Raw genomic sequence first — 144,179 nt, 5'->3', positions numbered from 1 at the left:
AGTTTACTAAGATGTCATAATAGCAGTAGCTCACCCTCATAAGCCTGGGGCACACTTTCCCATAAATACACACAGTATCTATAAAAAAGAGTGAGGCCAAATTTAGAGTACAATGATAATGAGGCAGAGATGTAGGGAACAACACATGGTCAAAGCAACAAATGTCTTCATACTAGTAGGTCAAAAGTTCTTTTTCTCCTTATGCTCATAGAATCTCCTCATGAATATAACATCTCTACCAGGGAGTTCATTTGTCTAGAAATCCATAATTCACTCCTCTATCTACCTTAGATCTGTATTCTCCAAGTTTATTCTCTGAAGTTTTTATTATCTCTCCTCTTTACCAGCAGAGGTAGCATTCCTTGAAGCTACTTCCTACCTCAAGTTGTCCCACTCAATTTCCTCTGTGTGTTGACAGTATGAGTCTCTTCTCTCTGTTGGATTTGGTGTCTCCTATTGGACTAGGACTTTAATGTCATGTGCATAGGGGTGAAGAGTGGTGGAGGTGAACAGAAAGAAAATTTCCCCACTCTACCACATTGCTTTCCAAGTATAGGTGGAAGGATCACAATCCGCAATGAATCCCACAGCTTTGAGTGACTACAGTGTTTTAAAGGCTACCAGAATTATGGCCAATCTAGCAGTTAATCTTTAATTACCCTTCTAGTTATGTCAAGGAAGACTTCATATTTCCTAAAGAAGTAGCAAAGTATTAAAACATTAACACCTGTCATCTAACATCTCTCTGTACTTTCTATCATTATATCTCTCTGCACACTTATTTGCACACATCATTACCAGTGATTATGTTTATAACAACTGACAGGGGTCACTCCTTACATTAGGAATAGACTATCTGATAGACTATGAAAGATTAAGTGGAGATCAAGGGAGAAAAAAGGAATGGCAGAGGAATGAAGAAATTATGGAAATTTTGGCTTAAGTTTTAGCAAACAATAGAGTGGGTACTAGAAGCCAGGAGAAGTTTGTAGGTAGGAAGGAAAGAAACAGGGGATATATGACCACAGAAAGCAAAACACCAGTTTTTGCAAAGTTGATCTAAGTTTAGTCTGAGACAGGACCTGCTCCAATACTATTGTTATTATTAGGATCAAAATTACCATTTTACAAAGAAAAGAACATAAGGAAGACCATAAAGAAGCAGGGACAAACACAATAACTTTGAAAGTTATAAGTTTAAGTGAGATACTTAAAAAGAAAAGCAAGCTATATAGAATACAGAGTTTTATATACAACCATTTTTTTTTCTGCTGTATAGATGGATATGCAAAGGTTCATTTTATTTGGTGTTTGTTGAATTCAGAAAAAAAAATAATCACAACAAAACATTTTAAAGGTACATAGACTCAATAGAAAAAAGAAAGACCTGTGATTTCAATGAGATAGGGAAAATCCAGATGTGGACATTTCTTTAACAATGCAGATCAGTAGAGATGGAGCCAAGATGGCAGGGACTCACCTGAGCTCTCCCCACAAACCCTCCAAAAAATTTTACAAAATGACTCTAAAAATATGCTAGAACCCACAAAATGATGTAGTGAAACAAATTTCCAGTCTAAGTCCACTTAGAAGGTTGACAGGAAAGGTCTGTCCCAACATGGTGAGAATGGAGCACAGTACAGCACATATCAGGTCAGTGCAGACTGGGCCCCAGCAAACCCAGAGCAGGCCTCAGGGCAACTGAATCATTAGCAATAGTGGTGGTTTCCAGACCTCTCAACCCACAAACACCAAAGACAACTTAGAAGATTGGCAAGAAAGGTCTGGCAGGAAAAGACTATTGCACCTGGGTGAGAGTGCAGCCCAGTCAGCATGGCCCTGAACACAGCAAACCAGGAGTAGACCTTGGGAATGACTGAATCAGCAGCAACAGCAACCGTGGCTGCTTTTGGAGCTCTCAGCCCACAGACTGTAATGGGGTCAAACAACTGGTCAAAGGAGATTACATGGAGTCTTTTTGCTAGCACTGACGCCAGACTCTGTGACTTTGCCCATACTTGGATCTAGGTCACAGCCCTGGGTGGCAGTCCCAGGGCAAGGAGGAGTACTAATGTAGCAGAACTTGCAACCACAGTGGAGGGGAGACCTTCTGCACAGTTCCAATGCAGAAAAGAGTGCTTGTGGTCTCTCACAGACAAGAGCACAGGCAAGGAAAGTAGTAAACACCTCTCCTTACATAATACCACCTTGGAAGAGCTGAAAATTTACAGGTCCCTGGAAGCAGCTCTGAAACTGCACAAATCCCCTGAAACCTGGGATGTGTACCCTCCACTTGAGAAGCAGAGCCCTACTTTAATAAAGAATTGAAAGTCAAGTAGTAGACTGGGAAAATGAGCAAACAGAGGAAAAAATCTCTGACTATAGAAAGTTACTATGGTAACAAGGAAGATCAAAACACATACTCAGAAGACAACAAAGTCAAAGCTCCCACATCCAAAGCCTCCCCCCCAAAAAATATGAATTGGTCTCAGGCCATGGAAGAGCTCAAAAAGGATTTTGAAAATCAAATCAAAGAGGTAGAGGAAAAATTGGGAAGAGAAATGAGAGTGATGCAAGAAAATCATGAAAAACAAGTCGATAGCTGGGTAAAGGAGACACAAAAATATACTGAAGAAAATAATACTGTAAAAAACAGACTAGGCTGCATGGTAAAAGAGGTCCAAAAAATCAACGAGGAGAATGCCTAAAAAATCCAAATTGGCCAAATGGAAAAGGAAGTCCAAAAGCTCACTGAAGAAAATGATTCCTAGAATGGAACAAATTGAAAGTAATTATTTTATGAGAAATCTGGAAACAATAAAACAAAACCAAAAGAATGGGAAAAATAGAAGATAATGTGAAATATCTGATTAGAAAAATGACTGACCTGGAAAAAAGATCCATAAGAGATAATTTAAAGACATGATCAAAAAAAAAGAACCTAGACATCATCTTTTTTTGTTTGTTTTTGGTTTTTGGGTTTTATTTATTTATTTATTTTTAATTTTTATTTTTCATTTTTTAACACAGTTTATAATAGATAAAAAAATTCAAACTTTGGGTCAGGTGATACGTCTTTTTAAAGCATTTACAATATGGACCACAAAAGAATTTTTTTTTTAAACATTAACTAACTGAGACACAAATAATATTTAAGTTGCTAACTTCACAAGTTCTTGACCTAATTGTCTCCACAGTATTGCTAAGAATGAAAGGACCCTAACTTATTGTTGTTTTTCTAAAATCCTATGCCTAATAGCTTAATTTTAGACTTAACCTCGGATGTTCCCCTACCAATAATCTATAATTGTATAGATTTGCTATTAAGCTTGCAAACCTTTTGACTATAGAAAATTGCCACCAAGAAGAGGGACATTGCAGGGATACAATATCTCCTCCACTTCGTGTCATTTCCAGGCAGGATTAGATTATCCACTTGCATTCAGTCAGGCTTAAGGTCTGCCAGGTGTCAGTGGGGAAACTGAGTCAGGAAAATCCTACCTAAGCCCAGGCTGAACAGCTGCTCTCCCACCCTTCCCATGAGATCACCTTTTGCATTTCATACCAGCATCTCACCAGCTTACTGACATCATGGGTTGGAAGCTCAGATCACCTTTCTTGCTACCCATACCTGGAGTTAGACTAGGAAGAACAGTCACTTAATAGTCCCATAGCCTCTAAAAAATGGCAAATTCTAATATCCAGGTTGCAAATATGATTATAATTTCACTTTGGCTAAGGAACATCTTTTTGAGGCAAGTCTTAAGTGGCTTACATGCCGTTCTATACATGTTCTACTTCCTGATTAAATAGCTATCATAAAATCAAATTTACCATTAAAACCTTAACTTTTCCATCAATGCCAAATTTTACCCGTCTACCTTCCTCTAGGAAATTTAGACTGAAATTCTTTTCCCCAAACTAAATATGTCATTGATTTATTCTCAGTAATTAATTCAGTCAACTATTTTAATACTAATAGCTTTTACCTCACTTTGTAACATGTCCAAGTTTTCTCCCCATCACTCCATTCTCCCTGCTTCCTAGTACCTTGCATTCTGATTACTCCTTCCCTCAATGTACCCTCCCCTCCATCACACCCCACCCCTCTCCTATCCCCATCTTCTCTCTTTTCTTGCAGGGCAAGATAAATTTTCATACCCCTATCCCTGTAATTCTTATTTCCCAATTACATGCTATAAAAATTCTCAACATTCGTTTCTAATACTTTGAATTCCATCTTCTCTCCCTCCCCCCCTCCCTCCCCAGACCCACTGAGAAGGGAAGCAATTCAATACATACTAAACATGTGTTCTTTTGCAAAAGGCTTCCATAATAATCATGTTTTGTAGTACTAATTATATTGCCCTCTGTCCTACTCTATTCACCCTTATTCTTCCCCCTACAATTGACCTTGTCCTTTCTAAAAAGGGTTTATTTCTAGTGACTCCCTTCTCCCATTTGTCCTCCCTTCTAAAAATCCCCTCACCCCACTTGTCACCTCTTCTCCTACTTTCCTGTAGTGTGATATAAATTTTCATATCAAATTTAGTGAGCATGTTATTCCCTCCCTCAGCCACATGTGGAGAGAGTAGTTTTATTTTTCCCCCCTCTCCCCTTCTCCCTTATCTCCTCTGTTGAATAAGATTTGTCTTATCTCTTTTATGAGTTATAGCCTGCCCCATTCCATTTCTCCCTTTCTCTTCCCAGAATTTTCCTCCTTCACCCCTTAATTTTTTATTTTATTTTATTTTATTTTTTTGTGTGGATATCATCTCTTCTGATATAACACACCCTGTCCTCTCTATCTATCTGTGTGTATGTGTGTGTGTGTGTGTATGTATGTACAATCTCTCCATCTACCCAAATACTAGGAAAAGATTCAAGAGTTAAAAATATTTTCTTTTCATGTAGTAATGTAAACAGTCCAGCTTTAGGGAGTCTTTTATGATTTTTCTTTCCTGTTTTCCTTTACATGCTTCTTTTGATTCTTGTCTTGAGAAGTCAAATTTTTCTATCCAGATCTAGTCTTTTCCTCAACATGAATGATTGAAAGTCATATATATATCATTGAATGACCATTTTTTCCCTTGAAGTATTATACTCACATTTGCTGGGTAGGTGATTCTTGATTTCAATTCCAGTTCCTTTGACTTCTGAAATATCTCATTCCAAGCCCTTCGATCCCTTACTCTTGAAACTGCCAGATCCTGTGTTATCCTGATTATATTTCCACAGTACTCAAACTGTTTATTTCTAGCTGCTTGCAGTATTTTCTCCTTGATCTGGGAACTCTGAAATTTGGCCACAATATTCCTAGGAGTTTCTCTGTTCAGGTCTTTTTCAGGAGGTGATTGGTGAATTCTTTCAATATTTATTTTGTCCTCTGATTCTAGAACATCAGTGCAGTTTTCCTTGATAATTTCATGGAAGATCATGTCTAGGCTCTTTTTTTGATCACGGCTTTCACATAGTCCTATAATTTTTAAATTATTTCTCCTGGATCTATTTTCCAGATCAGTTGGTTTTCCAATGAGATATTTCACATTATCTTCTATTTTTTCAAATTTTTGGTTTTGTTTACTAACTGCTTGGTTTAACTCAAAGTCATTCATTTTCCTGAACTCAATTCTCTTTCAACTAATTATTTTGTTCAGTGAGCTTTTGAATCTTCTCCTCCATTTGGCTAATTCTGCTTTTTAGAACCTCCTTTTCCTTGTTGGCTTTTTGGACCTCTTTTTCTAATTGAGTTAGCCTCTTTTTAAAGCTGTTATTTTCCTAAGCATTTCTTTGGTTCTCCTTTAGTAAGCTGCTAACTTGTTTTTTAAGGTCTTCTATTACCTGAGCCCAGTTTAAGTTCCCTTTGGAGGCAGGGGCCTTGACTTCCTCTGACAGTATGCCTTGTTCTTCCTCATCTGGAAGGATGGGGGGAGACACCTGTTCCCCGAGAAAGTAACCTTCTATGGTCTTATTTTTTTTCCCTTTTTTGGGCATTTTCCCAGCCAGTTACTTGACTTCTGAGTTTCCTCTCCACAACCACCTCCTCTCCAGTTCCCCCAAGTCAGCACTTGGGGGCTGAGATTCAAGTGAGCTGCTCCCAAGCCACAGGGGCTTTTGGCAGGGGAGGGGCTGCTATTCAGTGTGAGATTAAGTTCAGCAGCTCAGGTGGGGGTAGGGCCACCACACAGGGTTCAGTTCCCTCAGGGGCTTTCTGATGAGACCTTCAACAATGGATGTGGGCTACTGCCTGCTTTGGGAGCCTCGTCTGCTGCTGCCTCTACTGTTGCCACCTGGGGAGACCTGAGTTACAGGGATACCCTGCTCCCCTCTCGGCCAGCCGAAAAGACCCTCTCACTGACCTTTGGCACCTGTGGGTTGAGGGATCTGCGCTGCCACTGCAGATTCTGTCCTTGAAGCCTGCTCAGATCTGCTCTTCTTGGTGCCATGTGGCCAAGGCAGGGCTGGGCTCTGCTCCACATCCAGTGCATGACAGACCTTTCCCATTGGTCTTTTAGGTTTCTCTGGGACAGAAATCTCCTCCACTCTGTTGTTCTGTGGCTTCTGCTGCCCTAGAATTTGTTGTGAGTTCTTCTTTACAGGTATTTTATGGGCTGTGGGGTCCCTAGACATCGTCTTTCAAGAAATTATCAAGGACACATTTTGGTTTGGTTTTTCTCATGGTTTCTACCATTAATTTTAATTCTTCTATTGAAACATGACTAATGTGAAAATGTGTTTAACAAGAATGTATGTGTAGAACCCATAAAAGAATGAAAGCCATCTTGGGGAAGGAGAGGGGAGGGAAAGAGAGACAATTTAAGACTTATGCAAGTGATTGTTGAAAACTGAAATAAATTAATTTTAAAAAAAAGTTATCAAGGAAAACCACCCTGCTATTCTAGAACCAGAGAGTAAAACAGCAATTGAAAGGATCTACGTATCACCTCCTGAAAGAGATCCCAAAAGGAAAACTCTTATGAATATTGTAGCCAAATTCCAGAGTTGCCAGTTCAAGGAGAAAATATTACAAACAGCCAGAAAGAAACAATTTAAGTATCATAGAGTCATAGTCAGGATAACACAAGATTCAGCAACTTCTACATTAAAGGATCAGAGAACTTGGAATATGATAGTCCAGAGAGCAAAGAGTTAGAATTACAACCAAGAATCACCTACCAAGCAAAACTCAATATAATCCTTCAGGGGAAAAAATGGATATTCAATGAGATAGGGTACTTTCAAGCATCCTTGATGAAAAGACCAGAACTGAATAGAAAATTTGATTTTCAAATACAAGACTCAAGAAAAACGTAAGAAGATAAATAGGCAATGCAAGGACTTAAATAACTCCCAGTGGTCTCTTAAGGCAAAATGTCTTCCACATCCAGGGAAAGAACTGCGAAATTCAATCATAAAATGAAGCAGATCATTTTCTTTTGTATTATGTTTTGGTTTGTTTTATGATTTCTCCCATTCATTTTAATTCTTCTGTGCAACATGACTAAGGTGAAAATGTATTTAATAGGAATGTGTGTGTAGAACCTATATAAAACTGTATGCTATCTGAGGGAGGGAGTGGGAAGATGGGGGGAAAGGGGGGGGAAAGGGGGGGAGGGAAAAAAATCTAAGATATATGGAAGTGATTGTAGAACACTGAAAACAAATAAAATTACTTTTTAAAAAAAGTTAAACAGGAAAGTGAAATCATAAGGGTCTTAATACAAACTGTTTACATTCCTACATGGGAACATGATATTTGTAACTCATAAGACCTTTCTCATTATTAGGGTAGTTAAAAGGAGTATATATTGATAGAGAGCCCAGGTATAAGTTGAATATGAAGGAATGATATCTAAAAAATAAAATTAAGGGGTGAGAGAGAGGAAAGTACTGGGAGAAAGAGAAAGGGAGAGGTAGAATGGGGTAAAATATCTCACATAAAAGAGGTAAGAAAAAGCTTTTACTGTGGAGGGGAAAAATGAGGAGCTAAGAGGGAGGGAATGAACCTTACTTTCATCAGAATTGGCTCAAAGAGGAAATAACATACACATGCAATTAGATATAAAAATCTATCTCACCCTACAGGAAAGTAGGAGGGGAAAGGGATAAGAGAAAAAGGGAGTGGGGTTGATAAAAGGGTGGGAAGATTGGGGGAGGGGATAGTCAGAAGTAAAACACTTTGAGGAGGGGCAGGGTAAAAGGAGAGAATAGAATAAATAGGGGGGACAGGATGGAGGGAAATACAATTAGCAATAATAACTGTCAAAAAATTTTGAAGCAAGTTTCCTTGAAAAGGCCTTCATTTCTCAAACGTATAGGGAACTGAGTCAAATTTATAAAAGTAAGAGCCATTTCCAATTGATAAATGATCAAAAGATATGATCAGTTTTCAGATGAAGTAACCAAAGCTATCTATAGTCATTTGAAAAAACACTCTCATTATTGCTTGGAGAAATGCAAACTAAAACAATTCTGTGATACTATCTCAAACCTATTAAATTGACTAATAGGACAGAAGAGGTAAATGACAAATGTTGGAAGGGATATAGGAAAAATGAGACATTGATATACTGTTGGCGCAGTTGTGAACTGATACAAACATTCTGTAGAGCAATTTGGAACTAAGGTCAAAAGGCTATAAAACTTTGCACAGCCCTGCCTCACTTAAATCCAATTCACTGGCAAGTCATGGCATCACCTTCCTAATGTCATAGTTCTCTTCAAGAGCAAAGGACAAGCAACAACAACAACAAGGCAAGTTGGTCAGAGAAAAGAATTTTGGGGAAAAGATGATGAATTCTGTTTCAGACATGTCAAACTTGAGAGCTTTACAGATCCTCCGATTTGAAATGTCCAAAGGGCAGTGATATGTGACTAGAGCTTGAAAGAGATTGTAGCTGGATGTCCAAGTTTGAGAATCATTTGTATAGAGATGATAATTGAACATATGGCAGCTAATTAAATCACCACGTGAAATAAATGATATTGCTGTTCAGTTGTACCCAACTCTTTATGAGCATATGTGGGGGTTTCTTGGCAGACATACTAAAGTGATTTGCCATTTCCTTCTTCAACTCATTTTTCAGATGAAGATACTGAAGCAAACAGGCTTAAGTGACTTTCCCAGGGTCACACGGTTAACATGTGTCAGGCTGAATTTGAACCCAGGAAGATGAGTCTTCCTAACCTCAGGCCCAGTGCTCTATCCATTGCACCACTTAGCTGCATCAAGTAAGATAGTACAGAAGGAAAAAGAGAAGAAAGCCTAGGATGGAAACTTCCACAGAATACTTGGATGAAGATTATGCAAAGACAACAGAGAAGGACTGGTTAGACAGGTAGGAAGAGAACCAAGAGAAAGCAGTATCATAAAAACCTAGAAAGGACATAATATCAAAGAGGAGAAGGTATTCAACAGTGACAAAGGTTACAAAGAGGTCAAAAAGGCTGAAGTCTGAGAAAAGGCCATTGGATTTGGCAAAAAAAAAAATTTCTTTTATTCATCCCCTTCTCTTTTTTGATACTTCTACCACCCTCTTGCAGGCCCTCATCACCTCACACCTGTACTGCTGCAATAAATTTCTAGTTGGTCTCCCTGTCTCATCTCCATTCTAGCTCATCCTCTGTTGAGAAGATCAAAATGATCTTCCAAATGCTTAGTTCTGACCATGTCACCCCATATTCTTTTTTTTAATAATATTTTATTTTTTCCTAATTACATGTAGAAACAATTTTTAACATTTGTTTTTAAATTTGAGTTCCAAGTTCCCTCTCCCCTTCTCTCCCCACTCTCTGAACTAGCAAACAATTTCATATAGGTTATGTATGTGCAGTCATGCAAAACATATTTCCATATGAGTCATGTTGTAAAAGAAAACATTGACAAAAAAAAACACAAAAAAATAAAGTGAAAAATAGTGTGCTTCAATCTTCATTCAAACTCCATCTGCTCTTTCTCTGGGAGTGAATAGCATCTTTCATCATGAATCCTTTCGAATTTTCTTGGATCACTGTATTGATCAGAGTAGCCAAGTCTTTCATAGCTCATCATTGTTATAGCATTGCTGTCACTATGCCCAATGATCTCCCAGCTCTTCTCACTTCACTTTGCATCAGTTTGTATAGGTCTTATCATGTTGGGGGTTTTTTCCGGAAACCACCTTCCTTATAGCTCAATAGCATTTCATCACAATTGCACACCACAACTTATTCAGCCATTCTCCAATTGATGAGCCTCCCCTCAATTTCCATTTCTTTGCCACCACAAAAAGAACTAATATAAATATTTTTGTATAAATAGTTCCTCCCCTTTTAAAAACCTATTTGGGATATGGACCAAGTAGTGGTATTGCTGGATCAAAGGGTATGTACGATTTTGTTGCCCTTTGGGCATAATTCCAAATTGCTCTCCAGAATTGTTGGTTTGGTTCACAACTCCACCAACAATGCATTAAATGTGCCAGTTTTCCCACAATCCCTCCAATATTTATAATTTTTCTGTTTTGTCATATTAGCCAATCTGGCAGTTGTACAGTGGTACCTCAGAGATGTTTTAATGTGCATTTCTCTAATCAATAGTGATTCTGAGCATTTTTACATGACTATAGATAGCTTTGATTTTTTCTTCTGAAAACTGCCTGTTCATATCCTTTGACCATTTATCAGTTGGGGGGGTGCATGTCATCCTCCCTATTATCTCCAAGATTAAATACCAAATCTTATCTTTGCCATTTAAAGTGCTATAAAACTTGTCCTCCTCCTACCTTTCCAGTCTTCTTATGCCTTATTCACCTCCACATGGTCTATAATCCAGTGATACTTATATTCTTGCCATTGATCACACAATATTCATTATCTCTTAACTCTGGAAATCTTCACTGGTCATCCCCTATCTCTGGAATTTTCTCCATTCTCATTTTGCTTCCAGGCTTACTTGACTGGGAATCTTTCTGCAGGAATCCTTCAACAGTCTCCCTTAATGCTAGTGCCTGCCTTCTGAGATTATCTCCAATTTATCCTACATATGTCTTGTTTATACAATGTTTGCAAATTATCTCCCTCATTTGATTCTGAGGGGTTTTTTTTGGAGGGGGGAGGGCAAAGCAATTGGGGTTAAGTGACTTGCCCAAGGTCACATAGCTAGTGTCAAGTGTCTGAGGCTAGATTTGAACTCAGGTCCTCCTGACTCCAGGACTGGTGCTCTATTCACTGTGCCACCTAGCTGCCCCTGATTCTGAGCTTCTTGAGGGCAAGGACTGTTTTTTGTATTTCTTTGTATCCTTAGCACCTATCACAGTGCCTAGCAATAGTAGTCACTTAATAAATGCCTATTGAATGAATTAAGAGATCACTGATGACTTTGGAGAGAGCAGTTTCAGTTGAATAATGAGATCTGATGTCATATTGTAGAAGGATTAGAATTGAGGTGGTAGGAAGTGGAAATACCTAATACAGAAGGCTTTCTCAAATTTTGTTGAGAAAAGGAGGAAAGATGTAGGGTCATAGCAGGTATGATCAAATTAAGTGAGGGTTTTTTAAATGATGCAGGAGACATTGGTGTGTTTGTAGGCAGCAAGGACAGACCCAGTATTTGAGACTGAAGATTACAGAATTTGGATGATACAGGGGGCAATCTGCTGCAGAAAATGAGAGAGGATGGAATCAAGAATGCATGTAAAGAGGTCAGTCTTTGTAAGTGAAGGGCCTCTTTTCATGTAAGACAAGGATAAAGGAAGAGTTAGTGACAAAGGTCTCTGAGTGATGTGATATGAGAAGGAGAGAAGAAGAAAGACCTCTCTCCAAATGACCTAACTTTTTTTCCAGTAAAGTAGGAGGTAGAGTCTTTAGGTGAATGGATATATAAGGTTATATGGCAGGTGTAGCTTTAAGGTGAATGGGACAGTGACTAAATTAGGGAAATATAAAAGGGTTATCATTCTGTGGTGAGGACCTGACTGAGATTTTGTGACATAAATTTGTAGTGAGGCCAGTCAATATAGTTTTGTGATTTCTACCATTCTATTCAGTAGCATACAAACAGGATCAAAGAAGGTGGTTATTGGGAATAAACCAAAATTTGGTTTTGGCAAGGGGTGATCAGTGATAAGATAAGGAGGCAAGGGATTTGAATGTATTAGTACTTCCAGTCTAGAAACTCTTTCCACTGATTCAGATTAGCAATCTATCTATAATTTATAATATTAGACAATTGCCAATCCCTCAGAGGCTAAGTGACTTGCCCGTAGTGCATGAGTCATTTGTGTCAGAGGTGCTGTTTGTTCATAGATCTTCCTGGCTTCAAGATTCCAGTTTACTTTTCACTGTTATACTTGCTTTTCTGACCAGCATTTACTTCTATAACTTACACAGCGGACTTAATCAGTTCTTCCTTCTTTTTGACTTCAAATATTTTCTCTTACCAACTCTACACCTTTGCCTTTATTACTTCTCTTGTATAGAATACCTTTCCTTCTCTTTGCCTTTCTGCACTTTAGTAATCATTCAAAGTCATCTCATCTCTGTGAAAATCATCTGGATTACTTAAAGACACTGCTCATTCTTTTTGGAGATGTGACATAAGTTGGGCTTAATAGGGATGAGAAACTATTCTATGTAGAGAGGATGAATCACTGTTCCTTTATTAATAATGTGTCATTTGAATACGTACTGTGTGTAAAATACCAGGTGTTCCAGGTGTGAGTGTATCTATACAAAAACAATCAAGCAAACTTGGTCCTAGAGCTAGAATAATAGGGAATGTCTTAGTCCTGTATTTTACTGTGGCTGCTGCTTATTCTTATCACCTTCCAAGTAGACTCAAGTTCAAAACTTAGACACATTGAAATCATTTGGAAAATCTTTCTCATTTCCCATATAGTCTCTTTTAACCAGATTTATAACTCTATTAAATAACTGGTAGGAACTTTGAACCAGATGCTAAATGAGCAAGTCCTGTATAAACAAGGATGGTTATGCCTTTGAATGTGCTATGTACCCAGCTCCAGCATTTATCAAGTATTTATCATGCTAAATTTTTAAAGTATGCAAAAAGAATTAAGAAATGGTTAGGGGAGGACAAGTAAAGTCATTTGTTTCTTTAACTGAAAGACTCATTGTCCAGCTTCCAGGCAAGTCAATCTCTGTTTTGTAGAGGTGGATATGTAGACACGTGAAAGAATTGATGAATGAGATATGTGTAGCTAATTGCTAAATAAAATGTTGGTAAAGAAAAAAATACAAAAGGCAATTTGACACAATTACCTTGTTGTACCAAGAAGTTTGGAGTTTCAGTCTTACTGCTTCAAAGATGGTCAGTAGCCATTGTAACTATCAACTGGAACATATTATTATTGTTATTATTGTTGGCAATAATAATAATAATAATAGCTAGCATTTTTATCACCTACTATGTACTGGACACTGTGCTAAGCACTTCAAATATTATCTCATTTGATATAGTACATATATTGGGTACTCAAATACTGTGATAAGAAAGAGAAGAATGACTCACACCATGCAATCTTTCCAAAATCCAATAAAAAAAAATTGGCTGTTGTTGCCTCTCATGATAAAAAAAAAGACAGACCAAGAGTTCATTCATTGTTATTTCCAATTCACTGAGGCATGTCAAGTTTAGAAATGTCACTTATTTTTTTTTAATCTTCCCCCTTCCTACCAACATGTCCTTGGTTTAATCAATGCTAACATAACAGGAAAAAAAAAGGTTTTGCATTTTGGAGGAACTGGAGCCATAAAATTAACCTTGTATCTGGATGCATGAGGCATGCAAACTTAGAAAATAACTGTAAGATTGATATTCTTTCTGATTCACTGACTTTCAGGTCAGCTTGGCTCAGGCTTTACAAAACAGAGGTTGACTTGCCTGGAAGCTGGACAATGAGTCTTTCAATTAAAGAAACAAATGACTTTACTTGTTCTCCCCATGCCCTACCCCCACCCTTATCCTGGCCACACCCCATGTGCTTAGTAAGAAACAGACAGTAAACAAAACTTAAATGACAAATTTGGTAATGATTCAGGGGAGTGTAGAGACAATTTTAAAAACTCTAGGCAAAGGTTAGGATGAAGTTACCTTTGTAAGTTATAATTCCCTTCAAATATCCTTACTATGCCAAGATCAGATGGCTTTATTGAAATCATGACAAATGATTTGGGCAAGTTGAATTCAGGGTTGAGGGGATATAGAATCCAGCTGGTTCTTTTGTATAGTGGTGTATATGCCTTTAACGTTGCCATTGTACATCATAACCCAAGAACAACTCCTCTTCGAGTTAGATGAATTAGTGCTCAAACAGGCTATTGTTGTTCAGGGTTATGCACTCATTGGGGTTATTTCTTACAAAATGAGATGCTAGTAAAAACAAAAACAAAAAAAAATTTTTTAATCAACAAAATAACTGTGAGACTAGAAGATATATGGAAAAACAAGAAAAGGGAATTGGGGTAAGAGGAAGGGATATTTTGGAAAATTGTCTCTTTTTCTGGCCATAATTGTATATTATGACATCTCAGGCCCTCACTCACTGTCTGAAGGCCAGGTGTCTTAGGTTTGTTTCTCTCAACAAGGATTCTTGGGTACCCTTAGGGAACAAAGAGGTGGTCTCATCTCTGCCACTGACTCAATCCCCCGGAGACTGTATTCCCCAAGTATCCCAGTTCCATTTAACCAATTAGTAATCAGATTAGCTTTTACAGAGAATGTTTAAGTCAAAGATATAACAAAAGCCAACATACAAATATTCCCCCCAGAAAATCTAAGGACAAAACCCACCCGTACTTTCTTAGTCTTTGAGGAGGGGAAGGGAATTAGAGCCTAGCTTCACTTAGCTCCTACATAGCATTAATCCCACCAAGTTCCAAGTCCAAAGTCCCCCAGGGCTTATGCACCTAGACCCTGCTTTCTCAGGGATTCTTTATTGGACCATGGAAGCAACTTCTGGCTTGGAATCCTAGCCCAAGATCACCATGGCTTGATCTCCAGGGTCACAGACCCTACACCTAGAACAGAAGACAAATTAAGACCAAATTCCCAAGCCAATTTCTTCAGGCTACAGGGCTTAAAGGAAAAGGGAAGGTTGTTCTTTTCCCTGTCCTACTTAGTGCATGGTGCCTAGGCAGTGAGAGAAGCCCTTTACCTCTGGAAAGAGTTAGATTGTCTCCCTCTGGTAGTTTAAAGATATAGCCAGTTCCAACTAAACAGCCAATGGAAGAGGCTGTTTCAACTCACATGGTAGGAGAATGCAAAATGTCTTCTCTCAGAAGCAGTTTCTTGGGGGTTTCTCACATGGGTGCCTCCATCTTAAGTGATCTGGGTATGCAATGAAACCTGATTACATTATTTACTGGGAGACTTAAAATATATATAGTTAGTATAATGCTAACATGTACCTATGAAGTGTAAAGCTGCTTACAAATGAAATATAAAATGAACTGTTTTCCTTGACTGTATATATTTGTTACAAAAGTTTTGTTTTTCCTTTTTGTCCAGGTAAAGGGCCACACTGGTTCCCTTTCTACCACTGGTTTGGTTGCACTACCTTTCCTGTGGTGCTAACACAAAACTTCAGAGTAGGTATGATGTCTTGTATTTCTGATCTTGAACAAAGTAGGCAAAATTAGTAAATTTTTAATTTACATAAAGGGGAAAAATTTCAAAATGCTTTTGAAAACTTTCAGAAAACTGAATAAAAAAGTTGTTTTAAAAAAACTTTGTATTATTTTTTTTGTCTTCTTAATAGGTATGGGAAGGGAGGGAAGGAGAGAATTTGGAACTTTTTTAAAAGAATGTAAAAAAATAAATAATACATTTAAAATTAAAATAAAATAAAAAACTTAAAAATTGGGGGGAAAGGGGAGAAAAAAATAAATGCTTGATAATTGAAAAAAGTAATGAAAAATAAATTGACTAGGTTTGTAGGCAAAATATCTGTGGACTTGTGTAGTATGTTCACATTTCAGTTTTGTAGTTGCCACAAATGTTTTCCCAGGAATAGTAACTTCACAAGCAGATTTAAATCCCCAATCTAGTCAAATTGTACCTCAGTTCTTCCCAGAAGCCATATCTAAAAGAAATAGTTATTGGCCTTTTTTTTTTTAAAGACTTGGTGCTCCCTATCTCATCCATTCTGGAAGTTCAAAGTTCATGGTCCTAGTACCTCTCTTTTTGGCCTGGGACTCTTGCGCTTCTCAGTTTCCAACCTAGGCCAATTTATCCCTCTCTAGTCAACCTGTTGGCTTTGTAGGGTTCACCATATTGACTCTGGAGTTAGTGCAGACACTGGGTCACCTAAGTCTACAGCAGCTCAGAACTCCCTAGCTCAAGAGATCTATCTAAAAGCCTCGGTCTTCCAGGTAGCAGGGATTACAGGCTAGCAATTGACTGATTTTATAGTTTTCAGAGGGTAGCAATAAGAATATATGTTAAAATGCTGACTGATTTTTTAATTTCTCTTCCTGAAAACACTTTCACAATCCCTCCTCCACCCCCAGTCTTTATAAAAAACTGAAAATTCATTTCCAGGTTGGCCATTCAAATTTATTGTTATAGTTTTTAAATTCTTTCAATCCAGAAAAAAAGGCAAAATTCTCATTCACAATAACACAAGTAATAATGCTGTCCTACATTACTATATTTACACATAATGAAAAGAATAACTTACAGATGAAATTCTGTGAAATGTCTTCTTAACAGGTTGATTTTCTGCTAGTCAATTGGTTGAGCAACTCCTTCAAAGTGTATTTATTTTATAGTTTAAAGAGTTTATAATTCATTTTGTAGAGGTTCTACCTAATATTAGTACATAATCACTACAATAGAAACTGTACCTTAAATGTCTTTGCACGTTTCTTGGAGCCTAAAGTATTGATTTGCACACTCTAGGCTCTCCATATGTATTTGTTGATTTATTTTGATCATATTTTACTACATCTGGGCAAATGTGAAAAATCCATTGGAGTTTCCATTACCTGGAACATCAGGAGAAGAGAGCAGTGATAAGGTACTCTTAGTTTTTCCAAAGAGTAGGAGCTTCATTTAATTATTTAGCTATTTATTACTAGTTTCTAGTGCTGGTGCTAAGCAGGCATAAAATGTGGATACCTTATCAAGAAAACTTTCATTGTGATCTAGTGTCTCCACTTTTAAATGTTGGCTTTTAGTGTACAACAAATACAGTGCTGCTGCTTCCTTCACTTGGAATAGACTGCCTAATGCTAAGCTTTCTTTGTTATTCTAGCAGTTTGAGTAATCAAGTAGAAATTTTTCTCTTCCATTTGAAATAGATAACTCTTGCTACACAAAAAACTTTTTTTTTCAGTCTATAACTTAGGGAAACTGGAAAAAAGGAATGTTTTCATGATGAAGTCACAGAAATAAATACCTTGATGATCTAGTCTAGAGAAGCTACCTGTAGGGAGATTATCAGGGATGGAATGAGCTTTCTGGCCAATAGAAAATTCTATTTTCCTTTCTAATTTCATTATTTTTTTTAACTTAAATGATATCTATTTTGGAATGGAAATGAGGCGTAAAATACTGATGCAATCAAATGAATTTTATTTTGAAAGAGTGGATGATTTCAGAGAAAGAAGAGGCAGATTTCCATTACCTAAAATTTTATGGAGAAAGTTGAGCCAAATGGAATGAGAAATTTTCAAGAACACGTAACTGCTTTGAGAAATGAAATTCTGAAAACAAATAAAAATAGTTTTGATGAGGTGGAAAATTTTGAGCTATCTAAATAGATTTGTGTGGATACATAAGGATTTGACCAGCTAAGATTTTTAAATGACAGGTACAATTGATAGAAGAAAGGAAAACTCAAAATGATTACAAAAGAATCATGTGTTCCAATAAGGAGGGTATAAGGAACTTCAAAGCTCATGATAGACCACAACTGGTGGTAAATGCTACGGATAATAAAAAGGGTCTTTTAGTTCCGTTGGGGAGTAAAATGAAGTTCAAAGAAGGAAAATGTCTGTATCTCTGAGTGGATGAGTCAGTGACAATGCAGAACAAGAACACCCATTAAGTTATTTTGTTTCTGTTTTCTCTAAAAAAAGAGAAATATCTTCAGATTGGGGAGAAAAGAACAAAAAAATGGTTAACAGAGAATTGAAACTCAAGATAACTGAGGAGTCAGTAGGAGAGCACTTAACTGACTACTGTGAGTTAAGGTCACTACATCCTAGGGTTCTGAAAAAGAGCTGGGGGATGTGATTGCTGAATCTTTTTCTATGATCTTTGAAAAATCTTGGATAAGAAGAGTGGTACTGTAACATTGGATATAGGTGAATATCCCAATTTTCAATAAAAGGGAAGAGTTTTTAAACTACATACTAAAGAGAAACCAGTGACCTTGATTTTGATTACTCACAAAAATCATTAATACTATTTTAAAATGTCTTATTGATGTCTTTTGTTTTTATATTGCCTTCATTTTCAAATATATCCAACCTTAATACAAAGAACCATCTCTTATAACAAATAATTTAAAAAAGAGAGGGCAAACAGTTCAGCAAATCTAGCCAACACAATGGAATCTGACAGTATATGCAGTAATACATAATCATACTCCAGCTCTACAAAACAGGGAGGATTGTGCATATTCAAGAATGTATTAGTAAAGACATGGCTTATGATCATTTAGAAGAAGAAATGATAATCATTCCATTTGGGGGGCAGGTTTGCTCGTTTAATCTAGATTTCAAGAAAGCATTTTACTAAGAGTCTCATTATATCTTTATGGATCCAGTGAATTGATGTGGGCTTGATTTTATTTCATTTTTTTTTTTTTGATTCATAAATAAATTGGATTTAAGTGAGGCAGAGCTGCGGGAAGTCTTTGGCCTCACTCTCTCCTCCTTCCCCTGGTGGAATGGATGGGTGAGAACAATTTGTTCCAATGGCCATGAAGGCAGCTGAAGCAGGTATTATGGTGTGCTTAGAACTTGGTTAGATATTGAAGATACCAAGGTCACGCACTGCATCTTGAGCAATCACCAGTTGTCTTGACTTTGTCCTGCCACTAGACTGTGATGGCTCTGGAGAAGAGAGGGCTAGATTGGAATTGTTCGAATGACTGGACTCTTAAGAGTAGTCTGACAGTTCTATTTATATCAACTTGAAGGGAGACCTGTAGTAGAATAATCCAGGGATTTTATCTTTGACTTATATGTATTTAGCATTTTTTCATCAGTGATTTAGATGAAGATATAGATATTTTTCAGATTTTTAGGTGCTGTTGGTAGAGCTATGATTGATCCAGTTATTCTGGAAAGCAATTTGGAACCTTGATTCAGCAATATCACTAGTAGGTCAATATAGTAAGGAGATTAAAGAAAGAAGAAAATGACTAAAAATAATAGCTCTTTTTGTAGTGGTGAAGAACTGGAAAGTGAGTACAGTAATAAACTGGGGAACAGATCAACAAATTAGGAAATTCTGGTGTATGAATGTGTCACAAGAGGCCTGTGGCAATCCTGTACAGGGAAGGGATTGGGAAACCTGCTTCCTGAAAGGTACATAACATATAATGGAAGAACTCTATTTCCCAAAATGGAGTATATACAGATCTTCTAAACATTTTGGTCTACTACCAACATGATGAGGAGATAGATTGTGAATTGGCAGTGTAGCTAAAGTTGGAGCACATTCAAGCGGAGTCACTAGGTTCAGAGTCTTTTTGGCCTACCTAGCACTGTATAGGGTTTTTGGCCCTCCCTCACCCAAAGCTTGCGTGAGGCTGGTACTTCTGTATCCTTTCACGTTTCTAAGACCATCATTCTAGTCCCTCAAGCTCACAACCTAGGAGTTGTCCTGAATTCCTCACTATCTCTCACCCTCTGTATTTAATTTGTTGCCAAGGCCTGTCAATTTCACCTTCGCAACAAATCTCATGTTTCCCTGTGGGCCATTATCACCTCATGCTTGGACTATTACAGTAGCTACCTTATGGGTGGGCCTTCCTCAAGTCTCCCCCTCCAATCCATCCTCCATTCAGTCACTAAAATGATTTTCAAAAAGTGCAGGTTTGATCCTGTCTCTCACACACATACCACACACACCCCTCCTGACTCAGTAAATTTTAGTGGCTTCTCTTTGTCTCCAGGATCAAAATACAAAATCTTCTTTGAATGACCCTTTATATCCTAACCTACCTCCTATCTTCCAGTCTTCTTATATATTATTCCATAATAGGGACTCTTCAATCCAGAAGTGACACTTCTATCCTGGCTGTTCCAAGACCAAGATATTCTAATCTCTCAGTTCCAGGTATTTTCTCTGGTTGTCCCCCATGCCTGGAATGCTCTCCCTTCTCCACTCTTACTACTGACCTTCCTGGCTTCCTTTAAGTCTCAGCTAAAATCCCAACCTTCTAGAAGAAGCCTTTTCTGACCCCTCTTAATTCCAGTGCCTTCTCTTTGTTAAGTATTTCTGATTTATCCTGTGTATGTAGTTTGCTCTGTACATATTTGTTTACATGTTGTCTTCTCCATTAGATTGTAAGCTGCTTGAGGGCAGGGTCTGTCTTTTGCCCTTTTGAATCCCCAGGGCACAGTGGCACAGTGCCTGGCACATAGTACGCACTTAATAAATGTTTATTGATTGGTTGATTGATAGTCATCAGAGGCAGAATTTGAACTCTGGTCTTCTGATTCTATATTCTCTACCTTGAGTTATCTTAATAGAGGCATAGTGTCAAGTAAAAAGGAGATGACTGTTCCAATGTTCCTGGTCAGGGACATCTGTAACATAAACTTCAGTTACTGACACCAGATCATTAATATTTTAACAGTCTCACTAATATTGTTGAGCTAGAGAATTTCCAGAAAAGGATGACCAAGATGGTGAGAGCACTGGAGGCCATGTCATATGAAAATTAGTTGAAGTGACTAGGGATCTTTGGTCTAGAGGACTATAATAAAGTAACTAACACTTATGCAGTGCTTTAAAGTTTACAAAAATATATATTATGTCACTTAAGCCTCACAACAACTCCATTAGGTATTAGGGGTATTATTGTGCCCATTTTACAAGTGAAGAAACTGAGGAGCTAGCCAGGGTGTGAGGCAGGAGAAATGAAATCTGAAGACAGGAAGAGAGGGAAGGCAGGCCCTGAATACTACAGTCTTCATGCATTTGAAGGGCTGACATACTGAGAAGTTTTAGATACATTCTTCTTGGTCCCAAAAGTATGAACTAGAAGTAATGCGTACAAGTTGCAGAGAGGCAGATTTTATTTTATTTATTTATTTATTTATTTTTCTTATTTTTAATAGTTTACAATCGCTACCATAAAATTAAGATTTTATGCCTCCCACACCTACCACCCACTACCTCCCTCCCCCCCCCCCACGACCGCATACAATTCTGTATAGGTTCTACATATACTTTCCTATTGAGTACATTTTCACTATAGTCATGCTATGTAGTCAAACTAAAATAAATGGAAGAAATCATATGACAAATCAAAACATGATACACAAAGACATGCATACACACAAACATGATCTGCTACATTCTGCGAATGACTTCCATATTTCTTTCTCTGAGTGTGGAAGGCATTTTGCCTTAGAAATCCACCATTGGGATTTTTTTTTTTTTAGTAAGTTCTTGCATTATTACGAAATTCCAAGCCTACCAGCAAAAACTCTGGCACACTGTGGTCGTTGCTGTGCACAAAGTTCTCCTGGTTCTGCTCCTTTCACTCAGCATCAGATCATAAAAGTCCTTCCAGGCCAGAGAGGCAGATTTTAATTCAAGATAAAGAAAACTTTCTAACAGCTTAAGCTGTTAGAACTCTTTAGAGAATTCCTTATTATTAAAGATTTTCCAGTAGAGTCTGGATGATTAACTGTCAGGTTGGTTGATTGTTGTCCTTTGTCTTTGATGAGGACCAAAATGACATCTCTATGATAAAGTGAAATTTCAGTGTGTCTGACTGTGGCTGATCAGATCAAATACGAGCTTGGGATGCTCTACCACAGGTTGGGCACAGATAGTTCATGTGAATATTTGGGGTAGATACTCCAAATTTGCACATCCTACGTTTACTTTGTGCTATCTCAATTCTGCTTTGCTCATAGAACACAGCACCTGCTGTGCCATGCTGAGCGGTCCTGTGCCAGTGTCTCCCATGTTGCACAGTCAAATCCAATGTTCTTGAGTGAGACCTTGAGAGTGTCCTTGTATCACTTCTTCTGACCACCATGTGATCACCTGCCCCAAGTGAGTTCTCCATAAAATAGTCTTTTTGACAAGCGTACATTTTGCATTTGAACAACATGGCCAGCCCATCGGAGTTGTGCTCTCTGAAGCATAGTTTGAACGCTTGGCAGTTCAGCTCAAGCAAGGGCTGTCAGGTACCTTGTAGACAAAGTAGGGGTACTCCTGTTTAGGGAGTGGTTGGACCACATGACCTGTGATCCTTCTTTCTACTTTGTAATTTTTTTATTTTATAAAGCTGCAGTGTCTTCAAACAATGAAAGGCATATATCAATTATCATATGCTCTAAGTGTGGTAGAGGTAGTCAGGAAAGGAGGAATGTCTTTCCAAGCTATAAAGAGACAACGAAAATCTTAATTTAATAAAAAACTGAGGAAATGGAATACAGATATCTGTTTTCTAAGTTGGATGGAGAATGGAATTTGAAGTTACTTCTAGACTATCTGTACCTACTGGACACAGGCTGAGCCCTGGAAAGGTGGGAATAAGGGGGAGATATTGCCAATAAGACCTTATAATGGTAAAAGATTCAAAAGTTAACTGGATCTTCCCTGAGGAGGAGCCCAGTCCTACTCTAGTCAGAAAAACATTCATCAAATCTTTTCATTTTGCTTTCAAATCCCCCCCAATGTAAACAATATTGAATCCTTGTTGTTATTATTTGTCATTTTTATTTATTGTGGTAATACTGGCAATAGTAACACTTGGTAGCGTTCTGTAACCTTTGGGAATCGTGCCCAGCGTCGGGGTAAAACGACTCAGAGGTTAGAGCCCAAGCCTTGCCCGAGACAGTGTGCAAAACCACACCCACTAAGAGGCCCAAGGAGAACCAGGCTTTCTCCGTGGTGGTGGCGGCGGCCTCTGGGCCCCTAAGCAGCAAACTCAGCTCAGCTTATGGCATGCGACCCTCCGGCTAGGGCTTCTCTCGTCTGGGCGCTCCCCTCCCGGCCTCGCGACCTCGCACCTGGACAGCCCCCAGCCCAAAGGGGTCCGAGTCCTAGCCCTCCCAGGGCTCATTTGCATAGGGGCGCGCGCGCCTTGGGCCAGGGAGGCGGCGCGCGCGCACCCTGACAGCTCTACTCGCTGGCTCGTTCACTCGCTCGCTCCCGGCTTCCGAGCACAGCATGGCGGTCAAGGTGACTCCAACTATCTGCTGCTGCTTATGGCATAGGAAACGTTACCGGGGCTTTTCTATTTTTTAATTTCTTCTCTTTTCGCATTTCCGTTTTTGCTTCGCTCTCCGATACACGCATTTCGGGTGTCTAGCTCCTGGGTCGGGAGGAAAGCTGTGCATGGGCTGGGAGAAGATGCCTGCCTGGGGGAGGGGTGGAGGAGGGACAGGGAGTTTGAGGGTCTTGGGTGGACCATGAATCTGGTTCCGGCACCCTGCCAATGGGGAGGATTCGGGGGCATACACCGTGAGCTTGGGGAAATTGTGGCGGAAAGAGGGTGGGAGGAAGTTGCATGTCAGGCCAAGGTGGGAGGGAGACTTGCGGTGGGGGAAGGGAATGGATATTTGATTAGGGACCTCATTGCGGTAATTAGGGGCGTTAGTTCAGTAATCCGGGCCAACGTTGGTATTAGCAGTGCAGATTGCAGAATTGAAAGCTTTTGAGAATGTTGCCACAGTCTTAATGCGGAGTAGCAAGAAGACGATTTTTTATTTCATTTCACCGGCATCATGTTTTAAGTAGGATCGTTTTCCTCTGGAAAGGCTGCTAGGCCATGAGTTTAACTTGGGCATTTTCACTTCCCTGTTGCTGACCCCTTCCTGGCCTCTTGGTGTGGAGGTGGGCATTTGCTCCTGTGTTGCTAGCAGAATGGGGGAAAAAATTAACTATTTAATCTTAGTACTTCTCTGTTACTGAAGCACCCTGTGTTCAGTTTGCAGCTTCCTCCAGTTTTTCACACTACTAGTTATCCTTCTGCCCTTCAGGTCACAGCCATCCCCTGTGATAGCTGTAATCAACAGCTGGTGTCTTTTATTTTTGTTTTGAATTTAAGCTAAATACACTTATTAAGGAGATAAGCGCATTGATTGTCTGGAAGTGAACTCTTACCTGGTTAGACTGTAGTTAATTTCTGTGGTGAAGCATTAACCAGTCTTTTTTTTTTTTTTTTGGCCTTATAGGTGCAGACAACCAAGCGAGGTGATCCTCATGAGTTAAGAAACATATTCCTGCAGGTAAACTTGTTTATGCGTCATAGTTTTAACTGGGATTTACATGGAGCCATGGTTAGACCTTAACTTTCAAAAATGGCCTATTATTTTTCAAAACAGAGCTGAACAGTGCATCCCATGGTTCTGCCTCTTAGATATACTAGAGACATTTCATTAAACATTTTTTACATTTTTTTCAGAGATGTATATATAGAGATCTCTGGGAAAATAGTAAAAGAATTTCCAATTTTCCTACCATTTAATTACAGAATTTGCTTGTGTTCATTCTCTTAAAAGAATAATTCATAGGTTATCGTACCTGAAATTCTTTCTTCCTTGGAAATTTGTAATAGCTTTCTTGATCATAAGCAATTCTTGCCGTAATGTATAAATGAGAAATGCAGCTTGTTACTAAGTTGATAACTTGTAACCCATTTTTGTTTACTCTGAGTTCATTGGTATTTGTGCTTTTAAAAACAATTTGTTATTGTTGTCTTTGTATCAAAATGTTCCTTTGTAGAATTCTTTAAAGGACATCTCGAAATATACAGCAGTCTTGAAGTCTGCTCAGACTTCAGGACTATGACCTTGGCTCTGACCTGTTTTTTCACTTGGGGGGTGGTGTGTGTGTGTGTGTGTGTGTGTGTGTGTGTGTGTTACTTTCCTTTCTTATGTTTCAGAAGTTCTGTGTACAGGAAAGTGTTCTTTAGACATAAAACTGAAAGTAAGATAAGCCAAGTTTGTATTTTACTGTAGTCTTTTGTTTTCCTTTTCCTTTTTGTATCCTCAGCACTTAGCATGTGCCTGCTGCTAGCATATAGTAGGCATTTGCTTAAAGTTGGGTGAATGAATGTTGACTATTGTAAAAGCTTTCTCTAAGTTGTTGTGATGTCTGCACATGGTGGTGGGAGTCAAGAAACCACGATTCTTGTCTCAGCTTTTGCCAACTCTGACCTTAGGCAAGACACTTAAGCTTTCTGTTTGTCAGTAAAATGAAGTGGTCCCTTTAGATATGTGATAATTTAGAAACAGTAATAGGTTCATGTGACTTTAAAAAAATGGAAGACATGGCCTGCTGGGTTTAAGTGTACTGTAGACTAATTTAAATACATATATGTATTAATATTGAGATTTGATAAACAGACCAAGATTGAGTAAACAAGGTTATTTTGCCTAGGTTTTAGAAACATCTGATAATAGATGTAACTTCCAACTAAATAATAATATCAATGAATGCAATAGAAATGTTATTTAGACTTTATTTGTGGTTTAAAAATCTTAGTTCGTAATAAATATTCTTAAAACTAATAAACATTTTCCAGCCATTGACGGTTGTTTATACCATTATATTTGTTTGCCAGACAAAGTTACCAGATGTATTTTATAGACCTTTGTATATTTGAGAAATCAACTGAATTCTTTCTGATTAATACAGACTTTTTTCTTTCTCCATGTAATTTTTATCAACACTAAATTGAATATTTTAGATACAATGTTCTGGCACCTTAATATCCTTTCAGGTGGCATTGTGGATATAGATCCTGACCTGGAGTCACAAAGACTTTTCTTCCTAAGTTCAAATCTGGCCACTCACTAGCTGTGTGACCCGGGCAAATCACTTAACCCTATTTGCCTTAGTTTCCTCATCTATAAAATGAGCTGAACAAAGAAATTGCAAGCCCCATTTTATGAGAGTTGGCACCAACTGAACAATATAATTGTAATATAAAATATCTTTTCAGATTAAAACTTTATAGTAGATGAGTTGCTGATTCGCACCCTGATGAAATCTCAAATCTGGACACTCTTTCCTTTCCCCCATCCCACCAAAAAGCAATAAGTAAGGTGGAACTCATTAATGGGCTTCTTTTGAGCACTTATTGTTGGTTGATGAATTCTTAGAGGCCAGGCTCTCTGAGTATAGTGATTACAGCATAGGAAATTTCAGAATATTTACTTGAGCTATGCTGAGGACAGTTGCAAAGTAACATGTCAGTAAGTGAAAAATAAAAATACTTGTTCACTGTGGTATTTTGTATCCTTTTTTGTACCTAAAGGTGAATCAGAGTAGGATAATACAGGATGTGGTTAGAATTAAATAATAGAATCACATATTTTGAGCTGGAAAGAACATTCAAGGTCATTTAGTCTAACTCTCTTTATTTCACAAAAGAGTAAACCCAGGTCCAGAGAAGTTAAATAACTTGATTGGTCACAGAGAGCAAGTTGCAGAAATAGGAACCGAACTCAGTTCCTAAAATTCTAAATCTAGAATTCTTTTTACCATAGGATATGAGTTTTTAACCACATCTTGAGGAACAGTAGTTGTAGGCAGGTCAAGAAGAAGAGGGTTGTCAAGGACAAAGAGTTGAATGGAGAGGGCAACAAACAGATTGGTTTGGCTAGAGAACAACAGCCGTCTTGTGGAATGCTGAGATGAAATTAGAAAGGTGTGGAATGGGGAACTGTTGGCAAAATGTAGAGATGATTCTTGTTACAAAGCTATTAGAACAAACCCTGATATCAAAGGATTTAACATAAACAGTGCTGCACTGTGTAGTAGCCTTGAATATTAGGCAAAGGACTTTGTATATGAAAAAGCAAAGATCAACTGAAGGTTTTTAAATAGGATATAAAGAAAATTGGGCTTATAGAAGGCTGTTAATAACAGCAGCTGTGTATATGATGGATTAAAGAGAGAAGAACTTGGAGGGAGGAAGGATGACCACCTGCCAGACTCTTTATTACAATAATACCAGGAAAGAGGCAACACAAATCTGGAAGAGGTCTGTCTGTGGAAATGGAGAGAGATAAATCCTGAGACACTGTAAAGTTTCCTATTCAAAGAGCCATAGACATTCTTAGGGTGGGAAGAGCACAGGCCTAGCAAGCAGGAGACTTGTGCTCCACTTATGACTTCATGACTGACTGATTTGCTGTGGGGAAGTAGGTTGAAATCTGAAGCTCAGTGTCCTTTTCTGTAAAAAGGAGGAGAATGGACTAGATAATTTGTAAGGTACCTTCCAAAGTTAACATTTGATTCTTAAAATTTATGGAATTCGGTGCCTGAATTGATAGCCAGGAGGCATAAGATGAAAAAAGAGAGAAAGAAGTGAAAAATAACAATGAAATTTTAATTTTGGGCTTTCAGGAAGGTGAGAAGACAAGAGGGAGTCCTGAAGCAGCTGAGTTGTAGTGGAAAGAACATTGGCCCTAAAGTTAGAAGATCTGGGTTGAGTACCCAGTTGTGATTAATGATCACTTTGACCTTGGACAAGTCAACTCACCTATATTATCTTCATTTTCTTAATTTACAAAATGTATGGCCTGCTTCTTGGGAGCGTCATTAGAAGAACACTTTGTAAACCTCATAGTACCACAAAAATGTGAACTGTTATTATCATTGTTAATTTATTTTTAACATTTCAAGTTTCAGTTGACAAATGTATTCTTCAAGTCACTGAAACATGAAACTGAGGGAGTGAGGTTAGATGTAGAGGTTTGTGTAGATGACAGTTGAACCCATAAAATTGAAAGGAGAGAGTACAGAATGAGAATTGAAAATCAAGTATGGGGTCACAGGTGATTGCTAGATGTAAAGGGGTAAGGCAGAAGACAACAAGCAGGCTCAAAGAAGTGAAAGCCAAGAGTAGGATTTTCAGGAGGAAGGGAGAATGGAAAGTGTCACATATGTAGATTATACTATTATTTACTGAGTGGTTTGATTTTTGAGAGGATTCCTGGTAGCAGACTAGGTTTGGAATCACTTGGGTGACTATGCAGAATAAAGGCTTACTTTAAATGTTGAACAATTCTGCTGAAAGCTCTTATTTGGGACTACCTAATTCAGGATAACCTCTGCCTCATTTCTTTCAGAGATAAGATATCACATTTTATTTGGGTACATAAGAATTATTATTTCAAGACTATGAGTGCACATTGTCATTTTCCTAAGAGGCAACTGCAGGAGAGTGTTAAGTATGCTGATGGAAAATCATGAGAGCTGAGTTCCAGTCCTGTTTCTGTCACAAAGTATCAAGGTGTGTGACTTTGGGCCAATCATTTGATATCTCGGAGCTTTGGTTTTCTTGTCTATGGGACTCAGTAATGTCTGAGGTCCCTTTCATTCTGATTATGAATTGTTATATGAAATACTGTATCAATATGAAGTAGTATACATAATGCTTATTCATGTTTATATAGTGCTCATCACAAAAATCCCATGAAGATGTGAAAGTGTTATTTTCCCCATTTTATAGATAAAAAAATGAAGCTCTGAAAGTGATGAATTGCAGGACTTGAGAGCATATTACTGTCAGCCCAGATTTGAACCTGGGTTTCCTAAGGCAAAGACCAGTGTACTTTCTACTCTGTCATTCTGCCTTGCTGTATTTTGTCAGTTTTAGTATCTGAAGAGACCAGATTCTCTGTGTTCACAAATATCATTAATGGTATCTGATAGCATTCTTCGTCCCTATACCCAATCTGTCTCCCAGATGTTTGACCTGAGAGCGCAATGAGTGAATTCATGTCTATCCAGGTCACCTGTGCAATAATTTCTAAGCTAATTGTTAAATTAAAATGTACTGTTGTTATCCTTAAGGACATTCCCTGGTTTTTTGCTTCTTTCTCATCCATAACTCTCACTGACTTGCTTTTGTTCCATTTACAGTATATGGTAGCAAAAGTGGAGGAGGGGGGGAGGATGGACCCAGCAGCAGAGAAGAATGAGGGCAGGTAGGGTGAAAGATAGTAAGAATCTTCAAGACTCTCTTTGATTATTTGAGGATTATTGTTTGTAGAACTGTACTGTGTTTATTTGCTAAAATTATCAGAAACTATTTTTGGTAAAATAAAATTTTTAGAAATTGTATTTTTCATCCTTAACTGAAAGACTTAATGCTACTTAGTATCAAAAGAAATGAGAATTGGGTGGTAAGTGCCCATTATTCCAAACCTACATATTTGTATATGTTACAACATAAAGGGAGGAAAAATGATAATAGGATTAAATAAATGGTCTGAATATATTTTTATTCTGATAGCTTGCAATGGGTAAGGAAAATAATACCAACATGGCACCAAGTGATCATTTCTGGAGAGATGTTCATTAGAAAATGCCTTATTTTTAAAGTTGGAGATATTTCCTTCCTTTTGGTGCCTGAGCTAATTATTGGCATTTATTTTTGTGATTCCCCATGGATGATTGCCTAATTTGAGTCAGCTGGAGTATTTCTGTTTCCTTGGATTTTCCTCACTGTGGTTACCTTTTCCATTCTTGAGCTGGTTCCAAGTTAGCATCCTTAGAAGTCTTCTACTATTGAATTGCCCACTGATTCTAAGACAAGATAACTTTGTTCTCTCAATTCTATTAGACTGTTATTTTGCTTAGTTAGTCAGACCACACTGAGATACTTGAAACTAGTAAATATGTGTGTATGCATATACCAGCATATATGTATGCATGTATTTATGAACATGGGTAAACTACAGGGCTTCATTGCAGAATCAAGATGTTGGGCTCCCAAAGGCTGGGTTCTTAGAGATTATGCTAGCAGAGGGTAAATTTTGATGAGAAGTTTTAGCTAAAAAAGTATGAACCTGGGAATGGATTGAAATTCAGCTCCCTTTCTGTTCTGCCAAACTGCAACCTTCATGTTAACTGTGTCAGAGTCTCTACCAGCATCAACTGCTCTTCAAGGATGTGGCTGCTGCACTGAGCTGGAGACCTGCTCGCTTTTAGATATACTTCAAAGTATACCAGTTTATGGGCCCTGAAGGAGACTCCTTTTGGTTGGAGGAATTTTTTTTAACTAAAAAATCTACTATCTTCCTTCTTCTTGCCAAGAAAAGGCTTCTTTTAATCAGAAATATTGGTGGTTGTTCAGGCTGATCTATTTCTTACCAATGTCTAAGTATCACAAGTCCTTATGAGCTGTACCTCAATTGTCAAGAACCAGGAACTGGCCAGATACACACACACACACACACACACACACACACACACACACACACACACAATATTTTCCTTATATGTTCCCATGGTTACCTAGACTAAGAAATTGAATGTTTATTTTGAGAACAATGCAGATTAATTGTTCAACTTCATCTGCCCTAGAAACCTAACTCTGGTTACTCTACTCACTATGGTCACCATTTTCCTTTTCAAGAATTTTGGCCATTTTGTGGGGAAAAAAATATTTTTAGAGTTTGTGTATCATGTATATTAGCAGCTAATTTCATTGATTAACAAGTGAAATTATCAACCCCTCCCCACTTTTCCTTTTTTGGGAAAACAGTATATAGTTATTTGGCAGTAAGCTTCCGTAAAGTGGACAATACAAAAATAAAGTCCAAAGCAAAATGAGCGAATCAAGCAAGCAGCATGTATTAAGTGCCTGTTATGTTCCAGGTACTTGGCTTGGTGCTGGAGATTGAAATAATAACATAAAATAGTCCCTATCCATAAGGAGCACATATAATCTATCAAGGGGTACAGCAAATACACATGTAAGTAAATACAGAATATGTGCATAATTTAAGATTAGGTAATTTTTTTGAGAGGGAGGAAATGGAAGCTGGAGGAAAGGATCATGAAAGGCCTCATGTAAGAAGTAGCTTTTGAATAGAGCTTTCAACATGGCAAGGAATTCTAACAGGCAAAGGTAAGGAGAGAGTGCATTCCAGGCCTGGAGAAAGAACCTACGTAAAAACAGAGATAGGAGATAGAATGAATTTTCAGAATAGCAAATAGGTCAGCTTGTTCAGAGATGTTGTTTCTTTGTGGATTTTATTTGTACAGAACAAGGGTGTGGTATAATAGTCCGTGTGTGTGTGTGTGTGTGTGTGTGTATGCATATATATGCGTATGTGATATATGTGTGAAATGTACAAGAAAAACCATAGAAATTATGTGTGTGAAACTATATTGATGTTAATGCACTGAGGATCTTTGCATAATTTAAAAAATTTTAGCTATTATGAGTTGTCTTTCTTGATCTGCGTGGCTAAATAGGTTTGGTATTTGCTGCTTCTTGTTAGAATATTTTTTACAGTATAACTTATGTTTTTGTGTTACAAAGAGACCAGAAGGTCGAAACAGGATGACCTATTTGTTACAGCCTTAGAAAAGTTTTGTAGGCCTGCTTTGCTCATAACCGGTTGTGCAAAGAGCATGCCATGCTGCTAAAGGGCGTACATTCCTGCCTAAATTTGGCTTCTGTTGGAAACAGAGCCCAGGAAAGGGGGAACGACCATCAGGAGGGAGTAGCTTTGTGGTGTTCAATTCTTGCCCCAGTACATGCTGTACCTATTTTTGGTGTCTGGTCATGTATACATTGCTTTATATGAAATGCACAGCAATTATGTATTTTATTACCACACCCTGTTGACATTGTTATTATTTCGCTGTTGAAATCAAAATGATGTTAAAAAGCAAATGTTACATAAGTTCTCAGGTGAAACAAAGTCATGCAGCAGTTTGTGTCATATGTTGCACCCTGGAAAAGCAGGGAAGTTTACCTAGGCCAGTCAGGACTGATCTCCCTAGTGAGCTGGCTAATAATAGAGGCCAAACTCAAGAAACCTTTTTTTGAAGACAAAGAAATGTATTAGAATAGCTCTTCCCACTTGTTTGGTAAACCCAATGAGAAGAGACACAGACAGACAGACAGACAGCTAGCTAGCTACAGAGAGAGTTGTTGGATGGCTTGCCCATTACTATGTTTTAGCCCTTACATTGGTTTAGCTCTTTAGAGCTTCCAGATTGCTTTCACTTACATTATTTCATTTGATCCTGACACAGAGAATGTTGTGGTATCCCCAATTTTAGATAAGGAATTTAAGTGCCTTGCACAGCCTCACAACTAATTAGGGGTAGAATCTTAGTTTTCTGGCTTAGTCTTCTTTGTTCATTACAACAATGATGCCTTTCAATGAATGGGAGAAATGTAGTTTTTACAGTATATACTTTGTTTCCAGTGAAGAGACGTTTCCTTTAGAAGTGCTAAGAAATATTAATCTCTGGGAGTATTTTCCAGATTTTTGCCCAGAAGTATTGTTTTTGGATACATGGTTACATTTATTGTATGCATATTTTTAAAGAAAACTCTTTTCCTCAGGCATGTTAGAAAACCTGAAGAAACAAATCAGGCAAAGTAGATGCTCCAGATTTGAATTATTCTCTTAGGCATTTGCAGTTTTTTTTCCATTCAAAATACTTTTCCCATAAATTTGAGAGAAAAAAATGTGCCTGTAGTTTGTTTATAACACTTAAACAAAGGTTCCATGAACTTTGACTTGTAAACATTCATATTATTTGGTTTTAATTTTCATTTTGTTTCTTACACAGATGTGGTTTAAGGTTATATATGGACCCTGTTAGTTTCAGTCCCTAAGCTTAGCTTGTGATAATTGTTTTGTAAATCCCAAGGTCATTTAAAACTAGATTCAATAACTGATAAATTTAGGCAATTTGCCAAATCAGTTTACTTGGGTAATCATGGTCTTGATGTGTTGGACTGTTGCCAGATATCATGACCTCATTGGAACTGGAAGTAACTTGATCTAATCACCATGTATTTGCATGTGATACTTACCTCTTTATTTTTTTTTTAACAAGCAACTACTTAGACTTAATTTACCAGTATTTTCTATCTTAAGGAAATCAGCCTAATTTCCAAGCTTCAGAATATTAGGTTTTTCCTGTCACCTATACAAACGTAACTTTTTTTTTTAAGTTTTGAGTTTATCAGAACAATGTACACTTTTGCCTGAAAAATAGTCGAGTTGCATTTGAAAAGTTTGACCAAGAAATAGCCACTCTACTATTTTTATACCAGTGCTGCCTTCACACTGGGATTGTCTTTCACTTGTCCTTGACTTGGTGCCCATTTAGGATTCCTAGCTGTTAAGAAGACATCTTTGAAATAGCAAGTAACTGACTTCAAAATTAAAGTATATTTAAGTTTATATGAATTGTTTCCATAATCATTTGAGTTCACTCTCACTGCAGACTTTAGAAGTTGGTTGGATTCAAAGTGGGTATTATTATTATACTAATACTAAATCCTTTGCATGCTGTTGAATTATTGAAACTCATTGTTGGTTAGCTTGGGTGAGGCAGACCCCCAGACACTTTCTCTTATTTTTTCTTATCTCATTCCATTTGAATAATTTGAATCACTTTGATTCACTTAAGGCAGGGTCAGTAAAAGAATCCAGATGTTTACCTAAAATTAGACCATGTTCTATTTCCTAGTGAAAAGTTGTGTTGTCATTATAAAATATTCATAGTGGAAATACAGCTACGTTGGAGACATGAAGGCTATTTAAGTATGATAGCTTATTTTCCTAATATTTTATTACCTACATTACAATAAAATCAAAGCTCCTCAATGACAAAGACTGGTTTTTGCCTTTTTTTGGGGGGGAGCGGTAATGCCCAGTGCCAGGTACATGATAGGAGCATAACACATGCTTGTGGAATTGAAATGAATTTAATGATTAAATATCATCAATGATTTCTGGATTGTTTCAACTATTTTTTATCCTAATCTAGTGTTTCTCTCTCCAAAGTCACCGATGATTTCTTCCTTTTTTAAATTAATATTTTATTTTTCCCAGTTACACGTAAAAACAATTTTAACATTCTTTTTTCAAATTTTGAGTTCCAAATTCTCTCCCTTTTTTCTCCCCCTCATTGAGAAGGCAAACACAATGATTTCTTAATGGCCTTTTCTCAACTGTTAGTCTTTCCTGTGGATATTGTTCTCCTGATTTTCTGTTTGTGTGACCATCCTTTAGTCTCTTTTGCTATATCCTCATCCAGATCAGGATTACTAACTGGATGTTTCCCAAGGCCTTGCTTTGAGTCTCCTCCCTACTCTTTCCCCCTCTGTACTATCTGGCTTGATGTTTTCATCAGCTCTCATGGATTCAAATGATCATTTCTATGTAGATGATTGATTGCCAGTTCTGTGTTTCCATCTCTCATCTCTTTCCTGAGCTCTAGTCTTCCATCACCATCATCTTAGACATCTCTTGAACTGAACATGTTCAAAATTGAACTCATTATCTTTCCCCCTATACCTTTGCCTCTTCCCAACTTTCCTATTAGTGTTGTGGGCACCACCTTTCCAATCTTAGCATCATCTTCAGCTCCTTTTGCGCTCAGCCCACACATCCAATCTGTTGCCAGATCTTGTCATTTCTACCTTCACAACATCTTTCATAATTCTCCTTTCTGCTAGTGATACAGCTACACTGGTGTAGGTCCTTATTATCTTTTGCCTAGATTATTGCAAAAACCTTCAAACCAGGTCCTCACATCTTCTGCCCTTGGGTCCCTTCCTTCTCTCTGATTAAAGAACAGATATTGGAGAGCTCCTCTCAGATCTTCCATTTAGAAGGGGTCCCAAGGCAGTCATCTCATAATTTCCTCTCTGGCTGTACTCCTCTGTACTTTATTGTGCTCCAGTGATGGGTACGCTTCTACCCTCTCTCTTTCCCCTATCTTCTTTTGAAGTGTTGTTTTCCACAATTAGATTGTGAGCTCCTTGAGGGTAGGGACTGACTCCTTTCTTTGTATCTGGGTCACTTAGCTCAATGTCTGGCACAAAATAGACTCTTAATAAGGGTTTATTAACTATTGACTTTTGAAATCCATTCTTTTAATGTTCATGCAAATTGATTAACAACTGTGAGCTTCACTTTTCTTATGTGTAAAATAAGGTTGAGGATGAATGTTGCCCTATTTGACTCATAGGTTTATTGTGGTGTTAAAAATCTGTAATGTTTGTAAATGTCATCTGTGATTATTATTTAAAGACCATGTATGTATGTCCAAGTACATGCATGGGTTTTTCAGCTCTTTACTTACTAGTCTTAGACTGCCATTCCTCAGACAAAACACCCACTGAATTTGCCAAGTAATTGCCTTTAATTTAATGAGTTAATTAGTTAACTGCCTCCTGTAGAAGTCAAGCACAATACTTCTTGTGAATGAGAAGACTTTTTCACCCCTCTCAGCTATACCTAAGACTGTTTATACTTTATCTTTCTGTTAAAATCAAATTAAAATAGATTGGGAGGGTTAGGAAAAAACACTTAAGAAAAAAGAAAAAAACCCCAAGGAAAGTGATTCTCTGTAGCATCATTTGTAAATCTTGGCACTAATAGGGCCTGACTTCAATGAGTAATAACAATGAAAGCAATTATTTTCTTGCTTGTTAGCTGTGGCCCTGGTAGCTTGAGCGAATGCATCCTCACTTCTTGGCATTCTACAGGTCACTGCTTCTCAGTCTCCAGAAAACTATGATGTGCTGTTTCTGCAACAAGTACAATATGCTTCTACCCTCCCTGGGTGTATGTTGGTCACAGTGTTAGCAAACTCAGAAATTAGAAGAAAGATATACCTTCTGGTGAATCAGATGGGTTCTTAGCCTCTGAATAGTAAACCATTAGAGTTTTGACAACAGCTAAAAGTAGAAAAAACATAACTAGCAAGAATCAAGATAACCACAGAGGCACATTCTTTCATCATCCTAATTTTAAGTGCCTTCTGTGTTTATGACTTCTTTCTTTGAATTATGGTATTAAATTGAACAAATATTAAGAACCTACTATAAGCAAGACTCCAGGGCAACAAAGATAAAAAGTTCCTTGATTTCTGTTCTTAAGGAATACATGATCTATATAGATATACAAATATAATACAAAACAGAAATGAGGGAGAGTTTCAGAAAAAATTCTCTCAGAAAATTTGAGGATAGTGAGTACTTTTGGCTGGGAAAATCAAGAAGGGTTTCATGGAGATGGTACCCAAGTTGCCTTGAAGGAGGAAGAGTTTAGTCAGAGTTTAGGAGGGCAAATGCTTTCTAGCCTTGCATCTCAATAAAACAAAATAAGGGAAGAATGTGTCCAGTTGATCAGAATATAAGAGTACATGATGATGAGTAATAAGGTTGGAGAGGTAGTTTGCAGACCAAACTGTGGAGGGCCCCAAATGCTCATGTAAAAATGCTTACTTTGGGCCAAAAGTGTTATTTTGTCCTAGCAAGTCAGTGATGGTTTTTGAGCCTGAAAATGACATGACTGGGGCTACTATGTGTTGTTGTTGAGTCATTTCAGTCATGTCCAACTCTTTTTTAAAAAAATTTTAGTTTACAATATTCAGTTCCACGAGCTTTTGAGTTCCAAATTTTCTCTCTCTCCTTCCCTTTCCCTGCTTTCCCTCCCCAAGACTGCATGCAGTCTGATATAGGCTCTACATAGACATTTGCATTAAACATATTTTCACATTAGGCATGTTGCATAGAAGAATTATAATCAATGGAATGAACCACGAGAAAGAACAAACCAAACAAAAAAGAGAGACAGCGTATAGTCTGCTTTGATCTGCATTCAGACTCCATAATTCTTCCTCTGGATGTGAATAGTATTTTCATGTCCAATTCTCTATGACCCCATTTGGGGTTTTCCTGGCAAAGATACTGGAGGGACTTGCCATTTCCCTTTCCAGCTCATTTTACAAATGAGAAACTGAGGCAAACAGGGTTAAGTGACTTGCCCAAGGTAACGGAGCTAGTAAGTATTTGAGGCCAAATTTGAACTCAAGTCTTCCTGACTCCAGGCCCAGAACCCTATCCACTGTACCACCTAGCTGCCTGTTTATTTAGGAAGGTCATTTCAGTAGCTATGTGGGTGCTAGACTGGAGAGGGAGAAAGCTTAGGAGATCAGCGAGGAGGTTATTACAGTAGTTTAGTGAATAAAATTTAAATGTTAAATTTGACATAGTCCTTAAATAAATATCAATCCAACAAATGTCAATTAGTGTTTATGTTGTGGTAAAAACTATTCTGGGGGGTGGGCTGTTTGAGGCTATCCAATTCAAGTCTTGTCTCTATAATTTTTAGATGTGTGGCCAAGAGTGATCCCCTTAGGTTTCTAAGCCTCACTTCTCTTACCTATAAAACAGGGGTAATAATAGTTGTAGCAGTTCTTCACAGGATTATTGTTGTAAGGCAGCCATGAGATTACATATGTAAATTCTTTTGCCAATTTTAAAGTGTGACTAAAATGTCTGCTGATAGAATAATCAAAGGCAGTTGTTGATGGAGACTTTCAGAAGTATGGAACATTTTAAATGGGGATCTTAGGTAATATCTAAGATTATTCAGTCAACAAACATTTGTTAAGCACTTATGTGTGCCACAAAGTAGTATATTATGCCTGAAGGAAATGGGAAATGCAAAGCCAAGAGAGAGTCCTTGCCTCAAGTCTGTAAACAAAAATGACTCTAAGCCTCCTAAGATGAATTTGAACTTTTTTCAGTGGGGAGTTGGGAACCATTGAGAATTTTTTTTGAACACAATGGTGATGTGTTCAAAAATACTTGTTAAAGATTGATGTATAAAGATTGGTTCAGGATTGGTAGTAATAGTGTAGGCGAGACGGAATGGAGGCAATAAATGTAAACTTAATAGGGTAGATGTTTAATAAATAGCTCAATGGAAAAGTTTAATCTGCATCAATAACATTTTTTCTCTATCACTTTTTTAAGTCTAGACAATTAACAAAACAAACAAATAAATAAATAATAAATCAAACCCTCATTTGTAGTGTGTGCTTATTTCTGAAGTCTGAATGCTCACAATGAAAATTTGACATCTTATACTCAGTTTGAACTGATACCAGCATTCCCCTGACTACACTGTGAAGAGAAATAAAGGAGATGGTATGGTTGCTTTATAGGGTAGCTAAGTTGAGAAGGATTTTGTTTGATTTTTAAGATGCAAGTATGTTTAAGTGTATTTATAAGTAGAAGAGAAGGGGGCCGTTGGAGAAGGAGAGTGGAAGTACTAAAGAGAGGAAGAATGATTGATTAAGCAGTATTCTTGAGGCAAGAGAAGCTGTGATCAAGGTCTTAGATGGAGGTATTCATCTTGGTAAAAGGAGGGTCTCTTCTTCCTCTAAGGCAGATGGGAAAGAGAAGAGAGTAGATAAAGATAGAGCTATTTTGAGGTAATGAATAGGGTAGTTGAGAATTAAACAATTTCTGAAAGCTCACAGATGAATTTTAACTTATTATTTCATGGGTTGTTTGGTAGTTACAAAATAACATCTAAGTTATTCTTATCCTTATAATATTTGTTTCTTCCCTCTGTAGTATGCCAGTACCGAGGTTGATGGAGAGCATTACATGACCCCAGAGGATTTTGTCCAGCGTTATCTTGGATTATATGCTGATAAACATTATAATCCATGGACTGTGCAGCTCTTGGCAGGAGTAGCTGATCAAACCAAGGATGGGTGAGAAATTGAAACCATTTTCTGAAAAAAAATAAATGCTATTTGATCAGTCTTTAAAAAGAGAGAGAAACTAATACCCACCTAGAACTTTGAAACAAAATATAACCAAGTGTTTGTTTAAAATGCTTTTGTTTATTTCTGGTAAGAATTATGGTGTGAGAATTATGTATTTTTTTTTAGGATTGTACATAAAATTAAAAATATGTGTATACAATAAGAGGGATTATAGCACAGAGAAAGGACACTGAATTTTGTTTACTTGTATGTACACAAGGATGAGCCCTAAATGAGTAAAACATCTGTGATTGAATCACATATATTTTTTTATGTGATTGCAAGAGAGAATATCCATTGTTAATACTGCAGGTTGTGAGTAGACATTTGGTTTATAGAAATACACAGAAGTTAAAGTGGAAATATATTAGTTTTTATATAAGTATAAGGATGTTATAGTAGAAATATGTAATATATAAGTACTTGTTTTTATATCAAAGTTATAGTATATTCACAATTTTATGAATGGTTATATCATCTGGTAAAGCCACTGTGAAGTATTCAGTAAAGAAATCTACCAGTCCAAAGACAGGTCTATGAGAACTAATTAAATCTACTACAGATCTCTACCTTAATTTTTTTAAAAGGAGCTTATTATCCTGGTAGCTTCAGGATCATTTTCTGTTAGTTGTTTGTTTTTTTTTAAGTGTTCTCCAAGTCCAATTTACACAATGTCCACGTCTTTTCCAGTGCTTCCTTTCCTTCCTTTTCTGTTACAATGCAGTTTCACTTATTTTTTAAAGCTTTCTGGCCTCGTTTCTGGAAGAAAGAACTATTGATACAGTCAAGTAGAGCCAAAAGTTAAGTTGTTAGAGGAGAGCAGGTCAAAAATATTATTAGAGGAGTGGGTATTGACTGAAAAAGAATTGGAAAGAGTCTGCTAAAAATAGGTCCACCTTTTTAAAAGGGAGATTTCATTCATTTCACATTGAAAACCTCTTAACTCTCCTGTTTCTTTTCAATTGTAAAATGGGTTAGGAAGATATACATTACTTTTAAAACCAGAGAGAATAAGTTTTCTAGTATTATTAATATGAGAGGATTTTTTAGTCACCTAAAGAGTATATTTTAAAATGTAGGCTTCTTTTTTTGAGTTGCTTATAACCTGAATGTAATGTAGGATAATTCATACAACAAAGTATGGCAATATATAGCTTTCTTAGAATTTATTTACATATCATATCACATAATCTTCTTTGATTACATAATTTACTGTATTTCAGTGTTTATAATTAACAAAAAATAATTATTTGATTTTTAAAGTTTTTGTAGTTTTTGTTATTAACATTTAGTTCAGTGTGTTTTTTGAACAAAAGACAACTGAAATCAAGGTATAGGTAAAAGCCTTAGTTACTTCTTCTGATTTCTGTCAGATGATTGCAACTATCCCCAAAAGATTCAAGAAATGAAATCTATGTAAGAGAAACACTTGAAAAAGCTAGGAATCAAATTTCATTTGATAATTCACCTTGAATTGGGTTAGAGATGAATGTAGTTCTTTTTGATACTATACATTTTCAAATTGGTATGTCGTTCTTAGAATGTCCAAAAATGATTCAGATTTTCATTGTTTATTAGAATTATTTAATTAGTTTGCCCTGAGATAGCTTACATATAATCTGTTTACAGTTGAATTTTTCTTGTCTTAAATGCTAAATAGTAATGGAAACATGTTTTGACAATGTGTTGCTTGACTAATCTCTATACTCAAAGGAAGAGAAAATGGTAGTACCTCTTTTCACAATGAAATATTTCACACTGATGTTATTATATATAACTTGGATACTCTCTTCTGAATATTTCCCTTTCCTTCCATTTTCTTCCTACACTCTACACGTGAGGGAATACATTTTCTCGTTTCATTTTTCACCCTAACAAGTGATAGAGGAATTGATAGTATAATTCAGTGAGTACATTTACCCAAACGCAAGGTGCTTCATAATTTCATTTTAGTTGCAAATGGAAAAAATGCCACAAATAATTCTACATAGCATTTCATAATTATATTTGTATTCATAAGGGACCAGAAATGAGTAGGGATGGAGTGGCTTAGATAAATTAGCATAAGGAGCTCCCTGCACCATGCCCAGATCTTTGTTCTACTAATTTTCTTATATTCTCAAAGCCAGAAAACCCTCAACTTTACCCCCAAATGGGCAAAAAGTAAAAGCAGAATATTATATGGGCATTTGCTTTTTGTCACATATTATAAAAGAGCAGTTGGGCGTGTTATAAATAGTTCAGTTTATTGTCTAAAAGTAGAAACAATTAGCCAAATGTCTCTTTCTTAGTTTTAACTAAAACTTTGAAGTCTTTCGTGTAAATGAAAAGTAAAATTATTTTATACTTCATATGCAGGTATCTGAGGTACTATTATTGTACGATTTAGATCTGAAATCTAAGATGTTTAGACAATTGCTTGTTTTAAGCTGTAACTTATGGAATTGTAGGTTCTATATTTGTTCCTACTCAGGATTTCATGTGAAGGCTTTGTTCTCTCTCTTAAAGCAGAAGAAGAATCTAAGTTTTCCCCATTTTCAGAAATTTATTTTGTTGGTGTTTATGATGAACAGCAAAATGCTGTTTGTGTGTGCGTGCGTGCATGCGTGCGTGTGTGTGTGTGTATGTGTGCATGTGATATAACAGCTATAAAATTTATGTATCAATTATTTAGGGGGGCCATTAGGTCTTTGTTAAATTGAACCTGGGGGACCTGGGGAAAACAGAGAATGCCATATTGAAGCATGAGCTTAGTTCTGTCAGAGGTGTACATTTGTACATTATAGATCGCTGCCAGTAATATCAGAAGAGAATCTATAACAAGCTAAAGAAGGAAAAGTAATTAAAGTTGTCCTAGGAATATGTTTCTACTTTCACAAGCATACTGCTTCTCTGTTCTCTTTTTAATAAATGAATAATATGGTTACCTTGTAACAATACAAAATGTATATGGGATGAAAGATGGAAACAGGCGAGTCAGAATTGTGAAGTGATTTATTTTAAAGTCACAAATGCTTCTGTGCATCATTTGCTGACTATACTGCTTTAAAAAAATCTTATTGATATCTTTTGTTTATACATCATAGTCATTTTCAGAAATTCTTATTTTCCTAATAATTATAGTAGTAATCATGATAATAACAGCTAACATTTATATAGCACTTAATGTATGCTAAACATGGAGCTAAACACTTTATAATTATTTCATTTGATCCTTACAAACTGGGAAGTTAGTATGATTATTATCCCCAATTTACAGCTGAAAAAACTGAGGCTAACAGAGGTCAAATGACTTACACAGGGTGACACAGCTAGTGTGTGAATGAGGCTTCCCTTGTAATAAAGAAAAACCATTAAGTGTAACCAAAAGAAAGTGCCTAGTGACCGTGTCTGTCAGAGAATGTAGCATTCCACAGTCATAGCCTCTCCCACCCCTTACCTCTCTATCAAAGATTCATATGCTTTCCTTTTCTAGAACCAAGATTGCTCATTATAATCACTCAGCATTCAGCTTCATTTGATCATTTTTGTACGTTTTTATAGTTATTACGTATATTATTCTCTTTGTTCTACTTCACTTTATATCAGTTCATACATTTTTTCCCATGTTACCCTGAATTCCTTAAATTTCTGACTACACAATAAAGTTCTGTGAAATTCGTGAACTGAAATTTGTTTAGCTGTACCTTAGTCAATGCATGTTGCCCATTTTGTTTCTAGATTTCTGCTACCACACCAAAATGCTGCTCTGAATATTTTGCTATATGTGAGTTCTTTCTTTCTGTCTTTGACTTCCTTAGGGTATATGATCACCAGTGGGGTCTCTAGGCTAACAGCATGAACCTTTTAGTCAGTTCTATAACATAATTGGAAATTGTTTTCAAGAATGGCTAGACCTATTTGCACCTTCACCAAAAGTATATTAATCTTTCTTCCCTGAGCCCTTCTAGCATTGAATATTTCCATCTTTAATAATTTTTGCCAGCTTGTTGAGTATGAAATCTGTTTTTTCTCAAGATTTGGAGCAAACTTTCATTTGATTATGAATAGTTTGCATTTTGGGGAGAAAACTTTTCATATATTTGGTTATTTACTTTTTAGGAGAAACTTTTACTTTTTAAATTGAACATCCTAAATAAAACAAAGGAGTATTGAGATTTTCCAACATCTTTGTTATAATCCTTTTACCATATTGAGTGAGTAGAGTTTTTCCTTCAGCACGATTTTCTGAAATATAGAATTCATAGGTAACAGTAATAGTAATAATGATGACACTAATAAAAAGTTATTTATGTAGCACTTTCAGATTAGCAAAATGCTTTACATAAAGGTTATCTTATTTTATTATCATATAAACCCCATTTTATCCCTGTCTTACAAAAGAGAAAGTTAAGGCTAATAGAAGTTAGGTGATTTATTCACAATAACAAAACCAGGTAGTATCTTGAGGCAACAGTTAGAATCAGGGCTTCCTGATTCTGAATCTAGAATTCTCTTCACTATGCAACCTATCTTTTTGGGCATTTTAATTGGAAAAGTATGGATATCTCAAAAGATACCTAGTTTTAATCAGTTTTGATTGGTCACCTAATCTGTAATAAAAATGAGCAGTTTATTTAATCTTTGGTTTCTGTGTTTACTACCACTTTTAGTCTATCAGAATGGTTGTTCTAAGTTGTTCTTTGACTGGCAGAGTTATAAATTGGGTTTATGTTTTATATTGCCATATGAGGAGAGAAAAAGATACTCCCAGTTCCTCACTGATCTTATTCAGAGCATCCCTAGGAAAGAGCAGTGGTTCTGGTTGTAAACCAGTTCGTGACTACCAAGTAGTTCTTGGACAACACAACATTATATGAAATATATAATACATATAATATATAATATATATAATCCAAGGACCCATGTTCAAATCCCAGTTATGCTGCTTTCTTCCTATGTGACTTTGAGCAAATCACATGACCTTTCCAGTCCTCAATTTTATCATCTGTAAAATGTGATGGTTGGATTAGCCAGCCTTTAAGGTCTTTTTCTGTTTCTAAATCATAGAATCTTATGTATACAGTAGATAAATAGAATAATTAACCACTGACAGGCCAAATTGTGAAAAGCATAAAAGAAAAGAAAGAGAAGTACAAGTACAAGAATTAACTAAGAATAAACTGCTTAATATCTTTTCTGTTATTTATTAGGAAACTAGTAGGAAAAAATGTGGAAGCATCTTATATTTTTTCAAATTTTCACGGCACTAAACACCATCATCAAAGTGAGGATGATTGGAAGAGAGGCTTTGAATTTTTATAATGCAGTTGCTATTATAAGAAATGGCTAAATTCTTCTCTACTATCTTAATTTTTAATAGCTCAAATATCATCCTTTCCCGTTGATATTTTCGCAATATTGAACTGTTTTGGATTAGGTCTTGATCCTTGTGATTCTAAGGGGAATATTTTTGAGACAATTCCTTGTTTGACAGATAGATTAAGGTACATATTTTTATAGTAGGTAGGAATAGAGTAGATAGCCTGAAAGCTGGCATTGAATGAGATTAGTTGGTTTCCTACATAATTATTTTAGGAGGTTAAAAAATAAATAAATTCAGTGCATTCAATAAATTACATTCAATGCAGAGCAAAAATATGTGGTTTTTAACTACTTAACAATACAACTATATTTGGGCCTGTCTCAGGTGGTATTTTTTTTTATGGCCTTTCCATTCCTCTCATTAGTAAAGACTGCAGAATATTTCAGGAGTACATGTTTGGACAATGGTAGAACATAAAAGCAAAAACCAAAATCTATAAAGGAAGGATACAACAGAAAAGGAACTATATAAAGGGATGGAAATTGTATTATAGAGAAGATAAAGAATGGAAATTAAGATGGTATAGATGAGGTAAGAACAAGAATAAAAATAGATTTGTAGGAGAAGATTGTGAGAAGGAGTAAAAGATGTTCCATGACCAAGTAGGAGTGGTATGTATGGGAGTCAGATAGGAAATGATGTGTATAAGGATTAAGCTTAATAAAATACATTGTGTTTTTTTCTCCCAGAAAACAAGTCCTCTAATTTCATGCCAAACTTTCAGGTAGTATGTTGTATACTAAGTATGATAAATATTTCCTATGGAAATTTTCTTTCCTTGAAATCTATCTCTGAAAAAATAGTAATACAAAGAAATGATAGTATAAAGAATTGAATTTTGCACAGAATACTGTGCTTTGCCACCATATGACTTTGTTGTTTTCCTATGAAATAAAAAAGTCCCTTAACCTAGTTAGAACTTGAAAAACAATTATTATTGCTTATTTTTATGGGAACCTAGCTTTTGTTTAGTCATTTTAGTCATGTCCAGCTCTTTGTGATTGCATTTGGGGTTTTCTTGGGAAAGATATTGAAGTGGTTTGCCATTTCTTCCCTACTTATTTTTTCTCTCCCCCCCCCCCACTTAATAGTGTTTATTTTTTCCAATTACATGTAAAGATAGTTTTCAACCTTTACTTTTATAAGATTTTGAGTTCCAATTTTTTTCTCCCTCTCTTCCCTCCCCCAAGACAGCAAGCAATCTAATATAGGTTATACATGTATAATCATATTAAATATATTTCCACTATAAAATAAGGATAATAACAGTACCTACCTCACACAGTTGTGAGGATAAATGAGATAATATTTGTATTATGTGAAAATATTTATAAAGTTCTTAGCACAGTGACAGGAATATAGTAGGCACCATATAATGCTTCCCACCCACCCACCACCTCTTCCCTTTCCTATCATTTAATAGCTTTTCTTATGCAAGTGATACTTTTAGAATGCAGTGGGGCTGTTTAGTATGAAATCCAAGTAAAGAGCAGGCTTTTAGTCTGACTTTTAGTGTTTGACAGTTTTGCCCTATGATTTTCACCTGTGTTTACTCCTTCCTTCCATGTGTAGCCCAATTCCTCCTATCTTTTTATTCTGTGATTCTTGTAGATGATTGTCTATAAATCCCTGTAGCATAGATACCCAGTTGATCCCCTTTTTACTTAGAATCTCAAGGGCACTGATATATGACTCAATATTCATTTTTATCTCTCATTCTGAGTTTGTGACCCGACTACCACTTTTCAGGTTGTATGTTCAGGTCCTCAGTAATGTTGTTTATATTATATCACACATGTAAGTCTGATTTGGTCATAACTTGCATTCTGCTAAGATCCTCATGTTTAAAGATTCACATCCATGTAGCATCACAGGAAGAATATGGAGCTTAATTTTTGTTGCAACAGAGTTTGGCATCATTGAAAGCACTGAGTACTAGCAAGGGACCCAGGTCTGGGTCCAGTTTATTCTAGTACCAATTCTAAAAACTTGTATTCATGAAATATAATTCACTTTGTTTTTTCCTCTTTGAACAGTTAGATAGATCTTTCATATCGCTGTTTCTCTAAGGAGGGTTTGTAATATTCTGGGACTTAATGAAATTAATTTTTCTCCAAATAGAGCTTGGAGAACTTCACCATCCACACAATATTTCTTTTGACCTTACGTAGCACATTTTCCATGACACTAGTAATGACCTTGGGCCAGTGGATCTCTCTCTCTTTCTCTCTAACATTTTTTTAATGTCAGTAATGCTTTTTGCTTTAATCTCATTTCTCATAGAGTCTTATGACTCTGATGGATGTGCATATAGTTGGATGTATATCTTTTTGTCTTGTAACCTGTTTTTTGTTCTACTGAGTCACATGTTTTCATATAAATTAACACAGTGGGATCTTATTTGCTTTCAATTCTATTAGTTATCACAGATGTTAAGAATCATCTGTGAAAGCTACCTCTTGCCCTTTTGTCAAGCATGCCCTTGATGCACTCAGTCTATTCCCAGCAATGTTGTAAAGTTGTAGTAGGCACTATGTAAATATGGAGATGTACATTTTTTGACACAGTCTATGTGCTCATTTGTTTTGCTTGGTTAAATACATTTGATATAAGGGTTTTGTTTTTCTTTTCTTCATTTTTTGGGGGTAGAACTAACAATAGCAAAGTAAAAAAAAAGTAAGAAAAAAGATAATTGAAAAACATTTCTAAAATACACAAAAGAAATGGAAGGTCAGTAGGAAATGCAAACAAGTAGGGCAGCTTTGACTATAACATGTTGATTTATTTTTAAAAGAAAAGCAATATGCACTTAATACAGACTTACAGCTTCATGTGCAGTCCACTTTTTCAGTTCTACTTTGTACATGGAAAAAATGTTTTTTGGTGTTAAGTTTAGAATCCAAAAGCCAAACAAACCCAGCATCAAAAAGAGAGTCTTATGGGTAGGTAGATACTAATGCCTCTTCAGTCACCTTTATTTTCCTTCAGTAAAAACACCATCTTTGAGCTTTCATTCTTTTAAAATTATCCCTTCTTTGAAGGATCTTGAGAATCAGTTGAAGAGTTCATAAATTTAAGTTGTTTCCTAAATAGTAGGAAATGTGATTAGTACATATGGCATGCTTTTTAATGCTATTTTATTTCTATCACAGTAAGTAGTTGCACCTATAACTATTACTTTTAAATGGTGGTGTCACTTTTCAGGAAATGTGATCTTGGCATTTCATTTATAATCTGCTCAGCCTCTACTTGTTTTAAAATCGTGTGTGTGTACACACACACACACACACACACATATATACTATAAATTTGCCTTTATGTGCATATTAATTCGTTCATTAAAACTTATTCATTTTTTTTAATTTTCTGAGTGATGGTAATGAAATTAAGGCATGCAGTATGCTATAATAGAACACTCATAGGGTTTGATATCAAAGGATTTAGTTTTGTTTCGTGGCACTGCCATTTACATTTACATTTAGGATCTTGGGCAAATAATTTAAACTCTGTGGCCCTCAGTTTCCTCACCTATAAAATGGATTAGGTCATCTCTGAGACTCCAGTCTCACAAAGTTATGTAGCTTCATTTGTCTCGTTAGACCAACTTGTCACCGTAGACCTAGGGTCCACTTCAGGTGAATTCATGGACTATAGAGATGCTTTAAGCTATCTAGCCTTTGCACTTTGGGGGGGAGGGGTAGGGAGAGGAGAGGTATGTTGGTGTAGGGAACTCATGGTGTAGAAACTTCTTCCACTACTACAAATTAGCCATAGTACTCTGTAAATATGTTGGGAGTGCCTTTAGGATTCCATCTTGTTATATGGCCAAACTCATCCTGTACTTGAAGACTGGGTATTTTTATCCTAGATTCTGATAGGAGTTTTAGTTACTTGTTTTAACAGAAAGGCAGCATGGTGAAGCAGGCTGTGTGTAGAAGAACTGGGTCATTCTCATTAATTTATGGAGCAACGTTTTCATAGAGCTGCTTTCTAAGCAAGCACCACAGAAGTACTGTAATACTTCTATTATTTATATTGCATCTATGTGGTAGATACAATTAAGCTTCTGTATTTTAAGTTATTCCAATAAATATAGAACTTCATGATTTTTTTTTTAACATAAATTGGGTTTGGAATTAATATGAAGTGTAAAATCTTAAAGTACATTTTTTTTTTACTAGTTTCTTACGCAATTTTTTGCTTCTCTGTCCCCTTGACTTTATTTTCACTGCCTTCTCCTCCACAATAATCCTTTGAATTATAGTATTCATTTTTTATTCTAACTGGGAAATTTTGCCAGTTAGGCGTTATAGTTAATTCAATGTTCACATTAAATTGGTGGGTGGGGAGAGAAGTTTGTTTATAAATATTTTTATTATTTCTAAAGGTACTACTTAAAAATTGTCTATATTTTCTCCTTTTCAGGAAATTTTTTTCCTTCATCCAGGCAGAAATTTTTCCTAAGCAGCTTAGCTTATATATTTATTAAAAAAGTATTGCTGACTCATAGTCCATATCAAATTGTGGACATTTTGCATAATACAGCTTCTAAGAGATAATAATTTGAAGAAGAAAAAACATAAGCATACCAAAGGTGCAGACTCAACATGTGGATATATGTACATTATGCATAATGTTACTGTAATGCCACTCATTAGGAATCTCAGGTGTATGTGTGTCCATTAGACTTATGCAGCAAGCTGTTTAGGGAGGACAATTATGCACATAATATGTACGTATGCTTTGTGTACTTTATCAGCTCAATGAATGTAGTTTCAGAGCAGTGTTCCCCAGCCATAAGTACTACTGCCTTTACTAAGTCTCTAGAAAGCTGACAATTTTTTTTATATTTTATTTTAGGTTGATCTCCTATCAAGAGTTTTTGGCATTTGAGTCTGTTTTGTGTGCCCCAGATGCTATGTTCATAGTAGCTTTCCAATTGTTTGACAAGAGTGGAACTGGAGAGGTGACATTTGGTAAGGATATAAAAAAAAAGAAAGAAAGTAAAAAGGAAAGAGAGAGAAAAAGAAAGAAAGAAAAATGTCTTTCAAGAACTAGGTAGTGAGGTTGGTCCAGTCTTTAACTCCAATACCCACGAGTGGATGTAGGTTGCTGTGTATTTAGGACCTCAGTCATTAAGAGCAGTGCTAATTTCCTAAAAGGATTTACACAGATAAAATAGAAAATCTGTTCTCTTTTCTTCAGAGCGTTAGGACTGTTGCAAAAGATTAAGGAATCCAGGAATGTAATTACTTCAGCTCATTGAATCACTGACACTTTCACATTCCTAAAATAGGTTCTACAAAATTTTCTTGTTCTGGGCCAGCCTGGGCAAAATTCTTTATGAAATAGACTATGAACTGCATGGAGTAATCCTCTCCATTCTTTAAGGGATTTCTGGGTAAGAAGTTCAGGAGTTTTCTATAGCAGCACTGGAGAATTGTTACTTTGCTATTTGAAAAGAGAAGAATGGGATATGAAGTGAGGGAGTGAGTTAAGGTCTAATTAGCCCTCTGTACACCCCAGTTTTAGCTTTTTGTCTTAAAAGTAAGAGCAACATAAAATAATTGTTATTCTTTGTTGGATATAGAAATTGACTTTATTCCCTCAGTAGGAGGAGTGTATGGTTTCTCAGCATACAAGCCAGGATAAAGACTTGTTAACAATGTGTCAGCATTTGAAAAATTTTAATATCTGTATAGTTACAAAGATTGGCATGTGTATAACATAAAGAGTAGCTTTTTTTTTAATGGACTGTGAAGTATGGTACCTCAGTGGTTTCATGCAACAGAATAAAATTGTTCAATAAAGATAAATGTATTTATTTTCTTGAATTTGTAGCTCCTTATTTGTTGTGGCTTTGGCACCATTTTTTAAAAGGATAATGAGGCCATTCCTGAGCCACGTATGCAAAATATTTACTGTGGTATTTTGTCAATAAAAAAAAATCAAATCAGTCTCCTCATGATAAGCACAAAGTTAAATTTGCTCCTAGTTTTGGAGGTTTACTATCACCATAAGAAGGGTGAGAAAGCATAGGTAACTTGGGAGAGAGCCACTGAGCCTGGTTGGTAAGCCTATAATTATACATTTTGCCTTGTCCCTAAATTTTCTTTCTCTTAAGCTAGTTGGATTTTGTGTATATCAAAGATCTTTCCTGATAAATACAGATGGAAATTTTAAGTTCAGTAATTTGAGAACATCCCATGTCTTTTAGAGACACATATTTTCTTTTGCTTTGTAGCTTTTGTAGTCTTTCTGTCTCATGAAAAATATTAACTTGCTTTAGGAACTCCTTTCTCCTGCAGCTAGTAAAAAGCACAAACAAAGCCTCTGCCCACTGTCCATTCATCCTTAAACCTGCACGCATTAATAATGTCGCATTTTCTGTCTTCTCCTCTGTAGGCATCACACAAAACCGTGTGTTCCAGCAAGTCTGGAGCAATAATGCCTCAAAAGTAGTTGGAACAATACTTCAGAATTAGTGAGAGAGGCCTCTATTTAACCATTTGCCTCTCATGGAGGTATTAGAATTCCTGAAAACCTATGCTAGGTTGTCTTCTTTCACCTTTTCCATCCTGGCATTGTGGTTCTGTTTCTTTTGCCTCCCATCTTATTGTTTCTCTCAACCTTCCATTTGAAAAACAAAGCCCTTGAGTCAGTTGATCCCAGCAACCTCTTAACACAGGCCCAAGAAATTGCCACAGCTCAAATAATTAGATTTATAACCAGTGGAGGAAACAGCTGAGCAGTTTCTTGATACCAGTTCAGTTTCACAGATATTTATTGCGTGCTTACTAGGTGTGAGGCACTGTTTTAGGGGCTTGTGATTTATGACTGCAATTCTTGCATCTTCCCACAAAGGGCCTCATTTTAAAATTTAATACATTCCCTCAAACTATAATACGGCACAGTATGCCTAACTATTCTTTCCTGTGCTTCTACTTTTAGTAGAGTAAGATTTAAAAGTAAGAATTAAAATTAAATCAAATCCAAATGTAGTATCTCTAGCTGCTTGCAGAGAGAAAAAACACTTAAGCATTTTGGATTGCTCAGTGCATACTGTTACCCCTGTGGCATCCTAATTTTCTTTTCATTTTTAGGTCTCATAATTGTGGAATGGGAGGATTCTTAGGGAATACGGAGTGAAGATAGTTGTGTCTTGCTATAATGTGACCCTGGTTCCAACACAATTATTTGATCTTACTGGTCAATACTTGATATCTTTGAGTGCTACCATTTCCTAGGTTCATTCAGTGTTTGCCTGTTTTATACACACAACACAAAACATTTTGATGATCTTAAGTACATGAAAATTTCAGCTTTAAAGCTTAATAAATGAAATACTGTAAGAAAGAATTTTAAATTTGATTTCTTGAAGCAGTATCATTCTTATCACAAATTCAAAATTTAATATTACAATTTGTGACAAATATTTTCATTGAAGTGGTAACAAGCTTTCTGACAACTGATAATTTCTAATAATATTCAGTATTACAAAGTTTATATACAATAGAAAAATTTAGATCCCTGGTTCTCAAAGTGTGATCTTGGTATTCTCAGGGGTCCCAGAAACTTTTTTTTGGTGGGGGGAGGTCTGTGAGGCCAAAACTATTTTCATAATATTAAGTCATTTTGATTTCTAACATTAATAGATATAACCTATATAAAAACTCTTTGGGAAGGGGAGTGGTCCTCAATGATTTTTTTTTAATTATAAAGGGGTCCTGAGACCAAAAAATTTGAGAACTCCTGATTTAGATATTTGTTTGTACTTGATTGTAATGAGATTTTTCATCTGTGTTTCACCTTTATTTTACTAAAGGGAATAACAGATAGTCAATAGACAGTTATTAAGCATGTATTATGTGCCAGGTACTGTGGTAAGTGCTGAGGATACAAAGAAAGGTGAAAGATAGCATTCTGCTTATCCATTATGTATATATTTTATATATAAGGAAATTTTAAACCCAACTGAATCCTACCACAATTCACCAGTCAGTTTTATAGGTTGGCACTTTGTTTATGCAGCTCATTTCTCTCTCTCTCTTTTTTTTTTTTTGATGGGAGAGATAAGGATATAGGTCCGGGGTAGAGAGGATGAATGAAGAGTGAAATAGAACAGGAGAAACTCTTTGGTCCTTGGTAACTCACCTTGTTAATGATTGCATTACATAAATGTACTTGAGCACTTGGTTTTCATCTGTCTGTATTCTTTAAGAAATAGATCTGCCTTAATACATATATCTAATTATTGTGTATGTAAGACATATGTTCCTTGGCCAGTATACATATAAATAGTTGTGTTTGTCTATACATTACGTAGAGATGGCTAAGCTGTACTAGCTTTTTATAGCCTTTGTTCTCATTTGCTATACCATGATTTTGAGCCAAAATATTGAGTCATTATTAAAAAAAAAACCACACAACACAACCCGTACTTTTATCACTGCCCATTTATTGGTATCTGGCTCTGTATAGCACTTTGGGCAGGAAAGGGGTGGTGTATTTGCATTGCTAGAGATGCTCACCTTTGGGGGAGAGGCCTTACAAAGAAGTCTTTGTATTCAATTTTTGACTATTTCCTAGGGTAGCACAAGACTCCATGAACTTCTTAAGTGTGAATGTGATGTGTGAATGTAGTCATGATTTCTTTGTTTCTCCTTGATATGTATCCCTCAGCAAAACTTCTAACATTGCAAGCTGTGTATAACTGCTTGATGGCTTTTATATAACTCCTGTCTTTCTAGTAGCCTGAGCGCTTGCCCACTGAGCTTGCTAGGCAATGCATGACAGTTTATTGTATAACTCATATCAAAACTATCTACTTCTGCTCAATAGAATGGATTGACATGCCCTGGATTAGCAATTATGCTGTATGGTGCAATGGTTATCAATAATGGATTTAGCCAAAATGAGTTATCACCTCAACAGTGAAGCATTCATAACTGAAGTCCTACCTATTTACTAATAAGATGAATGCAAGACATTTTGAAAGTGCTACATTCTCTCTATAAATTCTCATCCACAGAAAATATTTTCATTGCAAAGAGCTGGGGGGTTTACACAGGAAATTTTTGGAGAATTTTAGTTATTTGAAAATATTCTTTTTGAAAGAACTCTCCAAATGATCTCTTTTGAAGAAAACATCCTCTCCCCTGAAAGTAGTGCTCTCTAGAAACAGGGGTTCTATTTGGTTATCACTTTGTGGTTTAGGGTATGGTAGTTTAAAACACAATTTTGAGTTTTCTTTTTCACTTCTGCCTGGCTAGAAAGCTTTGCCTTTTTCCGCAGTAGGAACACCTGAGTGAAGCAGATTAGGCAGATAACTATTGTGTCTGCAGTTTCCATAAAGAGTCTGGTAGGATGCAGCATGTATCTTATAACTCAGCAGCTATACCTCTAATGAATAGAACTAGAAATTCTGACCTGGAAGAATACATAGTTCTAACAGGAATTGAGTAACTGAGTAAACATGAGAAAAAGCAAAGGGTATGATATGATGGGATGCCTTTCTTTTGGAGCACCAGCTGAGTGTACCTATGACACCATTCAAGGAGAGATGTGGAATTCTTCTTGGTGGCCTTTAGCCATTCCTTAATGGGCCATATATAATTCTCAAAGCTTGGTCCTATAGTAGCTTGAAATTTGAGGCAAAGGGGGATCTGGTATGATTTTCTTCTAATAGTGTTTTATGATAAAACACGTGTACTTGTTGAAGCATCTGGTTTCTACAGTGACAGATGCATTATCTCAGAGGTGAAATGGCACATAGATTGGTTAGAGTTGAGAATGCTTTGCTGTCATTGATAAATCCTCACATCATTTTCTCTTTAAGGTAGGTAATGGGCAATTTTAAATGTCTCTTCTGCTTCCCTCACCCTTGGAGATACAGTAGGTGGTAGTAATCTGTTCTAGCTGAACTAATGATGTCCTTGGGAATAGAACTCAGGTATCTGATCCCTCAGGCTAGTGCTATGTCTTTCTGTCTCTATAAGTTCTAGGTTCCTGTCTCACCAGCCTCTTTTTCCTCAACCATTAAACTCCTGAAAATCTAGGTTCCATAAGTCTCACCATTTCTTTTTTCGACTTGTATCTAAGGATATTCAGTATATTACATATGTGGAAGTTCTCAAAAAAGCCTTTTTAAGATGCTCAAGGTGGAACTCAGCTACTCAGATAATACAAATATACAAATATGTGTATATGTGTGCGTGTATATATACATATACATATTTTTTACTAAAAGTAAAAAAAACAAAAACAAAAACACCAAAACAACTGTTTGGTCTCTAGACTATAATCTCATAGCCATGGCTCCTGGGCTGGAATCCTTGGAATAAATATGACCTCGAACATCTCATTCTTTGGGCTGATGGTAGGTGGGTTGTGTCACAGGGCTGATGGCTTGTATACCTACAGGAGGAGTTCTCTGGCCACAGCGTTGGTACAGCAGCTCCTTCCAGGCTCATTCATGGAGCAGGCATGGTGGCAGTCTTGGAGAAGAGTGCCAGCCCCGGTCAGAGGTAATTTTGTACTGCAGAAAGGTGAACAAGAATAGTAGGAGGCTCCTGTAAGGAAAAAGGGGTGGGATGAGGGTGGATGATATGGGGGATAGCAGTTGGGCTGACGGGGAAATTGGAAACCGCCATTAAAACACATTTACATCATCTGCGCTATAATATACTTTATCATGTAATCAAATATTGCATTAGTCATACATGACTAACACAGCTCAAATCACTAATGCTCTGCCTGTAGAAATTTTCTCCAAAACACAGTTTTTCCTGGTCTCTACCCCTTTTCCCCTCCTGCCAAATCAATGTGCTGCCTCTCATACCATCAGAGAGAGCATCGTTGTATCTCACTTATGTGTTTGGCTCAATTCTCCAAATCAAAGGAAATTATAAATAGTATTTCTTAAGCCAAATTCTGCAGGAAGCGAGAGGTTGGTTTATTGACAGTATTGTGTCAGAAAATTTTAGCATTTCTCTTTCCTGCTTATTTATATTGATTCCTGCTCCTATTAACAGTATCAGCCTATTGTTAAAAAAGCAAAACCTCAAAACAACCCACTACCTCAACCCATGGTCTTCATGACTTAATCATGGGAAGTTGATCATATCATTTACATTTAAATAGTACTCGAGGTAGTGACCACTTAGACTCTTGTTTGCCTCTGGAAAGACGGGATTCTCTCTTGGAAAAACCTTGCTGTGCTCTTTTAGTCAGTTGCATTGGGTGTATTTGAGATTATTGGTGTTCCCTTTCATGTCACACAGGACCTAATAAAACTGGATAAGATAAGAAGAAAGCCAACTGCTTGAGATAATACATCACAGGAGTGTAATCCAGTCAAGAAAAGAAAGGGGGGAGAGACACACACGAGAGCTGCCTCCTGTGAATTATTTCCCAATTCTGGAGCCTTTGTATGATTTTTATAAGAGGATCCTGGTAATGGTTAAGTGATAAATAAGAGTTGGATTTTTAAGCCACCAATCAGATAAATGATTCATAGTCACTAATTAATTCTGTAGCTTTAATCAACCTTATATTAAACATGTATTAGGAAATCTGCAGCAGGGAAAAACTGGTTAGGAAAAAAGGAAAAATATCAAATAGGTAAATTACCGAATAGGTAAAAAATTGTTACCCAGCCCCAGTAACAATAATTGAATACCATAAGCAGGTCAAAGATAACCATTTAAAAGATTTTTGGGATAGTTGACAGACCACATTCTACTCTGATGAGCACAATAGAAGCTTATATTGAGTACTTAAAGCTATAAGTTGACCTGGAGAAGTAGGAAGCAGTCAAACAAAATCCATGAAAAATGGTATTCCTAAATCTGGAAAAGAACTATGAGAACTCTCCAAAGGTGAAAGTGTTGAAATAGGTTGTTTTGTGTTATCAAAGCCATCACTTTAGAATACATTTAGGCTATTCTATTTCACAGACATTTTTAGAATTTGCTAGCAATAGCTGGAGAGTTTGTAAAAATAATACTTCTAATTACCTAGCATTTTCTAACTAGCTTTCTCCTGCCAACAATTAATTTTTAAGTGCCCATTGAAGTTGAAATTCTGCCTTATAAATTATATCTTTGGGAAGGGGAATAAATCACACTTATTTTACTGGACCATTTGAATTTCTTGAATTGATAGCTCTCTGTATCCATGACTGCCAACTTACCTCTTTAATATCCAGTTTCTCCTCTGAGAGGCCGAAATGCTGTAGTTTTATGAGAGTCTGCTTTATCCCACAGTTCAATGAAAATTAAGTGTAGGTAATAAGTATACGCTTTATAAACCAGTAACTGAGGTTTCTGGAAATTGTTTCTTTAAATATTCCCATTCAAATTCTTTGGCTATGTAAAAATTCATCTTAATATTTTGTCATTTAATTGACAGCAGCCATTTTTGTTCCTCATCAATTCCTTCATGTTCTTTACTCTAGAACATTTGTTTTCAGACATCAAAATGATTAATCATGAGAATGGAGCTAACCCACTTGGAAGTTCCACTGGCCCTGACAGCTTATGTTTTGGTCTGCTAAAATATTTTTAACCCTCATGATTTGCAAGAGGTCTTTTACTTTTATTTAACTTAACTAGTTGAGTTATAATGTGCTTTGAAGTAGAAATTTAATACAGTTCTAGATTTAAGGATAATCTTTTTATGGTAGAGGCTAGGGTTCCAAGCTACTCTTGGGTTTAGACTTTGTTTTTGGAGATTGTAACCCTATTCATGATCAAGGGCGATGAAAATCCACGTGATACAATTTTAGAGATCAGAATCTTCCTAGCTGTCAGGGCAAGAAATGAATGTTGTGTTCCATTAGATAAAGAGAGAGAGAAAGAATCCCATCTCCCCAGTGACATCCAATGCCTTCTTCTGACCTTGATAATTGCTATGACTTAGTTCAAGATTGGTTATATTAAGTCAATAACAACAGGATTTCCAGTTCAGGACTCTCCTAGTAACTCTTTTGCTTTAATCAGGAAAGAGGTATTCAAGGTATACATTGAAGGCAGTCTGTAAAGCCATTAACAAACCCAAAGATCATCTTAGTGAAGTCAGTGGAGGTCATTGGGGGGAGCCGGAAACAGTATAAGTTGGCTGAGGAAATAAAATATGTCTGTATTTGATGATTCTTCATTATAATAGGTAGTTATTGGTAGTACCAGCCTTTCACAATAAAATTGACTTAAATTTGGAAATAATTTTGGTTCTTAAGATGTCAGTAAAACAGGCTTCCTGCTTTCTAAGCCTTGTTAATGATCGCTTTTTTGGGCATTAGTTTCTAAATTAGGATACCCAGTCTATTCTCATTAAAGGATCTGTCAATTGTGAATTGACTTTTATTACAAATGTTGAACTGTGTAAGAACGTTAATGATATTTTTTAGTGCATGAAGACAGGCCATCAGAGTAGACTTAAGGGTTTTCGTTGTACAGTACACAGCTTGACTGGTTCCTGTCTAAGAGTAACTGTTCTGTGTTTAGTCCTTCTTTATTTAAAAGTGAATCACTAATTTCACTTATCTTAAAACATTTTAATAATTGAGACTAATAATCATGGCTTTTTATGGGAGTTTTGAAGCTTTGTGTCAAGGCCATATTTTTTTTTTGACAATATCAGAAGCTTTTAATAAGGTGCTTGCTGCTGAGCTAATGATATGCTTTTGGTGGCATTCCTTATACCTATCTTCAATAGACATATTCAGGCTAGTGTGAATGTAATAATCAAGCCTCAATCAAACCATACTTAGTATGACAAATATTGCATTATACTGTAATTTAGGTATTCATGCCTCTGATAAAGGGCTTAATTCGACTCCTTGAGGAACGGGGAAAACACTATTGATTTTATACCTGAATGCAAAGTAGCAGCCATTTACTGTGCAAGATATAAATCTCTTCCTAATTAAAATTAAATCAAGAGAAATTAAGAATCTTGTGGCTTTATATGTAATAGTACACAATCTTAAGTGTAAAATTATATTCTGTAGCAATTGTGTTCCTGTGCATGTTTCTGAGAGGACAAAAAAAGTTTGCAGTTAATCTTAATAGAAGCGGATGATATTGACTTTTAAAACTTCTCTGATTTTCTTCTGTAGGAACATTATGGTGGATTTTATTGTTTATTCTCAAAGTAACTGACTTTTTTTTTCCCTCCCAAGAAAATGTCAAAGAAATTTTTGGACAGACAATTGTTCATCATCATATACCCTTTAACTGGGATTGTGAATTTATTCGCCTGCATTTTGGGCATAACAGGAAGAAACATCTTACCTACTCAGAATTTACTCAGTTCCTCCAGGTGAGCTATTTCTTTTTATAATTAGAGTTAATAAAGTATTTCTTATTCTGAATTAAGATCATTCCGAGTCTCACTTTCACAATGCAATAAGAATAAATGCATATTCGAGCACACTTAGGCTTTAGATTTTGCTTTTGTTCTATTTTTTAGTAAGAGTGAATGATTTCTCTAGTCTTTCTCTTTTTTATTCTCACTCTTCCAACCATTTTATCATCTGTAAAGCCAACCGATTTTTTCCTTCTTTTTTCCTCATATCTGAGGGATGTGCCTTTTTGCACAGTGTTTTTTTGGTTGGAAAGATCAGATGAGATGATGTATGTAAAGAGTTTTATAAAACTCAAAGTATTATTTCTATATGTCTGCTCCTATTTAAAAAAAAATCAAATGAGGGACACCTATATTCCTGAGTTTGTGGATTCCATGAGATCAGACTTGTAATAGCCTTTTATTTTGTTTCTAAGGTGGCACTAAATAACCTTTATAGCTCTGATGCCACTACAAAACTAAAGGCATGCTGATCACTAGATTGTCATGGCACCAACTGTGTGATTACAGTCAATTCACTTACCCTCTCTGAGGATTCTCTGTTGCTACCAATGCTCTTGCTAAGAGGCTAAAGCTTGGGCATGAAAGACTGGGGGAGGTGATGAAATTGAGTGATTTAGCAAGGAGTCTGGGGGCAGAGGAAGAGGGGACATGATATTATCACAATCAGTAAGTAAGCCAATGGATCTGTGAGGCAGGAAGGCGGTAGCTGTTGTAAGTAATCCTGACAGGAGCACTATCTCCTCTTGCCCCTCTGATATTGCCTTAGATGACCAATTAAAAAAACTATCTCAGCTTCTGAACTGTTCCTAAGTTGGCCCTTATACCACATTACTGACCATGTTAATATCAGGAAGAATTATACAGCCAAATGAAACCTTTGTAGTAAAAGGCAATGCACCTGTGGGAAATATGGTTACCTGTATAACATTATCGGTGTGCTGTGTTCCTCCTCAGCTGTATTTGTCCCTGGGGAGAGTCTTACATAGTGGAGGTCTTGAGGTATAACAGATACTAAGGTCTGGTCTATGACAGCTGTGACCTTAGTAGCACTTTCTCAGCTCTTCTCTGTTCTCTTGGGCATACCGGTGTAAGAGGTTATTGTCTACTGGCAGTAAAAGAAAATGGATCTTGCTAAGGCACTAAGGCCAAACATCATTCCAGGTGGGCATCTTCCAATCTTCCTCCATGATCACTACCAGCACCATCACCACCAGCACCATCACCACCATCACCATCACCACCAACACCATCACCACAAGCTACCTATAGCAGCAATCCTGTTTTCTCCTATGCTTTTAATTTCCCTTCCTCCACCTATAGCAACCATTATCCTCAACTTGAAATACTGATTTCAGTGTTAGTGAGGTTCTCTGCCATCTATCTGTCTCTTCTCTTTCAATCTGTTTCCTCAACAAAGGAGGTGGGTAAACACCTCAGAGTCTATTACCATTTGCCCAAACCTCTCTCCTTTCTCCTTCCTGCAGGTTTAGGTGGGGAACATTTTTCTTTTTTTGAGGTTGGGTTTTGGGTTTGTATTGTAGTATAGTCCTGGTGATTCCCATTTCTTTATTAAGGTACCCTGCCCATTTGACAGTATTGATTTAAGAAATGGTTCCTAATATTTTTGATCATTTAAAAAGCCCTTTTTAATGAGATGTTTAATAAATTTATCTAACTTCTAAGTCTTTGACATACTTTACCACTGATTGTCTAATGAAGTCCTAAAGCAGGGGTGGGGATCCTTTCACCTTGAGGCCACATGTGACTCTCTAGGTCCTCAAGTGCAGCCCTTTGACTGAATCCAAACAGCAACTATAAAGCATAGTCAGTGAGAATTGGTTGGGGGAAGGGGAGAGGGAAGAATAAAAAAAGGAGAGAAAAAGATAGGGTGGAAGGTATATATGGTTGGGAATTGTCAAATGCCACTCATCCCCTCCTTATGTAATAGGTCCATATTTACACCCGGCATTTTAAAGTGTTAGGTTGTAGGTTTTACCTTGATTTTCTCTGAGTTTTCCAAAAATGTTCACATAGCAACACTTTATAAATTATGTTATATTGATGACTTCTTGTCATTCATTTTCCTAATATAACTGTTCAATTGAATTTAGTTAAGCCACATCAACTAATAAAGCATCCATGTCTAAAGGTGTATGTAATGTTCTGAACCTGTAGTCTTCCACCTTCTAATGAGAGGAGAGATGTAGGTTTCCTTTCTCTTCTCTAAAATCAAGATTGTTCATTTTAATTCATCTGAGTTCAGCTGCCTTTTCGTGTTATTTTCATTTACATAATTGTAGTCATTGTGTATATTGTTCTCTTGCTTTACAGCAAATGCTTTCTTTCAACCATCTAGTAGGACCAAGTGTCAGCTAAGACTCCTTCATTTTCTGGAGGCTGTTGGGGGGAAATGACTGGAGTACAGTGGGGGAAGTGAAGCCTGCAAATGAACGCAGGTGGTTTATTCTGTACTGTCATTTGCGATGAGTCCATATGGCTTATTGTTTGGGTTTTCAGTTTCCTGCACTAAATGCTGTTTTGCAGATGACAAGCAAATCCAAACATGCCTTAATGTTGAAAATTTTTTTTCTCAGTCTTTACAAATAGATCAGATTTTTTTTTTGAGGAATGTCTGGGGACAAATATCAGCATTCTTAACTATCACTCCCAACTTAATGGCTTGAGTATCTAGGAAGATGGTAAATTCTTGGGAGTGAGAGAAAGAAAATGAGAAACAAATTGGTAATAAGGGTGAGATTTCTATAAAGATCTACTTTAAGTGCCTCCCTTCACCCAAAATTGGTGGTGGTTGTTATTATTGGTAAGAATAATGATAATAGCATGTATTCACATGATACTCTAGGTTTGCAAAGGACTATTCTTAGTAACCATTTATCGTATTTATAGAGACATTACTAATGAAAAGCATAATATTATTTTTATATTTAGTGCAATGCATGCATATTCAGATATTGGCCACTATTTCCATGCAGTTGCATGCAAACAACACCTAATTGCACTATTATTCTATTGTCCTAACTAGTTTTTATGAATCATTATAGCCTGAAAAGTAAGGAACCATCCAGATTGGTGTTTTGTATAATACTCAGGGCATTATTGGTGGCCAGATCTTTATTTGTAACACTAATTTGTTATAAAGTTTAGCTGTAGAAAAGTTCAGAAAAATTACTGGTTATTGCACTATTATTTGTGACTCAGGCAAAACAAGATTACAGCTAAATGTGAGAGATAACATTTTTAAGACAGTTTTTAAGCCTGAAGTTCTAAAGATTAAAGTAACTAGTTGCTGGCTTTTCTCATTGAGTTCATTTGAAATAAAAATTGTTTGAGAAATTACCTCTAATTCATTTAGTGAGAGGGAGAAAAGCTTTGATTGCAACATTTAACACTGGAAAGCCACAAATGAAACTAAAGCATTATTTAAAGAAGTACTTGTGGATGACAAGGATACTTCCAAGCAGGAGAGAATAAATTACAACATAATTTTAAAGCTGAAATAAAGAGCTGAAAACATACTCAGTTTATTTTCAGTGCTGAATACTTTTCAAGTAAAATCTGAAGGTTCTTCTAATTTTTTTCCTTCTCTTTTCTATGTTGCATTGCTCTGATTCATCATTTCTCCTCTGGAATAATATGTAGAGCATTTTTTAAAATATGTAGTAAATTTGCAAGAAGCATGCCTCTTAGGAAGAAAAAAATCAAAAGCTTTGTCGTAAATACAGTGCTGTTCATTGTTCATTTCTGTTGTCGGCTTGTGTCTGGAAAGAAACTCCCTTTTCTCCTGCAACATATGCTAATGACATATACTTTAAGGCCAATTTAATGTTCTGTTTCTAATTATTTCTTATAGGAGCTGCAGCTGGAACATGCAAGGCAAGCCTTTGCCCTGAAAGATAAAAGCAAAAGTGGAGTGATCACTGGACTAGATTTCAATGACATTATGGTTACTATTCGGTCCCACATGCTCACTCCTTTTGTGGAGGAAAACTTGGTTTCAGTAAGTAAAAAATAAGTACTTTGATTTTCTCAGGATGGAAATGTAGTTCAAGGGAATATTTCACCATCTACAGCCTTAATTCTTTGCCTCCATCACAGGTATTCTGAGTAGTCCAATTTGATTTCCAAGGGTAGCCTAGACATGCTAAGGCCTTTAGGTCCAGATTTCCTTAAAGAGAGTTAACACTTGTTATTTTAGAGCAGTGGATTATCCATAAATAATGGATTATGTGTTAATTTCATTGATATAGGGAGAAAGCATACCCTTTAATTGGGAAGTAAAAGAAGATGAATTGCTAGAGCCTTTTTGCCCTCCATCTCTAAATTATAAGCTCCTTAAAGGCAGGGACTGTTTTTCTTTTTAATAATTGTATCCCCATGCTTATCACAGTGCCTATCACATAGTAGATGCTTAATGATGTTTATTGGATTGGATTGAATGAAGTACTTTGAATATTTTTGCTCTCCAAATCCCATATAAATTTATTTATAGGCATTACATGACACTGATTAGCACTTAACTCTGGTTCTTTAAATCTCTTATAAAGTCATCGCCTTTGGACCTACATTTCCTTACCTCAAGCCACCTAACCCCTGTTCACTTCAGTTCTTACAGAGCACAGCTTGCTAAACAGCAAGGGTGTGCTTTCTGCATTACCAGTAAGGTTGTTTCAGCTCCAGGGACTCTGTTTAAAACTAACATCATGCTCTCACTCTTTTCCCTGTTTTTTTTCTTTCTTTCAATCACCAAATATCTATTAAGTGACTATTGTGGGCAAGGTCTTATTCCTTATTATATATTTACAAAGATAAATAAAATGTTGTCCCTTGCCCCCAGGGAGCTTAACCAGTTGGAGAAATAAGGTAGATACAAAAATAAAAAAATAAAATATACTACAAGCAAGGTGATACATGAGTTCTAAGGATAGCGAAGGCTGGGGAATAAGAGTAGTAGTATTGGGCATTTGAGCTGTACCTTAAATGGTGGATAGTGTTGAAATAATGACATGAACAAAGACTTCAGAGTGGGGAAATTTGGGGGTAGTGCATAGTTCAATTTGATCTTCATGTAGTAGATGGTGGAGAAACATTGATGTTCTTTGAATAGGGAATGATTGGTCAGAGAGAAGCATCAGAAAGTGTTCTGGCAACACTACATAGAATGACTTAGAATGGGGAATTGGCTTAGAGTTGGCTTGTTAGCCTTATTGTAAGAGTCTGTGTAAGAGGTAATAAGATAATATGAACTTCTAAAACTTTATTTCCTATTGCAACTCTTGGTTTGAGAGAAGCAAACATAGCTGTAGAGTAGGGAGTCAAATTCTTTTTCTCAGTGGACGATATTCCTTATTTCTGCCCTTCCTTTGGCCACCACTATTTCATTAGACTTATTGAGGCCCAAATGTTGGAGCTCTGTTTCCAGTGTTTGCTAGTGTAGGCTGGTGTGTCTCCTGTTTACCTTCACATAGTATCTGTAGTCACAGTAGAAGATATTCTGAGTTAGGAAAGAGTACATTAATATAGGCAGCAGCCTGGCATTGACCTATACCTCTTACCCTTGTCTCTTCCCTTTATGTGCCATTTAGCTATTTGGTATGACAAAAATGGCACCCAGTGCCTGTCTATGGTCTAGACGTTGCTCATTATTCTGTTAAACTACTAAGCTCTGAAAAATAGCCAGTTGAATTATTCATGTATCAAGTTTTTCTCAAGTCTAGTTTTAAATGCAGAAATAGATTTAGACTTTTTTCACATAAATTGCAAGTAGCTGAACAAGTTAGATTTTCAGGCACTTCCTCTGAAGTGACCCTCCCTCACTTGTCTATTTTCTTGTGCATGCCTTATACATATGTGTACGTTTTTGATCACTGCTTGTTTTACATGGAGAGGGGCCAGTGAGCTCTTTTGTTGTTTCAGCTGAAGGTCATTATCTTTACTTTACACTGGGGTAGAAAGATCAACTCCTGTTCTTTTTCTCCAGTGAATTTGAACAGGATACGTGTCACTTCTTACATATTCTACATCATCCTCTCCCCTGTCCCTCAAAACAAAGAAAAGAGGGGGAGGGGAAGTCCCCCAAGGGAAGGATTTGATTCTTTGAGGCAAAGAAACACTTTCAGTAAGTAGTTCATTTAACTTCCAACTTAGTTGTGAATTAGAACTCTTTGAGATCCAGAGCTTGAAAGCTACTGGAACATTGTCACCCAGTCCCCCTTGGATCTAAGTCATTCAGATTCTTTTGGTATATAACTGGTACCTCAACTTAGGTTGAAGACCTGGCCTCCAATTTGGGTCTGGATGTATTTGGGGATAAGGTGGGAGACACTTGTGTTGCAGTTACCTATGCTTTTTTCTCTACACCAATAATTTCTGGGATCAAAACAATCATCTTAGTGGCTTTGTAAGCATCCCTTTGAATGTTTGCTCCAAAAACCAGTCAATCTTGGTTTTGTAATTTTTTAATTCAGACTTTTATAAACCTGAAGTGGGTTTATGTAGGTAGGTTTAGGTGAAGTCATCTCCTTAGCCAGCAAGAACAGTGAAGGTTTTTCCTTCTCTGAGTCAAGAGAACAAACTGTGGTTCTCTGTAGAGCCGAGGTAGAAAATTTGGCCCTGTCAATGAAAAGAAGTTTTGTAATTATACTTAACAGTATTATTAATGTACTTATAGCAAGGGAAAGAGCAGTGAATTTGATGTCAGAGGGTTTGAGTTCAAATCCTAACCCTGCTTGTTACTTACCCGTATAACTTGAGGCAGATCATTTTAATCTCTCCTTGGCTTCAGTTTCTTTGTCCATAAAATTAGGAAGCTTTTACTAGAAGACACACACAAATAACAAAGCAAAATATAATACAAATAAAGTCATACATGAGTTCTAAGTAGAAAGAAGGGTGAGGAATGAGGGGGGTGATATTGGGCTTTTTAGCTGAAGTTGGTGATTAGAATGACAGAAACAGAATGACACTTCAGAGAAGAAAAGTGTGGCATGTGCTTCAATCTCTTCTGGTTCTAAATCCTATTCTGAGTTTCAAGACCTAAGTGAAGAATTAAGATGTTAAGATAAAATTATAGCAATAGTCTTTTTTTTAAAGGTAGGATAATATTGTTTAAAAAGTCTCAAAATCTTAAAAAATTTATCAGTGTGAAGAAAAGCATTTTATAAGATGCTACTTAGATTGTTCCCTGAAGGTCAACAGACGGGTTTAGTTAGATCAGAGCAGACAAGTAATTCTGTAGATGAGTGCTAGCCAAGAAATGTTTAACAGAAATGATTTTCCCAGATTATGAATTGCACTGGGTAGTTCTGACTTTACAGGTGAACCATGAAGTCCAGATGCCTAATGTTTCTTTTTTTTCCCTTAAAGTCTAAAATGCAAAGACTTCCCCATAGGGCAGAAGGACCCCCTCCCTTTTTTTTTTTTTTAAAAGCATGACACCTTCCTTATACTTATGGATTGGTTCTTTTCAGTAGAATAGATGAGTGCTTTGGATCAATTTCAGGCAAACTCCAAACTGGATGAAAATGCATCCTTTTTTTTCCCCCATGTCATTTCATTTCTAGGCGGCTGGTGGAAGTATTGCCCACCAGGTTAGCTTCTCCTACTTCAATGCATTTAACTCCTTACTGAATAACATGGAACTTGTTCGTAAGATATACAGCACTCTAGCTGGCACAAGGAAAGACGTTGAAGTCACAAAGGGTAAGTTTTTGTTGTATTTTTTGTTGTTGTTAATGCCTTTACATTTTCCATTTAGTCTTCCATGGAAAATGGTTTAAAGTTTACTATCCTAATGTTAGGTTTGGGAGAGTCTGTGCTCTCCCAGGTGAACTGCATGTCCCACCTAGCCCACATGTATTTCCAGAAATTCAGTGGGATTTTATGAAATGGTAGTGGTGAGGAATGGAGGAAAGCAGCTGGCAGGGCTCTGAAAGGAACTTGGGCTAAGTTATAAGGGAAGGCGGTGATGCTGTAAGAGCAAAATATTTAGACTGGGGTGTCAGGTCTGTGGATGGAGCAGAGGATTTGAAAAAGTCATAGTGGTAACTTAGGATGGTAATTCCTTTTTAGTGAATTCTGTTAGGGAGACTTAGATGAGTGGAAAAGAGCTAGTCATTTTTCACCTGTGACTCTTGAAACCAAAGAGCATGCTAAAGAAAGACTTTTAGCTTGATACCGTTGACCTTTGATAGTCCATCATGGTAACATTTTTTATTTTTGTGGTAATTTGGTAATGCACAAATAATTCTTTAATAGATGTTTGGGTCTTTTAGTCCAGTAGACACTTATTAAGTGTCTGCTGTGGGTTAGGCATTTGGGAAACAGATGAAAACAAATATTTCCAGCTTACTTTTACTGGGGAGGAAGTTGTAGACATGACATATATAATTCAGTACGTATTTATTTGGTGCCCACTGGGCTAGGCACAAGGGATATAAAGACAAAAATGACAGCCCTCCTCAGGGAATTGTCATTCTACTGGGGGAATACAGTTTGTACATGGAGAAGTAAGTTGTTTCATGATAGAGGGAGAGTACTAACAATAGTAGACTGGGGGGAGAAATGGCTTCAAGTGTTACCTGAATTGGACTTTGAAAGAATATAGGGATTCCAAGAAGCATCGATTTACACAGATAAGTATAATAAAAGGTAGGAAGTGTGGGGGGCAAAGGAGGTATCCAAAATTCTCTAGGAATGTTTGATTTAATTTTTATTTTATTTTTTCTCAATTATATGTAAGCAAATATTTTTAACATTCTTTTTTAAAAATTTTGAGTTCTATGTTTTTTCCCTTCTTTCTTCCTCTCACCCCTCTTTGAGATGGCAAGCAATTTGATATAGTTTGTACATGTGCAGTCATGCAAAACTTTTCCATTTTAGCCATGCTGCAAAAGAAAACAGACCAAAAAATCAAGAATAATAAAGAAAAAAAAAAGAATGCTTCAGTCTGCATTTAGACTACATCAGTTCTAGGAATAAAAAATTGAGGAGTGAAAGAATTCATTTTTTTCTGTGTGCATGTGTGTATAAATGTTTAAATTCAGGAATAGCATTGGTTGTTTTGGTTATTGTTATTAAAATCCTGTTATACATTATCTTCCAGATTGCATTAATTTAAAGTAAGAGTTTGGTATGCATTCTGCAAATTTAAAGACTATTTATCTTGTTCCCCTCACAGAGGAATTTGCTCAAAGTGCAATAAGATATGGACAAGTTACACCACTGGAAATTGATATTCTATACCAGCTTGCAGACCTGTACAATGCTACTGGGTAACTATTCTAATAAGAGGATATTTAGTTTGTAAGGTAACAGTTTTAAAACTCCGTGTAGATGTTGATTGTATATCTTATGTGAAAGTGAACAATGGTCTGTAGAACTTGGCTAGGGGTAAGCAGGATTAAGGATTTAGCTATCTACTTTTGTTAAGTGCCTAAGATGTTGTCCAGGTATCCATAAAGACAGAAAAAATCAGGAGCTCTATTCTGGTGGACTGGGTCTTCTTTTCTAAGACTTTGCACATCCCTTAGGGGTTGAAGAACAAGGAAAAAGTGGAGTTTGAACTGGAACCTCAGGGGTCTAGTCATGTGCTGAAGAAAGGAAGAAAGTATTGATTTACTATCAGAAGGTGTTATGAATAAGGTATCTATGAAAGTTGACCCTTATTCAAAGAAGAGTGAATCTTCTGTGATGAGTGGTCTCGTGTACTTTGAAAGTACCTCATGGTTTTGTCAGAGGCCCTATGAAACATTAGCTCATTTTGGAGTGGAGGCAGACACTATTTTACATGCAACAGGAACCAAACTGTGGTTTGTGTGTAATGCTATGGGACTTATCAAAGTACCAAAGGATTTAAAAGTAAAACGTATTCAACTCCCAGAAGGATGAAGGAATTATATCCCATTAAAATATTCTGACTTTCGAAAGTGGAACCTCTCTTGCTCATACCTAGTGGCTCTTTATCCACAGAACTGCTGCATATTTTAAATCTCATTAGAAATGCCACTAAAATTAAGTCAGCTTGGCATCTTTTAATCAACCAGAATTCTCTTATCCCAAAGATAATTTAATTAGGTTTATTTTTGGATACTCAATATAAAAAGAGTTCCTAATGTTAGGATCTGTGGAATAACGTGAATTCTCTCCTGAGATTTGTGCATATATATAATGTGTTGCCTCAGAAAGACAGAATGGTCAGACAAGAGATGAGATGGTTGCTATTTACTTATTAGCATGCAATGGAAAGAGCTCTGATATGAAGGTTTTGAGACTTTGATTTTAGTCCAAGCTTTGTCATCATCTGTCATTGTGACCCTGGGCAAGTCATTTAAAGATTCTAAATCTTTCTTAGCTATAAAATGGGCTAGAGTATCTTTAAAATCTTTTCCAGATCAGTAAGGCTCAGTCTTTCTTTTCACACACATAAATATAATTTATCTTTCTGCTCTTTTGATGACAAAACCACTGCAAACTTGTTTTTGTGGGTCTGATGCTTTAAGATACTTTGAGGACAACAAGTGGTTGTTTTCAAAGCATGACTTGGAAGTGTCTTCTAAGTCAGTACTGTCAAACTTGATTAGAAACCTGGGTCTAATATTGATTTAGAAAATAACAAATTAATATTATCTATACTGTATTTTTTTCTTTTGTTAAATATTTCCTAATTGTATTTTAATCTGATTTAGACAACACTCAAAAATTTTGGGCTACATGGGCAAGGGACCATAAGTTTAACACCTCTGTTTTAAGTGATTGGCAAAATAGGCTCTTGCAATAACAACATGCATAATACAATAGTGTCTTTATGTTGATTTGTAATATAAGTTCAATTTGATTCAGCAAACCTTAATTATCATATATGCAGAATCTTGATAACTTATGATATACTTCACTAGGGTCTCTCCTAAAGCAAAGCTTTTTCTGATATAATTCCCCATTGTTTACGTTGAGAGTTTTGTTTGTTTTTGTGCATTTTCTTTTAATATTTCAGGGGTTTATATTTGTTGTTTAATCTAACAATTATTTCTTTTCTATGTTCTTACCTGAAGGCGTTTGACTTTGGCAGATATTGAGAGAATAGCACCGTTGGCTGAAGGTGCCTTACCTTACAACCTGGCAGAACTTCAGAGGCAGGTAGGAGGAATCCCATAAATATAATGAATTTTTAAAATGCTGAAAGAGCAAGTTAATGAGGGTATAAAGCTTCTGGATGTTTGTTGTGAAAATTAACATTCTGCTTCCCATAAAGAGACTTTCACTTTGCTTGAAGGATCAAGTTGTTTTTTTTTAACTCCTTTTCTTCTTTTCCCCACCCACACACCCAGGAAAAATTCTGAGAAAGGACTAAGCTTATGTTTTTGTTTTTTCCCCTGTAACTTATTAAAATAAGGAAAATACCAGCACAAACACACATAGAATTGCTCTCTCTTGGATTAGTAATCTTTTTCCTTCAGATGTCTAGTCATGTTTAAAGGTTAGTGTTATTAAGTTTGCTTTGTATAATTAAGTTGACATTTATATGCTATTTTAAAGAAACCAGCATAACCCAAAACATTACTACCATATGAAATAACTCATTCAAAGGATGTGTTTTGTAAGACTGCTTGTGAGTAGATGAGTGTGTATACACACACATACACACACACAAACACACACACACATATACATGGAAGACCAAATGATGTATATATTCATGAATTGTAGATACTATCATGACTATCATTAAATAAATCAAATTTATTTCTATTTTGAAAAGGATTAGCATAGCATCTTCTAATTCCTCTAAATGTAACCTAATTCCAGTCTATTTCACAAATATTTGGTTAAAGGACTGAATTGAATTATCTTAATTTTGAAACCTCAGCTTTATAAGTCCTTTCTATCTATATTCCTTCTTTTTGTAGCCCTTGAAAGTTTGCTATAGTCGAATATATTAAATTTTAAGATGGTAAGAGATACCCAGGAAGTGAGGGCTTTGTTGGGAGATGGACAGTGGTTATGTTTTTTATTGTTTTCCAGTTTGAGTAGAGATTCTCACAGTGCCTCTCAAAATATTTAATGTTTTCTACAAGGGACAGTTGAAATCATGGGAGTGAAGAGGAGAAAGTAGAAAATAAGATAAATTGGGACTTAATAGAGCAAAATATCTGTCCTTTCTGAGAATAGAGAGTAGGGGTCTGCTTAGAATTTTTGGTCATATAGAAAAACTATCAACATGCACACACACACACACATCATCATTATCATCATTGTCAGTGAATATATTTAACTGATTTTTTAAAACAATATGAACTAGATTTTTTTTTCAAGTTTCTAATACTGCCCTGAATCTCTTACCCATAGCACAGTGAAGGTTTCCTCGGAGGTCTGAAAAATGTGATGCAATTTCTGGCACCTTATGTCTAGATACCTCCTATCTTATTTATATTAGGAAAATGATGTAATTACTGTTCCTGGCTTCTGAATTGGCTTCTGAAGACAGGTTTAGAGATGAATTAATAGCATTTTCTGGCAAACCTGATGCTTGCTCGCTGTTGGGGATCCAAACAAAGGGTCTAGCCAATTTGTAGTAGGGCCCTTTGGAGGCATTTCATAAGATAAGCATTTGTTGCATTCTGCTCATCACTCAACTAAGACTGATGATCCCCACTCTGTATTCTAAGAGTTTCTCCTACCTATGTGCCATTTCCTTAGCATCAAAAAGGTTGAAAAATTTATTCTGAAAAAGAGCCAATGTCACTTTGATTCATGATATGATTTTAATTTTAGTTTTTTGCAACAAGTTACAAAAAGAATTGGACATATCTGAGATCATACAAGCAGATTTGGAGCAATTGTACATTGTTTCATAGGATTATAGGTGGGGTTTTAATTTATGCTACAGCTATGGAAATGAATTTTAGAGTAGTATCAATAGATTCCATCTTGGAGTTGCCACCTTTCTCTCCTTTATTCTATACAGCATTTGTAGTTATAAATTCCTTAAGAGTGGGGACATTCATTTTTTGTGTTTGTATCCCCAGCGACTGTCATGGTACTTTGTATATGGTAGTTGCTTAATGACTTGTTGAAGTAAACTAGGAATAAGGTGAAATAATATACAGATTGGTCTAAATAATTTTTGACAACCATTATAACAAATGCAAACATTTCTCTAGTCTTTACAACAGAATCTTCAGCTTGGAAAGTTCACATCCATATAGCATTCAATCAAATTAAATAAACATTTGTTAAGCATCTACAGTGTGCCAGACCTTTGGGATATAAAGGCAGAAAATGAAAGTCTTTGTTCAAAAGAAACTTACCTTCTTCCTGGCTCATACAGAAAGAAAAGTAAGAAAGATGTTATAGACTTGAAGAGAGTGCTAAAGAAATTTTATTTAATAGACACAGAAAATTGAATGGAAAATGTAGAGAAAGTATTATCCCCTCCCTCATCCCGCCCCGATACACATAGAACATTCACAAATTTGACTCTAGACCTTTCCATATTCTCTCTCTCCTTTAGTGATCTCATCTGCTCTCAGGCTTTAAACTATCATCTCATTTCAGATGATGACCAGATCTACACAGTTAGCCCCATATCCCTCTTCTAAACTTAAAATCTCTGTCCTCAAATGCCTGCTGTATATATTCACCCAGGAGTCCCATGGGCATCTCAAACTCAACATCTTAAAAGAAAAAGAGCCTATTATCTTTCCCCCTGAATCCATCTCCCTTCCCCCCACTTCTCAATACCTTTTCCCTACCACCATTAGAACATAAGGTCCTTATGGATAAGTATCATTTTTTTTTGAGGATACCACCAGGGAGGTCTTGAGATCTATGATCTTGTAATTAAAAAGATAGAAAATCTGAGACAGCATGGCCTATTAGAAATGAAAGGACTAAGATTAAATCCCAATTCTGCTGCTTTTTATTTTAGTGACAGTAGACAAATCACAAAATATCTGGGCCTCTAATTCCTCATCTGTAAAATAAGGAGGTTAGATTAAATGATATCTGAATCCCTTTCAGCTCTAAATCCAATTAAGTTTGTATAGTAGTAGAAAGTGTAAAAGATTTAAAGTCAAAGAACCTGGGATAAAAATCTAAGTTCATTATTTATTACATGTATGACCTTGATCATATCACCTAACCTCATTAGTCCTCAGTTTCTGTATTTGTAAAAAGAAAGGGCTGGGCAGCCTTAAAGATAATTTATTTAATCTGTTTAAATTGTATTTGACTCACAAAAGTTGTAATTAACATATGTCACTCTCCCTTTTTAGTAATCATCCTAATTTCCTTTTAATTTCCCCTGTATCATCAAATAAAATATAATCCTTTACCGCTAATTAATAGTAGCTAATTATTAATATTTTTACTTTGAAAGCAGTAAAAATAAACGTCATCAAATCCCCACTTGCCATTTGATGGACTTGCCAGGAATGACAAGTATTATTTGGCTTCTTCAGGAATAATTAATTTGTTAAACATTTATTGAGTACATCCTATTGAGTACCCTTACACCTTATGAGGATTATTCTGGAAGCTTGTGTGAGGGTTAGATTATTGCAGGGGTACCAGTTTCCTCTAGTAGTCTGAGAGGCACATAAAGTCTTGAACCAAGATGGTGGCTGGGTGGACAGAAGGGGATGGATTCAGCAGATAAGTTTTTGGAATCAACAGGAGTTAGCAAGTTGATGTAGAGAGAGAGGAAGAGGGAAGAAGATTACAAATAACTCAGTTTAGATCCAGGGTGACTGCAAGGAAGGGCACATTTACATGGAAGGTGAGGAGTTTTTTGAACATTATGGACCTGGGCAAAGCACTTGAGGGAATGTAAGAAGATAAGGATACAGACTTTGCCCTCTTAATGCTTATCTGCTGACATGATAGTATATAGGAAGTTTCATCACAAAGTGTTGTCCATGAAGACCAATCATGGAATAACAATGGGAGATATAAGGTGTGTTTATAAAAGGCATATACTATGTAAAATGACTAGATCTGGAATGTCACCGGCTTAGATAAATCCAGGCAAAGAAATTCCCTTTCACTGATGCAAATTGGCAGTTCCCCAGAGATTTTAATCTTAGTGATTTTTGTCCATCTGGAGCACAGAGAGATTAAGGACCTGCCCATGATCACACAGGCATAATGTGTCAGAAACATAACTAGTCAGGGCATCTCAACTTCAGGATCAGCTTCCCAGCCTCTAATAAAAACATCTAGTATTTGTACAATGCTTTAAAGTTTTCAAAGAACTTGACATATATTACCTCATTATAGTACTAAAATATGGAGGATTGTTGTCTGATTTCATTGGATTCATGCTGATTTTTCTTGAATGTGAAGGACCTCTTTTTTCAAATGAACTATTATGAGACTATTTGGCATGATTGCGGTTTGTCCTTTGTTCTCAAAGAAGATCATGACATCAGGAAGGTGATGCCATGTCTTGCAGCGGGGGAGCAAAGTCACCAGCCTTACTTTCTCCTCTGGAGCCATCTGGGTCCAGTGGCCAGATATAGATCAGGACAATTGGAGATGGCCCAGGATGCCATGGGAGACCTTGGCCTTTTTTAAGATAAGATCTTTCTGAATTCTCACTTTGACTGCGGCAGTGACCATTCAGTGATTACAGTTGTTTAAGAAGTGAGCCAAGGGATGGCCACTTTAAAAACAAACAAACAAACTTGGAGGGCAAGATCCTCAGAGTTTCTGGCCAAAAGAGAAAAAATTACTATTTACATTCACTCTGATCCATTGGGGCCTAAACAATAACCATTAGGTAGTGCTTGTGTAGGGATTTGTTGTTGGCCAATCAATCAGAGTCAGAGTAAATTTGAATTTAAGGCATGATCTTTAAAAAAGAAATCTAGCCATTCAACCCCAAGATATCTAGGTAGCTTTCAGCCTTCAAAATTTCCCTTCCTTTGGGCAGAGAACCCTCAGGTAAGGGCATGATAAAAAAGGAGAGGAAAGGAGAGGAGTTGGGCAAGTGGAACTGGTCAGTTGGGTCTCCAGTGGGGTAGCTCATATTACTCATAGGTTGTGGTTTGTCCTTTGTTCCAGAAGAGGATCATGACTTCAGGAAGATGATGCCATGACTTGCAAGTGAATTGGTTTTAAGTGAGGGATGACTGTGTAAAGTAAGCAGTCTCACTTTCTCCTCCAGAGCCATCTGGGTCCATATATAGGTCAGGATAACTGGAGATGGCCCAGCATTTGGTGTGATAGTACTTTAAAGAAGCCATGTAGTTATTTGATTAATAGGGATAGTACTAGCACATTTTGGATTCTTCTTTGTCCTTGATGTCCTCTCAGTGCTTTCTGTCATCCTGTCATTCTTTTCTGCCTTCTATGTTTTCTCCCCAATTCTGCACTGTTGTATAAGGTCTTCTGTTGCTTCAGCCTTGAATTGTCACAGTCACTATATCTACTCACTCAACCCTGGCAAAGGGAGCTATATGGCTTGTTATAAACAGTGGCAAACAGAAATTTCCTTTCTGTAATACAAATGCACACTTATACTGATGGACCTCTTTGCTATATCACATTACTTTGTATACAAATTATTATGAAAAAATATTTTAGGGTATTCATTAGTTCAGAAGAAGAGAAAGAGAAAATGGGGGGGGGAGGGAGGAGAGATTATTTTGTGATTAAAACTAGGACCAACAGGTGGAAGTTACAGGGAAAGAGTTTTCAGTTAAATATCAGAAAGAAATTTCTTTTTTTCTTTTTCCCTTTTTTCCTTTTCATTTATATATTTTTAACACTCATTTAAAATTTTTTTTGATTTCCAAATTCTGTCCCTCCCTCTCACCCTTCCTTTAACTATTGATAAGGTAAGTAATATACCAATCATACATGTGAAGTCATATAAAATATATTTCCATATTAGTCTTGTTGCAAAATGCAAACAATAAAAAGCAAGAAACATAAAGTAAAAAAAAAAGTATGCTTTATTTTGTACTCAGAGTCGATCAAATCTCCTTCTATAGGTGAATAGCATTTTTTTATCACAGCTCCTTTGGAATTGTCTTGGATCATTGTATTAATCAGGGTAGTTAAGTCTTTTACAATAAGTCATTGCAGCATTGCTGTTACTATGTACAGTGTTCTCCTGGTTCTGCTCATTTCACTTTGTATCAGTTCTATAAGTTTTCCCAGGCTTTTGTGAAACTATGCTACTCATCATTTCTTATAACATAGTAGCATTCCATCACCATCAAACAATGCAACTTGTATAGGTATTCTGCGGTTGATAAGCATTTCTCAATTTCCAATGCTTTGCCATCAAAGAGTTGCTATAAATATTTTTTGTACAAATATGTCTTTTCCCCTTTTTTATGATCTCTTTAGGATACAGACCTAGTAGTGATATTGCTAGGTCAAAGGGTATGCCCATTTTTATAGCCCTTTGAGCCTGGTTCCAAATTGTTCTCCAGAATGGTTAGACCAATTCACAACACCAACAGTGCATTAGCATCCCAATTTTCCCACATGCCCTCCAGCATTTGTCATTTTTCTTTTCTGCCATATTAGCCAATCTGATGGGTATCAAGTGGTACCTCAGAGTTGTTTTAATTTGCATTTCTCTAATTAATAGTGATTCAAAGTATTTTTTAATGTGACTATTGATAGTTTTTATTTATTTCGAAAACTGCCTCTTCCTATTCATTTTTTTTATTAATTGGGGAATGATTCTTATTTTTACAAATTTGACTCAGTTCTACCATAAATTTGAGAAATGAGTCCTTCGTCAGAGAACTTGCTATAAAATTTTTTTCCCAGTTTCCTGCTTTCCTTTTTATTTTGACTGAATTGGTTTTGTTTATGGAAAATCTTTTTAATTTTGTATAATCAAAATTATCCATTTTACTTCCCATAATCTTCTTTATCTCTTGTTTGGTCATAAATTCTTCCCTTATCCATAAATCTTGCAGGCAAAATTTTCCATGCTCTCCTAATTTTCTTATTACTTTTTATGTCTAAACAATGTACCCATTTTGACCTTATCTTGGTATACAGTGTGAGATAATAGTCTATGCCTAGTTTCTGCCAGAATACTCTCCAGTTTTCCCAACCATTTTTGTCAAATTTGTCCCAAAATCTTGGCTCTTTGGTTTTATCAAACACTAGATTACTATGGTTATTTTCTACTGTGTATTGTATACCTAATCTATCCCACTGGTCCATAGCTCTATTTTTTGAAAGTCAAATTTTCTTTTCATCAAGAATGCTTGAAAGTCCTCTATTTCATTGAAAGACCAATTTTTCCCCTGAAGTTCCTCTGGAATTTGGCCACAATGTTCCTAGGAGTTTCTTTTTGGATCTCTTTCAGGCAATGATCGGTGGATTCCTTGAATGCTTATTTTGCCCTCTGGTTCTAGAATATCAGGGCAGTTTTCCTAGATAATTTCATGAAAGATGATGTCTAGGCTCTTTTTCTGATCATGGCTTTCAGGTAGGCCCATAATTTTTAAATTGTCTCTTCTGGATCTATTTTCCAGGTCACCTGTTTTTCCAATGAGATATTTCACATTATCTTCCATTTTTTCATTCTTTTGGTTTTGTTTTATGATTTCTTGGTTTCTCATAAAGTCATTAGCCTCCATCTGTTCCATTCTAATTTTGAAAGAACCATTTTCTTCAGTGAGCTTTTGAATCTCCTTTTCCATTTGGCTAATTCTGCTTTTGAAAGCATTCTTCTCCTCATTGGCTTTTTGAACCTCTTTTGCCAGTTGAGTTAGCCTATTTTTCAGGGTGTTATTTTCTTCAGTATTTTTTTGGGTCTCCTTTAGCAGGGTGTTTACTTGTTTTTCATGCTTTGCTTGCATGTCACTCAATTCTCTTCCCAGTTTTTCCTTCACCTCTCTAACTTGATTTTCAAAATCCTTTTTGAGCTCTTCCATGGCCTGAGCCCATTGAGTGGGCTGGGATACAGAAACCTTGACTTCTGTATCTTTGCCTGATGGTAAGCATTGTTCTTCCTCATCAGAAAGGAAGGGAGGAAATGCCTGTTCACCAAGAAAGTAACCTTCTATAGTCTTATTTCTTTTCCCTTTTCTGGGCATTTTCCCAGCCAGTGACTTGACCTCTGAATATTCTCCTCACACCCACCTCCCCTCCTGATCCTCCCAGCCAGCACTTGGGGTCTGAGATTCAAATGCTACTTCCCAGCCTCAGGGCTTCCACGGGGGCAAGGCTGCTATTTAGTGTGAGATTAAGTTCAGGTGCTCAGGTGGGGGCAGGGCCGCCTCATGGGCTCAGTTCCCTCAGGGGGTTTATGCAGAGACCTTCAACAATGGATCCAGGCGCCTGCCTGCTTGAGGAGCCTTGGTCTGCCACTGCCTCAGCTGCTGCCTCCCGAGGGGGCCTGAGTTATGGGGGCGCCCCACTCCCCTCTCGACCCGCCAAAGAGACCCTCTCACCGACCCCTGTCACCTGTGGGTGGAGGGACCCGCACGGCCTCTGGAGATCCTGTCCCTGAAGCCCGCTCGGATCTGCTCCTCTTGGTGCCACGGCCGCGGCAGGGCTGTGCTCAGCTCCGCATCCGCAGCATGACGGACCTTTTGTGAGAAGTTTGCAGGTCCCTCTAGAACAGAAATCTCCTTCGCTCTACTGTTCTGTGGCCACTACTGCTCCAGAATTTGCCGTGAGTTCCTTTTTACAGATGTTCTATGGGTTGTGGGTTCGGAGCTATGTGTATGTGTGTCTTTCTACTCCGCCATCTTGGCTCCGCCCCCCACAGCTCTATTTTTTAACCAGTACTAGATTGTTTTGATGATTACTACTTTGTGATATAGTTTGAAATCTGATATTACTAGGCTATTTTCCTTCACATTTTTTCCCGTTAATTCCCTTGATATTTTTGACCTTTTGTTCTTCCAGAGGAATTTTGTTACTATTTTTTTCTATCTCTGCAAATAATCCTTTGGTAGTCTGATTGGCATGGCACTGAATAAGTAAATTAATTTAGGTAGAATTGTCATTTTTTTAATATTGTCTTGGCATACTCATGAGCAATGAATGTTTCTCTAGTTGTTTAGATCTATCTTTATTTGCTTGAAAAGTTTGCAGTATATTTTTCTGTAATTGTGTTAATATAGTCCTTGATAAGCTTCCAAGTATTTTTAAATATCTGCAAGTTATTTTACATGGTATTTCTCTTTGGACCTCTTGCTGCTGGCTTTTGTTGACTGTATGTAGAAATGACTATGATTTATGTGAGTTTGTTTTATATTCTGCAGTTTTGTTAAAATTGTTCCTTGTTTCCATTAGTTTTTTAGTTGATTCTCTAGGGTTCTCTAACTATACCATCATATCAAATGCAAAGAATAATAGTTTTGTTTCCTCATGACCTGTTTTCATTCCTCCAATTTCTTTTTCTTGTCTTATTGCTATAGTTAGCATTTCTAATACAAGATTGAATGATAGTGGTGATAATGACCATCCTTATTCACCCTTGATCTTATTGAGAAGGCTTCTAGCTTAACCCCACTGCAAATGTTACTTGCTCTTGGTTTTAGATAAATACTATTTATCATTTTAAGAAAGGCTCTCCTGAATCCTATGTTTTTAATAGGAATGGTTGTTGTATTTTGTCAAAAGCTTTTCTGCATCTATTGAGATAATCATGATTTTTGTTTTTGTTATAGATATGGTAGATTATGCTTATAGTTTTCCTAATATTGAACCAGCTCTGCATTCCTGATATAAATTCCCCCTGCTCATAGTGTGTGATCTTTGCAATATATTGCTGTAATCTTGCTAGCATTTTATTTGAAATTTTTGCACCACAATTCACTAGGGAAATTGACTTGTAGTTTTCTTTTTTTCTGTTTTTTGTTCTCACAGATTTAGGTATCATAATCATATTTGTGTCATGTAAGGAATTTGGTAGAGCTCCTTTAACTATTTTTTTCAGTAGTTTCCATAATATTGGTTTTAAATAGTCCCTAATGTTTTGTAGAATTCACTTGCAAATCCATATGGTGCTGGGAGTTTTTTCTTATGGAGTTCATTTATGGCTTGTTCAATTTCTTTTTCTATCTAAGGTTATTTAAATATTCTATTTTCTGTTAATCTGGGAAATGTGTATTTTTTATAAATATTCATCCATTTAATTTAGGTTGTCAGTTTTCCTGGCATGTAATTGAGCAAAATAACTCCTAATAATTGTTTTAATTTCATCTTCATTCTCCCTTTTCATTTTTTTGATACTGGTAATTTGGTTTTCTTTTTTTTTAAAATCAGATTAATCAATGATTTGTCTATTATATTGATTCTTTCATAACTCTGAATTTTACTTTTTAGTTCACTGGGTTTTTTTAACTTTCAGTTTTACTCACCTCTCCTTTGATTTTTAGGCTTTCCATATTGGTGTTTAATTGGGGATTTTCAGTTTGTTCTTTTTCTACTTTTTAAAAATTGTATGAGTTTATTCTCTCTTTTATTGATGAATGCATTTAGAGATATAAATTTTCCTCTAAGTACTCCTTTGGCGATATCCCACAAATTTTGAAATGTTGTCTCATTATTGTCATTTTCTTTCATGAAATTATTGTTTCTATGATTTATTCTTTAACCTATTCATTATTTGGGACTAAATTATTTTGTTTTCATTTAATTCTTAATGTATGCTTCTGTGGCCCTTTATTGAATATAATTTTTATTGCATTATGGTCTAAAAAGGATACATTTAATATTTTCTGCTTTTCTGCATGTTTGTGAAGTTTTTTATGCTGTAATCAATGGTCAGTTTTTTTAAGGTACCTTGTATAGCTGAGAAGAAAGATATATTCCTTTCTATTCCTCTTCAATTTTTCTAGAGCTCTATCATATCAAACTTTTCTATAATTCTATTCATCTACTTAACTTCTTTCCAATTTTATGGATAGATTTATCTAACTCTGAGAGGGAGGAGTTGAGGTTTCTCACTAGTATAATATTCATATTACTTCATTGTTTACATTGTCTTTTAGGAAGATGTAGTTTCCCTGTTTATCTCTTTTAGTTAGGTCTGCTTTTGCTTTTGTTTTCTTTGAGATCTTGTTTGCTACCCTTGCTTTTTGACTTGAGCTGAAGCATGGTAGATTCTGTTCCGGTTCCTTATTTTGCTAGAGAAACTGTGTATGACTCTCTGTTTCAAGTGTGTTTCTTGTAAACAGTATATTCTTGGGTTCCAGTTTCTAATCCATTCTGCCATCTGCTTCTTTTTATGGGTAAATTCATCCCATTCACATTTACAGTTACGATTATGATAACTGTGCATTTCCCTCCATTCTATTGTCTTCTGTTCTCTCTCTCAGAACTCTGTTTTGCTTCTGACCTCTTCCTCCCTTAATTTGTCCTCTATTCTCTTATCTGATTCCCCTCCTACTTCCCTGTTAGGTAAAATAGAAAATTGAATGTGTGCGTGTGTGTGTGTGCGCGCGCGTGTACACATGCATATTCTTTCCTCTTTGAACCAGTTCATTTGCGAATGATATTCCAGCATTGCCAGACCTTCCCTGCCATTTTCCCACTGTAAAAATTCTTCCTTTCATGCCTCTTTTATGTGAGGTAATTTCCCCTATTCTTCCTTTTCCCTTCCCCTTCTCCTTCTTTATTGCCTATTTTTTAAAAAAGATCACCCCGGCATAATTAACTCACTCCTGTTCTCTCTATCTATGTAGAGTCCTTCTAACTGCCCTAATAATGATAAAGTTCTTAGTAGTTACATATGTGATCTTTCCACGAGGGACTATAAACAGTTTAATCTTGTTGAGTTTCTTATGATTTCTCTTTCATGTTTGCATTTTTATGCTTCTCTTGAATCTTATATCTGAAAATCAGATTTTCTATCCATCTCTGATCTTTGTATCAGGAATGCTTGAAAGTTCTCTATTTCATTAAACTTCCATTCTTTCACCCTGAAGAATTATACTCAGTTTTGCTGTTTGTTATTCTTGGTTGTAATCCCAGGTCCTTTGCGTTCTTGAATATCATCTTCCAAGCCTTTTACTTCTTTAACATGGTAGCTGCCAAGTCTTGTGTGATCCTGACTGTTACTCCACAGAGTTTGAATGGTGGCTTTTTGGTTCCTTGAAGCAATTTTCCTTTAAAATGGGAGCTGTGGATTTTGACTATAATATTCCTAGAAATTTTCATTTTAGGTTCTCTTTCAAGTGGTGATTGATAGAATCTTTCAATTTTTGTTTTACTCTGTGATTCTAGGACACTGAGGCAGTTTTCTTTTATAATTATTTTTGTGTGAAATATGATATCTAGGCTCTTTCTTTGATCATGGCTTTTAAATAGTCTTGCTTTGATTGATTTTCTAGGTTAGTTGTTTTTCTGATGAGATATTTTACATTTTCTTCCATTTTTTTTCCTTATTTTGACTTAGTTTTATTGTTTCTTGATGTCTCATGGAGTCATTAGCTTCCTATTTTCCTATTCCAGTATTTTAAGGAATTATTTTCTTCAGTGAGCTTTTGTACCTCTTCTTCCATTTGGTCAATTCTGGTTGGGTTTTTTAAGCTATTATTTTCTTCAATATTTTTTTGTGTATGTACCAAGATGTTCATTGTCTTTTCATGTATTGCTCTCCTTTCTTTTCTCAATTTTTCCTCTACTATTTCTATTTGTTTTTAAAAATCAATTTTTAGCCCTTCTAAGAATTCTTATTGGGCTTGTATCAATTTCATTTTTTTTCTTTGAGGCTTTGTTTATAGCTGTTTTGACATTGTTATCTTCATCTGGGTTTGTCTTGACCTTCCGTGTCACCATGGTAGCTTTTTATGTTGGCTTCAAATGATCTTCTTTTCTAGGTTTTTTCTTGACTTTAAATTTTATGTTAAAAGATGCACTCTCTTCCTGGGTTGAGAGCTCTATCCCATGTTTTGGGCTTTTCCACACTGCTATTTTCAGATCAAGTTCTGGGGGTTTGGAAGTTATTGGGGCTTCCAAGGTAGTATGATCTGGGGAGAGGTAAGGTTCCTTTATGATTAGAAGTCATACTGCTCCTCAGGGCTCTTGCTTCCCCCAGGGACTACTAAAGCTATTGATCCTCAGGGCCCCTAATCCTTTGTGACTACAAGCATTTCTTTCTGCCTTGGAATTATGATCCAGAAATGGGTATGAACAGTGGAGTTCTCAAATAGTGCCATTCCTGTACCCAGTGCTATCCCAGGGCTCCATTGTAGTGTCTTTATGACCAGTTGCCCAGTCCCTTTACTATCTCTTGTTTGACAGCTCCTGAAGCTGTTGCTATTGCCACCTCCAAGGCCTACTACTAGTGTTGTCACTATGTGACCTCCAAGCTAGCCCCCACCCCAGTGTCACAGACCTCTCCTCCCAAAGTCCTAAATTGTCTTCGGCTATAAAAATGTCTCCAACTTTTTGTTGGTTCTGCTTCTACAGAATTCAATTTGAGGTGTTATTTTAAAGTTGTTTGGAGGGGAATGTTGGAAGAGTTTGGCTGCTTCCTCTGTTCTTCCATTTTTGCTATGCTCTAGAAGACCAGAAATTTCTAACAATCCAAAAACATAAAAAAAATTCTTTTCCCCAAAACTTCTTTAGAAACTCCCTTAAAGGTCTCCTTTCTGAAATAGTGAGTTCCTTGTTCCTAGAGTTATTCTAGTCACGGCTGTAGGGGTTATCATTGAGAAGATTCATTTGTTATTTCTCAGTTGTTTTCAGTTGTGTCTGACTCTTTGTGACCCCATTTGGGGTTTTCTTGGCAAAGATACTGGAGTGGTTTGCCGTTTCCTTCTCAGCTCATTTTACAGATGAGGAAACTGAGGCAAACAGAGGTTAAGTGACTGCCTCAGAGTTACACAGCTAGTAACTCTTTGAGGCCAGATTTCAACTCAGGAAGATGAATCTTCCTGACTCCAGGCCTGGCACTCTATCCACTATACCTCCTAGCACCTTGATTACAACTGAAGTCTCTTTGAACTTGAGAATTTTGACTCTATGATGAGAAAGTCAAAAGCAGAAACAGGTTAGGGATGCAGACTCCTAAGTAAACTTGTAGATCACTGGTTTCTAGAGAGTGTGGATTTTAATAACTTAAAACTATACTAAAGACTTTTGGTACACACTGAATTTTTGCTAATTCCTTCCCCCCTCTCATTCTCTCTCTGTCTCTGTCTGTCTGTCTGTCTGTCTGTGTCTCTCTCTCTCTCTCACACACACATGCACACACACACACACACACACACACACACACACACACACACACTCCCAGAAAAATATCTGGAATTCATAGATCTAAAGCTGGATGAACCTCAGATCATCTCTCCTCATAACTGCCTGAGATTTTTCTCTTTTCACCTCATTATATTACTTGAACTTCCATTAATTTCACGTAATAGGTATATTCTTTTCTTAGTACTTAAAAAATTATAAGTGTAGAACCATTACCAATGCAGAGGTCTTACTTCATAGCCTTATTGTGAAGTAAACAAATGTTATAGGCTCTGTCAGGTCCTATCACACTAGAAAGGCTCTAAATATAGACCCATAAATGGATAGTATTTTTTGGTTTTGGCTGGAGACTAGCTTCTCTGAATTTAGAGGGTCCTCGCTAGAAGGTCCATAGGTTGATGAATTTGTCATTCATAGTATCTCCTGAAGGCCATATCTGTTATGTTTCAGGGGTCCTTTTGTTAGCATAAATATCCATTCACACTGATGAAATTGCAGATTGTTAAAATATTGAATATTATTATTCCTGTTATTTATATATTCTCAATTCGTAAATTGCTCTTTTGATTCCATTTTATTTACCCTTCAATGTTTTATATACATTACTCTTTTGAAAGACAATATAAAAAGAACTGGGGGATGGATGGATACGAGAATGATGGACTTTTGCACTGATATGCAGTGATAAAGGGATGGTTAGGAAGTATTGTGGGGGCCTATTAGAAAAGATAAGGTGAAGGTTCCCCTATCAGAGTCCTGCATCTCAAGGGTGAAACACTAAGTTTTCTTGGGGTGAAGATGAAGATGATTGCCACAATATGGACACCATGGTGTGGAGATGGTGGGGAAGTGGTATGGAGGTCTGTATCTTGACAAGATAAATGACGACTTACCAGTCAGAATCTAGCATCCCAGGGGCAGAATACAAAGTTCAGGTGAGGGGAAAATAAGCTTGGTGAGTCATATGTTTTCTCCTCTTTCTCTGGCCTCTAGATGAATCATTTCTGATTGCATCTGATTGTAGTTTTTTGAGCTAGGCAATTGGTTCATCTTTTTCTGCATCCTCAGTTTCTGCTTTTCTGTACTTAATGAAATAGTTGCGTTTGTTTATTTTTAAATTTTGTTGATATCTTTTATTTTTTGCACCATAGTTTTTATTCTCTTTCTCCTCCACCCTCAACAAACTCCCTCTAACGAGGAAAAAATGTTAAACAAAAATGAGTAACTGCACTTTCAGAAGAATTTCACCCCTATATTCCACCTCTTTTTGGAGAAGAGCAAAATGTATTTAAATATCTATTCTCTGGGACCAGTGTTGTCCCTTAATTTGGGTTTGGCTATCCTTTTATGTTGTTTTAATTTACAATAGTTTAGCTTTTTTAAAATTGTAGTTATTTTTTTTAAATTTGCTTTAATGATCCAGTGTCCACCCTCTCACTTTCCCACCAACTCGTCCTCCCTAAATTGAGGACACAAGAAAAACAAAATCCATTTCAGACATTCATAGTCAAGCAAAACTAATTTTCACATGACCATGTCCAAAAAAAAGTATCTCGTTTTTCACCCCTCTATTAGGAGATGGGTGGTATGTTTCAATTAATAAACATTCAATAAGTGCTCTTACCAGGCACTGAACTAAAAGCTAAGGCAAAAAAAAATTTTTTAAACTAAAAAAAAGAGGCAAAAGACAATTCTTTCCCACAAGGAGTTTTCAATCTACTGGGGAGACAACATACAAATAAATATATGCAGAAAAAATAGGAAATAATTAAGAGAAGGAAGGCACTAGGATTGAGGAGTTGTGAAAAGCTACTTGTAAAAGATGAGATTTTAGTTGGGACTTAAAGGAAGCCAAGAAAGTCAGTACAGTTGAGGAGAGGTTCTAGGCATGGGGTGCAGCCAGAAAAAAATGCCTGAAGTCAGGAGATTAGAGTGTTTGACTTATAGTAAGCCAGAAGTCCAGTATCACTGGATGAAAGAGTATGTGGTGGAGAGTAAGGTTTAAGTAGACTTGAATAGTAGGAGGGAACTAAGTTATGAAAGGCTTTGAATACCAGAGCATTTAGCAGAGTTTATTGAAGAGGGAGTGACATGATTGGACCTATACTTTAGGAAAATCACTTTGATGGCTGAATGGAGGATAGATTGGAGTGGGGAGAGACTTGAAACAGGTGAAGTTGACAAGCCTTCTCAACGGATTATCTATTTGAGGGGCAGGAGTTGCAGTGAGAGAGTGAGGAATCAAGGATGATTCCTCAGTTGTAAACACGAGGGACTGGAAGAATAGTGTTGCCCTTTTCAGTAGGAGGGAAGGTAGGAGCAGATGATAGTCTAGGGGCAAAGATAATGAGTTCTGTTTTTGACATGTTGAGTTTAAGTTGTCTACTGGACATCCATCCATCCATACACTTCAGAGATCTGAAATTAGAGGTCAATAGAGAGATTGGGGCAGGATAGATAGAATTGAGAATCATCAACATAGCGATGGTAATTAAATCCTCTAGAGCTGATGAGATCACCAAAAGAAGTGGTATAGAGGGAGAAGAGGGCCCCAGACAGAACCCTGAGGAACTATGATTAAAGGGCATGATCTGGATGATGATACAGCAAAGACCACTGATAAGGAGCAGTTAGACAGGTAGGACAAGAACTGGGAAAAAGTGGTGTCCTCAAAACCTAGAGAGAAGAGAATATCAAGGAGGGGGTGATCATCAGTGTCAAAGGCTGCATGGACATCAAAGAGAATGAAGACTGAGAAAAAGCTATTGGATGTAGCAATTAAGAAGTCATTGGTAACTTTGGGTAGAGCAGTATTAGTGGAATGATGAGGACAGAAGCTAGACTATAAGAGGTTGATAGGAGAGAAAGTGAAGATATTTATCGTAGACAGCCTTTTTGAAGAGTTTAGACACAAAGTCAGAGGAGACATAGGATAGTAGGGATGGAAAGATCAAATGAGAGGGTTTTTTTCCCTCTGGATGAGGGAATCATAGGCATATCTGGAGGCAGTAGAGAAGGAGCCAATCAACAGGGAGCGATTGAAAATAAATGATAGAGTATTGGAAGAGACAGAATGGATTGAGATTGCTTGAGAAAGTAGAGGGATTAGCCTCAGTAAGGAGTAAGGTCATCTCATCTTGTGAGAATGGTGGAGATAGTGACAGAAACCATCTCAGTGATAGGAGATAAAGTAGTGAGGAGAAGAGTTGAATAAGTGATTTTTTTTTCTCCAGCAAAATAGAGGCAAAGTTCTCATCTGAGAGGGCGGGAGTAGGGAGAGCCATAAAAGGTTTGAAGAAGGATAAAGTTTGGAAGAGCTGCTGTGGAGAGAGGGATAGTGAGTTGACAAGGTGGTGATAGGATTACCTAGTAGTAGTGAGGGTCCTGTTGAGGTTGTATGACATAAATTTGTAGGACTTACAGTCAGAATGTTTGCATGGTTTTCTCAACCTTTCTTCAGCAGCATGCGCCTAGGAACAAAGGCAGCAAATGGTGGCAATGATCCAAGGCTGAGGTTTGGCAGGGTATAATTGGTGAAATAATGAGGGTGTAGGGATTCAAGAGAAGAGAACTGTGTAGAATTGAATTGGTTCACCAAAGTGTCAAGTTGGGGAAAAGGGGAGAGAGTAGCTAGTGCTACAGAGATGGCCTGTGACATGATTGAGGTGTCAATTAATTAGAGGTCATGGGGAGGAAGAAAAAGTAAGGGAAGCAGAGGGAGAAAAGGAACACCAACAGATTATGGTTGGATAAGGGCACTTCAGAATTCTTGAATGTGGAGATGGTACATTTGTGGGTAATGGCAACATCCAAGGTGTGACCATATTTGTATGTGGCTAAGTTGGAAGAGCAGCTCATGGTGTGTAGGTTGAGGAATTGAGTAGTTGGGGTATTTGAGGGAGAGTCAATATGTGTGTTAAAGTCCTCTAGTAGGAGGGCAAGAATTTTGGAGGATAGAAATATTGTAATGTTACAGAACTCATTTAGGAAGGAAGCGAAGTAAATTGGGGGTCTCTAGAGGACAGCTACCAGGATTTTGATTGAGCGGTAGATATGAATAGCATGAATCTCAAAGAAATGGAGGAAGGGAGAGAGCCTGGAAGTAGCAATGGGGATCAATGAGTATTGAAATTCTCTTGTCTCAACTAGTGAGCTAAGGAGAAATGAGTACAGGTGCAGCTTATGCTTGAATGTTTTATTATCAGTCCTCTGGAATCCTAGTTAGTCATTCTGCTAAAAGCTCAGCACAATAGTATTCCATCCTATCTATATACCATAATTTATTCATCTGTTCCCTAATTTATGGGCACCCCCTCAGATTCTTATTCTTTGCCACATCAAAAAGAGCTGTAAATATTTTTGTACATCCTTAGAGTTTGTTTTGCCTAGGGCTAAATCTTCCCTTAATCTCCCTTCCAATTCCTCCTCCCCTTTTCTCCCCTTTCCCTCCTATTTCACTGTTGAGTGAAATATATTTCTGACCTCAACCATGTATGTATATGTGCGTATTCTTCCTTCTTTTCACCAGTTCAGATGAGAGTGAGATTTCAATGTTGGCCATGCCCTTCTGCCCGATCCTGGTTTGTTTTGGTGTCTATTTCTACACCTTGGTTATGTGAGATAATTTTCCCTAAAATTCTTTTTTCTTCCCCTCTGCCCCCCAATATTCCTTCTTTTCCTATTCTTTTCTTAAAATCATCAAGACATAATGGAACCACTCTCACACCTTATCTAATTGGATTCCTTTTTTTAATATAATATTTTATTTTTTCCCCAATTACATGTTAAAATAATTTTAAACTTTTTTTTTAAAGTTTTGAGTTCCAAATTCTGTCTCTCCTTCCCTCCTTCCCCTCCCCCATTCCTGGGATGGTAAAATAATTAATTGGATTCCTTCCTTGACCTTTGATGATGATAGAATTCCAAGGGGATACATGTACCTTCTCCCCACAGATGCAGTTTATCCTTGTTTAATCCTTTATCATTATTCATCCAGGTTTACCTTTTTATGTTTCTCTTCATTCCTATGATTGAACTTAAGAGTTTCTCCATGGCTTTGATCTTTTCATTGGAAATGCTTCTATTTCTTTAAAGATCCATTTTTTTTCTGTAGCATTATACTCAGTCTTGCTGGGCAAGTCATTCTTGGCTGTTAAGCCCATATCCTTTGCCTTCTACAATATTACATTTCAAGCTCTCCACTCCTTTATGGTGGTGGCTGCTAAATCATGTGTGATCTTGACAATGGTTTCTTGGTTCTTGAATTCTTGCTTTCTGGCTGCTTGCAGTATTTTTTCTTTGACATTCCTGGAAGCTTTGGATTTAGACTGTGATGTTTCTGGGAGTTTTCATTTTGTGGTTTCTTTCAGGAGGGGACTGATAAACTTTATTTCCACTTTGACCTCTTGTTCTAAGAAATCTGAGAAGTTTTCTTTTGAAATATGATATCTAGGCTCTTTTTTAAAAAATCCTGGTGTTCAGATAATCCAATAATTCTTAAATTTTTTTCCTCTTCAGTATGTTTTCCAGGACAATTGCTTTTGCTGTGAGATACCTTATATTTCTATTTTTTCCATCCTTTTGACTTTGTTTTTAATATTTCTTGTTGCCTCTTAAAATCATTGGCTTCTATTTGGTCTATTCTGATTTTCAGGGATTTTGTTGCTTGGCTAAAGTTTTGTACTTCTTGTGCCAAATTGTTAATTTCCTTTCCATTATTTTTTTTTTATATCTCTCATTTCCTCCCCAAGTCCTTTTACCTTTTTTATTTCTGTTTTCATGTCTTGAGCATCCTTGCCATCACAATAGCTCATAATATGAGGTTCTTTTTTGTTGACCATTTTTCCAGCATATTTCTTAATTTCAGACTTGATATTGGGGTGGGCTCTGCCATACTTATGAAGGGGAAGTTTAGGCTGGTCCTTTAGTGCTTTCTTCAGTTATTCAGTTATTGTGTTGTGTTATTACAGGATCTTAAGGGTGAACTGGGAATTTGAAAGCTTTCAATGCTCTTAAATTGGTCTGATCCAAGGCAAAGTCTGATTATTAGTTCCATGGTCTGAGCTCTTCAAATTTCTAACTTGGAATTAGGTCTGGGCAACAATGAGTTATTACTGGACTCTGTCTCCATCAGCCAGCTGGAAAGCTGTGTTGGCTCAGAATTGTGGACTCTTCTTTGATCTGGGATTCCTGCCTTTGTTATTCCTCTAAAGGTTGGAGTAGATGCTGGAAGTAAGACCATGTTCTATATTTGGGGGAATCTGAGCCACACCACTTCTGCATGCTTGTGAGCTTCCTCTTTTCTCAGTACATGTATACTATCCAGGGCCACTCTGTCTAGGAAACGCCACTAACCTGCAGAGGTCCCTTTATTAATCAGTCCTGAATTTGTGACCTGGTAACAAAAAAACTTTTCCCTGTCAGAGAAACCCTGCATAGGCCTGGTCCTGCCCTTTATGCATCTAGAACCTTTGGTTGCCCTGGTACACAGTCCCTTTCTGGATTTTAAAGTTGTCCAAAGTCATGGGTGGTTCGGGCCAAATCCCATCCTCAGTGCACGTAGATGTCCCTCTGTTTCTCTGTGCCAAGATGAGTTTGACAAATGACTCCCTGTAACTTTTTCTGGAATTTTCACATAAAGATTCAGTCTGGGGCATTTTTTGTATCTGTTTAGAGGATTTGGTGGAGAGAAGCCCACCATTCCGCCTCCTGTCGCTTCTCCATCTTAGTTCTGCTTTCTGCATTTATTTTTTCCTGGTTCCTGGTTTAGTACTATCTTCATTTATACTTATTTTTCATTAAGTTTACTGTTTTATTTTTTCTGTAAGCTAAACTGCTGAGTTAATTCAACATTTTCATTTCTCTGAGAATCCTCAATAACAATTCCTTCTTTATTTCATCTAATATCTTTTTAATTTCATTTTAAAAGATTCCTTCTGAATGTATATAAATTAGTTTTACTTTGGAGAATTCAAATTGTGTTTTTGGTCTTTCTGTTGATAGTATTTGAAAATACTTTCCTTCTGGAATATTTTTCTTCTTTTAATCTATATTATTGTTTATTGTCTTGCAACACTTTTTTTTTTCATTTTCTTGAGTACTGAGTGTTCTTTTTTTCCCTGTAAAACCAATTTTCTCTTGAGAGTTTTTAGTATTTGTGCTTCTTTTTTAGCTATTTCTCTTGTGGTTTTTGAGAAGGATATTGAAGAGCTAGATTCTCTTGTGTCCTCTCATTCACCTTCATTTCTTGAAGATCTTCTCTCTCTCTCTCTCTGTCTCTGTCTCTGTCTCTGTCTGTCTCTGTCTGTCTCTCTTTCTCTCTCTCTCTCTCTGTCTCTCTCTCTCCCTCCCTTCCTCCCTTTCCTTCTCCCTCTCCCTCTCCTTCTCCTTCTCCCTCTCTCTCTCCCTCTCTCTCTCTCCTTCCCCCCCATATCATTTAGTGAGTTTTGTTAACTTTTACTTTTGAATAATCTCTTTTATTGCTATTAATATTTCTATAGGTCTTTTACTGATGCTATTCTTATTTGATGGTATTAACTTGTAGTGTGATCTCTGGCTCTATGGACTCAAAATATTTAGTACCTTTTAAAAATATAATTCAAAATTGTTTTCCAAAATGGTTGGATCCATTTATAGCTCTACTAGATGTAAATTAGTCTATCTTATTCTACAGTCTCTACAAATTTTTATCCATCTTTGTTGATTTTATGGGTGTGAGATGTGCCTCAGAGTTTTAATTTGCATTTCTTTGATTAGTACTAATTTTGGATTTAAAAAATTTTTATTTACAAATTTTGTTTCAACACACCATACAAACCTTAGCATACTTCCAATAGAATTCACTACAATGTCCAGCCCCCAAAGCAGTTATGTAAAACACAATGTGTCTCTTTAAAGTATATAGGACCTTATGATTTCTTAGTAGTTTTCTATTGGTTCTGATAGAAAAGGACAGGTATATGTTTTGTAAATCAGTACCAGTTATGTAGTGATTTTGATCTCAGTGTTACTGATATTTAAAAGTATCATCTTTAGCAGTATTGCAACTGTGCATACTGTTTTGTTTTGCTTTGTTCATTCTGTATTATTTCAAGTCTTTTCATATTTCTTTAAAATTTTCCTGTTTATTTTTCATTGGATCATAGATCATTGAGCTGAAAGAGACCTCAGAAGCTGTCTACTAGAATCCCCTCATCTTATTGACTCTTTATAGTCTAGTAATATGTCATTATATTCATATACCACAATTTGTTTGGGCATTTTCCAATTGTTGGGCACACAATTTGTTTCTCATTTTTTTTACTACAACAGATAGAGCTGCTATGAATGACAATAGATTGTTATTAGATAAAGCAATTTCAAAGTTCATGAACATGGAAATAGAATATTTGTGGATGATAGCAACATCAAGTGTAAACTGTTTTTTAGTATACTTCAAGTAGAGTGGAGGAGTAGGTCACAGAAAATGAGTAGATCCATAGTCCCCAAAGTTTTTTGTTCTGTGAACCCCTTTCAACAGTAACTACAACAAAAATATATTGTGAACTTCTGGAGTAATTTAATATAGTTCTTAGAATTTTTTTTTATAATTTACTGTTTAAGGTATCATTAGCAGATTTTGATCATGAACTCCTTGGGCAGTCATCACAAACTCTTCCAAGGAGTTTCCTGAACCACCAAATATGAGCCACTGGAGTAGTCCAAGTAAATGGGTAGTTAAGGTATCTGAGGGAGCATCAGTATGCATGTTGAAGTCCCCTAGACTGAGGGCAGGAGTTGGAGTAAAAAGAGAGAATGAATCAGGCACTGAAATTATTGAGAAAGTCCATCCTGTTGGTCTTGGGGCTCGATAGATTCTGTCCACCAGATTTTACATAGCTTGAAGTGTAAGGAAGGAGAGGCTGTTGAATGATGATTGTAGAGAGAGAATCCGGAAGTGATTCTGAGGGTCAAGGAGTATTCCAACTCCTCCAGCATGACCAGTGACTTTGCATGGAGGGAAATCTAAGAAAAAAATATAGCCAATGTTGGAAAGGGTTGTGAGGCAAGCCATGGGGAAGGAGCCAGGTTTCAGTGCCAAAAGATGCAAGGAGGGAAAAAGGAAAAGGTTTCAGATAAAAGGAAGTATGTTACTTAAGCAGCCTTTGTTTCACAGAGCATGGTGGAAGAGGGAGAGTAGAAATGAGAAACTGGAAAGATTAGAGTTGGAGTGGATGAAGTAAGGAAGAGGGCAGTTGGGGATGAGAAATGTCTTTTGGTAACTAGCATAAGGCTGTTTAGAATCACTGGATGAGAAGAGTATGAGAAGGTCAGATTTGCTAACTACTAACTAGCGAATTCAGATAGCATATCAATGCATGGGGAGGGGTCACTGAGGAAGGCAGATGGTTATACTGTTCAAGGCTAATTTCATGACAGGTGGTGCTGTGTGCTGGGAGAGCCCTGAACCACATATGCCCTCTACTACTCAGGCTAGTAATATTGATTTTGTGGTTCAGCTACATTATGGGTAAAATAAATAGGCTTTTTGGGCTGACTTATGAGCCTAATTGTGAGTGTTCTCTCTCTCCACTATCTTTGCAGTGGTGTCCTCTATACCTGCAACTCTACAACAACAAAGTGGCACCATTGTATCTCAAGACTTCCCTTTTCCTTTTTATTCTTTTAAACCTGAACACTGTACACAGCAGAAGAAGTCATTGTTTTTGGTCATGAAATACATGGAGCAGAACTAATGATATAACATGTTGATCAAGTTACTCTTTAATTCCCATGCTATTTTAAGAAAATAAAAATATGTGAAATCACACAAGATGTTTCTGTTCATCATTGAGCCCAAACACTCTTCCTTAGGAAAGAAATTAACAATAACTAAAATGTCCTTACCCTCAACTTTTGTTTTACAATGAAACCCATGGAAGTAATGTTTATAAAAAACAACCTCCTTGATCATAATTTAATTTTATGTAAAGGTGGATATTTCCTTTGACTCACTTGCTGATGATCGTTTTTCTTAGTTCCAAGTATTTTCTCTAAGTCTGAGTGCTAAAAAATCCAGCACAGTAGTTAATGGGGATGACAGCTACAGTATCATTCTGTTTATGAATATTCATGAAATGAAATCTATAGCATTAATTATATTAATTTACATACTTGAATACAAGTGAACCATAAGCTATAGTGATAACTAGGCTTTTTAAAAAACACGTCTTAGTAACGATATATTGTACATTATCTTATAAATGCTATTTAATAGGATGGAGGTGACACCTCTTTCAAAAGGCATTTAAGTATTTATAGCTAAAGACACTTTAAGCCAAGAAGTAAAGCACAATACAGTCCTACAGTTTTTGTAGGATTTTATAAAGCTTCTGGAGAAGAGACATTCTTCAAAGGGGAGAAAAGAATGGATGTGACTGAAAATGGGACGAATCTACATAGCAAGAGGCAAATATGTAGTTAGGTAATTCTTATTATGGTTTCTATTTTTAAACGTTTTCATATTTTTTGCATTCTAATTGACTATTTTCTGTATTGTTACAAAAATATAGAATAAGAAAATTATATAGGGACAAGCTTCAATTTTTTTATTTCAAGAATTTTATAATTTTGGAAAAATATGTATTTGGAAAATCATTCAAGTATTTATTTAAAAGATAGCATATCAGCCACACAATCAAATAGCATTTGTAAATTTAAACTCTCTCTAGTGTTATTTGTATATGGTTTTGTAGATTTTGTTAAGCCAAAGTGAACATTGATGGGCTGATTTTTTAAAAATACCTAAACATTTAGTTTGTTTGGACATTCATATCTGGATTTATTGGCTCTCCAAGGCAGACATGTAAAATCTTGGGTATGCGTGTGTGGATGTTGCTATCCCTCGCATGCTCAGTGGTGTTAATAGCCTATATTCACCCTGTTTGCAGAACATTTTTCTAACTTGCTATGATTTCTTTTCTTTGTGTGACATTTCAGTTTTGCAGTATGTACAGCTAAGTATAATTAGTTGACCATAGTGCTAGGGCTTCAAATCACAGACTATCTAGATGTGATCCAAAATATTTCTAAATAAAGAGTGGATTTCTGAGAAACAATAAAAGGAAATCATCAGAAAACAAAAAAAGTTTGTTAATTTACAAAATGGAAAAAAAGAAACACAATGCCTCCTACATTTCTATTTCATATATACAGTCCATTCCTGGAATGGGGCATTGTGTTGATGGAGGAATCTTACCAGCACATATAGTTATCACTACGCAAACAAGCAAATAAATAAATGTGTGTATGTATGTATCTATCTATCTATAGAGAGATGCATATATTTATATTTCTGACCAGCATATATATGTGTGTGCAGCTACACAGATACACATATATACTTATATATACATGTACACGTTAATGATTAATAAAACCAGTCATGGATTTTAAAGTCCTAAAATGATAATTTTTTTTTGAATGACAGCAAGATTATTTTGAGTAGATAAAATTCTTTAAAATATGTCACAGGGATTTTTGTGGCAATGGTCTATTGATTCAGTTACATCTATAATTTTAACATACTTCCTCTTCTATCCACCCTCCACCCTGTAGAAGTGTTAGTCATTCAGTGCCACTGTCTCTTTCCCTCACTTCTCATCGTGATTGCCAGTTATATTATTTTCTAACATCATCGCCTACTTCTGATCTCATTCCTCTTCCTCAGATTCCTCCTCATGAGCTGTTCTTTGATAATGGACATATCCTACCCTGGGTAGGCTATATCAAGTTAGATATTTAAATCCAAAGCTTTTAAATCATGTATCCTCATGTGACTTGTATTCTAGTTCCAGTTCAACAAGCATTTATTGTTACATCTGTGTAAGGTTATTGTACTAGTTCCAAGTTCCTAGAGAAGATTAAAAAAAACGATAAATGATCCTTCCCCTCATTTATAGTAGTAATTACACACATAGCTATTATACAAAATAGAACATGAAAGAGGTACAGAGAAAGCATTTTACAAGGTTTTGAAGAAGGAAAGAATATCTTTGACTGGGGACAGTCAAGGAAGGCTTCATGAAGGAAGTAGCTCTTAAAGGATAGATAGGATTAAAATTTAAATTTAAGTTGAGTCTTGAAGGATAGTTAAGATTTCAGTTGATAGAGATGTAGGGCAAGGGCATATTATTTGTAGACATAAAGGCCAGAGAATCCTCACAATAACCCCTTGAGTAAGGTGCTATTATTACCCTCATTTTGTAGATGAGAAAATTGAAACTGACAGAGGTTAAATGACTTGCCCAGGGTCACACAGCTAGCAAATATCTGAGGCTAAATTTGCATACAGGTCTTATGGCTCAAGGGCCATCACCATTCTAATCAGTGAGTCACCTAGAAGCATAGAATATTTTCAGAAGGCAGTTGAAAGTCTGGATTGACTGGTATGTAGAGTATAAATGTGAGATGAGGCTGGAACAGTAGATCAGATTGTGAAGGATCCGATCCATAGCGACTGTTCTTCCTTCACTGTTTCTTTGTGGATTTAGTTAATTTCTGCATTGTGTTTAGAAATACATTTTATTTCTGTGATTGCTACAAAGGAAAAGATATGCTTCAGGATGCCATTGTTAGTACATCTCAGGGAGATCCAAGGTTTTACAGCTTACTTGACTGTCATAAACCAGTTTTAGAGGAGATGGAATTCTGTCTCCTGTTTCCAAGCCGTGTGTCTATATACACATGATGCTTTTGGCTTTAGTGCAGATTTAGATGAATTTGATGATATCAGATCTTCTCTGTGGAAATCTTTTGATCCCTTGCCTTAGCATACCTACAGGTTCACTTGCCTCTGTCTACCTCACATGATCAAAAATCAAAAGTCTCTTAAATAAATCCAGAAGTCTCTTTTTATAGCCAGATTTCTTATATCCATGGAATGGTTTGATGAATAGAATACTAAATAAGAAACCAAAGTCTCTTTTTTTCAGATTATGTATTGATTACTCCTTGATAGAGAAACCTCACTATAATATTCACTGTAGTATAAGAACCTTGTGTAAGGCAGTTAGGTGGTATAGTAGTAGATAGAGCACTGGGCCTGCAGTCAGAAAGATCTAAGTTCAAATCCAGCCTTAGACACTTACTAACTGTATGACCCTGGCCAAATCATTTAAGCTATTTGCCTCAGTTTCGTTAACTGTAAAATGGAATAATAATAGAACCTACCTCCCAGGGTTGTTGTGAGAATCAAATGAGATAAGAATTATAAAACATTTATCATAGTGCCTGGCATGTGTTGTTTTTAGCTGGGTCCAACTGTTCATGATCCCTTGTGGGATTTTCTTGGGAAAGGTAGTATATTAGTTTGCCATTTCCTTCTCCTGCTCATTTTACAGATGAGGAAAGTGAGGCAATCAGGGTTAGGGTTAGGGCACACAGCTAGTATGTGTCTGAGGCCAGGTTTGGACTCAGATCTTCCCAACTCTGGGCGCAGTACCCTATCCACTGCACCACCCAACTTCCCATATAAATGTTAGTTATTATTTCCAAGAGAATTTGCTTCATGTTCTTTGGAGAGGCTCCATGTTTTTCTACATTGTTGGCTTTCTGTACACTGTCTAGAACCCCCAAGGCCCAGTTCAGGTGTCATCTTCTCTCTGAATCCTTCCCTCTACTCTCCCAACTTGGAAGGATTCTCATCTTCTTCTGAACTCCTTTTTTCATCTCTTTTGGGTCTGTTTCCTCATTTGTCAAATGAGGGAGTTGGACTCACTGGTCTGTAAGGTTTCTTCTAACTCTAAATCCTATGATTCCATGATCCTAAGTGTAATTGGGTTTAGTTCTATATAGTGTTTAATCACATGGGTTTAGGAAGCATTTCTGTTGGGAACATTAAAATGTTGTCCTGATATGTATTTTTTTAACTTCTTTGATTCCTTCCGTTGATCTGTAATCTCATCAAAGTGAGTATTTCCTCCAAGAGTAAAGATAACAGCTTATTCCACAACTTTTTTTGTCCTGTAAGACCCTTATTCTTGTTTTGTAAATCATTTTTTCATATGACTATAGATAGCTTTAATTTCTTCCTCTGAAAACTGCTTGTTCATACGCTTTGACCATTTATCAATTGGGAAATGTATTGTTGTAAATTTGACTCAGTTCTCTACATATTTTAGAAATGAGGCCTTTATCACAGATACTAGTTGCAAAAATTTTCCCAGTTTTCTGCTTCCCTCCTAATCTTGGTTGCATTGGGTTTTTGATCAGACTTCTTAAGGCTTTCAAAGTTGTCTTTACAATACTATTATTATTGTATAAATTGTTCTCTTGGTCCTCACTTCACTTTGTATCAGTTCATGCAAGTCTTTCCATATTTTTTTGATGTGTTCCCCTTTATTTCTTACAGCACAATAGTATCCCATTACATTCTTCTTTGCATAGAGCTACAATTGGATATTCTTTGCCAGACTCGTGCTTTCCTTATTCTATGTTGAATGTAAATGGTGCATAATAATTTTGTGAGTTGTGGCCAAAAGCATTCATTACCTAAGTTGTGAGCCTCTCTGAGCTTACCAGAACCTTCTCCACCTTGGCAGGACCTGCAAGAGCTTGTCTTTTCGTGGCATAGACTTTGTGTACTCAGGGTCACCAGTAGACCAGGACAATCTCTTCTGATCAAAGAGCTCTTTCCTTGCTACCTGTATACATACCAAAGTCACTTCATCCTTAAAAAACAGTCACTTGCTCCTACAACCCTTCCAGCTCTCAGACTATATCTTCTTCCCGTTCACGGACAAATTTCCAGAAAAAGATGTCTACACTTATTGTCTCCCCTTCTTCTTCTCTTACTTTTGAATCCCTGGCAATCTCACCATTTGACTAAAATTGTTCTCTCTAAAGTTACCATTGATCTTTTGATTGCTAAATTCTAGGGCCTTTTCCTGGTCTGTATTCCTTCTGACCCCTCTGCAGCATTATACCATTGACCATCATATAGCCACCGTCCTAGTTTAGATCTAAATCATTCCTTGCCTGAAATTATTTTAGTAGTCTTATCTCTGGTCAAACCTCTATGTAGCTGTTGAAACAATATTCCTAAAGCGAAGGTCTGACCATGTAACTCCCCCTGTCAGGAAACTGTTCTTCCTGGCTTCTTGACTAAGATAAAATACAGATTCCTCAGCTTGCCACTTAAAGCCTTTCACAAAATGGCTCGATCTTCCTTCACAAAACATATCTCTTCACCCACAGAAACATTTATTAGTGGAACCCCCTCCCACCACCAAAACTAGGTCTTCTTCCTTTCTATCACCCTTTCAATCCTTTTCCCTACTCCTCATCACCCACTTTACAGACTTTTCTCTTCCTGAGACCACAGGAGTCACCTTCCCTCTCCTGCTAAAACCTTCAAACTGACCTGGGCGAATCCCCATTCCCCTCTATTTCTCTTACTTTCTCCCCCCTCTTATGTACCCTCCCATGTCATAATGTAGTCCTATAAGAAAACACTGATTCACCTATAGGCAAGATGTTGCCAGGCTCTGTCCATAATACCTCCAGCTCACTTTTACCTCCATCTGACTTCCACTGTCATGCCTGTCTCCTTGTGTACATTTAGAAAGAAGTCTCTTAAAAGTCTTTCTGCTTTCATTCTGTTGTCATTATTGTCTTCATTGCTGGCTTTATTCACCCCTCCTGTGTTTCTCTTGTCTGGGGTGTTTGAGAAGAAAATAATCTCTTCAGTTATGGTTTTCTTTGTAAGAATGTTCTATATGCCTCTTTATTATGAAATGTCCATCGCTTTTCATTTATGGTTAAGCTCAGGTTTTCTGGGGTCATACTGGGCTGTGTTCAGAGCTCTATGTCTTTGGGATGCATTTTTCCATCCCCTTTTGCATTTTCTTGAGGGTGCAGAATAGTCTTGCATTATTTGAATTTCTGTTCCTTTTGTATTTGAAGACCTTTTCTCCTGATTGCTTACAGAACTTGTTTCTGAATTGAGTTGTTAAATTTAACCACTATGTGTTTTGGAGTTTGCAGCCGTGGTTTTTTTTTTTTTAAACTTCTGGAGGTGATCTGTGAATTCTTTCAATTGGTATTTCATTTTATGTGTTCAGAACCTCTAGGCAGCTCTCTTGTATTATTTCTTGTGTTATATTTTTGTCTTGTTTTCTTCTAGGAGACCTATGATCCTCAGGTTGTCTCTATACAGTGTGTCTTCAACATCAGTGTGCTTTGTTTGTATAGTAAGCATACTTCCCTTTTATTGTTATTGGAGTTTGGGGGTTTTTTTTGCTTTTTTTCTTCTCCATTGCCCTTTACTTCTGTGTAGTTGCATCCCCAGTCCAATGTTCTCTCTTTTGTTTCTTTGGTTAGACTTGCCATCATAGATCCAAGTTTTTCTCTTCTGTCCATTAATTTGGTTGTTCAGGCCATAAATTTTGCTTTCATAATTCTCATTTCTCTCTTGAACCACTCAAGAATACCATATTGTGGTTCTGTGTTCTCATATTCCACTGGGTATTGTTTTCCTTTGTTTTGCAATATTTATTTATAAATGCCCAAGTTTACTAGATCTGGAAGCCAAAATTCCTTCTTTTGTTAATGTTTTCTCTGTTGGTTTATGTGCCTATGTTTGAGGTCTTTGATTTTCTTCTACCTAAGATCTTTAGTGATTTCTGTTTTTCCTCCCACTAATGCTCACTTTTTTACTCCCTCCCCTCTGATTCTAGTTTCCCTGGGGGCTAGATCCAAGAGCATCTCAGCCTTTTCCTATATTAGGCAATTCATAACTCCCCAACCTAGGTTTCTGTCTCATGTGACTTTTAGAGGGACAGAACTAGCCCCAGCTGGATATTGAGCCTTTCTCTCAGGCTTAATAGAGTCCACAAAGATGCCTGGCCCCAGCACACACACACAGAGTAACCTCACACAGTCCTTTCTCCTCACCACAGCCCTAGTGTTCTATCACACTCCCTCTGTTCCTGTGTTGTTTATTTCTTTCTTTACTGGCAGTTCAGAGTGTTGCAGCACTGGTACTATAGGGTGGGTTTCTCTAATTTGGGTCTCCAAAGTTCTAGGAAGAGGTGGAGTGTGGTGTGGTATTGAGCTCTATTTTGAGCTCAGACATGTGTCCTCCCCCTTTCAAACCTCTGTTCCTCTGCTCTCCTGTAGAGAGCTTTGGAAGCACAGACCACTGCCTGCCATGGTGCCGATTGTTCATTGCAGTTCTGTGTGACGCCAGCAAGCTTCAGTCCCTGGATTACCACCATAGAGCACCTTCTATGTGCCAGGCAGTGTGTCTGCAGCCTGGATCTGGCATCTTCAGGGCATTGGAAAGACAAAGTAGGGCCTGGGATGTGGGGCTTGATTTTGTTGAGAGCTCTTTTGTCAGATCCTTGAGTCAGTTAGTGAAGCCATATTGCTAGTAGTGTAGGAGGCAAGAGAGTGAAGCCAATGAGTCCAGAGTAGGTATTATTTCATGGTTATTTTGTTTTTCATCTTTTGGATTCCAAAAATCCTAGATCTGGGAGACAGCAAAGTTGCTTTATCTTTGGCACTTAATTTCTATTCTGGAGAGATTTGAAAGGTCGTGGGGATCAGAGAAAATGTCAAGTCCTCCATCTTGTTCTCCTCTCTCTGAATATCCCCAGGTTTATTGCATAAATAAATCCCTCTTTCACACATGTTTCAGACAGAATGCTGTGCCCTGTATGTGACATCCTTTCTCTGTGTCTTTGTTTAGGCTGTTCCAGAAACTTCTGCCTTGCCTTTGTCTTCTGTAATGTCTACAAGGTGCAACTCAAGCACTTCCTCCTTCAAAATATTTTCCTGATCCTTTCAGTTGCAAAATTACTTTGTACTTTGAGGGTACAGAGTTGTCCTTAGAAAGGCCTGAGTTCAAGTTCTGTCTCTGATACATACTGGCTGTGTGACCCTGGACTTAATCTTTCAGTGTGGCACAATGGATCGATTACTGGATTTGGAGTCAGGAAAACTCATCTTCCTGAGTTTGAATTCAGCCTCAGATACCTACTAGCTTTGTGACCTTTGAAAAGTCACTTAATCCTCTTTGCCTCAGTTTCCTCATCTGTAGAATGAGCTGGAGAAGAAAATAGCAAACCGTTCCAGTATCTTTGCCAAGAAAACCCCAAGTGGGGACACAGAGAGTTGGACGTGACTGAAAAATGACTGATTGAAACTTCCAGGCAGTTCTCTAAGATTAGTTGCTGATCTGCATTGGTAGAAAGCATTTTCTTGTCCGTTGTTTCCTCCAGGGAAGGGAAAGAGCAAAAAATAGGTATTATTAAGCACCTACCATGTGCCAGGCATTTTACAAATGTTATCTCATTTGATCCTCACCAAAAACCCTGTAAGGTAGGGGCTGCTACCTATGTTTTACAGCTGAAGAAACTAATCTATACAGAGGTTAAGTGATTTTGCCCAGTATCACACAATAGAGTGACTGAGGCCAGATTTGCAGACTGAGGCCTGACTTCAGGCCTAGCACTCTATCCACTGCACCACCTAACTGACCATGAAATCATGGCTTTAAACAACACCACCAACAACAGAAAAGATGCTCTGCTCAGTGCCTGGCATTTAGTAGGCACTTAAAATCACTTGTTGAATGAATATTGGATGAATTAATGAAAAGGAATTTGAATAGTACTTGAATGGAAAAATCATATGATAATTAAATTTCAGATGATATTGACTAACATTACAATGTTGCTGCTGGCATCTACTGTTGGGGGAGAAATCCATAAAAGAAAAAGGCAGAGATAGGAATCTCAGGAGCACTGGTGATCTCAGTCAAATTGCTTATTTAAAAAAAAAATGTCTGGAACTTGAACTTACCAGTTGGTCAGTGCAGATGCAGAGATAACTGTGACTGAATCAGAAATACAAAACGATAATCAACTCGACCCTTAATCCCTAAGTCTCATCTTGCTGCCACTTTCTTCATTGTTTTTTTGAATTAGGAATATGTCCTTCCTCTTTCATGTAGCTGACTTGTGATAAACATTAATAAAATTGCATATGCAATTTGGTTTTTGTGTTTTTGAGGATTATTAGAAATTTATAATCCTATGGAGGGTACCAACATCCTCTTAGTCACCCAGGCTTATAAACTTAGGGTCATTCTAACTTGTTCCTCTTCTTTATTCCTCCTGTGGCCAAAATTCTCTTGTTTTTATTATTCCTCTCTGTCTCCTCTTCACTCATGTGACCCACACTCTGGGGATGGAGGTACTAATTGATCTCCTTCCCTTTAGTCTCTTCCCTGTCAAATCCTAAAAGATCAAGTCTCATTATGTCAGCCCCCTGTTAAAAAAAAAAAAAAACTTCAGTAATATTCCATTGCCTCTAGGCTGAAATACTCCTGAGCCTTACATCTGAGATCCATTGCAATCTGGTTCCAACCTAGCTGTCAATATATATGGCCATTGCTTGCTTCATATTACTAACCTCCAAGCACTCTGTGTTCCAGTCAAACCGGAATGAATACTGGCTGTTTCCTGACTACCAACATGCCACACTGTGCCCCTCTGTGTTCTTTGCCCAGGCTGACCTAGAATACATTCGCTCTTTGATTCCATCTCTTAGAATCCTCATGTTCCTTCAAGACTCAGTTCAGATGTCTGCCTCTGGGAGGCCTCTGTTCTCGCCACTTGTTGCTACTCTCTCTCTGCGTGTTACTCTGTATCCCCCCAAGAGTGCTGTAGGGATGGTACTGTTTCACTTTAGTCTTTGTAACTGCAATACTTAAGTGCTTAGCCCAGAGCCTTGCAGAAAGTAGCTACTAAGTGTATATATTTTTTAAAATAAATGTATGTCTTTGATAGCTTCCTAAAAGATATGGCAGATCTTGCCTTGCTGTGCCTTGAACATGCTGTAATAGTTTGATGGAAATCTTTTATGGACAAGACTGGCCCCTTGGCATATGATAGTCATATGACACTAGGCTTTCATCAATAGTAATAGAATGATTCAAATGCTTATGGCATTTTAAGAATTTTATAAAGCATTTTTACTGTTCATAATTGTACTTTGAAAAGTAGTATCCATAGAGAGTTGACCTAAGAATTAGGAAGATCTGGGTTCAGAGTCCAGCCTTTGCCACATACTGGCTCTGTGACCTTAAACAAGTCACTTAAAACTCTTAGGGCCCTAGGCAATTCTTCCCAGTTACAAAGTGTCAGGAAGGTAATTATTTGCATTTTAGAGATAATTTCTCACTGATAAGCTTCCTATACCAGTGAAATCACAAGTTTGGATTTTTAAAAATGTGCATTGAGTTCCATGTGACAATTGCATTTTAAAAACTATTTCCAGGGGCACCTAGGTGGCACAGTGACTAGAACACTGGTCCTAGAGTCAGGAGGACCCGAGTTCAAATCTGCCCTCAGACTCTTAGTAGATATGTGACCCTGGGCAAGTTACTTAACCCCAATTGCCTCCAAAAATTAAAAAAAAAGACTACTTCAGCATATATGTTTCAAACTACAATGTGACTTGTACCCTGTTACATTAACATTTCACTTATTCAGAAATCACATTCCTGGCAGCCTCAAGCATTTCAGAGAGAATCAGAAAATAAGGTCTCCAAATTCTAGAAACATTTTACTCCACAGGGAGACTCTTCAGCCTGTTTATTGACTCTCCATTTACACATGATGATAACAATAATAATGAGGATGATAATAATCATGGTAATATAACAATTGATATCTGTCCAGTGCTTTAAAGACTACAAAGCTCTTTTCACATATTGTTTAATTAGTGCCTCATAGCAATTGGGTGAGGTAGGTTCTGTCGGTATTAGTTCCATTTTACAGGTGAGAAAACTGAGATTTAGAGAGTTTAAGTGACAACCACGTGATCATATAACTAGTACATATCAGACACAAGATTTGATTCCAGGTCATCTTAACTTTATCCACTATATTGTGCTACAGAGGCAGCTTGGTGGTGCCATGGTGCACAGAGCTCTGGACCAGGAGTTAGGAAAGATCTAAATTCAAATCTAGCCTCAAAGACTTCCTACCTGTGTAATGCTGGGCAAGTCACTTAACCCCTGTCTACCTCAGTTTCCTCAACTGTAAAATGGAAATAATAATAGCATTTATCTCCTGTGGTTGTTGTGAGGATCAAATGACATAATACGTATAAAATGCTTAGCAAAATGCCTGGTATATAGTAAGTGCTAAATAAATGCTAAGTATCATCATCATCCTTATTATTAATTATTGTTATTACAAACCAATGAAGACAGAGTTAGAAATAGTGGTGTGGAAGAAAGTGTTTGCATCAAATATCATCAATTTTGTCTCATATTCCAAGCATATAAGAAATTGACAATTTATGATGCCAAGCACCAGTCCCCTATAGATAACTGGTTAAAGGATGTAAGTAACAGTTTTCAAGAGAACTGCAAATTATAAATAATAGCATGCTCCAAATCACTAATACTAAGGAAAATGTACATTAAAACAACTCCAAGGTTTCCCCTCATACCATGCAAATTGGCAAAGATGACAAAAGATGGGAAGAGTCCATGTTGGAGTGCTGTATGGGCATGCTGATGCACTGTTGGTGTGGCTTTTAAGTGCTTCAGCTATTGTTTGTCTCAGTCTGGAATTATGAAGGGAAAAAGCTAAATTGTTCACATTCACACTCCTGGGCATGCATCTCAAGAAAGTTGACTGAACTAAGGACTACTATGTGTATGTCAAAACACTCATAGTAACACTTTTTGTGGCAGCATGGCTGAAAACAAATAGGTTTCCATTGATTGAAGAATGACCAAACAAAACCAAAAAATGTTAAACCTGATATTTGAATGTGATAGAATGGAGTTATGCAGTAAGATATGATGAAGTCAAAAAAATGTGGAAAGATTATAAGAAGTGAGGTATCATGAAGTAAGCAGGGCCCAGAGAGCGATATACATGCACAATGATGATGAAAATGAGATGAACTGAGTATTGAAAGGAAGTTGAATACTGAGTCATGGAAAAACTGATATGGTCCTAGAGATCTCATGAAACATATTTCTATATACTTATAAAACTTGTTAATTCAAGAGGTGGCAAAAGCTAAAAATGTAAATTAAATTCAAGAAGGGTTTTCATGAATTCATTAAATATAAATTTGTAATGGGTATTCTTTTTTGAAATTTTTATTTTATGTCTTAAATTTTACAAGCATTTGTGACAATTGAGGAAAAAGAAAAAGAGGAAAACAAAACTCTTGTAAGAAGTATGCATAATCAAGCCAAATAAATTCCTACATTGACCGTATCTTAAAATAATTCACAGTAGGTAATTAAGGTAATTTCCAGATGTTGGAAAATTCAGCCTTTAAAAATCTAATCCCAGAAAATGTCCCTTGGGGCCCCAAATCATGTGCCACATTATAGTGCTTAGTAGTGTATAAGATACCTCAGTCGACTAGTTTCTTACATTTTATACTTTTTCAAAAATGTTTTTTCATTTCTATTATCTTCCAGAACATGTAGCTACCTAGCATGAAATTTATTGTATTCTAAATGCTTACTGAAACTGGACTTCCAAGAGACATATAAATAAAGGAATAAATAGAGAACCTAGCCAGTTATATACTACAATGACGACAACCCAGTAAAATTACTCATCAAAATGTTGCCCGGTGTAAATTTTTTTGGTAATTTGTTCAAGAAACAGGAAAAGAAAAGTTTTTTTTTAAAGAAAGTTTTCTATTTTAAGTTGCCTAAAAATATTTTTTAAATTTTTATTCCTAAAATATCAAGCTTCAGTTATTGGGAAATTTCATTTGTATAGTTTTTTTCTTCCATAAGATTAGGATAAATGAAACATTACTGTTTTTAAAATAATAAAAATACGAGGAGTCAGAAAATTAGTTTAAAAGTACTGAAATTACTTGGTTTTCAACACAAACTGGTGTATTATCAAAGAACCTGAAAGATATATGTTTAAAATGTACAATGTTATATCGATATAAAAAAATAGGGGGAAGGATTTGTTTCAGAAGTGAAGGGATAAGCCTTATCAAATACCTTGTTCACATGCCTTTTTTCTTCCTATTTTATAAAAGCTGGCTCACAGCTGCTTTTATTTCCCACATGCTTTTCTAAATTTTTTACATTTTTTTTCTTTCCCCCTTTTCCCAACAGCAATCTCCTGGGTTAGGCAGGTCTGTCTGGCTCCAGATCGCTGAGTCTGCTTACAGATTCACTTTGGGTTCAATTGCTGGAGGTGAGTGACATGTCTATGTGCTGTTTCAAGCCTGGGTTAATGTAACATTATCTCCTCAGAGCAAGGCAGATCACCAAAGGTGCAGTTCATTGTTCCGGCGGGCAAAGGCGGAAGGCTCTCTGAAATGCCCTTTATTTTTATCGATGATCAGAGGAATTGACCTAGCACTGCTCTGGCATTTCTGGCTCCAAAAAGTCTTCAGACCAAAACCTTGGTAATAATCTGGAGCTCCCAGATACAGTGTCCTGTTCACATGAATGATACAAGGTGGAACCCATACCAGGAATGAGAGCTCAGAACTAAAAGAGAAATATGAAAGATTTGGAGACTTGTCCTAGAAGCTGCAGGAAATAAAACCTCTCTTTCTGAAACTGTTTTTACCCCTTTCTTCACTTTGGTTTGAACTGTAGTTTATTCAATAAAAAAAAAAACTCACCTCTGCTGAATTAGTTCTTTTAATTAAATACTCATCACATGGAAGGTCAAATAATCTGAGGAAACTTAGTTAAAAGGAGCCTGCAGGAATAATTAAAATATTTGTGTATGTGTATTGTTTCCCCCTCCCCCTCCAAACATTCCTGCAAAGATGATTTCCTGTCCCTGTTTTCAAAAAGATGATTCTGAGTATAGTTCTACCCCCCAATAATCTAAAATATATTACTGTAAGTTAAAGTAAAAAATTTATGCTGGACATTAGGGGACATTTAAATGATGGACATTTAATTTCTCAACACTGGATGAGTTGCTATGACTTAGATATGCCCTTGTTCTGTTGCATATGCAGAGAAGAAGGTTTTAACCTTTCTTTCTCTTTTTACTTTGATGTTGTTTTCTTGATATGAAATTCCACTTGCTAGTCCTTCGTTCTATGCCTACAACTAAATGAAATCTGTGCTGAAATGCTTCAGTAAACTAAATTTAAAGAATTATAGCAATATATGTGTAATAATTTTTAAAAAGCAAAATCAATATGGTGTTTAAGTGCCTTGCAGAGAATGAAGGAAAAAGTGAAATGTTATAAATAGCAGTCTTATTGTTATAGGAAACTTAATTTTGATTATCTGACGCTGATTGATAATCCATCCCTTAAATTAAATACCTAAAATATCAAAGAGTATTCTTGGCAATTATCCCCTGAAGCAACTTGTATAGAACATGTATTTATGGATCCCAAAGGTAGCCTGTCATCCTTCGGCTGTGTCTAGCAAGAGAAGAGTAACGTATTCTCTGCAAGAACAAATATTTTTAAAGGACTTTTCTGGTCCTTTAGCGATTGGATTTATTTTCATCTTATTCTCTGCATTTAGTTGTGCTGTTCCTTAAGTCTAAAAATTGTTCTATTTGTAGCTGTGGGAGCCACTGCAGTATATCCCATAGACCTGGTAAAGACACGCATGCAAAATCAGCGTGGCACCGGCTCTGTTGTGGGGGAGCTGATGTATAAAAACAGCTTTGACTGTTTTAAGAAAGTCTTACGTTATGAAGGCTTCTTTGGACTCTATAGAGGTAAGTAAATGACTTTTAGCTACTCAAGTCAAATGATTGTAAAATCACTAGCAGCAGTAGCAGTATTTCGCATCCTAGAAATCAATGAATGCCTAGTTCAACCTAAGCAGACGATTCCTGTTTCTATTTTCTTCAGTCTCTCTCTCTCTCTCTCTCTCTCTCTCTTTTTCTCTCTCTTAGTAGCTAAAAATCATAATAATAGCTAACATTAATATAGCACCTACTGTGTGCCAGACCCTGTGCTAAGTACGATTACCAACATTATTTCATTTGATCCTCACAACACCTCTGGAAGGTTGGTACTGTTATTATCCCCATTTTGCAGTTGCTTTTTTCTTCTTGTTCCCTCTCACTTTTTCTTCCTTGCTGCTAGCAACATTAGCCAGGAAATGAAAGCTTCATTTTTTTCCTTCGTGCTATTTACTTCTCTTGAGCTTCTAATCATACATTTGTAATAATATAGGTCTGAGGGATACCATGAATCCGAAAAAGGCCCATGTCTACAGGTGGGAGATAACAATAAGCATTTTTTTATGGTCACTTCTTAAAGAATTGAAGAAAGGAAAAATACATCACATTTTTGCATCATCGAAGCTAAATTCCTTGAAATGAACTTTATCTCCTTTAACCCCTTGTTTCCATCCACCACTTTTTGTTTTTATTTTTGGAGAGAGATTTTTTTCTCCTCTATCCCGAGGGAGACATTTATGTATTCTATTCGATCTGTCATCTGAGGTTTAAACAACCCCTTTGGCTTTATCGTGTCCTCCTTTTTCCCCTCCTGGGACTCCATTTTGATTTGATTTGATTTTCCATTGCTTTCTAAGATTGGGAAAGTTGGAACATGAGATCCTGTCAGTAGGGAGGCATTAGAGCAAACCACAGGTGAACAGAAACAAAGCTGGGAGATTTTATTTTTCAAGGAAAACTTTCCCTCATGTCCAGACTGTAGTCCTGACTGAGTTCAGCACTCTCAGCATCACAAGCAGCAGTCCAACCTGCATTCATTTTCCTTGGCTCTGCAGGAACTTGTTTCTCTTTTGGAGTGAGAATGACTTTCATGTAAATGTTTTCACATTAGAATTTTGTGTTTCCTTCTGAAGGGAGATTAATTTTATAATCCCCTTGGGCGCCACTTGGGATTCTTTGAAAACATTCTCTGCCTGCTCAGGTCCTGGGTATTTAGGTGGTTTACAGTACTTGTTTGTTTGCAGAAACATTCTAGTCAATCCCTAGCTTATTATTTGAGTGCCCTGTTGAACTGCTCTTGCGGAAAAGATGCTCTGGGCCTTATTTGTGGTTTATGCTTAAACACGTGAAGAAAAAATGCTCTTGTTGAAATTTGGCATGGTAAAAAGAACCTTGGGTTTTGGAGTCCAAAGACTTGAGGCCTACATGTAGTACTAACAAATTTATATTGGAAGGAAAGAATGGTCATTGTTAGCTGTGATTACAAGTTAAGAGAAAAGCATATCTTTCTCAAATAGAACGTGTCATGCATTGCTAACTCTGAAGAGCCAAGCTGACTCTCTGTCCTAACCCTGGGCTTTTAAAATATTTACCTCTATAGAAAGCAAGTCCTCAGCATTTAGCCATCAAGAAAATGGTGGCCGTATATTATAGGGCTCTGTGTGTATGTGTGTGTTTTCCCTTAGGTATTTTCCTAATAATAACTTGTCTTCTTTCCTTTCCCATGACCCTCTTTACCCTATTCATGCTTGCTATCTGCTTTCCTGTACCATGATAAACTTTTAAATTGCAGATAAGAGTAAGAGATTATGCTGAAGTCTGTTAAATCTACATAACTAACCCTGATCTCTCACCTGGACTTTAGCCCCATATCACCAATTCCTTCACTGACAAAGCCTCTTGGATGTCCCACAATTATCTTAAACACAACATGTCCAATTTCAGATCCATTCTCTTTCCCCTTAAACCTGTCTGTCCTTCAAACTTCCCTTTTTCTATTGAGGTCACCACTCTTCTTCTAGTCATCCAGGTTGGTAACCTCACAGTCCCCTTCAGTTCTTCATTCTACCACACCTTCCATAGCCAATCAATTAACAAATGTCAGTTAATCTACTTCCCCAGTATCTCTTGAATCTTTCTCCTTCCTTCCATTTACACAAATACCACACTCTAGTGCAGGCTCTTATCACCTCTCATCAGGACTATTCAATAACCTCCTAACTGGTCATCTTTATTTAAGTATCTTGACCATCCAGTCCATTCTCTATTACTGCCAAAGTAATCTCAAAGCATAGGTCTATGTTATTCTCCTGCTTAAGAATCTTTGGTGGCTCCCTATTACTTCTAGGATAAAGTGAAAACTTTTTGGCATTTAGAGTTTTATAACCTGGGTTCAGCTTCCTTTTTCAGACTTATTTCCTATTAAACTCCCTTGCATGCTCTTTTGTTCCAGCCAGACTAGTCTGTTTGTCATTTTCTAAACTCAGCCTTCCATCTTCCACTTCCATGACTTTATATAGGTTGATTTCAGCATCTGGAATACTTTTAACTCTTAGAATCTTTAACTTCCTTCAAGGCTCAGCTCAGGTGCCTCCTTCAATATCTGAATCCAGGTCTTCCTGATTCCAAGATCTGTATTCTGCCCATTACACCATACTTGCCTCTCTGCCTTACACATAATGGACACTTAATAATTGTGGAATTGAACCAAAGAAACCTTGGTACTAAATACATGAATCACTTTTCTGGTGAAGAATGTTTACTGGTAGCTACTTTGAGGGAAAATGTCCTATTCATAAAAATGGTCTTGGTCTGGGAAGGGGGTGATCTCTGGTCTTACTCAGGATGTGAGCTGATAAAATCAGCTTTTTAAAATGAGAGACTGCAGTATTAGGAAAAAGACAGTGTAAACCGTGTACACAAATACACTGTGATTGTGGAGATTGTCATATATTACATAGAACTGGCCCATTATTCTGTCAGATAATTGACAAAATTGTTGACAGATTAGCCCAAGATTCTTTACATGCAACAATGAGATAAGAGAATGACACAAATCAGTACTTTATTAAAATTCTATGAGCCTTTATTTAGGCAAGTTGGACAACAAATGCACATGCTGACATGACTGTAAGGGAGAGTTAGATTAAAAGTAATAGGTGCTGATAATCATGAATGTTAGGAAGTTAAGACTGCCATCTACTGATTTTGTCTTTTAAATCAGTCTGCTCCATTAAAGGTATGTGCAGATTACGCATTTGTCATTGATAATTCAGTCTGACTGACAGTAGCCTGTGTGCACGATTACTTGCTGGCTCCCAGCTCATGGAAAATCACTCAGCAGTGTCTTTAAAGTCGGCTTAAGATCAGCAGTGAGTGTGCAAATACACACAGTTCTCATGTTCTTCCCTCCTTTACCTCCAGGGTGATTTAAAGGGAGAAGACCAGTTGTTGGGAGCATCTTTAAAAATCTATGCCGATAATTTGGATAAGCCACAGTTTTAGAAAGCTGAGTCCTTTGAATATCTGCAGGTGTTAAATTGTGAATTTTCCTATTCCAGTTTGTTACCAGCACATGAAAATCCAACCTCCCAACAATATAGCATTCCTTGTCATTTTATTAAAGACAATTTTGACATATTAATGAATAAGTATATTTATATATATGTAGGTGATTCAAGGAATGCTACACGTTCTTCCCGTTATGCTTGGCTTCCTTTTGAATGATTTGATGTCATACCTTTTATTGTCTGCTTGTTATCATTAAAGGAGAACCTTGTGAGTTAGTGTTATAACTATTCTCTTCTGTCGTACTAAATGGAGAATTCCAATAGCAGTAAGGGTCTACTTAACAAACTTATAGCTCTTTGTCAAAGCCTGCGATTTTAGTTTAAGAAAGAACTTTTCTTTATTTGTGTAGGTATATAGACTGATTAATATATTATCATTATTATTTATTATTATTAAAATTATTATTATTTTAAAATTATTTATTGATGTCTTAGGTATGGAGAGGTCCATATTTTTCATACTTTCCTTATGTATTTTTGGAGAGGTGCTGGATGAGTAGACTTAGCATGTATAGAAAAATAATTGATAAGCTCATGAAAATTGAAAATTTATTTTTGACATGAGCAGTCGCTTTGTGTACACATATGGAAATTTCTCTTATGATCTAATTTTGTTATTTGTTTTAAGGGAATTACTAAAGAATTTTCTGGATAGATGTTAATGATAATGATTCCAATAATAATGATGATAATAGAATTTACATAGCATTTACATATGTTATCTTATTTGATCCTCACAACAACTCTGTGGGGTAGGTACTATTATTATCCCAATTGTACATATGAGGAGACTGAGCATGAGAGAGATGAGGTGATTTGTCCAGAGTCTCGGAGCTAATTAAGTGTCTGAGGCAGGATTTATACTCTGGCCTTCCTGACTATAAGTCCAGCAATCTAGCCCCTGTGCTACCTAACTGCCTTCTTTTTCTGAAAAATGGATTCTTACTGGTTTAATCTTCACAAGTCTGTTACTCCTCATGATCATCTTTATTTACCTAGGTCTGCTGCCACAACTTATAGGGGTTGCTCCAGAAAAGGCCATTAAACTGACTGTAAGTAATGTTCTTTCTTTTAAATTTGGAGTAGCTCACTTTGCTTTGTATCATTTATTCAAATTTTATTAAGAAAAAAAGTGGGATTTGGGTGATTCAGAGCAGCAGAGTCTTAAAAGGCAGCTTTGACAAATGTAAATTTATAAATAGTCACGTACCACTTTTGAATTATGACATACAATGTTCCCTTGATTGGAACAAGAAAACAGTTATGTGTCTGGAGAAGGAAAAGAATATGGGAACTGTTGGGAGCATTTTTCTTACGAATCTTATCTTTTTAACCAGGTTAATGACTTTGTTCGGGACAAATTCACCCGAAGAGATGGCTCCATTCCACTATTAGCAGAAATCCTTGCTGGAGGTTGTGTAAGTTTTAATCGTGGGCTATTTACTCATTTGAAAAGAAACTAACTTCCTCACAGTCCTTTTGCTGAGAAAGAAATGTTCAGTTGCTCTTTTATCTGATCCCAGGTGAGTTAAAGCAATTTCTTCTTATTCTGAGCTGTCCTCCTGGGAAATGTCCTTTGGATGTTTTGAGCAGCCTGATTGGCTTTGAGTGGACAGAGAGGTGGCAAGGGGGAATTGTTATCAGCTCTTTGTCTCAGAATCTGCTGACAGAGCCTCACAGGGCTCTTTTTTCCCTCCTTCTTCTAAATTTCCTGTTCTGAATCACCATAAATATTGCAGAATGGAAAGAACAGAAACTTAGTTGGCCTGTGGTAGTATATTTACACTGAGTAGAACTTAAAATCAATGTGAGGTGACTGATTAATTGGGCTATTATTACCTTTCAGGTAATGGGACTGAGAAATACATTGTGGTGTAATTTTCATTCCTTTTAGGGGAATAAATTCCTTTTTGGTTTTAGCTGCACTGAGACTATTGACACCAATCTCAAATCCAATGATACAGTTTTGGCATTTACTTAAATTAGAGAGAGCAGGGCAGGGACCAGAATCTCTGTCCTCATCATTTTTTTGTGTGAGCACACTCTGGGGTTTAGACATAATCACAAAGGTAGATTTTCAGCTCAGCTAATTTTGCTTGTGGGATTGGCCCCACATTTGGTAACATTATGGTGTATTTAAGGCTAGTTTAGCCCATTTTGTCCCTGAGAACTCTAATAACTTCCAGTTGAGTTGGCTGACAGGCCAGAATAAACCCTCCTCAGCTGGTTGTGGAACCTGAGGTGATGAGGTTGATGACCTCTGCAGTTTTTAATTCAGGGAAGATGCCCTGGAGGGCCAGAGAGAGAGGCTGCTTCTGGTTCTCCCTGATTAGGTTTGGCAGCATGGCACATACCTGAGTCCTCACCTGTCAGCAATATATGTTCTTATGGAAAAAGCAGCTGTGTGTGTGTGTTGTGAGAAAGGAAAACCACCTTCACTGCCAAAAGCAGCTTCTTTTTCTGGAGCATAAGTGGTATGCACAGAATGCAACATGTGCCCAAGTAGTCTACAATTCTCATTTCTTAGGTCCTCCACCCCTACCCACATTGACTACTATCATATTTTCTTTGCATCATTTCCCACAATTCACTAGTCCTTTCTCCATATTCTTTCTCTTTTCATGCTTCTTCTCCTTCGCATCTAACCACTCCATAATCCCTTTTGTTGGACTTGTTAATGTGCTGTAATAGATAGAGGTTGGAGCTAGGATGACCTGGGCTCAAAATTCACCAGAGACACTTAATCCACATGTAAGCCTGGGAAAGTCACTTAAGCTCTGGTGCCTTAGTTTCCTCATCTTCAAAATGAAGGAGACTGGACTCGATGGCCTCTCAAGTCCTATTCAGCTCTAAGTCTGTAATCCTATGTTCATTATTTATCTTCTGTCCCATTAGTATGGGCTCTGCCCTAAACCTTCTTCTCTTTCTATACTCAGAATCACAGACTTTCAGAACTAGAATGGATCAAGCCTCTCTTTGGACAGCCACTTTCCCAAATCTATATATTCAGCCCTAATATCTCTCCTGAGCTCCAGGCTCGTATTAATGTCTGTCTGAAGGGGCATTCTCTAGATGTTTCAACAAAATCTCAAATTCAACTTAGGTAAAATGGAAATCATTACTTTTCTCTCTAAACCAGAGGTTCTTAACCTTTCTTTGTGTCATGGACTCTGGCTCCTACCTTCCTTCCTAATCTTATTTCATATTGTTCTTTTTGAAGAATTCTACTTTCCAGAGGAATTTGACTATTAGCTATCTCCCACACTTGACACACCATCTCAACTGCCTTTTTACATCCATATAAAACATCCTCATTTCCTGAAATGCACTCCCTCCTCTCTCTGCTTTGAAGAATCTTGGATCTTCCTGGGAATGCTCAATTCATGTTGATCTGTGAAGCCTTCCTAGAATCTGCCCCAGCTGTTAGTAATCTAACCTTCCTCAACTTGTATTGTAGTTATTCATGTCTTTGTATCTCTCCCTTGGAGAATAAAAGTTTGTTGAGGTTAGGGCCGTATGTTTTTTTCTTGGTTATCTTCAGAATCTTACATGTTTGTTGGCTTGTGTTGTTGAATTTATGAGAGAACATTTTCATACCTTCAGAATATTGGTTTTGTTTTTGCTTTGCAAGTTTTCTCTTGCTAGTTCAATATTAAATAACTGTATCATTGTTGAATGATATATAGAGTTTGTCTATCAGTCTATATATGATTGAAGGAAGGAACAGATGAAGACTCGGACCCAGAATTAAACAGGAGGAGGAAAGAGGGCTAAGTTGTCTTCTGGAAAATCGCAAAGCTCCTTTAATGACCTTCATATACCTGCCAGAAACAAAGGCCTTTTTTTTTTTTTTGCCAGTAGTTGTATTTTGGGATGACATGAACAAGACTTGCATAGGATAGGCTATGGGTCATGGAAAATACACTGCTATCTCTGGAGAGTTGAAAATGAGTGGCACACAGAGGGCAATGGAAAGGCACTGGTGAGTGCAAGCAGGTAGCATCATATAACAAATAAGGAACTTCAAAGAAGAGAAAAATGTCATCAGAACCATTAGTAAGTGAAAAGGAGGATGGTTTGGTTATGTGGTTAGACTGAGGGATATAACAGGTAGATAGCCCTAATTCTCCACTAGTATGTTCTCAATTGCAAGAGAGTAATGAAAGCCTCCAGTACATTGGGTGGCCCCTTGTGGCAGATTTTGGGATGACATGGACAAGACTTGCATAGGATGGGCAGGCTTGGACAGGTTAAGACCACAGCTTCATTGGAGTTTAAGCATTTGAAAAAGAAAGTGTGAGAAATATTTGTGTTGGGGTGCTATTACTTCTGTTGCTGCCATTTTGATTTTCATTTCTTTAGAAAGTTCACAGCCATTTCATAACAAGCAGAATTTTTCCTAGCTGAGGAAGAAAGGAAGGAAGAAGGAAAGAAAGAGAAAAGAAAGAAGGGGAGGTTGATTTTTCTGCTTTGGGTTGCTAATTACTGTTCTGTTTACATTTGTGGAATTTCTAAAGATTCTCGTGCAGGTGACTAAGCCATTCAGATGAGATGAGAAACTGAGCCACAGGAATGAGGTGGTTAAAAACCTAGCCAGTTTATTTTCTCATTAGTTACCTTGTTCGTTATAGGATGTGTCTTTTCTTTAGGGAGCTTATTTAAAGACTGGGGCTTTGGCTAGGCTGGGCTGATAATCCCCTGTGAAGTTTGGAAAGTGTGGAGGGTTATTTTGATGCTCTAAATCTCTTCTTTATTTATGATTCATTTCTGAAGACCTACTGTCCTTAGTAGTCTTGGATTGACTGATTAAAAATTGATAGCTCATGGAACAGAGGCAGGGTGGACCTTTGACAGGGATAAAGTTAGGGACTTCTTCCTGCTTTCTGACCCTTTTCTCGTTTCATCCTCCTCAGATGCCCAGTGTCCTTGTACATGCTCTACCCTTGCTACTCCCTCCCAAATCAAACTCACCAAGGACTGAGTTATAAAAAAGATGAACAAGGCTTAATGTGCTACCTCTCACAAGGGACTTGCCCTTTAACTTGGAATAAAACTATTTGCCAAAGGAATGCACTTCCAACTGCAAAAGTTTTAGGCATGATTTGTATGGCAGGGAAGGTATTTTTTTTGTGGGGAGATTTTTTTTCTCCCTGAAATCATCCCCCTGGGAATTCTTAGTCTTGGGATTTAGTTGGTAAAGGTGTAGTTTTAAAAGTCCCTGGAGCTGTAGGGCTGGATGTTGTTGGAGCAGCCAGCACCCTGCTTCGAAGGATCAAGGGCACAGCATCTTCACAGTTAGAGAAAAATGCTGCCATTCTTCCAAAATAACCTAATTACAGTTTTTAAAATGCAGCTAATGCAAGTTAATCAGGAAGAGACAACCTAAGCTTTGGCACAGTGGAGATTGGCTCCTCAGGGAGTTGGTCTTTTGCAGCAAGACACTCTTCCGAGAGCTGGGACTTGGGGGTTTTGTGTGTGGGAGAGAAAATCCAAGGCCCCAACTCTGATCTCAGGGGAGGTAACTTTTTTTTTTTTATCATGTCTGTAAAAGTTGGAATAAGACTTTCCTCTCTCAGTAGCTTTCAGTGGCTGGTTTTCAGGACTGTTAGAGCTTTTGCTTTGCTCAGCTCTAATCTCACCTAATAATAATGAACATTTTCAAAATCATTCTATAGACTTAAAAAATGAAATAAGAAAAGACTTGTCCTAAAGTTCGACACAAGCAATTTAAAATACCCGTGATTTCCCAGGTGTGGCTCTTCTCCCCATCACTGCAGTTTGTAAGCTTTCCCCACCTTAGTCTTAATGGGTTTCTGAACCCCAAGATTCATCCTTTGGTGGACAACCCTTTCTGAACTAAATTAAGCTGGTTTTAGGGGAAACAGGCTCACAGTTTCCTAGGTCTGTTCTCTGAGCTTTTGTAGCTTGATAAAACCTATATGTCTTTTAAGAACTCAAATTCTCTGTATATGTGGAACCTATATAAAATTGCATGCTGTCTTGATGTGGGAGGAGGGGAGAGATGGGGAGAAAACTGGAACTCAAAATCTTATGGAGGTGAATGTTGAAAACTAAAAATTAATTAATTAATTTGAAAAAAGAGCTCAAACTCTACACATCATGAGTAGTTTGAGCAGTCAACAAGCAATTAAGTAATACACACACATACGCGCACGCACATACACACACACACGCACAGACAGAAAGAGGAATTGTGCTAAGCACTGGGGATGCAAAGAAAGCCACAAACATAGTCCTTGCCCTCAAGAAACTCACATTCTAATGTGGGAGACAACATGTAAATAACTGTACATACAAGATAGATACGGTGTAGGATTTTAGTGGTGGGCACAGTTAATTGTAAAGTTAGAACCGCAGTTAATCAGCCCCCTGCCACAATTCTGTGAACACAAAAGGTACTGAATAAATGCCTCATGGTTCCATTGGAATCAGACGTCTGGCTCATTTTTGCATTCATCATGCATCTTGTGTCTGATATAGACAGGCCCAAAGCTTATAGTTAAGGTCAGTTATTCAGGGGTGAGATTAGAAGAGCTTGACCTTCTTGACCTCCTCTTTCCCAGTAGAGGGTCTTTGTTCCATGAGCCATGTCAGAGCTGGGAAAAAAGAAGGAAGGTCCTCTTCATAGAGAAAACCCTGAATGATGATGATAGCTGATCTCAGTCCTGGAATATCACACATCTAGTGAAAAAGAGAACCACTTGCATTAGCTTTCATTTATTTTATTGTGAAGATTTGAAACAAGGTTCCTTAGAGTAGTTTTATTCACTTTGCCACAATGCCAGAGAGAGATGTATATGTTCATGTGTGGGCTTCACATGCATGCACCTATACATGCCAATATAAATGTTTGCTTTTGGATAGGCTCCTATTCACAAGGTTTATTGTTTGCTTGATTAGAGCCTTTTTTGTGGTCAGAGGTATTTCCATGTGACAATATTCAATGAACCCTGGTTTCCTAGAGTGAAATACAAATCTCTTTGAAAATACCTATAAGCAAGGCATGGGTTTTTTTTAAATTTTAAGAAAATTAACTTTTGAAGTAGAATATAAACAGAATCAAATATATAATAATGGAATTGATGGAATAATAGAATATATTATTTAAAAACTATTTTTTGAAATTTTCAGATTATTAATCTAATTTGTAAACATTAGCCAGCAGTCTTTAGCCATTGATGTATAAGGTATTTATAGTAAAACCTTATGATTTTGAACTTTGACAATTTAAAATTTATAATAATTCAGATGTTTGACCAAAATTTACCTTTATACTGCCCACAAACTGAACCAGTTCTTTCTTGTTGATTTTAGAAATATAATTTCTAAATTATAATTTCTAAATTATTCTAAAATATAATTTTAGAAATAGAATCATAGCATATTTACATGTAAATATAGCACTATCTAGGTCACCCAGTGGGAAGAGTGCTGGAGTTGAAGTCAGGAAAACCTGAGCACAAATCTAGGCTCAGATATTTTCTAGCTGTGTGATCTGGGCAAGTTATTTAAGTTCTCTCTGTCTCCGTTTTTTCACCTGTGAAATGGGGTGCATACCCACCGGGGTTGTTTGTGAGGACAAAAAAAAATTAAGAGGGAGAATATTTGTAAGGAGTACTTTGCAAACCTTAAAGTACCATAGAAATGCTACTTTTTATTACTAAATGACATATGCCCACAACAGATGTATGACAATAATGATAGGGATGTCCCCAAACGCTGGCTGGAAGGACCAGGAGGCGAGGTGGGTGTGAGGAGAACATTCAGAGGTCAGGCCACTGGTTGGAAAAAATGCCAAGAAAAGGGAAAAGAAATAAAACTATTGAAGGGTATTTTAGCGGAGAAAAGACACTTCCTCCCTTCCTTTCTGATGGGGAGGAACAATGCTTGCCATCAGGCAAAGACACAGAAATCGAGGATTCTGTGTCCCAGCCCACCCAATGGGCTCGGGCCATGGAAGAGCTCAAGAGGAATTTTGAAAATCAAGTTAGAGAGGTGGAGGAAAGACTGGGAAGGGAAATGAGAGGGATGAGGGAGAAGCATGAAAAGCAGATCAGCTCCCTGCTAAAGGAGAATCAAAAAAATCTTGAAGAAATTGGCACCTTGAGAACTAGCCTAACTCAGCTGGCAAGGGAGGTGCAAGGGGCCAATGAGGAGAAGAATGCTTTCAAAAGCAGAATTAACCAAATGGAAAAGGAGATTCAAAAGCTCACTGAAGAAAATAGATCTTTCAAATCTGAAATGGTACGGATGGACGCTAAGGACTTTTCGAGAAAGACAGATATCTCAGAACATACCGCGCAGATTCGAAAAATGGAAGATAATGTGAAATATCTTATTGGAAAAACAACTGACCTGGAAAATAGAATCAGGAGAGACAATGTAAAAATTCTGGGACTACCTGAAAACCATGATCAAAAGAAGAGCCTAGACATCATCTTCCATGAAATTATCAAGGAAAACTGCCCTGAGATTCTAGAACCAGAAGGCAAAATAAATATTCAGGGCAATAATGATAGGGATAATTATAGTTAATATAGTTACCTTACACTTGTTATGTGCCAGGCCCTGTGCTATTTGCTTTACAATTATCATCTCACTTAATCCTCACAACAACCCTAGGAGGTAGGTGCTGTTGTTATCCCTACTTTACAGTTGAAGAAACTGAGGCAAACAGAAGTTAAATGACTTGGCCAGGGTCACACCACTAGTAAGGGTCTGAGACTAGATTTGAATTCAGGTCTTCCTGATTCCAGGCTTGGCCCACTATCCCTTGCACCACTTAGTTGACCTTTTAAGCATTTATAAAGCACCTACTGTATGTCAGCCACTGTGTTAAGCACTTTGCAATGCATTTGATTGTTATACTAACCCTGTAAGGTAGATACTGTTATTATCCTCATTTTACAGATAAGGAAACTAAGGCAAATAAAAGTTAATTGACTTATCCAGGGTTACATAGCTAGTGTCTGATTTATATTCAGGTCTTCCAGATTCCAAGTCTGGCGCTATCTACTGTACCACCTAACTATAGTAGCTATTATTACATAAAAGTTCTGGGTGAATCAGGAACTAGGGCCCTTTGAAATATACCAAAAACAAATCTAAATGTGTTTTCTCATTTTAGGAAACTTGTGGAAAAACAAGTGAAAGCAAATTACGTAGATTTTCATGGCAAAATTCAGACATCTTAGCAGGAACTAATACATTTGCTTCCTTCCTTTCTTCCTTCCTTCCTTCCTTTTCTATTTTGGCTTTTGAAGACCTCAAAGCAGAATTCGGAGACACCTTTTTTTTCCTTTAATGTTACTTGACGTTTGTCATGGGCAAATTGACACCTGTTGTCCAGAAGTCCGCTTTTGAAATGGGCTTAATTTCATTTCTTTTTTTCTTTTAAGGGATAGCCATTTTATTTTACTTCCTAAATGCACTTTTACTTTTTTTAGCTTTTCTTTAGTATTTTATTTTTCCCCAGTTACATGTAAAAACAATTGTTAACATTTGTTTTAAAACTTAATTTCATTTCTTTTTGAAAGATTCTCAGTTACAGATACACCTCATTTTATTGTGCTTTGAAGATAGTGAGTTTTTTACAAGTTGAAGGTTTGTGGCAACCCTGCATCAGGCAAGTCTATCGAAGTCATTTCTCCAACAGCAAGTGCTCGCACTGTGTCACTGTGACGCTTAGTAATTCTCACAATATATCAGATTTTTTCATTATTATTGTATCTATTGTGATGATCTACGCTCAATGATCTTTTATGTTGCTATTCTGATTGTTTTAGGTGCCGCAAACTGGAAGAACTTAATCTATAAATGCTGTGTGTTTTCTGACTGCTCCATCGAGTGGCTATTCCCTTCTTTCTTCCTCTCCTTGGATCCTCCTAATCCCTGAAACAAAACAATATTGAAGTTAGGCCGTTCAATAACCCTAGTATTGCCTCTGAGTGTTCACGTGAAAGGAAGTCAATCAATGTGGCAAACTTTATTGTTGTCTTATTTTAAGAAATTGCCACAGCCATCCCAACCTCCAGCAACCAACACCCTGATCAGTCATCAATCACCAACTTCGAGGCAAGACCCTCAACCAGCAAAAAAGATTACAGCTCACTGAAGGCTAAGAGGATAATTAGCATTTTTAAGCAATAAGACATTTTTTAATCAAGGCATGTAAATTTTTTTAGACATAATACTATTGCACACTTAATAGACTACAGTATAGTATAAGCATAACTTTCATATGCACTGGGAAACAAAAAAATTCACGTGACTTGTGTTATTGCAATATTCACTTTATTGTGGTGATCTAGAACTGAACCTGCAATATCTCCAAGGTGTGCCTGGATTTGGGCATGGCCTATCTGGAAATTCCCAGATAGGTGGAGATTTAGAACTCTAAACCTTTTTAGAGCTGATAGAACCTTAGAAGTTAATCTAGTCCAGTCCTTTCCATTGATAGATGCAGAAACTTGGCATACTGTCAGTGACAGAACCAATTCTAGAATTGAAGTCATAAATCATAAAGTTCTTGGAATTCAAAAAGTCCTTGGATATCTATTCTGACTACCTCATTTTACAGTTTATGATATGTTCCTAACTCTCTGATCTCTGGTGGCCTCTCTAACTACCTTCCTGCTCTGCCTAGAGAAACTTCTACCCTGGTAAATGTCTCTTGACCGTTATTTCAGGAAAAGTCCCAACCATGCTTCACTCCTGATTCTCTGACCATCTCAATTCTTCATAGGCTCCCTAACCACCTTGCTATGAAGGATAATTACCTCTCCCTCCCTACTTCCCCAATTTTGGAACCATAAGCCATTATCAAATCAACTCTGCCACTGTTTCTAGATAGGGTGGGTCAGTACATCCCTGTAACTTTCTGGGCTAAATGCCTGTCCCTCGATCTTACACTCTCTTTTGTATATTGTCTTTCCTGTTAGATTATAAGCTTCTTGAGCCTTGCTTTTTGTAGTTGTATCCATAGTTTATAAGGGCTTGATAAATGCCTTTTCATCCATTCACCTATACCAACTACACCATTCAATAGCCATCATGTTTTCCTTTTCTTTCTCATTGTTAATATTATTTTTTTTGCTACTTAAAAGGAGGCGGCGTAAAACTGTAGAAATTAAACTCTGTGAGTTTCAGTGTTACAGAAGTAGCTGGTTTAGTGGATACCATGTTGAACTCAGACTCAGAAGGCCTGGGAGTGAATCCTATCTCAGATGCTCACTAGCTTTGTGTAAAATTAAGCAGTTGGATTTTGATGGCTTCTAAAATTCCTTCCAGATCTAAATCTATGAGGTAGCCTAATGGGTAGAGAGTTGAGTCTCAAGTCAGGAAAGACATGAGTTCAAATCCAGCTGTAGACACTTGCTAGTTGTGAGACTTTGGGCAAGTCACTTAACCTGTTTGTCTCAGTTTCCTCATCTGTAAAATAGGGATAATAATGACACTTAATTGGAAGGGTTGTTGTGAGGACCATTGTTGTAAAGTACTTAGCACATAGTAGGTGCTGTATCAATGCAAGCTATTATTATTAATCTTTGCGTGGTTGTGTCTGTTTGTGGGAAAGACACAGACATCCTCTCTGCCTCTTTGTCATTATACTCCTTCCCTCCAATAGTGTGATTAGGTTGAGTCTGTCTCAGCTACTAATTCTGTGGTTTTGTTGGTTTGAGTTACAACTTTAAATGTATGTATTTTGTGGTCAGTGTTGTGCTGGGAGATATTGAGTAAATTGTGGTTATCCGACTAAGGAACTCAGAAACAGCATGTTTTCCAGCAGGAGTGCAGGGACTTTGTGATGGAGGACTTTGTTTTTACCTCTTGTTCTTTAAAAATTAAAAAAAAAAAGACTGGATTGAGCATTTGTATTCACATTTTTGTGGCTAGTGGGAAATAGCTCCTGTCCAGGAGGCCACAGTTCAAAGTAGGAAGTAAACAGGGGACTGAGGGTAGGAAGGATCTGACCACTCCTTTGTAGACCTTGCCTCTGGGGTGGAATCAAAAGGGCAAAGGTCAAATGTTGTAGGATCCTTTCTGTAGCCCCTCCAGCCTCAGGCAGGTCAGGAAGGGTTTGTGCCTGGATTTCCATCTACTGGCTTTCTTTCCTAACCTTTGTCGTCAGATTTATTTAGTTTATTTTCTCATGGGGTTGGGGGTTGGGGAGAGGTGGTGGAGAGTTAGAAAGAGGCTGATTTTAAATGACATGAGGTTAAATAGAAGTGTTGACGACTTAAATTTCTGTTACATAGGAATAACCCCTATTCAAAATGAAATTTGTCAACTGTTGAGTTCTCTTGTAATTGATTTAAAGCAAAGAAATGACAACTTTATGTGGAAAATAAAAGGATAGAAATCAACTTGAATATGAGTATTTGACCCATTTTCAGAGAAGAATCTGTCCTGTGTGAGTGGGAACTCAATGGTGACCTCATCTCGTGATGATGAAATAAAACAGTTTGAAGCCCTTGAGCCATTTCGGGGAGGGGGGAAGCAAAAAACCCCGAATTTAATGGCAGGTGGCTTGTCATCTATTTTCTACCTTGGTATAAGGGAAAAAAACATTGAAAACATCAGGCTTGAAAATCTCCATCTGAGAATCGTGGAACTGCCTGTAATTACCAGTGGGTTGGGTTTTTTTTTAAGCTCAAAGTCTGGTACTTTGGGTTCCATGGTTTCGTTGCATAGTAGAGGGTCCTCAGGGGTCATCAGGCCCAACTTCCTCATCTTCAAGAAGAGGAAACTAAATGAACCCTAGAGAAGTGACATGACCTGTCTCAAGTCCCAAACTAAGGGACAAAATTCATTTTCAAACCTAGGTTCTAGGACTCCAAAGTCGGTGAGGTCTCATACTGCCTTTCCTATGTCCGGACATTAGAAAGTAGCAGAACAAGAGAGGAATAGGAAAGGAATGGAATTTTATGGTATCTAAAAAAAGGGACCAATCTGAAGAATACAAAAAAAAAAAAGAGGAAGTCAATATCCCGGGATGCAGAGTAAAGGGATGGGGGAGGGGGGGTTAACAATTTTCTCGTAAGACATATTTAACTACCTAAGTTTGAAATTTTAGGTCCATACTTAAACTAAAAGGACACCTCTTCCAAGAATGCTTTGTTATTATTGCTAGTAATTAATGAAATAAATAATTAATGAAAACTGATTTATTATATAGTATTTTATAGTTTTTATAGCATTTTACATGCATTATCTCACTTTGTGGGCATTGGCTCACAACAGTCCTGTGAGGTAGGTTCTAGAGGCATATAATCGCCTTTTTATAGATAAGGAAAATAAATCTGGCCCAGATAGTGTCAGAAATAATCTATAAGCCCAGATCTTCCCACTTTCCTCCAGGGCACCATTGTCAAACATGCAGGCCATATATTGCTCCAGAGTGGCCCCAGACCAGAGTAAAATGTCACTGGGAAATATTTAACAATAGAAATAAAAATACAATATGACAAATGAGGCTAATTTGTGGTTTTCTAAGTCAATAGGAGGCCTGCAAGGACGCCTTTCTATTTGACTTTGATTCCATTGCTGAAAGAGATTTAAGATTTCATTGCTTTTAGACATGTTATTTTCTTTTTTTTCTGAAATTATCTAATAACCTGAATAGTATATCTATCTCGGATTGTGTTCATCACACAAGCTGATATTTCTTTTCATTTTAAAAAGCCCTCAGAGGTAATGTAATTGCAATATGCTACTCTGCATCTGGTAAAGCTTTAGAACCCGTAGCTGTGAGACATACCCATGACTGTATGAATGTTTTGAACCCAGCAGGGACTCAATGAGTATCTTATGGCTTACTCGTGTCTTGGAAGGGGCATGTAAATATCTATACATGTGAATGCGCACTGGTCCTATTTGGTTTTGTGGAACACCTGAGCCATAATTGTACATACTATTACTTGCTAAATGATAGTAATGAAGAAAACCAACAATTAGTCTTTTTTTTTAAAAAAAAAAAAACCAACCTCTTTGTCCACCTAATTGCCCTGCTTTGTCTGTGCCTTTTTAATTTTCAAAGAAAGCCTCAGGCTAGTGTGGTGGATGGAGTTGTGGACTCAGTCTGGAAAACCTAGATTTGAATCCTACATCTTATTAGTGGGGTGATCCTGGAGGAGTCACTTAACCCTCTCTGAACCTTATTTTCCTTATCTGTAGAATGAGGATGATAATAACATCTGCCTTACTGGATTGCAGTGCACTTGTACATACGTAAAGGAGATTCTATATGTAAAACACTTTGTAGACCTTAAAGGGCTGTTGAAATGTTAGCTGTCAAGATGATGGTGATGATGCATAGATCTCATCCTTGCTCTCCTCAACACTCTCCAGTGCCTTTAAAAAAATTATTTGATTTTTAATTTATGGAATAAAACAAGCATCTCCATAACATAGTATAATAAAAAATGACTGCACATGAAACTGCCACTCTTTTACATGCAACTTACTATTCCTTTTAAATATATAACAAAGTTATCACATAAATTTCTTTTTTTCCCTGGTGCCTTTTTGTTGTTTACCAAGTCCATGCTTTTCTGTCTGGTATCCAAGACTATTAGCAAGCTATCTTAATACCCTTAATATACACACCAATCACTCTGGGCTACTCTGTTCCCTGAACTCTCTCTGCTCTCTGTACTTTTTCTCTTCTTTGCTCATACTGTTCTTTATATGTATACATCTCATTCCCCTAATAGACATTATAGTTGTCTATGTCTGTGTCCTGAATTCTGCCTTGTTTCCAGTCTCTAAATTTCATGACTGTATCTTACTTAAATTTGGCATCTTCCCCCATGGGTACCTAAAAATGTTTATTGAATTGTATACCTCACAAAGTAATTTGGTGAGTTGCTTGAAGGAGTGGAAATGTCAATTTAAAGAGGAAGATGAGAGGGGACTAGTTTGAAACTGGTCCCATTGTGGGAAATGAGAGAGGGACATTACTCATTTGCCTGGCAAGATGTTATTATTTATAATTGATTAAAAACATAAACTAAGTTCTCATTTATTTAAATGTAATATCCCCACTTAGCGAACATTATCCAATGGCTGACATTGTCTAATAGTCCGCAGTTTTCTGTATTGTGATCAAAATATGTGGTTTTGTCAGCTGTGGTTTTGATCTACTTTAGAAAACGGAGAACATTTGGATCAAGATTCTCTTTGTTACTATTATTTTAAAGCATGACTTCAGGGATGTCTATACACTTTTCCAATTGGTTTGGTCTTTAACACTCCATCAAGAGGAATTACTTGGATTATCATTTTAACATAATTTGTCACCCAGCAATCTCTTAAAAAAAAATATTGTTTGCTGAGACTGAAACATTGAAATGTTTCCTCCTGCTGGGCAACAGATTAAAAGAGGGAGAGACATACGCAGGAAAATCAAGATGCAAAACTGGGTCAAATCATTGTGTTGGGCCATTGTGCCAATGGCATTATGGGGGTGTGGGGCAGGGCTGTTGCATATGGCTCCAGTCTCAGGAGATGATGAGACTGAGCAGCAAAAACTTGTTGCCTCTCCCTGCTCTATAGACAAAGAAGGGATTACTGTCCTGGGTCGTAATGAGCAATAGGTTTCCCACGAGGGGGAGAGGGCTCAGGATCCAGCCCCAACTTAATCATTTCCAAATAATTGTGATAGTCAATTTACAGACGAGCTTGTGGAAAGAAGTTGCGGTTTTTAGCCAGAGAAAGGCAAGGCTATTTAACTGCAGATAGTCAACATTCTTGGGGGGGTGTTGTTTATATTTCATTGTTTTTTTGGAGAAATAAAAGAGAATTTGGATTCTAGGTTAAAAAAAAATCAGAGTTAGCTTGTATACTCCTTTCTGAATGGTAGAAAGCACAGGACAGGACCTGGGTCACTTCTAATGCAGTTTTAGAAAGGATGTTGCTTAGGCTTTCTTTGGGGGCCATTGAGGATGTCACTTATATGCGAACTGCTACTTGGTGAAAGGCCTCTTGCAGCAGGACAGGCCTTTGTGAACAGCTTACCATTATGGGATGGAGATGTGCAAAGAGGAATTTTCCTCCTCTGTGAGGGCTGAGGCAATTGAAGCTGAACACATACACACACACAACACTAGAACCAAAGGAAGGGATGTTAGCCCTCATGTTAAACTTGTCTGTGCCGTTGTTTTTCTTCTCTGGTACTTTGTAAATTTCAGATGCAAAACACTCATTTTCCCAATTGAGGTTTCTGTCAGTCAGACTACCAGAGCATGTGTCGTTTGGGAGGAGGGAGGGGATCCGGGTGTGAGCCTATCCTCCTGGTGACTAAGCATTCTATTTCTGAGCTGTGCTTTGGGAAGTCTCAGCCCCTCTTAAGTAAGTGGCGATCTGTCTCAGAGCTGTGTTCATGGTGTTAGATTTGAAGCTTGAACAAGAGTGGCTCATTCCCCCTCTGATGAGCCCTGAAGATGCCTGAGTTAGATTGATTGCTCTCTACAAGGCTCAGAAATAAAAGCCAAGAAGGATTTTCAGAATGTTACATTAATGCTTAGAGGGAGGCAAGCAACTCAGCAATTAATTTGAAAAGCATTAAATGCCTAGTGTGTGCTAGACTCTGAGGATACAAAAGCAAAGCCAGAGGATGAGGGACGTCTGTGAATATCGCCCAGGAGTGTGTAGATAATAGACTTAGAAGTAGAAGGGCCCTTCCAGCTTTCCTAATTCAACACCCTCATTGGTATGGAAGAGGAAAGGAAAGCCCAGAGAGGGTAGGTAATTTGCCTACGGTCACACAGGTAAGACTGTAAGCAACAGAGTGGGACCCTCTTGAGGACAGGGACTTTTGTTTTTGTCTTTGATGAGCACCTAGCACAGCATCTTGCACCCAGTAGATGTACCCAGTAAATGCTTCTTGAAAGTGAACGAATGAAAATATATATAATGTATTATAGTGGTATAAAATATATAAATATAGGCTTTTATTAAATGTGAAGGAATATCATTATAGGCCTTGTCTTGGAATCAGAAGACCTGGGTTTATATCCTGTCACCTCGCATGGTTTGGACAAGTCATTTCACAACTTCTCTGAACCTAAGTCTAGATCCTGTGCATCTATGACCCATACGTAACTTTAGGTTTTTCATATGTCATAGACTGATTTTGGGAAAAGATATGGACTAGTAGAAGAGAAAAAGTTGTACCTTTTAATCTATACCAGTTTCCTTGTAGAGGTCCTTACTTAGTGACCATAAAATGGTGGTTAGGGACAGACTGGCTTGGAAAAAAAACAAACCCACAAACAATTTTCACATTTCCAGCCTAGGGAATGAAAAGATCCAATACAACAAGAATTGGGCTAGAGCCAACAATGGGGATTAGCTCCTCTGGCCTGGGCTGGAGAGGCCAGCTGCAAAACAACCCAGGTAAGGTAGGGAAGATTTTCAGGGTGTTGCATTTAGCACTGCCTGGCACATAATAAAGGCTAGTTGACTGAATGCTGCTTTTTGGTACCTTTAGCATCCTACCCCTCACTTGGCAAATTCTTAGTTTCTTTCCTTCCTTATCTTGCAGGCTGGAGGCTCTCAGGTCATCTTTACTAATCCTCTGGAGATTGTAAAAATTCGATTGCAGGTAGCTGGAGAGATCACCACGGGGCCCAGAGTCAGTGCCCTGAATGTTCTTCGAGACCTGGGGCTCTTTGGGCTCTACAAGGTAGGTAGTCCCTGTAGAGAGTGGGGGATTGACTACATCTTCGATGGATGTGAAAGACTGTGAAACAAAACGGTGTGGGACCAGACCTTTTCACATTTAAAACAAACAAAACAACCCCAAAGTTTTCCTGCCGGGTGGCCCCCAGAGGAGAAAAAACAAAAGGAAAAACACCTGATGCTATAGCCGTGGTAGGGGGATGTACAAACATTGTCTCTAGCCCTCACCCCCAGTCAGTTGGCTTCTATGCCTCTCCCCAGGGAGGCGTCTACTGCAGACCCGCTGGCTTCAGCTGCTCATCTTTTCATTGGGTGGGGGTTTGGAAAAAGTTTCTCTTCTTCTTCTTTGTGCTTGTTTTGGAGTTTAAATTGTCTTACATTTATTTTGAATCTGTTATCTCTATTGTTATCTTCCCAGTGGGAGCCTCCCTTTGTCTTAATAATTTGATGACCAGGAAACAGTAGTAGAGAGAGTTTGGTAGGATTCAGATGTTTAAGAAGTTAAGTGGTAGGATTTGTCAATAATGAATTCCATTTAAAAAAAAAAAAGCCCATACGGTACTGTACTTTAGCAAAGTGCCAGTCAACAGATTCCTTCCCTGCAGGTATACTTACTCCCATCATTACAGATCAGATGAAATGGAGCAGAAGCTATTAGTTTTCTTAAACAAGGAAGTCTTTCTTTCTATCCCCTTCAGTGGTACAAGGGGGTAAATTCTGTACCTACAGGCAGCTGTGCACCGTGCTTCCAAAGCATCCTTCTAGAAGCAGATTTATTTATAGAGCTAACACTTTAGAAACGTGTAAATGTGCCTCTGTAGTGGCAGCTTTTATTAGCAATTCTGTAGATTAGAATCACACAGCTCTGGTGTTGTCTGGAGAGTCCTGCCACCATGATACCATGGCTGAATGAGAGCACCCATGCTTGGGACTTGGGATTTGGCATTTCCTGCTTTCCTCATTATTCCTTCCCTCATGGCACCCTCAACTTAATGTGTTGATACTTTAAATTATTTCTCTTTATACAGTGCCTTAAGGAGCCCTTGGAGTTTTTCCATGACTAACATTTGTCTTTTAAAAAACATCAGAAAAAGCATTATGGAGATAAGAGTTCTCATCTGTTCTGGTAAAGACCAGGCAGTTGGTAACTCATGGATAATTGATGATGTAGCTTGGAAAAATACTCATTGAAATTGGGTGGGGCAGGTTGTCTCTGGGTAATTTTAAACTGGCAACCAGAGCTGAAAGTTCTTATTTTTGCCAGCCAAATAATCCCCATCTTCACCTCTATTCCCCTCCCACGAATGAGGGAAATAGATGGGGTCACTGTTTCTTGTCTCTGCTGGCCAGCCTTGGTGCCTCCCTTCAAGAGGAAGCCAGTAACAGTACCTCTCTGGTCCCTGGTAGTTACTATATTTTACCATGGACTGACTTACTTCTTTGTTTGCTCTCTTGGCTTTCTTTCATTAGCAAAAGGAGACTCTTCCTGTGATTTTGAACTAAATCATGGCCAGGATTTCTTCTATTCTCCAGTATTCCTCTTTCAGCAGAGGTAGCTATGCTTAAGTCACTTGACCCACCAGATTAACCAGCACTGAGGCTGTGTGTGGGATAGTGGATAGGGCACTCTACTTGAAGTCATGAAGACCTGGGTTCAGACCCCGCCTTCAGAAGGTGTGTGACACTGGGAAGGAACTTAACTTTTCTGTGCCTCAGTTTCTTCATCTGTGAAATGAGAATTGATAGCTGCTAAGGTCCATTCTAGCTCTCTATAATCCTGAGTATTTTCCCCCAATTATATGTAAAGACAATTTTTAGCATTCATTTTTACAAGATTTTGAGTTCCAATTTTTTTTTTCTTCCTTCCCTTCTTCCTAAAATGGTAAGCAATTTGATGTAGGTTATTTAGAGAAATGCTATTAATCTTAAAAATAAGAGTGTATGACAGAAGCCCCAGTAGTTCCTTAGTTGTTTATAGTGTTCCATTTGTCAGGTGGCCAGATGAAGGTACCTGTATCCATTAAGTCTGAGGGAACCTTAGGAAGAAGACATCTTTTTTTCTTTCATCAAGAAGCATTTAATAAGTACTTTCTTTTAAAATTCTTTTCTTTTCTTTTATTTACTATTTCCCAATTATATGTAAATTTTTTTAACATTTTTTAAACTTTTGAGTTCCAAATTCTCTTCCTTCCTCCTAGCCCTCTCTCTCCTTGAGTAGATCAGCACTTTGATTGGAATTATATGTGTGAGGTCATGCAAAGCATATTTCCATATTAGCAGCATTGCAAAAGGAAACACAAACAATAAAAATAAAGTTGAAAAAGTATGCTTTTATCAGCACTCAGAGTTAGTTCATCAGTTCTCTCTCTGGAGATAAATAGCATTTTTTCATCGTGCGTCCTTTGGAATTGTCTCCTTGAGAAAAGTAACTGTACAATCCTCTCCTGGTTAGGAATAAGCTATCTTAAACTTCATTGTGAGTTGTGTATCCCTCCTCATAATCCCTCTCTCTAATACCCACCCCCCCGCCCCCACCCGCCTTATTCCCCTGCCAGACCCCTGAAAACTATTGAAGTTGCAACTGGCTTTTCACCTGAAGCCCTTTTATCCCACTTAGGAAACTTGCTAGCTTAATTCTCCCTGTTTATACAACTGGTGTGCACTGTTTTCTCTGTATGTGACAGGGTGCCAAAGCGTGTTTCCTCCGAGACATTCCCTTCTCTGCCATCTATTTTCCTGTTTATGCTCACTGCAAACTTCTCCTAGCTGATGAAAATGGACGGGTTGGAGGCTTAAATCTCCTGGCAGCTGGAGCTATGGCAGGTAACAATTTTTTTTTTAAAATCAAAAGAGCCTTTTATTTCTTTATTGCACTTGGAAATATAGAATCTACAGATACCTGTTCCCCTTATAGAGCCGGGATTATTGTTTGTAGATGACTTCGTTTAAATATGATCACCAGTCTCCTTTGTGGGATATACTTTAATTCTGATGAGAGCTAATTACATTTGCATAATGTGGATAAACAGCTTAATGCCGCTTAGCAACTTGTAGCCAAATTAGATCTGCCCATCTAAATTGGGCTTTTATCATTTACATGTTTCAGAAGCTTCTACCCTACTGTAAATCTTAGGTGAGGCAAATCCCTAACTTAGAAGGTGATTGGGGATGGGGGAGTTGGGGAGGGTTCGGGAGGGTGAGGAAGTTTATCTAGTCATAAACCGGGTACCAGGAAAGGTTCCAGCCTATTCAGTAAGGGTAAGAGTCTGTTTTCTTCCCATTTCAGCCTATAACCTCATGCTTTTCTTGCTGATGTTTGATTTGTAGCTGTAAGTAAAACAAGGTTTCCTCGTGAGCTGTCAGTATTCAACAGTGACACAAGGGAGAGGGTCATATGGTCCCAAATCACTGAACATTTACTTGCATGTCGCCTGGTATAGAGGCTAAAGAATCAGCCTCAGAGCCGGGAGACTAAGGTTCAAGTCCTATGTTTGATGCATACACTAATTTGTAGAGAAGGAACAGATCCAAATTAGCGGGAGAATCCTCTCATTGGCATTCCTGTACCAATGAAATCTCAAGTCTAGTCCCCATCCCCTATCCAGGAAGTATAGTTATGCCTTCCACATCTCAACTTTCCCCATTGGGGTTTCAATATATCATGGGTTGGCATGAGATATTAAATGGGAATTTTGGGGAAGTTTTGCAGACAACACAGAAAAAGTTTAGAAACTCAAAAATGTATAAAACATATGTATGGTATTGTATGATATTAACATTTTATCTCTTAATACCATAATAATTCAGACTTCTTCTCTTGTATGAAGGGAGGGTCAAAAAATTTTACCTGAATTTTCTAGATTGTGGGGGGCATACCCCTAACTCCAAGGTGTGGAAGGGATATATATGTATAAAGGGGAAAGGAGGAGGAAAGAGCATGACCGTAAATAGTTGTTATTTCCAGCCTGAAAAACATGACCTGCCAACCCTGAGTTGTGGGTCCAGACACTGCTTTCATAGAAAATGTTCCCTGGCAATATGGTTTAGCAGGACAATATGAAGATCCCTCTCTTCTCAAATTTAGGAGCCTAGGGGCTTCCTCAGGTCCTTCAAGACAGGGGAGGGCCATGCCAATTTCTATAGGATAGATACTCATGGCTTTTCAGCTTGTGATTGAGAAACTCCTTCCAAGGTTGGTTACCACCAGAGCTGCAGGAAGGCATTACCATGTTAGAGCAAATTATTTGCTTTATTCTGTCTCTTATCTTTATTAAAGTGGACAGTTGAAAGCCAGAGAGTTTATTTGCTCTCTTCTTGGTATAGTGTGCTGGCCTAGCTCCCTTGTGAAGCTCACTCATTCTGACTGAAGTCTCCCTATTTTAAATTGGGGTCAGCACTCCCATGCCAAGCTTTCTTCATGTAATTTCCAAATCAACAACAAAAAGTAGCAAGAGATGAACTGTCCAAGCCCAGCCAGGCATTTTGCCTTGAGTTGAGCTGTGGTTGGTTTCTTTTTCAGTTGGGAGAGCCAAGTAAATAAACCAACCCGAACTTAGAGGGTTCTCACAAATGACATTTCCATGAAATGCTGTCAATCCCAACTTCTCACCCACAGCCATTTAACATGAATTTTCAAAATTAGAAGTGAATATTTCTAATTTTTGCCCATAAATGGTTGAAGTATATGTGGCTACTGAGGAAAGTACTGAATGCTGTACGAAGGAAAGTTATTTACTCCAAGTTGTAATTAAACTCCATGTAAGGGGGGGGGGGGTGGTATTCGCTCTCTCTGTAACATGCATGCCTCTCTATCAGCCCTTCTAACTTTGGTAGCTGTTTCAGTGGTATTCTGGTCAAATTGATTTCTTTTAAAAATTCTTTTTGTTATTCCTTTCTTCCCTGTTTTTGCTTTTACAAATGAACTGTGTGTTTGTGAAATCCATTTTCTGGATCCTGCTGATCGGTCTCAGTGTGACCCCAGGAATCTCAGATACAGTAAATGATATGCCCTTTAAACAGCTGGCTGCCCCGTTTCTCTTAAACTGATGGTTTGTGTTCCTCCTTGGCCTGATTTACTGGCCTTCACTTCAGAAACTGGTACCAACAGGGGTCACTTTCTACTTTTATGTTGGCCCATACTGGAGGTGAGCTGGTCTAATTATTAATATTCACAGAGCAAGGTAGGGTTGACAAGAGTCAGATAATGACACCATAAGTTGGTGTCAGCTCATTAAACACATGCCATCATCTTATAATTTTTTTTTATTACGCGTGAAAATATTTGCATCTTATTTGAGAAGTGGAGGTATTTAACATTATTGATAAGGCAACTCGAAGAAACTTTGGAAAAAATTGTTCTGTTTATGTCACAGCATAATTTTTCATATTGTTCTTTTGACTCATATATTGTAGAATTATTTTCAATTCTTGTCACAAAATATGACATTCCTAATTTAGGAGAAACACAACAAGGTTTTGCTCTGACCCCTAAAGCGGCTTTTTTTTTCATTAGCACCCAGGTGCCTGTTTAAGAAAGTTTAAACTTCTCACAAGGGTTAAAGTTGGTAGTTATATTGTTAGAGGTTAGAAGTATTTCTCTCCTACAGGATACTTTGGGTGAATTAAATGTGGTTTTCTCCTGAAAGGTGTGCCTGCTGCTTCTTTGGTAACCCCTGCTGATGTCATCAAGACAAGGCTGCAAGTGGCGGCTCGAGCTGGTCAGACAACATACAGTGGCGTTATTGACTGTTTCAGAAAGATACTGAGAGAGGAAGGGCCGTCAGCATTCTGGAAAGGAACCGCAGGTAAGGGCTGAGTTAAAGTAGAATGCCTCCTTCATTGCTTTGCCAGATCCATCCTTGGTCACTAAATTCAGCCAACTTGCTTCCCTCCCTTTCTGCAGCCCGAGTGTTCCGATCCTCTCCCCAGTTTGGGGTTACGTTGGTCACCTATGAACTTCTACAGAGATGGTTCTATGTCGATTTTGGAGGCCTGTAAGTGCTGCTCTGGATTTTCTTTTATAAAGAGAGACCTGAACTATGCTAAGTCTTTCAAGGTTATTAGAGAGCTGGTGGAAAAAGATTTTCCAGGATGCATGCTTGTAAACTAGTGGTAGTTTACTAGAGACCAAAGAGAATGAGATGGCATATCTTGTAGGCTGTCACTTAGCTATCTCAGGGAGAACAGAGGGAAGTAACAAAGTGATGTCTGGAAATACCTGCATTTTAACAAAATGTTATATTTTTCATCCTTCATAGTTGCATTTATCGTGAAACTCTTTGTCCTATCACTCTATAATGTATACTTTTCTATTTCAAAGCAGATATGTCATTACTGTAAGTCAGAGCAGAGTACATGCAATCTTTTTTTTTTTGCATTGATATAGAATTGAGATTTTCCCATTGTAAATAACTTGTTTAGTTCAAATAGTGGGAAAGAGAGTCATGAGTACGTGCATGGAGAGCTAGGGGGGGTTTCTAGTGGTATAATGGGTAGAGTACTACCTGCAGTGAGGAAGACTTCAGCTCAAATCTAGTCTCAGATATTTATTAGCTGTGTGATCCTGGGTAAGTCACTTAACCATTGTTTGCCTCAGTTTCGTCATCTGTAAAATGGGGATAATAATAGTAGCTACCTCACAGGGTTGTTGTGAGGGTCACGTGAGATAATAATACTATATGCCTGGCACATAGTAAGCTCTATATAATGTTAGTTATTACTGTTGTTGTGATTAAAGTTGGAAGAAGGGCTTCAGCAGTTATGCTCATGGGAAGGAACCTCAGAAATCATCTAGCCCAGGGGTGGGGAACTTTTTCTGTGAAGTTTGGATTCAGTCACAGGGCCACACTTGAGGACATAGAGGGCCATATGTGGCCTCAAGGCTGAAGGTTCCCCACCCCTGATAGCCTACCCCCCATTTTACAGATGAGGAAACTGAGGCCTAGGGAGGTCAAGCAACTTGTCCAGGTTTGCATGGATAGTATTAATGGGGTCACCATGAGTCCAGGGCCTAGAGAAATATGATCTTGTTCATCTAGGAAGGGAAGGGTAGTACAATGGAAAGAACACTGGCTCTAAACTTACTGGGCCTAGGTTCAGATCACACCTCTGCCACTTATTATCTGTGAGATACTGGATGTGTCACTTAACTTTCCTGGGTCTTACTTTCTCCATTTTACAGATAAGGAGATTGGGCTTCATAGCCTCCTTGATCCCTTCTAGACCTAGATTTCTGATAATTTTGAGGGTGGAGGCAAGGGTTTAGTTCACATTAACTATCTCTACAAAAGGTGAATTTGTTAATTTATGGTAGCAGTTATATGTGGTTGAAAATTGGTTCCAGTTATCTATAAAGAGTTACCTTCCAGGTAAGTCTGCATAGGAGGTCAAATTATGAAATTAGGAGGTTGCTTGGTGAATCAGAGGAAACAGAGAGGGATATTCTTGAGGGAGGTTTCCATCAAAAGACGGCAGCTCCCGGTGTTGCATTTTTGCTTTTGAGAGCTCTTTCTATCTAAGGAAACTTCCACAGTTTTCTGGAATTAAAACATTCTTTCTTTCTCTCCCCTGGACCATGTAGGAGAAAGACAAGTTCTTGGCATTCAGGTCTCCCTTTTTCACTGTTTCTTACACAAAAGAAATCTTGATCATGACACCCCTCTCTCTCCTCTGCCATGTGCTCCAATTTCCAAGATGACAAGTTTAATCTCACATTACTTACACTCTAAATTGATGCCTTCCCCTTTGGGAAGGCCCCTTTTGCCCCTTGCTGGGATACAGAAAGCACCCTTGTTTCAGCAGCAGCATGTTTACAAACCTGTCTTAGGGTGTATAACTTCAGTAGGGGACTTCCTTAGAGGGTAGTACTTTCTGGCCTTGCCCACTCATTCTTGGGAAGTGCCCTCTTTGGAGCCTACACACTATATACTTAGTACAGCTGTTACTCTCTAAAACTCTGTTTTATTGACCACGTTTGTTTTCTTTCTACCAATAGCAAGCCCTCGGGCTCAGAACCTACACCCAAATCACGCATCGCTGACCTTCCTCCTGCCAACCCTGATCACATCGGTGGATACAGATTGGCAACAGCCACTTTTGCGGGCATCGAGAACAAGTTTGGCCTCTATCTTCCCAAATTTAAATCTCCTGTTGTTGCTGTGGTTCAGCCAAAGGTGGCGGCGGCACCACAGTGATGAGACAAGTGTTCAGCGTGGCCAAAGTCTATGATGCAGAAAGGCATAGGAGAGCAGCACTGTCATTTATCCAGTCAGCTGCATGGTTCTAGCTGAACTGAGAATTTAAACCAGTTCTTTCTATATGATATATACATATATTTGTTTGTAAAGTAATCATTTGCACAGAAAACAAAGGAATTTCAAGCTTACGTCTTGTGTTGAAATGTTTTTTTGTTTTTGTTTTTTCTAACTCCTGGCATGAATTAGCGCCCTAGACTCCGCCTGACACAGCTTGCACTTAGTGACTGTACATATTGTACATCTTTGTACAGAGACATCTTGGCACCTTCACTCAACAAGTGACATTTATAGAAGGGAAAAGCAGTTCTGAGTGGCTGGAAATGTACAGAATGTTTTGAAAGTGTTTTATGAAGAATCACATGACAATAAAAATGTATTAAATTTAAATTCATTCTCTTATTGGTGACGTGGCAATAAAGCATCAGTAGAAAGTGTATTGAATTCATGGTAATGGGTTTTCCATTCTGGTATTAAAAAAAAAGTATTTGCTGATGAAGGCAGAATGAATGCTGTCTGTGACATGTCTGGATAGCACTTTCTTCAAAAAAAGATGCATGCTAGTAGAAGCCAGAGGCCTAGCATACTGGCTTCTGTGTGTCGGTTTTTGGTTTTTTTTCCATGTGTTTAACATGTCCCCTTTCTATCATGGCTTACAGTATAATCCTCTGTTCAGTCAGTAGGTTCCTTCCTGGACAGCCAGCCCTTCTTTTGCCAGGTTCTTTTCTGGCAAAGCCTTGCCTTATTCTGACACAGCAGGGGTGAGGCTCCACCTTTCTGAACAGTAAAGACTGCCTTGGCAATAGACTGGGAGCTTTGAAACTGTACCTTAATTTGCTTCCAAATGGACATTATTCCAATCATAAATAAACTGCGCACCAAAATGTATGTTTGTACTTGGATCTTCCTTAGCAGATGAAATATGAAGTACTGTCTGGTTCAACACCAGCCCCCAAAAGCCAGCGTGTGGATTTGTCCTCAGCCTGTGAGTACGGGGAACATACATATTTTATTTCCCCGTGTTTAAGAATAAAGAAAACAGGTGTAATGGATGGCTTGGTTGGCTGTTTTAAAGGTTTTTAAAGGTGCTTTTGCCTTTGGGATTCTTATTAACTCACTCCACAGGGATTCAGGGACCAGGTTACATGTAAATATGCTGTTTATCAGTTGCATGCCCCATTTGGAATAGGACTGATTTGACTTGCAGTTAGTTCACAATTTGCTTCATCACATGGATTTAGGGAAATTCTGTTGCCACTGATGAGTTAATATGTGATTGGCAGTCAGGGCTAGGTGTCTGTATACAAACATCTCCAAGGATCAATCCTTCAGACACACAAAACCACCCTGTATCCTACTGGGGAGGAGAAGGGGCACAAAGGGGGATGCTTTAGTTTAAACAGACACATAGCTGATGGCACCCCCACAGTCAAATGCAGGATTTCAGGCGACAAGGTCTCCAAATACTTGTTCTGTCAACAGCAAGTTATTTCCAAACAGCTTCAGGCCTTCTTGATTAGGTTGGACCCAATGTGTTTAACCTACTTTGAAGAAAAGCTAGGAGTATGGGGAGGGCAAAGAAGAGATCATTTCCTTTCTTAATAGGTTAAAAGTCTTTGAGGACAGAGTTGCCAGTGTTGCCTACTTAAACAAAATATGCTGTGATAACTGCCGTTAATAAGAAATGAGGGAAACTTCTCTGCAAAGCAGGCTATTAAAACATTGCTTCCTCCTCATCCTTTGGTCCCCAGATTCAGCTGAGTGTTAGAACGGTGCTGACTTTCTTAGGACAATCAGTATTCTTATGAGTCATACAAGGATTGGTTTGGAAAATCATAACCTTTCAATTGATCAGTGACTGGGTCTACAGACAGACTCAACCTGGAAGCCTTATGGTTGCACTCCTAAAGAGTGTATATGGAAAGCCCTGAACCCTAGGTCTTGGGTAGCCCTACCTACCATCTCCAGAGATGTGGAGTTGAACGATAGGATGGCAGTTGTTTCTGTGGTTGCCGCAACCCTTCGTTCCAACCAGTGGTTGCTCTGAGAAATGTTGATGCTAAATTCATGAATGTATGACCCAGGGCTAGCCTGTTTAGCAACCCGCCTTCTACAACTGAGTGAGCAAATGCATCTGAAGCACCATTAAAAAATGAATGCTTCATTTTGCAAAATGTGTCTAAAAAGGCTTACAGGAGCTGGAGAGTTGCAAATTTAGAGGTGAATTCATCTTGGCCCTGCCTCTGCTTTACTGAGTCACCACACTGATGTCTGTGCACGTGATGCTGTAATGGGTGCGGCGTAATGACAAGCACTTTCCTCACAACAGCATTAAGGTAGGTGGTGCAAATATCCTTACCTCTCTTACAGACGGGAAAGTCCCAAAAAGGTTAACTGATTTGCCTGGGGTTGCATAGGTTCTAGGCTGTAGAGCTGGTCTTCTGCTTCCCAATTCAATGCCCTTTTTACTATAGAACACTGCCTTCCTTAAAATCATAGTCCTTGGCTTCAGGGAGAGGCCAGGGTGTCTGAGCTACGAGGGCCTTACTGCAAAGATTCAAACAGGCCAAGCCTGAAGTTGCACAAGGGGGTAGGAAAGATCTAGTAATTCAGCCTCTTGCTCATTTTAAAGAACTCCACGAGTCGGAGCAGAGACCTCGAGGACTTAAAACACTCAGCTCCACATTCCATGTGCACACAACCCCCAGGAGCTCCATCCTCTGACTTTGTTATAAGTACTCACTCGTTGATGACGTTAGCTTGTGGAGTGTTAATGACTCGCAAGGCTTTGTCTTGTTTAGGAAAACTGCAAAAGACCTTCATTGGCATAAATACTGGTCAAGTAACTTGTGCATTTCAGAGGGGACTTGATATTCATTTTGCAATGAAAGGATGAGAGGGCCTTTTCTGAGTTTCTTGCTGTCAACTTGAGCATCTCAGATTGAAAAGATGTGGCCAGGATCCATTAACTACAAAGACCTCTGAAATATTGTCCAAGTTCTTTATTGTACCAAGAGTTTGAAATTAATGGGCCACTAGTTAGGCCTTGGAAATCTTGACGTTAGAGGAAATCTGTTGTAACAGTAGACGTGATGAAATCAGAAAGCAGAGTTTGGATGAACCAGAAAGCTCTGTCATTGGAGATCTGAATAAGGCAAAGCCGACCATCCACATAAGATGAAGCTCACCATGTAAGCCAAGCAGATCCAGAGACCCCTAAAGTCACAGACTCTCTCTTCTGTCTCCCAATTCAATCCAACAAGTATTTATTAAGCTATGTGCAAGCCCCATAGCTATGTGCAAGCCCTCTCCTTCCCCTACGGGGAAGATTTAAATGTCACAGGTAGGTTAATGTAGGCTGTTTTAATTTTTTTCTTTTTTTCAAATTATAAACTAACACATGCAAACACCCACAGATAACAAAACAAAAAAAGAGGATTATATGTGAACCAGTGACCTTCAGTCATGCAGGTTTAAGGAAGTTATGCAGGATAACATGAGGAAGGAAGAAGCTGAGGGGAATATAACTGAGGGGAACAGAAAAGACTCCCAGAAGATCTAGCAAGTGAGCTGAGCCTTGAGAGCAGCTAGGGATTCTGAGGGGTGGACCATGCAGGGTATGCATCTCAGGTAGGGAGACCCAGGTGGGAGGTAGAGTGCCAATTTGGGGCAACTTCAAATAGGCCAATTTGGCTGGAATTCATTATGTGCCATAAGCCTGGACAGGTAGGAAGGAGCCAGATTATGAAGGGGGTTGGTAGAATATGAACTGCAAACCTGAGGATGTTGTATTTTATCCCAAAGTCAATGAGGAGCCATTGGAGTTTCTTAAGCAGTCCATTATGGGCTGTTTGTTAGGCAGTAATTGAACATTAAAACATAATTTATACATTTTGCTCTGGTAGCTGGGGGCAAAGGGGCTGGGAGACCACAATCTTGGGTTTTAGTCCTAGCTCTGTCAATCAATCGCTCTGTGTGTGACCTAGTGCAAATTAACTTGCCTGGGCCTTAGTCTATTCTTCTGCTGAAACAGAATCTCTGAGGTTCCTTCTAGTTCTGACATTCTATCATTTTGCATCTTTGTAGGAAAACGACAAATGACATTTAGTTCAAGAGCAGCAGTTACACGTTGGCCTAGCAATGAAAAAAATCTGGTATTAAGATACATCTGTTAATTATTCTAGCCCTCTGTTTTCATGTGTCTAAAAAAGAACACATTCAGTCACAACCAACTCTTTGTGACCCTGTGGACCATATTGTCCATGGCATTTTCTTGGCAAAAATACTGGAATGGCTTGCCATTTCCTACTCCAATGGATTAAGGCAAACAAATGTTAAGTGACTTGCCCAGGGTCACACAACTGGTAAATGTCTGAAGCCAGATTTGAACTCATGTCTTCCTGACTCCAGGTTTAGCACTTTATCCACTGAACAATCTAATTGCCTTTAAACATTTTTTAAAAAGACACATAGGTGGTGTCAATTTATTCCATTTAACATCAATTTGCAACTTAACCACAAGATTCTTTTTTTTTTACAGGTTTCTTCATACTTTATTGTACTATCATTCAATTACTTAATCATAAAGTAACAGCCCAGAGACTGAGCAAAGCATTTATTTATACTAAGTATTTAGGTCGACATTTCTTTATTAAAATGCTAGTTTATTGGGGGCAAGAACCCATTTACTCCTTGAAAGGTCAGGTCCTGTCACATCTGATATACAGGCATTTGTATATCTGTTCTACTTCTGATCCTAAAAGGAAAAAGTCTAAAATTTTGATCTAGATCATTATTATAACTTTTAAAAAAAAGGATTATGTAGTGAGAAAATTCAAAGACAATAAAATTACTCTCCACGAACATTAAATTGATTTTCTGATGGTGTGTAAGCTTTCTGGAATGCAATGTTTAGTAAGGAGTGTGTGTTCTGCACACTTTCCAATTCAATTCACCATCACTGCCTTACTGCATTAGAACCAAGCCACCAACAACAGAGGAAAGGAGAGGTACCACTCTATACCATATACCTCCACAGCAGTGACCACACAGGGTGAGGTCTTTCTTTCAAAAGCCCAGTTTGAGTATAAGCTGTTCCATGCTTTGAGTTAGTAATGAACATAAAGAAGTGAACCTGAGATTTCAGTTAGCAAACAAATAATGCTGTGATTTTAAAAAAGTTTGCAAAAGGAGAAAAAGGGCTACTGATTGAGTGCTCTGAAGTCATTCTAGTTTAAAAACTACATAATTAAAAGCAACATGTTTTAAGATCCATTCGACCTCTTAAGACTATGAGAGGGAAGTGTGGCTTAGTTAACAGGCATATTATGGGTACCAAACTACAGTCAGCTAGGCCCTTCCCTTTGCTCAGTTTGCTGTCAAAACGACTATAATCTGGATGGCTGTTAAACCTCCTTTTGGCTCTGGTCAGAAACCTGGGAAGCTTTTCCAAAATGTAAGACTTGCTAACAGTTCCTTGCATGTGAAAAAGCTTTGAAAAATGTAATGCTCTACACAAAGAAGAAAGATTCTTTTGGGGGCAACATTGAGACTGAAAGAGCAGCTTAAAGGATTGCTGATGGATGTGTTTATCTTAATGCCCCTTTTAAAAAGGGGATATGGACACCATGTACTGGATTACCTTTTTTTTTTTTTTTTTTTTTTGTGAAACCCACTCTTCACCAAAACCCAGAGCCCCTAGATCTGTAAAATGGTAGGAACTGGCAGTAAGAAAATGATTTCTTATTTACTTCATTTGGTCAATGCAGAGTGGAAGGAGCATTGGATTTTGAGTCAATTGATCTGGGTTCAAACCCTGGCTCTGCCACTTCACAAGTCATTTCACCTCTTTGGGGGTCAGCTTATTTATCTCTAAAATGAGAGGAGTAGAAGATTCCCAATTCCCTTCCAGCACTAAGGACTGTGAAATAAAAGGTTCCATTAGAGCTTTTCTCTACAAACTCTTCCCATGATTACTAGGAAAGCCCTCACCAGAGTCCACCTCTCTCTTTTTTTGGTGTCTGAGCCAAGTCAGAATAAAGAAAAAAACACCCTAAAGGGAACCTCATGACACCTTCACAGGAGACGAGGCTTCTCCATGCAATCTTGCCTTCATTCTGCTCACGACACAGCCCCAAACTCTGGAACTTGTGGGGCTAAGTTGTGTTGAAAAGAACTCGGTTCCCCTAGCATTGGAGCAGCTGAAGCTGTACCTAGCACTCT

The 144,179-nt window shown here is 37.3% G+C and overlaps 1 protein-coding gene across 3 annotated transcripts; it reads left to right on the top strand.

Annotated features, from left to right (window-relative positions):
* The first annotated feature begins 23,255 nt into the window (after positions 1 to 23,255).
* Positions 23,256 to 138,401, top strand: SLC25A12 (solute carrier family 25 member 12). 3 transcript variants are annotated; one of them, XM_072612304.1, is made up of 18 exons: positions 23,256 to 23,383; positions 24,379 to 24,432; positions 38,577 to 38,719; positions 48,999 to 49,114; positions 58,321 to 58,460; positions 62,380 to 62,526; positions 66,089 to 66,227; positions 67,705 to 67,798; positions 69,575 to 69,659; positions 106,876 to 106,957; positions 108,305 to 108,463; positions 113,002 to 113,054; positions 113,340 to 113,420; positions 129,569 to 129,709; positions 132,390 to 132,528; positions 135,351 to 135,509; positions 135,608 to 135,698; positions 137,699 to 138,401. In XM_072612304.1, the coding sequence occupies exons 1-18, from the start codon at positions 23,372 to 23,374 to the stop codon at positions 137,895 to 137,897; spliced, it is 2,034 nt and encodes a 677-aa protein (XP_072468405.1). In that variant the 5' UTR covers positions 23,256 to 23,371; the 3' UTR covers positions 137,898 to 138,401. The 3 variants fall into 3 exon arrangements, with proteins under 3 accessions (XP_072468405.1, XP_072468406.1, XP_072468407.1); XM_072612305.1 differs by lacking the exon at positions 23,256 to 23,383 and adding an exon at positions 23,805 to 24,037; XM_072612306.1 differs by lacking the exons at positions 23,256 to 23,383; positions 24,379 to 24,432; positions 38,577 to 38,719 and adding an exon at positions 54,561 to 54,664 and having other exon boundaries at positions 49,026 to 49,114.
* Positions 138,402 to 144,179: the final 5,778 nt, after the last annotated feature.

The sequence above is a fragment of the Notamacropus eugenii genome, chromosome 5 (assembly GCF_028372415.1).
Source record: "Notamacropus eugenii isolate mMacEug1 chromosome 5, mMacEug1.pri_v2, whole genome shotgun sequence".
In the NCBI taxonomy this organism is placed as follows: Eukaryota; Metazoa; Chordata; class Mammalia; order Diprotodontia; family Macropodidae; genus Notamacropus; species Notamacropus eugenii.
The sequence above is the reverse complement of the archived record's forward strand: the minus strand, read 5'-3'. Positions and strand labels throughout refer to the sequence as shown.

Coding starts and splice junctions, on each gene's coding strand:
- SLC25A12 (XM_072612304.1), top strand. Junction 108,464..113,001: donor CTTCTTTGGACTCTATAGAG/GTAAGTAAATGA, acceptor TTATTTACCTAG/GTCTGCTGCCACAACTTATA. Junction 129,710..132,389: donor GGCTCTTTGGGCTCTACAAG/GTAGGTAGTCCC, acceptor TGTATGTGACAG/GGTGCCAAAGCGTGTTTCCT.